The 120,069-nt window shown below is 36.5% G+C and overlaps 12 protein-coding genes and 3 pseudogenes across 19 annotated transcripts; 9 read left to right on the top strand and 6 right to left on the bottom strand.

Annotated features, from left to right (window-relative positions):
- Positions 1–5,544: 5,544 nt before the first annotated feature.
- LOC121258496 (late embryogenesis abundant protein At1g64065-like) lies at positions 5,545–6,284 on the bottom strand. Its single transcript, XM_041160024.1, has one exon. It carries the CDS (start codon positions 6,155–6,157, stop codon positions 5,585–5,587), a length of 573 nt encoding a protein of 190 aa, XP_041015958.1. The 5' UTR covers positions 6,158–6,284; the 3' UTR covers positions 5,545–5,584.
- A 6,829-nt stretch (positions 6,285–13,113) lies between these two features.
- LOC121257255 lies at positions 13,114–14,712 on the top strand (annotated as a pseudogene).
- A 1,323-nt stretch (positions 14,713–16,035) lies between these two features.
- On the top strand, positions 16,036–45,961 carry LOC121257253 (UDP-glycosyltransferase 88B1-like). Of its 3 annotated transcripts, none has more exons than XR_005939181.1 (2): positions 16,036–17,572; positions 45,897–45,961. XR_005939181.1 is itself a non-coding variant. In XM_041158198.1 (2 exons), the coding sequence occupies exon 1, from the start codon at positions 16,086–16,088 to the stop codon at positions 17,517–17,519; it is 1,434 nt and encodes a 477-aa protein (XP_041014132.1). In that variant the 5' UTR covers positions 16,036–16,085; the 3' UTR covers positions 17,520–17,565; positions 18,495–18,566. The 3 variants fall into 3 exon arrangements, 1 of the variants encoding a protein (XP_041014132.1); XR_005939180.1 differs by lacking the exon at positions 45,897–45,961 and adding an exon at positions 18,630–18,813 and having other exon boundaries at positions 16,036–17,578; XM_041158198.1 differs by lacking the exon at positions 45,897–45,961 and adding an exon at positions 18,495–18,566 and having other exon boundaries at positions 16,036–17,565.
- Positions 37,880–40,807, top strand: LOC121257254 (anthocyanidin 5,3-O-glucosyltransferase-like). Its single transcript, XM_041158199.1, has 2 exons — positions 37,880–38,179; positions 40,351–40,807. The coding sequence occupies exons 1-2, from the start codon at positions 38,020–38,022 to the stop codon at positions 40,695–40,697; spliced, it is 507 nt and encodes a 168-aa protein (XP_041014133.1). The 5' UTR covers positions 37,880–38,019; the 3' UTR covers positions 40,698–40,807.
- On the top strand, positions 44,321–45,889 carry LOC121257252 (annotated as a pseudogene).
- Positions 45,962–47,364: 1,403 nt separating the features above from the next.
- LOC121258452 (anthocyanidin 5,3-O-glucosyltransferase-like) lies at positions 47,365–48,797 on the bottom strand. The gene is given in 2 exon segments (XM_041159958.1): positions 47,365–47,500; positions 47,503–48,797. Coding segments are annotated over 2 exon segments (846 nt in total). The 5' UTR covers positions 48,214–48,797; the 3' UTR covers position 47,365.
- Positions 48,798–50,520: 1,723 nt separating this feature from the next.
- LOC121258192 (trafficking protein particle complex subunit 1) lies at positions 50,521–60,129 on the bottom strand. 4 transcript variants are annotated; one of them, XM_041159585.1, is made up of 6 exons: positions 60,030–60,129; positions 53,336–53,568; positions 52,730–52,844; positions 51,885–52,003; positions 50,888–50,947; positions 50,521–50,793 (listed from the first exon to the last, which is right to left on the bottom strand). In XM_041159585.1, exons 2-5 carry the CDS (start codon positions 53,557–53,559, stop codon positions 50,896–50,898), a joined length of 510 nt encoding a protein of 169 aa, XP_041015519.1. In that variant the 5' UTR covers positions 53,560–53,568; positions 60,030–60,129; the 3' UTR covers positions 50,521–50,793; positions 50,888–50,895. The 4 variants fall into 4 exon arrangements, with proteins under 4 accessions (XP_041015519.1, XP_041015516.1, XP_041015517.1 ...); XM_041159582.1 differs by lacking the exon at positions 60,030–60,129 and adding an exon at positions 55,119–55,267; XM_041159583.1 differs by lacking the exon at positions 60,030–60,129 and adding an exon at positions 55,119–55,260 and having other exon boundaries at positions 53,336–53,579.
- Positions 60,130–61,404: 1,275 nt separating this feature from the next.
- LOC121257819 (receptor-like protein EIX1) lies at positions 61,405–62,678 on the top strand. The gene is made up of 2 exons (XM_041159069.1): positions 61,405–61,423; positions 61,681–62,678. Exons 1-2 carry the CDS (start codon positions 61,405–61,407, stop codon positions 62,676–62,678), a joined length of 1,017 nt encoding a protein of 338 aa, XP_041015003.1.
- On the top strand, positions 61,462–68,422 carry LOC121257688 (receptor-like protein EIX2). Of its 2 annotated transcripts, XM_041158844.1 has the most exons (4): positions 61,462–62,185; positions 62,311–62,327; positions 62,446–63,660; positions 67,519–68,422. In XM_041158844.1, the coding sequence occupies exons 3-4, from the start codon at positions 62,922–62,924 to the stop codon at positions 68,313–68,315; spliced, it is 1,536 nt and encodes a 511-aa protein (XP_041014778.1). In that variant the 5' UTR covers positions 61,462–62,185; positions 62,311–62,327; positions 62,446–62,921; the 3' UTR covers positions 68,316–68,422. The 2 variants fall into 2 exon arrangements, with proteins under 2 accessions (XP_041014778.1, XP_041014777.1); XM_041158843.1 differs by having other exon boundaries at positions 61,462–62,327.
- A 290-nt stretch (positions 68,423–68,712) lies between these two features.
- Positions 68,713–74,142, bottom strand: LOC121257687 (protein SGT1 homolog). The gene is made up of 10 exons (XM_041158842.1): positions 73,860–74,142; positions 73,256–73,325; positions 71,724–71,848; positions 71,267–71,396; positions 70,922–71,018; positions 70,765–70,830; positions 70,510–70,645; positions 69,750–69,832; positions 69,251–69,355; positions 68,713–69,083 (listed from the first exon to the last, which is right to left on the bottom strand). The coding sequence occupies exons 1-10, from the start codon at positions 74,017–74,019 to the stop codon at positions 68,976–68,978; spliced, it is 1,080 nt and encodes a 359-aa protein (XP_041014776.1). The 5' UTR covers positions 74,020–74,142; the 3' UTR covers positions 68,713–68,975.
- A 2,658-nt stretch (positions 74,143–76,800) lies between these two features.
- LOC121258041 (probable NADH dehydrogenase [ubiquinone] 1 alpha subcomplex subunit 5, mitochondrial) lies at positions 76,801–80,429 on the top strand. Its single transcript, XM_041159372.1, has 2 exons — positions 76,801–77,209; positions 79,843–80,429. The coding sequence occupies exons 1-2, from the start codon at positions 76,897–76,899 to the stop codon at positions 80,037–80,039; spliced, it is 510 nt and encodes a 169-aa protein (XP_041015306.1). The 5' UTR covers positions 76,801–76,896; the 3' UTR covers positions 80,040–80,429.
- Positions 80,430–81,794: 1,365 nt separating this feature from the next.
- Positions 81,795–88,520, bottom strand: LOC121257816. Of its 2 annotated transcripts, XM_041159064.1 has the most exons (9): positions 88,462–88,520; positions 87,927–88,362; positions 87,682–87,776; positions 87,506–87,585; positions 86,285–86,326; positions 86,086–86,213; positions 85,463–85,643; positions 84,406–84,584; positions 81,795–82,725 (listed from the first exon to the last, which is right to left on the bottom strand). In XM_041159064.1, exons 2-9 carry the CDS (start codon positions 88,295–88,297, stop codon positions 82,200–82,202), a joined length of 1,602 nt encoding a protein of 533 aa, XP_041014998.1. In that variant the 5' UTR covers positions 88,298–88,362; positions 88,462–88,520; the 3' UTR covers positions 81,795–82,199. The 2 variants fall into 2 exon arrangements, with proteins under 2 accessions (XP_041014998.1, XP_041014999.1); XM_041159065.1 differs by lacking the exons at positions 87,682–87,776; positions 88,462–88,520 and having other exon boundaries at positions 87,927–88,181.
- Positions 88,521–95,532: 7,012 nt separating this feature from the next.
- LOC121258201 (pentatricopeptide repeat-containing protein At4g21190) lies at positions 95,533–99,118 on the bottom strand. The gene is made up of 6 exons (XM_041159603.1): positions 98,730–99,118; positions 98,071–98,155; positions 97,693–97,791; positions 97,327–97,470; positions 97,026–97,238; positions 95,533–96,194 (listed from the first exon to the last, which is right to left on the bottom strand). The coding sequence occupies exons 2-6, from the start codon at positions 98,152–98,154 to the stop codon at positions 95,775–95,777; spliced, it is 960 nt and encodes a 319-aa protein (XP_041015537.1). The 5' UTR covers position 98,155; positions 98,730–99,118; the 3' UTR covers positions 95,533–95,774.
- Positions 99,119–100,016: 898 nt separating this feature from the next.
- Positions 100,017–104,825, top strand: LOC121257075 (annotated as a pseudogene).
- An 8,281-nt stretch (positions 104,826–113,106) lies between these two features.
- Positions 113,107–113,982, top strand: LOC121258417 (uncharacterized protein PAM68-like). The gene has a single exon (XM_041159924.1). It carries the CDS (start codon positions 113,206–113,208, stop codon positions 113,749–113,751), a length of 546 nt encoding a protein of 181 aa, XP_041015858.1. The 5' UTR covers positions 113,107–113,205; the 3' UTR covers positions 113,752–113,982.
- Positions 113,983–120,069: the final 6,087 nt, after the last annotated feature.

Here is a 120,069-nt window from a genome sequence, read left to right as displayed (position 1 = left end):
TGCAGACTCTTAAATTCCATATAAAGAACTACTTAAAGACTCTATGACATTAAATAAATAACTCTAAAATCTGTTGCATTTGAACCTGTTTAGGTCGAAGATGGGGGGTGTTGGTTCTCACGGTATAAGTCAATCATTGAATATAACTTATGTTTGGCATCTTCAAACTGCTCATTGGAACCAGCCGCAAATGTTATCATCTGATAACATATATTCAACAAACTTAAATATCTATTACGATCTGGCCTCTGATCCCTGCGTTATAGCTATTGTGGATTAACGTATATCGCCTCCTGTATCATTTCTCCATCGATCTAAAATGTACTGGTCTAGCAATGATTTTATACCGTTAGCTTTGAAAATGGCTAAAATATGCCTACACAGTATCCCCTCATCTCAAATGTGTTAAGTAACTCGTCCCAATATTTCTCAAACTCTTCAATAGTTTGAGTGTCATACACACATTCCTTTCAAGTGATTTTTTAGTCCACTTTTGTATGTAGCATGTAACCCAAACTTCTCGGAAACTTTCTTCATAATATGCCACGAGCAGAATTTATGTCGAATTTCTGGAAAAACAATAGCAATTGCATTTTTCATTACTCTAGTTTGATCAATAATAATAGCTTTTTGAGCTATACCATTCATACACTGCAACCATGTCTGGAATAATCATGTAAAAGTCTTTATATCCTCACTTGAAATCAACCCTGCTCCCAAAAGAATGGACAGCTCATGGTGGTTTATACTAACAAATGGTGCAAACGGCATCCTATATCTATTCGTAAGGTATGTGGTGTCGAATGTGACCACATCACCAAAATACTGGTAGGCTGCCCTACTACGTGAATCTGCCCAAAAAACATTATTTAGCCTCTCATCATCATCTAAGTCCATCAATGGAAAGAAACCATTATTCTTGTACTGCATCCTCAAAAAATAATTTTGAAATGCTCCAGCACCACCAGCACCAACGACAAGAGATTCGAAACTCTTATTCATCCGGATGTCAGCCAAATCGTTTGTATCTAGGACTCTTTTTACTGTCTCACTCCCTTCTTTGTTACATTGAAAGAAGCTGGATTTCTTTGGACTAAGGTCGTGATCATGCATATTATGGATTATTTTCAACTGCATCTTTCCCTCGACCTTTAAGGTATTAATCATTGCCTTATAGTCAGTCTTTCCTGTCGGACGTAAGTTGGCGACATTGAAACTCTTATTATGGGCATTCCCTCCACGAGCACAACCAATGGTGACATATCTAATACTTTGATCCCCTCTCACTCCTTTATGTCATCATCCCAAATCCGCATTTCTTAGCATAATCCTTATAATAGCACTGTAAATCTTCAAAAGAATTGAACTCTATCTCCAACTTTGGCTCCTCAAATATATCATCACAATCCGTTTGCATTAAGTGTGGTGACCTGGTAGTGCCATTGTCGGTTTCCCGTGAATCTAGTCTATCATATTTACTTTCTTCATCAACTCTAGAGGAAGTACATGAGGCTTCAGTTTCCCTACAATCGGGTTTATCCTCTGTACTAACTCTTGCGCTCGTTACAGAGCATGTAGCGATGTGAAGAGTCGAAGATCTCATCCCATATTGAAATGAGCAACCAACATTCTGCTTAAAAAAAAAATGAGAGTAATCAAACTCCAAAAAATTCCAAACTTAGACATAAAAGACAAGAACAAAGTTGAAAACTACCTGAATATTGCTGGGATATTGGTTGCCATCTGGATATGGCAGAAAAGCTGATGACCATGCAGGCACTGATCCATAGTAACTATGCATATAATTTGGAAAGTTTACTAGACTAATTTGAAGGATGTCCTAACATAAAAAATAATAATGATAATTAGGATGAGAAACATTGAGCGTACCCATTCCAATTAATTTTTGTAATATGAAATAACATATTGAGTTTGGGCGATTTGAGCTAGATGTTGTTAGCAGAAATGGGTGTTCTTTTCCTTTTCCAATTCCCTGTACACGTTGTTCAATATCCAAAGTCAGTCTTTGGGAAGAATATAATATTAGAAACAATGAAAATTGCATTCATTCTTTCTTCAAAGTTTTTAAATGGTTTGAGGCTTCATGAAAGTAAAATTTAAAGTTATGGATATTATAGATTCGAGTTTTTTTGGATGTCAAGTGAAGAATATGAAATTCGTGTCAACAAAATACGAATGCGAAAGTGCATTTGTATACTGAATACAAATGCAAAAGTGCATCAACCAGAAACATAATTATTTCACTCTAAAACATTTATTGATATCCGAATGAGCTTTTCGAGCAACATTAAATACTCTATCAACCAAAAAGGCAGGAAGAAGTCGCACAACTTCTGAACTAAATTATAAAACACAAATAATTATGGTCTATAATGAGAGTTTCTCCTCCACAAACTGTGTCAGGTTTTGACACAGAAGCATGAATTTCATTCACACATGAATCTGCATTTCTATGGCATAAATACCTTGCCTTGGAGCTATTTCCAAATACACACAAAACATATGCATTTTTGAGCAATAAACTTAACCAATGTGCAATATTGTTCATACCAACAGATTTTGTCAACATTGTTCCTCAAACAACAACTCCCAAAAAATCATGAAACAAGAGCAAATAAAAAACAGAACTTTGCCATTGTACACAAGCTTCAATTTTTTACTGAGTATTTGAAGAAAATACCCGCACAGCTCCACTTGAAGATTTGAAGACCACAAAATGAATTGAAGACTACGGTAAACACAGGTAACAAATAACCGCACTTATTCAAAACCTTTCATGGAACTTTGCACTGATACGAAGTCGAAGACCCACACGAGGAAGATGACCCACGCAGATAGGTGAGCACAGATCCACTTGAAGACCACAATAATGTGTAAATCCAGGAGCTTTACAGAGAGAGTTGACGCACTGTTTTTCTCGGTGTCTTGATGTGGTGATGCCGAAGACCCATACGGAAGATGACCCCGGCAACACTCGAAGACCACAACAAAACGCAACTAATCTGAGAAAACAACACCACGATAGCTTTTGACTAGAGCACCATGCAAGCTCGATGGAAGCTATCTCAAAAATTAGAGCACCAAACCAAAGCGGGATGTTATGTTTTTTATTTTTGTGTTGTTTTGAATAATAAATAAAAACTGATGTGGCATAATTATATCAGTCGTTTACGCCCCGTTTGCATGGGGCGACTGTACATAGAAGTTCTGAGTTCTTTAGATTATTCTTTTCTTTTCTTTTTTTCTCAGCAAGTAAAATATTCATAGATAAACTAGCATATTACAGTAATCAAGTTCTAATAGGGTGAGAGTCCCTTATAGTCTTCCCAAAGCCAACAGATACATCACGAAAATAAGAAAAAATAGATCTAAAACTAAAATTTTGGCTCCCACCCATTTCCCATCAGAGGAAGCCGCTTGAAGTGATTTTAATATAGTCTGATAAATAGACTATAATACTGCGGCTAGAAACTACAGTGAAGGGTTGTGTGCTGTATCGTGTTGGCCTGGACTGGCTGGAAGAGACTTTCACGTCTACTTTTACTTGATCCTTGGTTAGAGAAAGAAGGAACATAGGATAGCAACCATAAACTGTGTCGAATCGTCAGCGAAGGGCCATCACAGGTTGTGGCAGCACGTGCAGGTCACGTGCCACACTTGGAGTGGAAAGGTATGTTGGATCTGGAAGATCCGATGCCACTTGTCCCGAGGGTGCCACACGTGGCGATAGGAGGCTCTCCTAGGCACTGGAGTGTGTGAGACGTACAAACCGCACTTTTGAACGAATTTCTTCCGACTTATGGTAGATCGGCATCTGGAGAGGTTGGTGGTGGGGCACATGTCGGTCCAAGATCGACATATTTCAGTGTTATTGGATGAAAACTAAAAGGAAAAGCTAGAAAATACAAAGCTAATCGAAGCTGTGACTAGCAATGGGGAAGGCGGGTGGAGCCGAAGCTCCTACGCCCTCTACCTAGTGAACAGAGATGAATCCTAGCTGAGGTGATAGGAAGGCTTTTCCTATGGAGAGAAAAAAAAAAAAAAAAAAGGAAGAGAGAGCTCGTTAAAAGAAAGTTTCTTCCAAAACTTTAGGTACTTGGAAGTGTACTTAGATTATTCTTTTCTTATGAACTCTTTCATTAGATTATTCCTTTTTTATCTTTTTCTTCTTCCTTCTGTTCTTTAGATTATTCGAAAATCCAAAGCAACATTATATGCTTCAGTCTACTTTCATGCATGCATGTCAAAAGAATTATATATATATATATATATATATATATATATATATATATATGCTGATTAGTACTTTATGGTAGAGCCTTTTTTTTTTTTTTTTTCTCTCTCTCTTTAATTTTGTGTGCTCCTCAAAGCTTTTCCTGCTTTTCCATGCAAGCTTGATGACCATGTGATTACTTGTCCATGGTTACTGGATCCATATACTTCAACTTCAAAAGCAAACCATTCCTATATATATAAATATATATATTTGCACCATTAATATTGGCAGCAGCAAGCTGTGGCCGGCCGGTTGGTGACTGGAGATGATCAGTTCCCTAGCCTCCTAGCTAGCTAACTTCGGCTTCGTTTCCATGCAGTAGTGCACTTTTCCAAGAATTTCAGATCATAAATTTGGCCTCATGGAGCCCAAAAACAGTTCACAACTATATTCCAACTACAGCTTTCGTTCATTTTTGTTTGTGGTTGCCTGGTTGATAAGTACCCGACTGGAAATAGTAATATAATATTATATATTTTAATAATTTTTGAAGAAAAATTTAATATTTTGTAAATATATTTAATATTTTGTATTAATATTAACATTTAATATTAAAAGAGTGAGGTAGTTGAATGGAAAAATTATAAAATATTAATTATTTAGTCCTTTTACTTTTTAAATATGACTAGGGGTCCTAAATTAGTGTAGTTTGAAGTTTTACAAATATCATTTTAACTAGTCCAAGTTTTAAGTAAAAAAAAAAGTGAAATTTTAGACTTGAACTTGACAATGCTAGGCCAAATGCTCTTAGACCGTAGAGGGAGACTTTGACTATATACGTGTGCCAGTTTTTGTTTTAGAATAACAGTTTCCCTTATTTTGGAAGGGAGGTGACCGACGAAAGGAGAAATTACAAATAAACCGCTATCTATTTAGAAGGAATAGAGCATATATTATCAATAGAGCTGAAAGCCCAAAAACTGAACAATAAAAAAGTTGCGAACAAAATAAATCACCAGCGTGTCAGAATTTAAAAAGGAATCACCTGTAGCAAAGAACATCAAAAAAGAAGAAGATCTGGAAATTACCAGCAAAGTATTTATAAATTGATCAACCCAATATACAGTCAAATCCAACAAGATAATCACATACACAAAAGCTAGAATTAAAGAATCATGTGTAACGAGGGACAGTGACTTTAACAGATACTCTCCCTCCATATACAAAAGAAAGAAAAAAAAAAACGCATTTTAAGCAATCAAACCCATTAAAAGAACAAGCAAACAACAAGAAGAAAATTAAAAAAAAAAAAAAAAAAAAAAAAAAAAGACGCTAGCTAGAATACACTTATTTGCACGCCAAATTCTGGATAGCTTTTGTTTTGGTATTCAACTCCATGGTACAATTCATTTCAGCGGACTTTTTCTTCTTGACAACCTTGAACAAATGAATCTTCCCACTCAATTTGGCATAGCTGCTAAGCTTCAGAACCCCGGAGTTGATGTCACTATGCAACAGAGACTTCCTCGATACCTTACTCGAATCCACCGACACCGTGACATTAAGCTTCTTGGTTGATCGAGCCCTAGCGCGCGCCTGAAGTATGGTGCCCTCTCCAACCTCAGTACCCCTGTACAAAAACGTAGCTGTGCTGTTACTGAACTTGAAGTGACCGAAGTTGGTGTTTTTGACGGTAACTAGAGCAGTGAGTTTTATGTGAAAGGAGGGCGAGGAAGAGGAGAAGTTGACACCGAGATTTTCCACCGCGACTGAACTTAACCGGACCTTAGGATTTCGGATGCGCATAACTAGTAGCACAAACAGCACTATGATTAGGGTTTGTGCTATGATCCCGACAGCGATGTATGCCAAGCACTTCATGTTTCCTTTACGACGTGCATCTTTGTTATCGCCAGGCATCTTAAGAGATTTTCAGAGGCGCGCGGTACGTAGGATCAGTAAGTAGTAAGTACTGTGCGTGCGGGGTTGGATGAATGGAGAAAGATATATACGAAATTGGTAAGTAGCTAGCAAGGAATGAATTGAGAGCTATAAATGGCTGTAAGAATATGTATTTATATATAGATCAGCTATATATGCATGGTTTTAGATAATTAATTTATGACAAGGCAGGCTAGCCATGGCCTACATATATATAATTAATTATAAACCATGTTTTAATATATTATATATATTTAACCCTTGTGATTTGCCGACACAAATCATTAAATTAAGATCTATGATCAAGGCTAATTAAGTCGGCGATGATAATGAGTACTGTATACATATATGGGCCATGCCATGCCCTTTTCTTCACTTGCAAGTCATGCTCCATGCAAGTTCTGATTGAAAGATTATAAAAGATCACTTATATGATTAAGATCACATGCATGCATATATAATATAATTGTATGCGATAGATAGTATGATTAATATATACATGTTATATATACTCCTTGAACTAATGGTTAATTAAGCAAGCTAGTTAACATTAATATGCACACTGGTTTAAGTGATGATGACCGCATGTTAGCTGCATGCATTTGCCTGTTCTGCGATTAGCGATGGAGTCAGTAGTACTGCTGCTATATATAATATATTGGCCTGTTTACCATACTAAAAAGAAAAAAGAAGAGCATAACCAAAAAACAAAAAAAAAAAAAGATATGCATGGCGCCATAATTACCTAAACTTAATTAATCACATGATAATTTGAAAGGCCCATCATGACTTAAAAATTAAGTTAGCAGCAGGTTGAAGTGATTCAGTTTCGGTGATCCAAAATCATGTCTTGATCAACATCATCGCTTTAATATTGCATCCAAGACTAGTTCTTGACCAGAAATTTGAATTGAATTAATGCTCAGCGACAGCTAGCGTTTGAGAATGTCTCGCCAGAAGGCATGCATGAGGTCGATAGGGAAGTTTAAAAAAAAAAAAAAAAAAAAAATATTGCTTTGAGCTTTTGATGAAAAGTGAGTTTAGTCGCACAAGTTTCAAATATTCTTGGCTGTCAAGAGGTGACAAGCTAGCTAGCTGAACCCGACCGTATATTTGGGTTTTAATTGGCTCCATCTTCCCTAATGAAATTTCTACATACGTATATAATACTATCGACCAAGCAAAATTAACAGTACTACTGCCGATCATTTACATTATAACTTTTGAACAGTGCCATGATTTTCGTAATTGAACTTTGCATGTTATTAACAGTATGATCTACACAATGCATGCATGTATGGGGTCGATCGATCGGCAATTAATCTCCTAGCTAGCTAGTTAGCGCATCACTGATTAATAATAAGAAAAAAAGTAGTACATTTCATATATATTCGGGGGATAATTAGTATCTGATTAATAATATTTTTTTCTAATTGAAAATATCCGAATTAATGACCTGTCTCAATTTGATACTTTAAAAATAACAAGCTACCTAGTAATTGACATGCATATGTACTCGAATAATAAAATTTTGTCCATTTGAGTTGCAATTGATTTGGTTTTAGCCTAGTACTTTAAAATTACAATTAATTCAACCTCTCGCGAAATTATAAGCTTCGTGATCAGGTAAGAGTACTACTCCCAGCATGCCAACCACAGCAATTCCTTGCATTATATATCCTATATATTAGGCCTGCAACCCGATGACAATTAACCGGGCCTGGATCGGTTTCCCCCTTTTTTTTTTTTTTGGGTGCTACATCCCACAGTAGTTATTGTGTATCACCAACGGTTGAAACGTCATATTTTTGTAGGCTAAGTTTATGCCAACCTCAAAGTTTATGCCATCCTCACTTCAACAATACTTACTAAAAAAAACTTTCATCAAGAATAAGGAGGCCCTTGGATGGACTTTATCCATACTGCCCATGATACCACTAATCACCTCCTTCCTTAGAACTGTTTGATTTAATGGCTAACATAGGTTAAATTTGTACAAAATCTAATAAAAAAAATGTACAAAAGTCATCTATTACAAAAACTATCTAAACTAGAAAATATGAATATCAACTATTACAAAAGACTCAGGAGCATCCAATGATCAAATTACAGCAGCTTCCCATCTCTTCCTCTATATCTGCCATTATGAAAAAGTCTAACACCAAATCAATAATATTCAACTCAACCAAATGAAAAAGTCTAACACCAAAGTACGGATACTTTTACTCAAAAAGAAATAAGGAAATGTGAAAATATTCAACTCAACCAAATGAAAACAGAGCAGTAATGCCTAATATCACTGCTCTGTTTGTGTCAGATCAGGTGAATATGTCTGTGGATTGGCTAGGTGAGGCACAGATGGGAGACCCACAATTGCATGGTGTTTGTTTGTCGAGTTTCCTTCGTTTTATGTTCTTATGCATGCAGAACAGAATGAGCAAAATATGATTATGATCCTAAGTGGGATCCTTGCTTCAACCTATGGGAATGAGATTGTATACATGTATTGATTTTGGATCTTATCTTTATAAAAGGAAATGGGTGCTTAGTTAGGAAATATGTGTATCTGTGATGATTCAAATATAGTGCAGATGAGACATGCGTTTTTCCTGTCCTTGGCAGAGTCATAATCATGTGACATTTAGACTTAGTTGATATGAAATGTTGTGGCGTTTTGTTCAGAGATCTCTTTAATATTAAGTTTTTAAGACACATAATTCTCTTTACTATCTTTCTTCAAGGAGTGTATGCCAACCAAGAAAATAGGAAAATGTCCATGCAAACATTTAGATTGCAGAAATTGTTTCCATACATAAGTGCTGATGAACTTGGCAGAGTTTTGTTTTCTAAGAACGATGTCCTAAGGCAACAAATTAAAAAAAGGGCCCATTAGTTACTGATATTTGTTTTGTCATCATAGTCATACAGTTTTCTACTGAATTACTTATCAAAAAAAAAAGTTTTCTACCGAATTGAATGGTCTAGTTTGAAGAGAGATATACAATATCAAATGCCCACCTAAGGTCATTAACTCGTTTTTCACACGTTGATACTAAAGATTCCTCAAAAATGGAAAGAAACAGAAGAGTAAACACGTTGATACAATATCAAAATGATTATGTAATTATCTGTACCTCCTAGGTTTTGGTTTTAAATAGTGAAAGGGCTATATTTCAAGAAATTAAGAAGTTTTCTTTTAATTCTGATATGTTTCAGTACTTACCGACATCTGGCCCAAAGAACTTCCGAAATAAACATCTACAAATTGTCAATATGAGTGTATCCATTAAAAAAAACCTTTGTATTAAACAGCATAATTATGGCATGAATTCCATACTTAAAGAGATTGTTAAGTTTGCGTTGTCTTGTGAATAACTGAAGCTGTATAAAATTGAGAGAGTATGGTAAGACTAGAAACTGCATAGGTCCTTGGGCACCAAGAAATGTAGATATCTTTGTTGAGGGCTAATCATACAGATTCTCCACCCATTTACTTATCAAAGAAATAAAAATAAAAAGATTCTCCTAAGGTCATTTATCTTGTTTTTCACACGTTGATACTAAAGATTCCTAAAAAATGGAAAGAAACAGAAGAGTAAACTACCACCAGCCAAACAAAAATAATACTAAAAGTTTGGATAAGAAAACCAGACACAGAAAATTAACAACGATTGCATAAAACCCAAAAAAATTGCAAAAACATTTTAACCATTAAATAAAAAAATCTTTAACCCTTAAATAGCAAACTCCTCAAAGTAACAATAAATAAAAAAAAAATTAATGTAACAATAGCATTAAATAAACAATCCCAAAAAACTAACGTTGTGATTCACAACCCACACACAGAGTAGAAAGCAGAACAAACACCATACCCAGTATGCATCGTGCCAAATATCTTCAACCAGAAAAATCCGAAAGCATCAACTGGAAAACAAGAAACAACTGGGAAAAAATGAATTTAGTCTGGCAAAGAAATATTCAAAAAGATACAAACCTACAACTAGGTAAAAATAAGAATAAAAGAAAAAATTAGAAGAAAAGAGAACAAAATCAACAACAAAGAAAATGAATCTAGAAGTGACGCTCAGATTCACAGCCCACACATTGAAAAAAAAAAAAGCGAGAACCGAAACAGAGAGAGCCAAGAGATAGAGAGATAACCTTGGAATGAGGCAGTGGAACGGAGGCCTGGAAGCTCGAAGTCGGAGAACGGCTATGGCGACGGCGACAGAGACTAGGGTTTGCGCAATGGGGAGAAGACTTTCGTCCTTCATCTTTCGGTTTCGATGGGATTCAGAGAAGAGAGATGAATTAGTGATGAAGAGAGGGCTTTCGGTTTCGACGGGTTGATAGTTTAAAACCCATTATTAAACTTTGACCCGATGAACCCGTTTTTATTCGGGTGGACCAAGTCTGTTTGGACGGACGGATCGGGCCCAAGGCCTTTTCTACACAGCCCTACTATATATAATGATTTTCAAACAATATATGCGCTTTACTTATATTAGTTGCAACCAAAATTCCGAACCTTGTACTACTTGAACGTCTCTATGGTCGCCTAGCGGCCTTTCCTCACCTACAGCACACACTTATGCCTATGAGCAATAATTTATATGTATGATATAGTTTATTATATATAAGCTAACAAAATACTTATTGTATAACAAATTTAGATATCATGTAAATAATTAATATTATAGTTATATTCCCTAACTTGTCATCATACTTATAGTATATGAATATTTATATTTCATACAATATAAATGTACAATACTATAATACTATTAGTATAATGCTTGCCCATAACTTATGTTCGTATGTTGGTACTTCACGTATAATACATTACAAGTACTATCATATATAATATAGGATCGTTGTCTCAATGTCAGTTTATCCCAATGATTCGCTCCCCAACCTCGTCAAGATCGTTGTCTCAATGGCCATTGTTTTTTGTTCTCGTTTGTTAGATTTTTCTTATGAGTAATGGAATACTTCTAATTGAGTACTAAAAAAGAAGCCGTTTGAGAGAGTCGAGGTTGCAGGAACACTCTACAAAAAAGAACAACTAGTGAATGATGAAGCACAGACTTGGAGTCCATCTTGTAAGAGAGAAGCGCTAAATGCAAGTTCCTAAGTTTAAATTATTTGATGGAAAAATGAAGGGAGAAAAAGAGGGAGGAAGAAAGGGAAAAAGTAGAACTCAACTATATCAGCCAGTCACATCCCACACTCCAATTGTACGTAGCATTATTGTTTCATTTATATATGCTCACCCCAGCAAATTAAAATTTTCACTTAATTGGAGAAACCATGATTGATGGTGCTGTATTGAATGCTAGGTCAAAGAGGTTGAATGTTAGCTCAACTAATATATCGATCTGTTTGTTTTTTTTTTTTTTAAATGGTTATTGGAAATGACATAATTAAATTCAGTAGTATTTGATAAAGAGTAATATTATATATTATACTCTCATCTTATTTTAATTATATTAAATAATATATGGTACATTTATCACTATTAGATGATAAAGAAATATGTAATAAATGATTATTTAATAGTAATCATTTAATGGTGATAAATGTGTTACATCATATTTAATGGAATGACGGTATGATGTATAGAATTTTCTTTTGATAAATAAAAGATAGCTTTAGTACGTTTTAAAATTATTCTGGACCCTACGTATGTATGAATAACCTAGCTGCTAGCAGCTAGCTAGCTACGTTTAGATATTAAACTAAATTTAGTTGAGATGATAAAATATTGTTAGAATATTATTTTTTAATATTATTATTATTTTGAAATTTGAAAAAGTTGAATTGTTTATTATATTTTATATTGAAATTTTAAAAAGTTTTAATGATGAGTTGAAATGAATTGAGATGGATTTAAAAACCAAACGAAGTCTAAGAGCAATGGTATATAAAATTTTAAAGTGTACATAAAAAAAATAAAATTTATTATTAAAAAATTAATTTTTTCATTTAAATTTCGTATTTATTAATTTTTTTTAAATAATTATATAACACTTGAACACTTATGATTGTAACTATCATTTTTTTAATAGTCCTGTTATAGCCATCGAAAAGGTGACCCGAATGAGTCTATCGAATAGTATATTTCATTTTTTATTTTTTTTCTTTTTTACGTTTATTTTTTTAATCATTATAATACTTTTAAAAAAAATAAAAAATTTACAATGTTATTAAAAAAATATTTATTTAATCACTAAATAAAAAAATATTAAATTCAAGACCTAAAACATTTCTATTTCTCTAATTTTAATTATTGAGATTGTAAGTACGTACCCTGCAAAATCCGTCCACTTCTTAATTAATACATGAGTGAGTCATGTGGAGATCGTTCGAACAAATCAAAGAAAACTGCCAATTTCACAGGCGCCGTTATCCAAATTAAATTATGAGTCGGCTAATCTTCCGTTCAAATTGCCTCTCATTTCGTCCGACAGTGCTTTTTCAACTTTTTTTTTATTTTTTCTTCATATTTTTTTAATATATTAAATATTTTTAAAAAATAAAAAAATATACGAATATACTTAAAATTACTTTTTTAATTATTAAATAAAAAAAATTATCAAGTAATCAACTTGAACGGCCAAATTAGAAGGCAAAGTAATTTTTCCTTAAATTATATATGTTTAAAAAATATTACTTTGTCCATTTAATTTATCCCCTCATTTTAATATTTCATATATTTTAATTTTTTTTATTTAATAGTTAAAGAAGTGATTATTAATATATTAATATTTTTTTGTATTTTTTAAAAATATTTTAAAATGATAAATAAATATAAATAAAAAAAAATCAAATTAGCCTAGCGATCAGGTGCTACTTAGGCGGCGCTCATATGTTTATTGATATTTGTTTTTATTTTTCGGATGGATGATCGTGTCCTTAAATATTATAATTGCATGTCAACTTCCCATGATTTGTTTATATAAACGTAAACTATCGCAAATGGTTCACTTCACGCAGATCAGAAACCCATACTCCCACAATCCCATTCATTCATTTCTTTGTTTTTAATTAAGTTTTTGCTTCCATCGATAACATGCCGGATCAGGATGCCATAGTTCTCTACCCCTATCCAGGCTGGGGTCACCTAATCGCTATGGTAGAGCTTGGGAAGCTCATACTCCAACACCACCCTTCGTTTTCCATCACTGTCATCGTCTTCCACACTCGAAACATGGCTACCCCTGCTTCCACCGTCCAATACTTGACTGCCATCAACGCCACCTCCCCCTCCATCACCTTCCACCCGTCTCCAACATCCCCCCACCTTCCACTACTTCTTCTTCTTCCCCCTAGAGATCATGGCGTTCTTACTTCCACTCCTCAACAACACTAATCTTCACCAAGCCCTCCGAACCATCTCCCAGATCACCTCCAACCTCAAAGCCTTTATCATTGATTTCTTCTGCGATGCTGCTTTCCAAGTGGCAGCAAACCTTTGCATCCCCACATACTATTTCATTACCACTAGCGCACTCGCTTTAGTCTTGGCTCTATGCAACCCTACCCACCATAAAAGTATGGATAAAAGCAAAAAAGGTCTCGACCTCATGCTCGTTGATATTACAGGTTTACCTTTAATCCCAACTTCAGACTTGCCTTGAATTGCTACAGATCGTGGTTCTCAAGCGTATCAGTTTTTCTTAAACAGCGGAATCAACATGGCCAGAGCAAATGGACTCATCGTAAACTCATTCGAACAACTCGAAAGAAAAGCTATCAAGGCCATATCTGATGGACTCTGTGTGGCAGATGGATCGACTCCGCCAGTATTCGGCATTGGTCCTTTGATATCATCAAGCAAATATCAAGGACCTGAGAATGAACGGTATGATCAGTGTATGAATTGGCTAAACTCACAACCGAGTCAGAGCGTTGTGTTTCTGTGCTTTGGAAGCATGGGATTGTTTTCGGCAGAACAGTTGAAAGAAATAGCAGTAGGATTAGAAAACAGTGGCCAAAGGTTCTTGTGGGTGGTGAGAAATCCACCACTAGATAACGACAAAGAACCAAAGTTGGATGAATTATTACCGAAAGGTTTCTTGGAAAGCACCAAGGATAGGGGTTTCGTGATGAAACAATGGGCTCCGCAGGTGGAGGTTCTGAGTCACGATTCAAGGGCGGGTTCGTGACACACTGCGGGTGGAACTGATCAGTGCTTGAAGCGGTGTGCGGCGGGGTGCCGATGATTGGGTGGCCTCTATATGCGGAGCAAATGATGAACAGGATGATAATGGTGAAGGAATTGAAGGTGGCGTTGGCGGTGAACGAGTCGGAAAACGGGTGGGTGAGTGGGGAGGAGTTGAAGAAGCGGGTAAGGGAATTAATAGAGTCGGAGGAAGGGAAGGAGGTGACAAAGAGGTCGTCGGCCATGAGAGATGCTGCTGCCAAAGCCATGAGAAAGGGTGGGTCCTCTCATAATGACTTTGAGAAGTTGGTTGCACTGTGACTTTCGTAAGACTAGTCGTCGTAATAAAAGTCCATGTGTGATGTATGTCTACGTACGGATCAATAATCCATTCATATTTGAAAAAGGGGACATTTTGTTGTTTGTTTAGAATTAATAATCCCCATGATTCGAGATTAATGGAATAGAACCAAGTTAATTATTACTTGATCCACCTTCTTTCTTCTTCATTTATGCATGAGGAAGCTTATAATTATACGTACATATAATATACATATGAACTGTTTGGTTTTCCAAAATTAGTTATTTGATTTTCATTACTATATATGAAATGAAGATTTAGCCGTGCAAGTATTTATTGGAAAATGATACAGTGCTCTTGAGTTTCAATTTGACCGTTGATATATTTTATTTTATTTTTAATATTTTTTTATTTAATAATTAAACAATTTTTTTATATATTAGCTTTTTTATTTTTAAAAAATGTTTAAATATATTTAAAAAATATTTGATATTAAAAATTAAAAAAAAAAGATACAATTTGCGCTAACCCATACCAAGTAGGCAAACTTGAGTGATATATAATAGCACTACTCTTTTATTTGTAAGCATCATCGAATTATGAATATCCTAAAATAAAAGCCAATTAATTAAAATTTATTTAAAATTGTTAAAACAACAAAGAATAATAATATTTTATATAAAACTCACGCCAACATATAAAAATATAAAAAGTTATTTCTTCTTATTTATTATTTTATAAAATACTTGCACGAAACTCGTAATTAAAAACATTACTCGTTTAGCATTGGGTCAATAAGGTTACACGTTTAGCATTGGGTTAGGTGAGATGTAACAGTCGTAGGTGGGTCCTCTCCATCTCCTTCCTGCCCTTTCAATAACTCCAAGAAAAATAACTTTTAAGAGGAGCTAGTACCATACTGGCCCGTTTGAGAACAAAATTAAAAACATAAGCGCTGGTACAAAATCAGCATAATAAAAATAAAAAGAAAATAATTTATATATAATATTTTATATAATTATATTTTAAATAAAAAATATTAAAAATATTTTATAAAAATAACACTATTTTATAAAAATATTTTTATTTTACGATATTATATAATATATCGTGAATATATCGAATCGTTTCAAAATAAAAAGAGCTAAAAGTCTCAGAAGAAAGACCACGTGTCGTGGTAAGTTGGGGTTGGCGAGTGCGTGCGTGGGATTGGGTGTTGTTGGAGTGTCAGAAAAGTCACGCTCATAAGTCATATGTGCATCAGTACATAATCGCAGTACATGAGGCAGGTTGCGGTAAAAAAAAAAAAAATTATTGTGAGATATGCCGCGATTGTAGGTTGATTCGTAAAAATGCTCATTGTATATACCTGTTTACCAAAAAAAATCATTGTATATACCTGTTCGTGCGTCTCTCTCTCTCTCATCCTCCTTCACACATCAATGGAGGCCATAGTGCTGTATCCACCGCCCAACATGGGTCACCTAATCTCCATGGTGGAGCTTGCTCAGCTAATCCTCCTCCACCACCACCACCCTTCTAATTCTCAATTATCCGTCCACATCCTCATCACCTCTCCACCCATCAACCTTGGCTCCGCCTCCACCTACATCGCCTCCGTCTCCGCCACCACCCCTTCCATCATCTTCCATCACCTCCCCGACCCCTCTCCCCCTCTCCATCCCGCCTCCTTCCCCTCCATGGAAGCCCTCGTTTTTGAGCACATCAACCTCACCACCCCTCACGTCCAAACCGCCCTCCTTTCTATCTCTCTCTTGTCCCCCATCCGTGCTTTCGTTATCGACGGCTTCTGTACTCCCGCTCTCGAAGTCGGCACTTCCCTCCATATCCCAACTTACTATTTCTTTTCCTCCGGCGCAAGTTGCCTCGCCTTGTTTCTCTACCTCCCCACTCTTCACAAAAACACCACGAAAAGCTTCAAAGACCTCAACACCCATCTCCACGTCCCAGGCTTACCACCCATCCCCTCGTCCCATATGCCGGAGCCAACGCTTGACAGAACCAAAGAACAACATTCTTGGTTCCTTAATTTTGCTACCCGCCTTCCGAAATCTGCTGGAATCATCGTTAACACGTTTAACTCTCTTGAGCCAAATGCATTGAAAGCTATATCCGATGGAATTTGCGTCCAGGACGGCCACACTCCACCCATCTTTTGTGTTGGACCAGTGATCAAGTCCAACGATCAAAGTGCTGAAGGTCAACCTGAGTGTTTAAAATGGCTCGACTCGCAACCCAGGGGAAAGGTTGTATTTTTGAGCTTCGGGAGCTTAGGTACGTTTTCAAAGGAGCAGTTGAAGGAAATAGCTGTAGGACTAGAGAAAAGTGGCCAAAGGTTCTTGTGGGTGGTGCGCAGTCCACCTATGAAAGAGCAAAGCCAGCAGATGTCGTCACAATCTGATGAAGACCCAGACTTGGATTCTTTGCTTCCGGAAAGTTTCTTGGATCGCACTAGGGAGAAGGGGCTCGTCGTGAAGCAATGGGCACCACAGGTAGCGGTGCTGAGTCATGACGCGGTGGGCAGTTTCGTTACTCATTGTGGGTGGAACTCAGTGCTGGAAGCGGTTTGCGCTGGCATTCCGATGGTGGCGTGGCCGCTGTACGCGGAGCAGAGGTTTAACAAGACATTGTTGGTGGAACAGTTGAAGCTGGCTTTGCCAATGAATGAGTCGGCGGGCGGGTTAGTGAGCGCGGCCGAGGTGGAGAGGCGAGTTAGAGAGATTATGGACTCGGAGGATGGAAACTCGGTGAGAGAGCAGGTATTGGCCAAGAGACAGGAGGCAATGGCGGCAACGAGTGAACACGGCTCGTCCCGAGTTGCGCTCGCAAAGTTTGTCAAGTTGGCGAAGAGGTGATGGATGGATATAAACGCGGTTCACTTCCTTTTTTCGAATGTTTAAGGTATAAAATATGAGAAAACCTTATAAACGGTCGGGCTGTTGAATACTCAATAACAGCCCTCCAATTATTTATTGATGCCTTCTTCTTTTTCTCCCTTTCTTTTTGTTTGTTTGATTGGTGAGTGTCGCCAAGAATGATTCATAAAATGGAATGACTTTGTTGTGTGAATTGCTTGTAAAGAGGAATATAGTGAGTGTAATGGCTACTGAAATGATGGAACAATAAGAAGGCACACAAGATGTTTGATGAAAGGCTAAGTAGAGCCACTGATACTAGCTATTGAGCCTGTTGGCAGAAGATTTTGCTACTGTCCAAATAAAATAAACTAGCTACTCTGAATCTGTTGTTGGAATCCTTTATTAGCAACTAACTGAGTTTCTTGTTGGAGTCCTTTATTTGAAACCACCTGGAATCAAAATAAAGATCTCAATAGCTTGTTGCCACTTGGTGGATCTTATGGCTTGTGAAAATGATGTTGGTTCAGTAAGGACAAGAATGTTGATTCAGTAGTGAAAATGCTTTTGGTTCTGATGTTGGTTTTTTTAATGGCGACGACCTCTGTGGACGACGACGGCTACTGTGGTGAGCGACGACTCGACTATGGTGCAAGGTTGTGATGGGCGACAGAAGAAGCTAAGGGAGAAAAGCTTTGACGGACAGGGGGCGCGACAGAGGAAAACCACAGTGGGGGTGACGGAGCTTGGTGGTGCGACAATGTCTGGCTGTAGCGGCGACGGAGTTGGTGCGGTGCGGCTATGATCTGCGTACTGTGCGGCGGCAAGGCAAGTTCAAAGATTTGTAAGCTTGAAGTTGATTTTGAAGATCAGCAGCTGAAAACGTCACTTTCTGATTTGTGTAAGCTTTCCTACGTGTCATTTTGTGATTGGGGGCTGTTATTCTCAGAAGTTCAGCCTGACCGTTCCGAATAGGAACTGATAAAATATGAGAAATTTGTGTTCTTGGAAAGCAAATTTAAAAGCTGTCGTGGCGGATTGACGTGTTATTTTAGGTTATAACGTTTACAGAGTAAATTCGACATATCCTATCCTGCCATGTAAATTTATAAATCTACTCTGGTAAAATTTTATATACCTCTTTCTCTACTGAATTCCTCTCACCCTCTCTGTATACTCGCACTTCACTACAAAAAGTGTCGACCTGAGTGGGAGGAGGAGCACTGGCTCTGCCTTCCTCTCCCCATCTTATAGCATTTTTATCCGGTGCCTTATAACTCTTTTTTTCCTATAATTTGAGTATCAATTTATGATTTTGACTAAGGTCACCCTTACATCCGAATTCCTATTTTATGGAAAAGGTTTATGGGTTGAACAGTAGTTTCTCAAATATAGAGAATCACTATTCATCTTCTAAATCACTTTTATCAATATTTTATTCATTTCAATTAAATTAATTCTTCTTTCAATCTTCTAAAATTTCTCTCATACTCATATTTGTTATTGTTTTAAATAATAATTTTAAAAATAATTTAAATATCTACGAAAATATAAAAAAAACGTTTGGTCACCACAAGGAATTTGGCTTCTTGCGGGGAGCGAGCTCACCGCAATTCCTCTGGTTTCTCGCAGCAACCAAGTAGCAGTTGCGATATTAATCCATTGCTAATCGGTCGCAAGTAAAACGTTTGGTTAGACCAATTTCGATGATAACTGCAAAGGGGTCGCAATTGCTATAGATGTTGTTGTCGATCTGTCCTGCAGCAAAATTCAATGAATAGGTAGGGTTTGAAGGGCAATTACGGCTGGGACATCGTTAGGAATTCATGAAATTTACAATGAAATATACGTCACCGCAAATGCAATCTTCGGCGAGGTTGGGTTACAGCAATTGCAAAAATATTTTGCCACCAACATATTCCGCTGCAATATGTTGATGCCCAATTTGGCACTGAAGAGCTATTATGGTGAATGTTGGGGTGCTGCCATCATCAACCTACGACGATACTTGGGGCACCACAAAAGCCATCCCTTGCTGCGTGTTTGGGGCATGCTGGAATTAAAATTCATACCAACACGACCATATATTTCTTACGTCGGAATTCGTAAGGATTAGTTGCGGGGAGGGGTGAATCGTGCAGGGAATAATTTGTTTACAGCCTTTCAAATTCTGGCCATTAAAATTCCTGGGTATTTGCTCTACAAGAATTCCCAGAATCGGCGAGGAATGAACTCAGCAAATCAATGGTTTACCAAGTGGCAGAAATATATCCAAGGATTTATTTCTAGTTTTTTCAAAAGCATAGCTAATTCTTATTATGGCTGGAACTCATGATGATGAATCCAGTTAATTGATCCTTAATCTCAACCCATTTCCGCCAATCATAGAATTATTATTAGAAATATTGAAGTACTGCAAATTTCATTATATCTCTGTATATCTCAAATATAAGTATCAATTGAATATATTCCTTTGTATATCTCATTTCCGCCGGTCTGTATATCTCAAATTTCATTATAGGTATCAATTGAACAAAAACTCTAACAAATTTCATTATATCTCAAATTGCAATTTAATTATTCATTGATCAGATTCCTCTTCATCTAATTGGTATTCTGCCAAGCCTGTATTTTAGGCCTTTTAATTTATTGTAGATTTTAATATAGCAAATATACATCCATGTATAAATAAAAGATTGAATGTCAAGCTTGAATACAACCTTAAATAAAACACCATATATTTGACTTGCATTTTCATATACATTGTCATCCAGTTTTCATACAAGCTTGAATGAACATCACATTTACTTTCACATCCATGAATTATAGCAGGTAGAAAGACTTAATTTCATGCAAAATCAAGCTTAAATTCCTAAATACATACTGCCACTAAACACATGAATATGGAGATGAAGCTTAATTTTCCTAAACACATAAAGCTAAATTTTCATCTAGATGAAAATTGGATTTGTTGTTAATATGGCTATACATTTTAACATGGGAGTGAAGTATAATTTTTGCATCCTGCATGTAGTGCATGCAGGCTCATTGGTACATCAAAAATTGTCATGTCTCTTTAATCAACCTCAAACAGCTTATGTATACTTGCAAGTAAGATAAATTCAAACAATTAGCAATGGTTAACATTTCAGTACCCTGCATCACATCTTTCAACAAAAAACCAACAATCTGTTAAATCTCTCATATCATAGAAAACTACCAAGCATGACAAGTACAATTATTCTCAATACATAAAGAAAGAATGTATAAATAGTATACACACACATATACGCATGTTTTCCTCCTTAATATTAGGAACAATATCTCTCATTGTTTTTTTTATAAGGAACAATAGTTGTCATTGTTCTGGAATCACAAGTACGCATGGAGGCCCCAGATCTATGGAAAACTATATATACCATGCTTTTCAAATTATAATATGTGAATGAATTAGAAACTGCCATTAATTAGCTACATTTGGACTAGATAGATTTAACCTTCAAATTCATTATTTATTACTTCCTAGCTAGCTCCTAATTCAAATGTTTGTTCTCATGATGATCACTTTACATGCATATTCTGTGGAACAATCAAATACCTATACTGAATCAATTAAAACAAATCTAGATAATACTCCATTACAAAAAAAACTTACCAAAAACTTTCTTAGTACCTAGTATACATCCCCCAAGTTCTAGGTTTTAATATCACCAACCTAATACACCCAAGCTCTCTTAACAATTCCTAACAAGAAATGCAATTGGAAGGGGCTTTAAAGCATACTTACAAAGTTAAAAAATAACCTTTAACAAAATGGAAAACCAAGTTGTAGACCAACAAATATATGCCCATGACTCTATTTTTTCTGTCATTCCAGCTAGTATAACCAACTTCAAAAACCTGCATCATTTTCTAAGACAACTACTAAACAAAATATGTGCATGCAAGCAAAAGTTAGCCTATGGTTCTTAACAAAATATCAAAAAACTACCAAATTACAAACCCATCCAGCTAAAGATTTCCTTAAGTGTCTCTATTAGACACTCTTTCAATTTCATAGTCATTCATCCTCTGGTCATAGGATTGTTGTCAAACCAGTAATTGTCTTACATCTCTTTTCAGTTCATCCAATTCTGTCTTGTACATCATTGCCTCATTTTTATGTTTCTCATTTTCTTGGGCTAGGTGCTCAAGTTGTGCCGACATATATGATGGTCTAGGCTTGAGTATAACTAAACCACCAAGTCCTCTTTCATAACCAGACCTATGTCCTAGCACATCTCTAAATATTTTATTAGCAGCCTCATCTGTGCGCTCCTCAGGCTCGATCTCATCTAACTTCTCAATTTTCGTATTCTGAGAGCACGCACATATCTTATATGAATTATAATTAGGGGAAATAACTAACTCCTTATCTTATCTATGAATGGAACAATATAGTACAGATGGTAAGTTAGAGAGCACGCACATAGAGTGTTTCTGTCACGGGAGTAACAAATGCCCTTTTCTTCTTTGACCATCTAGTTTCTTTATAGAAGCTTACCAAGTTTTTTGAGCTTGGACCCTTCAATCATATACATGAAAAAACAGATTACATTCTTTTGTAAACACACTAGTTATAGACCAATCAGCTTAGATCCTGATAATCAATAGAATATTACCATCTCTTGTATTAATCTCACAAATAACTTTCTGCCTGTTGTGTGGTTCACACACTGCTTTTTCCTATTGGCCTTATTTTGATTGGATATTTTATGCAATATTAATAATGATAATGTTAACAATACTCAAAACAGAAACTCATTACAACGACCTTTCATCAAATCAGATGCTATCTTATATGTTCAAACTTCTACCCGTCACTTGTTACCTTGAATTCGTCGCTCCCCTATCTTTCACATAACTTTTTCCATACATTTGGTTCCACCAATGATGTTGTCTTCAGTAATGCCTCCTGGTGTGTTGTACAGCCCATTTATATTTTATGAAGCTGGTAGTGGAAGTCATTGAACTTCTTCTCGAGGTTCTTCTTGACCATCTCCTGATGATTCATTTTGCTCCAATCTAGGATGAAATCAGCCTGCAACATTACACCAAAAATGCCTCAGTCCATATATATAACAGCTTTTAAAATATACCAAAACTGGAATACTTTCTACATTTCCAACTTTTCAGTACTGCAGCTCAATAACCTGACACGATTGATCAGCTCCTCTTTCTCTTGTGCATCTACAACATCCCAACTATTTTGAACCATGGTTGCTCGATGGTTGATAATCCATGTTACTCTTGTTGTAAAGAACACCACATTCGAACATGTGTTGCCCTTTCACCATCATTAATCTGCAAAGGAATGAGATAATGCTTACGAAGCTTCATAAACTCAATGCACCCAGCAGGTCCACGACACCTTCACATTGGTTGGTTCACTGCCATTGACATGTTCACACAGATTACTAATAAATTAGAAGTCACTATCTCAGTGTACAATGCATTTAATAAACTGTGAATAGGAAATGTTATAGAAAAATGCTAATTAATCCACAACAAACCTCATAACAGAAAAAATATTGCAGTTAAATCTAATAGAAAATTAGTCATTGCTTTGTAACGGATACATATACAATAGTTATTACCACATTCTCAATCCTTGTATCTGGAGTACCATTGCTAATAACATTAAATTCAGTACCCAAAACCAAATCTGGTGGCTATGTTGAGTCATCAGATGATGAGCTTTGCTCAACCTTTCGTGTCCAACTACTATGTTGCTCCTTAGGAGTTGGACCACTTCATGTGCAGCCATTACTTGGGCGTATGCGAGTCTATGTCATTCAGCCATGTCCACCAACTCATTTTCTTATTCCTCTTATGGTAAATGGTTACTTTATGATTAGAGTTGAAAATCGATTCTATATTCAACAAATGATAAATATCTTATCAAAAAAAATTATAAATAAAATTGTCATGAGAAAATAAAACATTGAAAATAGGGTGATCATCATGGCTCTTTATCTGAGAAATTAGGCATACATGATGTTGCAAGAGTAACTCAAAGTTTTTACTGAACGTACTCAAAATACTCAAAATACTGTTCTTACTTACTTCTGTAGGCTAAAAATAGTACTCTTGCTAAGAACAATATGTTGAAGTTTTTAGCCTTTAATGTTTTGCAAGCTAAAAACTTTGATCAATGAGCAAATGATTCACTAACTACTCTTATATATATATATATATATATATATATATATATATATATATATATATATATTGATTCACTAACTACTCTCAAGTCAAATAAAGGATAAATCTCAAGTTCTGTAATATTACTATACAAGGTCTAATATTACAGGGTCAACCACTATCTGTGATAAAGTTGGATGATATGAATATATGCACTATAATTATTAATTCTGTTTCGGACATGCTTGTACAACCAATTGGATAAAACCTTGAGCTTGATCTCATAATGGATAGTGGTAAACCCTATTTTTATTATGGTTGTATACAACAAATTCTGACTCAGTGCTATTGGTTCCATTCAAAATGATTAAAATGGTTTCACCGAAAGCCATCAACTAAGTTGGAGTCATCCCAGTTTAGCTCTATTATTAAGTTGAAATTAACTAAGAAACTCAGCCATCGATCATAGTCCTTCAATAAGTTGTTCTCAGTCTGCAAGAAAAACTACTTAAACTCCGCACACATCACCAAATCCTAAGTCCTATTTTGCATATTATTAATCCCCCATTTATATATTGTTAAGGAAAATCTAATAAATAGAAATGATTAACAAAATCCATCACTAATGTTTGGCTTCACCCCAATAATATTATGAAATCAACTCAGCAATTTTATTTTCATTAAGCATATATTTGTGGTCATGAAATTCATAAAACATACAACATGCATTAAATAGGGAAATACTTACTAGGATCTCTTAAAAGTTTGAAAATATATCTTACTACCTCTCAACTTTGAGAAATGGCATCCACATGTGCTGTTCAATAGCTACCAATAGTTTTGGAAATTTCTTGGCCTAAGATAAGACAAGTCTCAACTTTTTTTGGACTGTGAGTTCTAAGATAAAACGAGTCTCAACTTGCTATGGACTGTGAGTTCTAAGATAAAACAAGTCTCAACTTTTTGTAGACTGTGAGTTATAAGATAAAACAAGAAGACAACACCCTAACTACACCAAGTGACGTTATCTCCTGTTTAGACTTTTAAAAAGTTACTGCCATTATTTTCCTCCAATTTACCCGTTACCATCTTTCACACTCCTGCGTCATAGCACATTATTTTGCTTTTTGGGTTTGACGGTGGGTTCTAGCTGGATTTAATCTAGATATTTTTTTTGAAGCACAACTGGAAGCTACTAACAATTCAAGACATGTTATCTATTTACTCCGAATAAACTTTGAGGCTGAAATTCTACTTTAGCGATATATCTGCAGCAATGTATACCCTGGTGTTTAATTCTTATTAAGCTCAAAATATTTATAAATCATCTTGTTGACTCAATTACTGCCATTGATGCATGCATCTTATATATATATATATACATATATATATATATATATCCTACATGGTGTCGACTTTTAGTGGCCACTAATGGTCTCTTGATGTGTTTTCTGTGCAGAGGTGTTGAGGCAAAATAATGTGATATGCAGATTTTGGAATTACAATAATACATAGTTGCAGATCAAAGAGGATATATTAATGGCTTTCAGATTGATTATTTGTTAAAAGACAATGCCATACGTATGAGTATTTGCAAAAAGATAAAATGGCTGCAAGACTAATTCTTTCTGGGCATGTACTTGAAAAATCATGTTAATGGGATTTTCAATATTATTAATTATTTTGTTTCCTTTTATCCTCCCTCTTGCGATAATCTTTGTTTCTTAATATTAAATTTATTAAATACCTTACAAAGAGTAATAATACATGCAAATTCTGTCGGATGCAGTAAACAATCAATATAATTGATCACTACTACATTGTGTCATTCGAGTATTTCATACATGTATGATTAAATTAGATAACTGAGAGTTTATCAAGACTAATAAAGTGACCAAGATTTACAAATAATTATCCATTACAACCACACCATTGACAATGCCTTAGCTGAATCAATAGCAGCCATCAGTTTAAGCTTATGTACAATAAACTTGGCAGCACTATGGACTTTAGTTAGCCAACCCCACCAATTTCAACTATATAGATCAATATAATCTAATCACTGTGGAAAAAGACAGATAATCAAGTATGAGAAAATAAATAAAATGGAGTAGAAAGGAACATGAACTTCAGCATATGACTGTATATTTATAGAAAATATGTATAGCACATTCCAGAGTGCCTAAGTTAAAGCAGATGCCACACAAGAAAAACTTAAAAAAAATATGTATATTTATAGAAAATATGTATAGCACATTCCAAAGTGCCTAAGTCAAAGCAGATGCCACACAAGAAAAACTTAAAAAAAATATCCAACCCACACATCACAAGATGTTGCATAAAGTTATCAACAATAAAAGGGTTAAAATGGAATGGATAGGTGGGTGTAAAAAAAACATATTAAACCTTTTAGTCTCTTTAGACTCAAAAAAAAAAAAAACTGAAATAATTTTAGTCTCTTTAGACTAAAATAAACTGAAATAATTTTGTACTACTATCCTATATGCAACTACCATTTCCTTTAAATCAAATTTCTCTAATAATTTATCAATATGATGTGTTATGGCTCCAGAGATGGTACCTTGAAGCACAAGTCAGGAATTTGTTGTCAAATTCGAGGCACCACAAGGTTGAGAATTCCACAAACACCATCACTGCACTACCAAATAATTTCTATTACAACCTGCCAAATTAAAATTAAGAAATATAGGGTTTTACCATCAAGTCCAACCAATAATCACATCAGAAAATGCTACCTTTCAATTCATGCAAGCTAGAATAGATAAAAACAGTATGCTAAACAAAATACTTAACAACATGACTAGTAGTTTGACCCACATGCATGATGTGATGGACAATATAAATGTATAATATAATTAATTAAATTATCTTATTATCCTGATTGAAGAGCACTGCTTGCACCTTATGTGGACTTGTGTCTTGCCATGTTGGTGGCCATTTATCTCCAATAACAGTCAGTTAAATTTAAAGTTTAGGTACAATTTATGATAGTTTAATAATCTGAGAGTTTAAGTAAATGTAGTTCACTTTTAGCTCATTGTCTTGATCCAAGAGTACTCTTGCCTGCATGCCAAGCTAAAAAATAAAAATAAAAAGAAATCAACATTTGAAATATGTTCAATCATAATAAATATGTTATAAAATTTTTATTGTTATCTCAAAACATTTTTAAAAAACCGTTTAATGCTCAATAAATCTTGTGGGCATATTCTATATATCTATTTCTTATGCTTCTTGAAAATTTAGTTAATAACTCTGGAAGTTTAAACTAAAAGTATTATCACCAGTATTGCACCAATCCTGCTCCAAGTGGGATGTATAGGTAACCAACTCCAAGTAATAATATAATATAATCGCACCAAGTGGGAAAATTTTGTTCTTATTTCATGTTGTCATGTTGATATATAATATAATATAATTGCACCAAATAATCAAGTATGTTAAACAAAATACTTAACAACATGACTAGCAGCCATTGACATGGGAGTAAGTATAGACTAAAATTTCAGGGAACCATGCCTCAAGGCAACAAATACATGCAACAGTTTTGTGGGGCACACACAAACACATATATCTTAGCAAATACAAATGTTATCTATGGCAAGAACTAAACATATTTTTACTTGGAGAATTAGCTAAATATATTTTCAAACAAGGCATTAATTACTTAAACATATCCATTACAACATAGATGATATTGAAATGCTTACTTAATCATTAGAGTCAGTTTCATGATCACTAGCAATTCCATCATTTCCACTTGACTCTAATGTGTTGTCACTATTCCAATCACTCTCAGGCAAGTTGACTCGTTACTAAGAAATTCATCCTCCTCAACTCTTCGATTAGGGTCGTCTAACATAACTGTAGTATCAACCAAAAGAGAGTCAATATCCAATCGATGCAAAGGCCTATCTACGCATGTATCATCTTGATGTACAAAATGGGCTGCTGGAGAATATTCTTCATCCTAGTATGCTTCATCCTCAACCAAGTCATCATCATCATCCTCATCGCCAACAGTTGTGCTAGGAATGTCATAAACATTCATAGTGGTTACCTTCTGTACTACTAGCCAATTTCTCCCTAAACTTGTGTCTTTCAGATAAAAAACTTGTGACGCTTGGCATGCAAGTACAAAAGGCTCTTTCTTGTAAGATTTTCGAGTTGAGTCAACACTTGTAAAGTGACTGATGGCATGAACTCCTCTTCTCATATCAAATACATCAAACCAATCACAATTGAACAAATATACATGGTGCTATCCTAGGTAGTTGAGTTCAATAATGTCCATTACAACCCCGTAGAACTCAATAGGCCTACCTTGATGCTCCCCAAGAACAAGCACACCACAATTTTGTCTAAGATGATGCATTTCACATTGCTCTGTGTGGAACCTGGGTCCTTTCATAATGCAACAAGTATGTGATGCAACCCATGGGTCAGGTCCATATGCTAGCGCGTAACGATCATCAGAGACCTCTTCGGAGCTTAAGTTACGCAATTGCCTAATCTGTTTAAAATAAAATGTGTATTAGACCAATTAAAGCGCCCAAATTGTACGATAAAGTAAATGAGACCTAAATCTTGCCCACCATAATTACCAACAAGACACTTGCACGCTCCTTAAACCATTCTGGAAATTACTTTTCATGCACATCATCGATGTTATTGAGATATTCGTTTGTCAATTTGTTGTAACGCTCCCTACATAATTCAATTGAATAGTGTCAACTAATGGCTTAGATATGGCTTACAAATGGAAAGTACCCAGATATTGTATGGGCAATGTTGCGAATTCAATTGTTGAGTACATACCAATATTGTTTAGCAAATACTTTATTATTTGGTCGAGTTGGACTTGAAGCACCCAATGGCCGCACCTTTTGTGTGAATATTGATAATTCTGATTACTGACGTCCATCAGAAACATCTACGTTTCGTTATTTTTTATGGAATCTAGTTTCGACATCATGGAGATATATCGAGCAAAAAGTCAAGCATTCAATGTGAATGTATGCCTCAGTAATTGATCCTTCAGCACGGGCCTTGTAGCACGGGCCTTGTTTCGTACATAACGCTTAAATTTTTCCAAATACCTTTTAAATCCACCTATATTGTACAGGCCTTGCCTTCAATGCCTCACGTGGTAGATGAATAGCTAGGTGCATGTAACATCAAAGAATGCAGGTGGGAGTATCATCTCAAGTTTGCAAAGGATTAGTGAAATATCAATCTCAAGACGTTTCAAGACATCTACAGATAATGTGCGTGTGCACAACTGTCTGAAAAATGTGCTTAGCTAAGTCAAAGCCAACTGGATGTCAAGTCTCATGTACCTGGCAATAGTAATAAGAAGTAGTCTTTGTAAGAAAATATAATAGTCATGACTCTTAATTCCTAATATTTTACAACCATTTAACCTAACACATCGAGCAATATTAGTAGCAAAACCATCTGGGAATTTCACAGCTTGTAACCACTCGCAGAAACATCTCCTCTCATCTCCTTTTAATGTGTAACATGCAGGTAACATAAAAAGTTTTTGTCCATGTTCTTGTAAATGCAATTCTTTCTTTATACCAAGAATGAACAAGTCCCTACGTGCATTAACTGAATCTTTTCTTTTGCCAGGAATAGTCATCAATGTTCCTAAGACGTTGTCACAAATATTCTTCTCAATATGCATGACGTCTAGATTATGTTGAATTTTCAATGTGGACCAGTAAGGTAATTGAAAAAATATACTTGTTTTTGTCTAATTAAGTTCATCAGGTCGTCGCTTTCTCTTCCTACCACCTTTTCTAAATAAGACATCTCCAACATTATTTAGTTGATTTAGTGCATCGTGGCCAAATAATTCACAAGGTGGCTTGCGGTGATCAGTACTGCCATTAAAATTAGTCTTCTTCTTTCTCTAAGTATGTTCTGGAGATAGGAAACGACAATTGCCCATGTAACAATACTTTCGACCAAATTTCAACCACAACAAGTTTGTGTCACCATTACAAATTGGACATGCCAATTTACCCTTCGTGCTTCACCTAGAAATATTTCCATATGCGCAAAAGTCATTAATCGTCCATAACAATGCTGCATGTAATTAAAACATTTGTTTTGTCGATGCATCATACGTATCAACACCATTTTCCCACAAATCAATCAATTCATCAATAAGATGTCGCAAATGCATATCGATCTCATTACTTGGCGCCTTTGGCCCATGAATTAAAAGTGACATCATAAAGAAATGGTCTTTCATGCACAACCATGGTAGCAGGTTGTAAAGGACAAGTATTCCTGGCCATACATTATAAGGTTTATTCATATTATTTAAAGGGTTAAATTCATCACTTGCTAGACCAAGATGCACGTTACAAGCATCAAGAGAAAATGATATATGCTCTTGATCAAATTCCTTCCATCCAATTGAGTCATGTGGATGCCTCATCACATCCCCATCGTCAACGCGATGTTCTTTGTGCCACCGCCTAGCTACAACTGTATCTTTCGATATAAATAATCTCTTCAACCTTGGTTTTAAAGGAAAATATCGAAGTACTTTGTGGAGAATTCTTTTCTATTTAGAAGTGGAGGTTACCCATCTTGACATACTACATTTGGGACAATCATGCTTCTTAGAGTTTTCTTTCCAGTATATTATACAATCATTTGGACATACATCAATCTTGATATAACCAAAACCAAGGGCCCATTCCATTCGTCGTGACTTGGGGTATGAGTCGGGCAAAAGTGCATCCAGGAATGAAGCTTTCAAAAACTTTAATAGCATGTCAAATGATTTAACACTCCACCCTCAATCTTCCTTATATGCAACAACTTCACAATGAAGGATAACTTTGAGAACTTAGTACATCCTGGATAGAGTGGACGTTTGGCATCTTCCAATAATTGATCAAAATGTTTTGCTCTAGGGTCCACATAGGTCTATCCTTCAGTAGTACCAGGCTCTACTGGCACCATCTGTGTAAATGATCCATGCCTAATGTCATTTAACATTTCATCAATGTCATCAACGTACTGGTCATTTTGCACTTCATTGCCATCATCATCAAACTCATTAGCATCCCAAGTCTCTTCCTTGCCATGAAATATCCATTCAGTGTAATTTTCATCAATTCCTATGGTGAATAAGTGTCTTTGCACCAAGTCTATAGGGTGGAAAAAGTTATTATGGCAGTCCCAACAAAGACACCTGATATTGTTTGTCGTTGCATGAGCTTGGGCCATTGTAATGAATTGATGGACCTCTTCCCGATATTCTGTGGACCTAAATTGATCGGTAATACGCATCCAGCTTTTGTCCATGTCAAAATGATTGTAAAATGAAAATATAGGAGTTGGATGGTTGTCTACTTAAACTAAAGAAATATCATGTATTAGTTGGTAATGAGCAACTATGACATATATATATATATATATATATATATATATATATATATATGGTTTTCTTGAGCAACTATGAAACACTTTGCGTAAAAGCAAGAATGAGGAAATGTTGGGGAGTATATCAAGGAGAATTATTTTCCTGCATGTTGGCCAAAAAATTTATCCTAATAAAAACAAACAACCTTTACAATCTATGGAAAGGGGTAGTGGGGTGTTTGCATAAGGTATATACAAGACCACCCAAGTGGTTTGAATCAAGTTAATAACATAATGTTAATCAACTATTCATCCATTAACAACCTTTAAAAGATAGGTTCCTGGGCCGGCCTTGACCTATCTTTTTAAACTGTGTTTGATAAGTGAACACTACTTTATTAATAATTATTACGATATTTATTATTTAATCACCACAGCATTTAAACATAGCATTAGCACTCCTCTACCCCTTTATACAGCTAGGCTTGTTGAAATATATGCCAGTCTTTTGCTTTGGGGTGTAATAATTTCCAAGCATCTATAGATTTTATTTGTAATTTGTTGTAAGCATTTAATTAAATATGTGGATAATTAATACTCCATCTAAGATTTAGCAAGGATAAATTTTGTTTGGAAAGCTTTTAGTAAGATAATTTTAGAACCCCATAAAGCTAGCAGGAGGCAGCATTTCTGTGACTGGTATTGTTTATCTGTTAAATGTATTTTTAATCTTGAATTCCTTTGATCATTATAGTCTGTTGACACCTTTCACCATACTAGCTAGTAAATGATAACTTGGGGATTATTGGTGAGAACGAGGGCATATTTTACTTTTAAAATGAAAACAAAAAGTATTATTTTTATTTTGTTATGTAAAAAGAATTGAAAAAAATTGGTATCATATCTAGCACCTGCAACATATATACCATGCATGCAAGCATGTTAGGAATTTATCGAGCATACCTTAACATATTAAAATGCAAGGCGTTTATGGATTTTTTTCATAACAACAATAGGAGAAAAGACAAGCTTTTTTACTGAAAAGGAAAGAAAAATGTATAAAAGAAATGAACTGTTTAACTACAGGAACAAAAAATCTTAGAGCTTACATAATTGCACAGAAATTCCTCACCAGATTAATAGCACAGGTTTTTCAATAAAACTAAAGGTCATGTACACAATACTTATCAAGACAGAAAGTCATTTACACAACCCAATTTCTTTGAGCCTAGTTAATATTAAAAGTATCCAACATAATAATGCCAAACCATATTGCATGGGTTGCTCAAACCTATATTAACTAAAATCAGACAAAATTTCATATATGAAATCTAAGATGTATATCACCCAAAACAACATTTGCAAACCTTCGAAAACCCAAAATTAATTCCCAGAATCAGCATCTAAAAACTTATCAAAACCAATCCTTCACCATTAAAGAGTTCGTAATGTAGATAAAGCATGCATTGTTCTTTTAGATTATTTACTGCAATTGAACAAAAAATCCTAGCTAAATACAAATACCCAAAACAGAGAGAGATAGACACGAATCGAATGAGAGAAGTACGTACTGGCCAGATTGAAAGGAGTTGGAGATTGCTTGCTGAAACAGGGATCGCGTGGAGGAGGTGGCGCGCGACGATGGGGCAGCCTAACTCTCGGAGGAAGAGATTAGAGGGACTGAGTGAAAGTTGTCGAGAGAGAGGGAGAGATGAGAAATAGATGAACGGTGAAAGATAAAGAGCGAGATAGCGGAGACTTACTGGCCAGACTAGGAGGCGTGGAGTGACGACGTGCAGGAGGTGGACATTGTTCACTTATGGTTTTCAGCGAGACAAAGAGCTCTATTTGCGGGAAAAAACTCAAGAATTTTGTTTGCAGAGAAACCCATTCCGATTTTTGTCAAAATATTATGTTATCGACTATTGCGGCGATAATAATGTCGTTGCAACAAGACAAACACATATGATTGTTGTACTGTTCACGCTAATATCTATTGCGACAACCATATGTCGCCATAATAGGTTATTTGCTATGACGAATTTTGAAGTCGCCATGTTAAAAACGCGGCTATAGTGATTGGGCTCTGTTACGTCCAAAAACCGCTTGGAACAATTTTCTTTGGCAGCAAAAAAATGAATTTCTTGTAGTGTTTTCTCATCACCTACAACACATACTGATGCCTATGATAAATAATTTATATGTATGATATAGTTTATATATAAGCTAACAAAATACTTATTGTATAACAAATTTAGATATCATGTAAATAATTAATATTATAGTTATATTCCCTAACTTGTCATCATACTTATAGTACATGAATATGTATATTTCATACAATATAAATGTACAGTACAATATAATTAATACTATTAGTAATGCTTGCCCATAACTTATGTATGTTGGTACTTCAAGTATAATACATTTCAATTAGTACTATCATACATATATATATATATATATATATATATATATGACAGAAACTATATATTTATCATAAAAAAAAATTAAAACTTTTAACATATAGTTAAACATATGTAGTTTCAAGCAAGGTCCTACATGCTTACGTGCATATTGAAGTTAGACTAGTACGATTTTAGGCTGCGTTTGGATGTTGAGTTGATCTGTAAATAATAATATTTTGTGGATTCCATATAGATGTGTTTGAATGTAAATAAGTTGAGATGGGCTAATTAACTTTTTTGATTGAAAATTAAAAAAGTAATAAATCTCATCAATAGTTATAATTAATTGATTTGAAATGAATTAAGGTATGTTTAGCACTCAATTCCTACAACGGTGCAACTATATAGTTGAGAAAATTAATTGGAAAATAATACTATGTCCCATGATTTTGCCCCTTCATATTGACTGCTCATATATTTAATTTTTGTTGTAAATTTTTTTACTTTGGAAGTGATGTATTTTTTATTTTTTAAAAAATATTTAGAGATATTTAAAAAAATGAAAAATAAAAAAGTGTTTTTTTTTTTCTTAGCAAGTAATAGATTCATTCCAAAGACTAAAATTGTTCCTTACAACTCAAAAGTAAACCAGATTAAACAAAGCCAAACACTAGCCAAACATAAAACATAGAAGACTAATAATTTACAAACGGTGGATCTTTTCCACTTGAAAATTTCAACAAACAAGTGGAGATTTTGATGAGTGGGATATTTCCAAACTCTAGGTTGGAATGAGCCCATTTCGCAATGGAATGCACGCATCTATTCTGGAATCGATGTATTTTTTCAGCTTGCTATGCTTGAAGGTCTTGGAGTAGAAATCGAGTGTCTCGAGCTATCCCTTCAGTTTCCCAGTTAATGGCTTTATGAGGATTATTGATGGAGTTGATTGTATTTAGAAGGTCTCTTTCAAGAACAACTTTGTTAATCTTCCTTGTATGTGCTTCTCGGACCCCTATGAAGGCAGCCATTGCTTCCCAATGTTTGGATCAGCACTCCAATTGTAATGTGCTACAACAAATTGTATTGTACCAAGACTATTTTTGCATACTACTAATGAAGTGCTTCTATCATTTCTAACTGCCACATCAAAGGTAATAGAAAAAAGTATCCTCGGATTCAAGAGGACTCCAACTATGGTTTGATTCTAAGGGCTTCAACTCCCAGGCTCCGTCATGTTCTCTATATAAATCCTGCGTTTTTTTTTATGAAGTAGTCAACTATATGGTTTGCAATGTTGTGTGTGATCTGATTTCTTATAAACCATAAGTTATCCATAGCTAATGTAGAGAAAAGCTAAAAGTTATGAGCTTCAGAAGCAGGGATCTTTAATTTGTCTTATGGGTTTAGGATAATATTGATCCAATTCCTGATTCCAGCTTGTTTGAAGCAAGTTATATCAAGTGGCCATGGGGCATTTCTCCACAAAATTCTAGAAAAAACATAATTAAGAAATAGATGATCCAGATTTTCATTCTCTAAATGACAAAGAGGACAAAGAACCTGGTCTTCTGTTAGTGCAATACGGTGACTAAGAGATAGACTAGTAAGAAGGATTTCATTGAACACTTTCCATAGGAAAAGTTTGAAATGATCTTGCAATTTGAAAGCCCACAATTTTTTTCCAGAAGACATTAGGTATGCTTGTATTTGTGTTCAGAACTAAAGTTGCATAAGCAGACTTTACACTGTAATTACCTGAAGAGTGATGTTGTCATTAGGGCAAATCCATGATATTATGGAATTGGTATTGAGAAAGTTGAATTTTTTGTATTGTTGTAATTGTTGCAGATGAGAAAAGAGTATTCAAAAGAAGCGTGTTCCATCTCCTAGGATTTTCAAGTGTTAGCTCAGTAACTCTAAGATCTGGGTTTTGATGTGTACTTTGACTATGTGGTGTAGGGTGTGGAGGGTGTAAGCAAGGTAGCCAAGGGTTAGACCACACACGAGTAGCAATCTATTATTAATCTGAATGATAACACTTGACAAGATGAGATCCTTTTGCTTTATCAGGCTTTTCCAGAATCTTGAATCTGAGTCTTTGGCCTTAACATTTGCTCAGTCATTGTTTGTCATATATTTGTTCAAAATAGTTGTTTTCTAGGCACTTGTTTCATTGTTGATAAGGTGCCAGAGTAATTTTCCAAGAAGAGCTTTGTTGAAATGGGCAGTAAGCCTGATTCCTAAGCCTCTCATGGATTTGGGTATGCAGATGGAAGACCAAGCCTTGGGGGTATATTATGTTTCTGGTGATTTTCAAAGCCCCACCAAAACCTCATCAATACTCGATTAATTTCTTTTTGCCATGTTAACAGGTATCAAAGTTGTTGCCATGGTATAAGAATGTATTGTGCTTGCTACAGATCTGATAAGTGTGGTCCTCCCTGCTTGAGAAAGAAGTTTTGATTTCCATTCAGTAAGTTTCTCTTGAATTTTAGCCAAGATATCACTAAGATGTGATTTCAGTGGACTGCTAGAGTTTAGAGTCACTCGGCCTAGATATTTGACCTTAGAGGGAGAGATCTTGAAGTGAAGTATATTCCTTATATCTCTTTGCCATCTAGCAGTCATTTTTTCTGGACGGCAAAGTAGCAGTCCCCTTTTATTTTCCCTCGAGTTAATAATATATATATATATATATATATATATATATATATATATTAGCATTTGTATATATAGAGGTTGTTGTTGTTATAATTAAGTAGTTTGCTTTGGTTAGACAGTTTTGACCTTTTCAGTTATATGCTCCCCCAACAAATTAATTAAAATTTAGACTTAGTTTGGAGAAACCACGATTAAGATAAATATATTTTTATAAAATGATGTTATTTTTATAATATGTTTTACAAAAATACTCTTCATTTAAAATATAATTATGTAAAGTGTTATGAAAAATATTATTGGTAAATCATTTTCTTAAAATTAAATCAATTTCTTAATTTTAATGACGTTAGCTTGTAAGTACGTACCCTGCATGCATAATCCGTACACTTCTTAATTAATACATGAGTGAGTCATGTGGAGATCGATCAATCGATAACATGCCAGATCAGGATGCCATAGTTCTCTACCCCTATCCAGGTTGGGGTCACCTAATCGCCATGGTAGAGCTTGGAAAGCTCATACTTCAACACCACCCTTATTTTTCCATCACTATCATCGTCTTCCACACTCCAAACATGGCTACCCCTGCTTCCACCGCCCAATACGTGACTGCCATCAACGCCACCTCCCCTCCATCACCTTCCACCACCTCCCACCCGTCTCCAACATCCCCCCACCTTCCACTACTTCTTCTTCTTCCCCCGTAGAGATCATGGCCTTCTTACTGCCACTCCTCAACAACACTAATCTTCACCAAAAGATTAGGCCCTCTGAACCATCTCCCACACCTCCAACCTCAAAGCCTTTATCATTGATTTCTTCTGCGATGCTGCTTCTCAAGTGGCAGCGAACCTTTGCATCCCTACATACTATTTCATTACCTCTAGCGCACTTGCTTTAGTCTTGGCTCTATGCAACCCCACCCACCATAAAAGTATGGATAAAAGCTCGAAAGGTCTCGACCTCATGCTCGTTGATATTACAGGTTTACCTTTAATCCCAGCTTCAGACTTGCCGAGAATTGCTACAGATCGTGGTTCTCAAGCGTATCAGTTTTTCTTAAACAGCGGAATCAACATGGCCAGAGCAAATGGACTCATCGTAAACTCATTCGAACAGCTCAAAAGAAAAGCTATCAAGGCCATATCTGATGGACTCTGTGTTGCAGATGGATCGACTCCGCCAGTATTCGGCATATTGAGTATATGGAATCTGGTTCACGCCGCTCGAGCGAATACAAGTCAAAGAGTTTCGCTCAAATACAGCTCGACAGACCACTCGAGCAAAGGCAAGTCAGAAAGAGTTCGCTCGACACTGCTTGACACACAGCTCGAGCGGAGGGAAGTCAGAGAGCTTCACTTTAGGAGTATCGACACATGGCTCAAGCGATTGTGAGAAACAGGTTTGCTCGATGCAGGCTCGACACGCCGCTCGAGCGAACATCACTAATTCTACTTTGTTTAGGGTTTCTGCCGCATAACATATATATATTTTGTTCTTGGCTTGTGACTGTATCAGAGTGAACAGTAGCCGTCCCATACTATTGTATTGTGATTCCTCAAGAAATAAAAATCATCTGCAGCTCCCGTGGACGTAGGCAATTTGCCAAATCACGTAAATATTGTGTCGTGTGTGATTGCTTGTTTTTCCCGTGTTTGCTTTACTTTATTGTCATCGTTTTATCACAACACAGCATTGGTCCTTTGATATCATCAAACAAATATCAAGGACCTGAGAATGAACAACATGATCAGTGTATGAATTGGCTAAACTCGCAACCGAGTCAGAGCATTGTGTTTCTGCGCTTTGGAAGCATGGGATTGTTTTCGGCAGGATAGATGAAAGAAATAGCGGTAGGATTAGAAAACAGTGGCCAAAGGTTCTTGTGGGTGGTGAGAAATCCACCACCAGATAAAGACAAAGAACCAAAGTTGGATGAATTATTACCGAAAGGTTTCTTGGAAAGGACCAAGGATAGGGGTTTCGTGATGAAACAATGTATTACAGCACATCAGAATCTCCATGATTCTAGCACTTTCCGCCATGTTTTGCCACCCAATATTTGATTTCCTTGTATAGCAATTGTTTGATCTTATTTCCATGTAAAGCATCACTCGTACATAGATTTATATTTCTAAACATTTTCAATGAATGATAGTGTGATTTATTCAACAAAACTATTGCTTAACATGGTATAAGTCCAAAACAAGTCCTGACTTACCCCTTCCCCTACTGATGGCTTATCCAACAGACCATTCTCCATATCCTCCTCCACCTTCTTCTCCATATCTCCTCCAGCCCTCTGATTCTCCTAGCCTTGTTCTTGTTTCCGGTCTCTTTACCGGTGACAATTTTTCCAAATGGCAGGATGTTATTCGCCGTGCACTCAACGCTAAACACAAGCTCTCTTTTGTGGATGGCACTCTCAACGCCCCAGCTAAAACATCCCCTGATTATGAGCATTGGAGTCGGACCAAAGATATGGTCCTAACTTGGATTCTCAACACTATCACCCTTTCCCTAGCCAATTCCTTGGACTATCACGATGATCCTCGACATGTTTGGCTTGATCTCGAATCTCGTTTTAGCCATGGAAATAATGCTCGTCTATTCCATCTTAAAAGAGAAATCTCCAACCTTCATCAAAACCAACTTTCCATAACCGACTAATACAACAGTATCAAACAACTCTGGGATGAGTTGGGAAATCTCCAACCCCTCACCGATGCCAGTACCTTGGAAAAAAGGGACAAAGATGAACTAGTCTTTCAGTTTCTTCTCAGCCTCAATAATTCATACACTGCTCTTCGATCCCAAATCCTTGCCACCGACCCTCTTCCATCTCTAAACAAAATTTTCTCCATCCTCTTTCAAGAGGAACACCAACGGCTCCTTCAAGTGTCCCGCATCCACCCGAAAAATCTTGCTCTTGCTACTCGAAGTTCTTCCCATGAACGACCACCTCTCAAATGCACCGAATGCGGTAAGGATGGCCACCTGTGAAACTGCTATCGGCGTGTTATCAGCCATCCCCCTGGCCATGAACCTCACAACCACCACATGCCATCTCTGCTCGGGAAACCCCTCCTGCCACCGTCCATCTTGCTGCTTCTTCCTCCAGCCCGGTTCCAGGACTCTCCTCCAAGACCTATCAACAGCTCATGAATCTCTTACAAAATCCCTCACCCACGGCAAATTTTGTTGGTAACTCTTTCTCAAACCCTTCATTTTTCGATCCCCATACTGATTGGATAATCGACAGTGGCGCTAGTGATCATATGAGCCACTGCCGATCATCTTTTTTTAGTCTTCAACAGCTTCCTTTGAGCCATGAGATTCAGCTACCCACAGGTGACATGATTCCCGTTGAAGGCATTGATACCATTCAGCTCTCCGAAAATCTCATCCTCTCCAATGTCCTTTATATCCCTCTCTTTCATTATAATCTTATCTTTATCCCTCAACTCACTAGTAATTTATCGCGTGTTGCCATTTTTTCATCTTCTACGGTTTTTATTCAGGACCTGCAATGGAAGAGGCTAATTGGAGCGGGTGAAACTTGCAATAAACTTTACATATTTCGCCACAAAAAGCCGATGCCTTCTTTGTTCACACCCTTAACAATAAGACTGTGTGGCATCAACGTCTAGGTCACACTTCCAGTTTTGTTATTCCTAATTAGTCCATGTACTCTTTCTTATTACGATGTTTATGCTCGTTCTAAACATACTCGCTTACCTTTTTCAACTCATGCTACTAAAAGTACGATTCCTTTTAATCGACTTTATTGTAATATTTGGGTTGGATATTCTATTGCTTCTATTTGTGGCACACATTATTTCTTGACTATTGTTGATAATTTTTCACCCACCACCTGGATTTATTTAATGCATTATTACAACACATCAGAATCTCCTATTACAGCACATCATAATCTCCATGATTCTAGCACATCCCCCTAGTTTTGCCACCCAATATTTGATTTCCTTGTATAGCAATTGTTGGATCTTATTTTCATGTAAAGCATCACTCGTACATAGATATGTATTTGTAAACATTTTCAATGAATAACAGTGTGATTTATTCAGCTAAACTGGCGGGATGTGCTAGAATCATGGAGATTTTGATGTGCTGTAATAGGAGATTCTGTTGTGCTGTAATAACACAATGGGCTCCGCAGGTGGAGGTTCTGAGTCACGACTCAGTGGGCAGGTTCGTGACACACTACGGATGGAACTTAGTGCTTGAAGTGGTGTGCGGCGGGGTGCAGATGATTGGGTGGCCTCTGTATGCAAAGCAAAGGATGAACATGGTGATAATGGTGAAGGACTTGAAGGTGGCGTTGGCGGTGAACGAGTCAGAAAACGGGTGTGTGAGTGGGGAGGAGTTGGAGAAGTGGGTGAGGGAATTAATGGACTCGGAGGAAGGGAAGGAGGTGAGAAAGAGGTCGTCGGCCATGAGAGATGATGCTGCCAAAGCCATGGGAAAGGGTGGGTCCTCTCATAATGACTTTTAGAAGTTGGTTTCACTGTGGCTTTTGTAAGACTAGTCGTCGTAATAAAAGTCCATGTGTGATATTTGTCCACGGCTGTAATCGATCAAAAGCCGAGTTGAGCTTTTGGATTATGGAGTCGAGGAGCTGGAATCAAATAACTCGAGTTTAAGTTTAAGTTCGAGCTGAGAGCTCGCCAAGCCGAACTAAATTCAAGCTGATCAAACATGAACTCAAGTCGAGTCGAGTCGAGTCGAGTCATTTATCGATCTTTTTTTTATACTCTTTAACGAGTCTGAATCGAGTCAAGCCAAGTTGAGTTATTACTCAAGTTTTATTTCTACTCTTATATATATTTTTTGAATGAATTTAATAATTAAAAATATCGAATTACAAAACAAAATATTAAATCTAATGAAAATTTAACAATTAATATATAAACCTTATATTGAACTATAAAATTATAACATTTTTATGAATACATTTCTTATGTGATTATACATTGTAGTATATAATGAAACTACCAAGTCCTATTTACTAACTATTACACATTATAAAATATATACTATAACTAATCACTTAAGTACTCAACTAACTACCATATAATTGTGAAATATATTCAATATATAGGTATAAATGACTATACATAAGTAATTGGGATACATACTACATATTTAATTATAAAGGTAACTATGCTTATTTTATTAAATTTAATATATATAGAAGCATATATATGTCTATGTATAAGAATACTAATATATAGAAATAAATTATATATATTCAATGATGTATGGACGAGCTCTAATTGAGTCGAGCTAACGAGCCTTAACTGAGTCGAGTCGAGTTTAATCGAGTATGTGTCATTTACTAATCGAGTGGATTTCTACTTTCACGATCGAGTTTTTTTTTTCACGAGTCGAATTCGATTCGAGTTTAGCCAAGCAAGTATCGGCCGAGCAATCGTACGAATTGGTTCATTTGCATCCCCATTACGTAGATATCAATAATCCATTCATATTAGAAAAGGGGTTTTTTTTTTTTAGAATTAAAAATCCCCATAAGTCGAGATTAATGGACTAACCAAGTTAATTATTGCTAAATCCACCTTATTTCGGCTTCATGTATGCATGAGGAAGCTTATAATTATCGGTTCTACTACATACAAGCGAAGTTGCGGACCGATATGTGTACCGATACTGACGTGGACAATATTGTAAGATGTTAATTTAATTAAAAAAAAAGAAGAAGAAGAAAGAAAAAGAAAGAAGAAAATATGAATAGAAGAGAGAAGAGACCGATTCATCTTCTTCCCTAAGAAACTCTATCTACACGCAAGTTCACAAAATCTCCGTCTCCATCTTCTTCATCTACTGCAGATTTTTATCTCCATCTTCTCTATTTGTTGCAGATTGCTGGTGGGATTGCTTAGATTGGTGATTGTCTAGAAATCTCTAAATCTCATTTAAGTTCAATCATCTCCTTACAAATTAATCATAGCTTAAATTTTTATCTTGTTTAGGGTCGATCGGCAAGACTAAAGAACGTACAATGAAAAGATCTTGAGCTACTTCCTTCTCGACCACATATCTAAAACATTTTCTTGTGGGTCTCGTGGAGCCCCTTTTCTCTTCACTCCATTGCATTAAGTCTTCGTAATTCTGCAGCTGTAAAATATCATTAGTAGAAGAATATGTTTTTCTAAGATGTAACCAATTAACATTCCTGCCAAAATGGCCATGGGAACACTGTGTTGCTAACAAGACATGTTTTATGCTTTGAATTTGTATTATTTGTCTGCCTTATTCTATTATTTTTTGCCTAAGACGTTTCTTGTTTTTTTTTTTTTTTTTTTGGGTTTTTGGATTCTACCTGGTGCGGCCCTGCGGGTAACATGTTTGATATTCTGTTTCAATCAATACCCATTAATTTACCAGTTTTTTGCCTTCTGACGTACACTTTTTTGCCTTTCTTTGCTTTTTTTTCAGTTGTTATCAAGTTTACAGATTTTATTCAATAGAAAATAAACTCTACAATCATGCTTAATGTTATACATGATCACACATCACTTAAAAAAATAAATTTTATTTTATATATTAAATTAAATCATGTTAATACGTAAGGAAAAATGTTTATCACACCGACTTGATCATTATAAAGTTTTTCCTCTTTCAATTATTGGGGTTGTTGCATTATTTAGAGGGAGAGAGAGAGAGGATCACTTTGTTTTTAATTCTTCAAGTTGCCACGATCTTCTCTCAGCTCAAGATTCTCTAATTGGTTTTCATTTATTTTTTTTATTAATTACTTGAACTCTATAAATTCTGCTACTTGTTAGTTTTAACAAGTAATTTTAGTTAAAGGCTTAAGTAACTTCAACTTTTGTAGATAATTTTTATTGTTCTAAAATATTAGTAAATATTCTGTAGATAGAGAAAGAGAAAGAGCATGCATCTCCTATAACGCCTCTTATCACAAATCCATCAAGAAATCTATCAACTCAGGTATGTGGAGCATTCTCACCTCCTTCAGTTTTTTCTCACCTCTTTCGATTTTTTGGTCATTATCATGACATGGTTGTTGACATCTTCGGTGATATCAAGACTATTTTATACATATTTGTCAACTATCTCCCAGCACAAATGCATCTATCAATCCAACAACCCAGTATTTTGAATATTAATTTGACAGCATAATTTTATTAATGTCTATATTTATTAATACAACTTTAGTTAATGTTCATTATTGATTTATATATTAGGTGATATCAATATCCTTTTATCCAGATTTCTCAAGCTATATGTATGGGGACCATGCACCAATGCCACATGTTTGGTTATCACATTTCTTATCTCGTCCTGAAATAAAAAATATTTAAAAAATATTTGAAATAAAAAATTAAAAAAAAAAGTTACAATTTGAGCTAACCCACGCAAAGTAGGCAAACTTGAGTGGCATATATAATAGCACCACTCTTTTATTTTTAAGCATCATCGAATTATGAATATCCTAAAATAAAAGCCAATTAATTAATAAGCTCAAAATAATTAAAATTTAAAATTTTTAAAACAACAAAGAATAATAATATTTTATATAAAACTCAGGCCAACATAAAAAAATATAAAAAGTTATTTCTTCTTATTTATTATTTAAGCTTATCCGTAGCATTATTCTTATTATTTTATAAAACACTTGCACCAAACTCATAATTAAAAAGAAAAAATTTAATTATAAGTGATTCTGCGTATTAATACGTGCATCTATTCATTTAATATAATTGATTAAAAAGTAAATTTTATTAAAAATAATATTAATTTAAATTTAAAATATAAAAATAATAACATTAACATACATATTTATACGCAAACTTATTTTATGTAATAAAACTTAATTAAAAACATTACTGGTTTGGCATTGGGTTAGGTGGGATGTCTCCTTCCTGCCCTTTCAATAATTCCAAGAAAAATAACTTTAAATACAAGTACCATACTGGCCCGTTTGCGAAAAAAAATTAAATATATAAGCGGTCGTACAAAATCACCATAATAAATAAAAAGAGTATCGTTTCAAAATAAAAAGAGCTTGAAGCCTCGGAAGAAAGACCACGTGTCGTGGAAAGTTGGGGTTGGCGACTGCGTTCGTGGGATTGAGTGTTGTTGGAGTGTCAGAAAAGCACTGACGCTCATATGTGTATATATATACCTGTTCGTGCGTCTCGCCCTCTGCATTCTCCTTCTCACATCAATGGAGGCCATAGTGCTGTATCCACCGCCCAACATGGGTCACCTTATCTCCATGGTGGAGCTTGCTCAGCTAATCCTCATCCACCACCACCACCACCCTTCTAATTCTCTATTATCCGTCCACATCCTCATCACCTCTCCACCCATTAACCTTGGCTCCGCCTCCACCTACATCGCCTCTGTCTCCGCCACCACCCCTTCCATCATCTTCCATCACCTCCCCGACCCCTCTCCCCCTCTCAATCCCGCCTCCTTCCCCTCCATGGAAGCCCTTGTTCTTGAGCACATCAACCTCACCACCCTCAGGTCCAAACCACCCTCCTTTCTATCTCTCTCTTTTCCTCCATCCGGGCTTTCGTTATCGACGGCTTCTGTACTCCTGCTCTCGAAGTCGGCACTTCCCTCCATATCCCAACTTACTATTTCTTTTCCTCCAACGCAAGTTGCCTCGCCTTGTTTCTCTACCTCCCCACTCTTCACAAAAACACCACGAAAAGCTTCAAAGACCTCAACACCCATCTCCACGTCCCAGGCTTACCACCCATCCCCTCGTCCCATATGCCGGAGCCAACGCTTGATAGAACCAAAGAACTATATTCTTCGATCCTTAATTTTGCTACCCACCTTCCGAAATCTGCTGGAATCATCGTTAACACGTTTAACTCTCTTGAGCCAAATGCATTGAAAGCTATATCCGATGGAATTTGCGTCCAGGACGGCCACACTCCACCCATTTTCTGTGTTGGACCAGTGATCAAGTCCAACGATCAAAGTGCTGGAGGTCAAGCTGAGTGTTTAAAATGGCTCGACTTGCAACCCAGGGGAAAGGTTGTATTTTTGAGCTTCGGGAGCCTAGGTACGTTTTCAAAGGAGCAGTTGAAGGAAATAGCTGTGGGGCTAGAGAAAAGTGGCCAAAGGTTCTTGTGGGTGGTGCGCAGTCCACCTATGAAAGAGCAAAGCCAGCAGTTGTCGTCACAATCTGATGAAGACCTAGACTTGGATTCTTTGCTTCCGGAAAGTTTCTTGGATCGCACTAGGGAGAAGGGGCTCGTCGTGAAGCAATGGGCACCACAGGTAGCGGTGCTGAGTCATGACGCGGTGGGCAGTTTCGTCACTCATTGTGGGTGGAACTCAGTGCTGGAAGCGGTTTGCGCTGGCATACCGATGGTGGCGTGGCCGCTGTACGCGGAGCAGAGGTTTAACAAGACATTGTTGGTGGAACAGTTGAAGCTGGCTTCGCCGATGAATGAGTCGGCGGGCGGGTTAGTGAGCGCGGCCGAGGTGGAGAGGCGAGTTAGAGAGATTATGGACTCGGAGGATGGAAACTCGGTGAGAGAGCAGGTAGTGGCCAAGAGACAGGAAGCAATGGCGGCAACGAGTGAACACGGCTCGTCCCGAGTTGCGCTCGCAAAGTTTGTCGAGTTGGGGAAGAGGTGATGGATGGATATAAACACCGTTCACTTCCGTTTTTCGAATGTTTAAAATATGAGAAATGTCTGTTCTATGAAAGCAAATTTAAAAGCGGTCGTGGCGGATTGACGTGTTATTTTAGGTTATAATGTTTATTGAGTAAATTTGACGTATCGTATCCTCCCATGTAAATTTATAAATCTACTCTGCTAAAATTTTATGTGAAATGATAGCTATAATTATGAGTGTGTAAACGTAGTATAATTATTTTATAAAAATTAAATAAATACGTAACTCACATAAAAATATTAATTATTTTTTTAATAGTAGACCTCACTTTTTTTTTTTAAAATAACTATATAATACTTACACACTATACGACTGTATGTAATATTACTCAAATTTTATATACCTCTCCCAGTTTGGCTGAATCCCTCTCCCCCTCTCTCTATACTCGCACTTCAATCTACAAAAAGTGTTGACCTACATGCATTCCATATTGGCAGATCGAGATGAACTATATGAATGGTTCTACTCCGACCGCTGAGGCTCCCGCTAGTTATTTTAATTATTTTTTTTTACATATATTTTTTTAACATTTAATTTAAAAAAAAAAATTCACAATATTATTAAAAAAAATCAACAGTTGTCCCAAGCGGGAACTACCAACAATAAGAGTAGAGTTTTCCCACATATATATATATATAAATATATATATTCCACTTCACTGCAAGTACCACGCCATCCATATGATCAACTCACAAATAATTTCCAAACATATAAATATATATATATATATATATATATAGAAGACCAAAATTAGAAAAATGGTTTCACAATTAATTAAGGAGACGAAACTTATAAAGCTTTTTAAGACTTCAATTAGAATATGTTTATATAGGTTATAGCTACCTCTCTCCAGACACCACAATTGAAGATTTGTTTTGGATTTCATAGTAACGAAATACTTAACATTTCATTTTTTTTTTTAAATAACATTTCAGTTCAAACATATATAAAGACATATATAAGTTCCAAGTGAAAATTTTCAAAAAAATAAATATACGAAGTGACATAGTTTGATGTGGTATATCAAATTATAAAATTATATTTTACTATAAAATAGTTTTAATGTATCGATGAAATCATGTCATCAATTTATAAATTTAATTTTATAAAATTCTTTTATAAAAGAGATTGATTATATATCAACCTATATTTTCCACACACTTTACGTGACCTCACTTTTCTTTTCTTTTTTTCTCTACTTTTAACCTACAGTGTTAAGTGTGCTGCAACTGCAGCACACAGTAAATAAGCTGCTGTAAATATTTTCTCTTTATAAAAACTATTAAAACCAATACACAGGCCGGGTTTTAGTCCATCTAAGCAAACGTTTTACTCATAAAGAGAGGGTGAGATTTCCTTTAAAAAACAAAAAAAAAACCTATCAGAACTAATACGGAAATTAAGAAATTACACCTGAAAAGCATCCCACGACTTTTGGAAAATCCACCCAACTAATTAATTACTCGCACCACCTTATTCCGTCGACGAAAGCCACAGCTGAACCAACTTTGCCAAAGCAATGCGAGAGGACCCGCCCTCTCTCCAGGCTTCCACAGCAGCATCTCTCATGACAGTTACCCTCTCTCTCACCGTTTTCCCTTCTTCCCCTCCATTAACTCCCTCAGTCTCTTTCCCAACTCCTCCCCACTCACCCACCCCTCTTCCGAATCCTTCACTGCCAACGCCACCTTCAATTCCTTCACCATCACCACTCTGTTCATCCTTTGCTCCGCAAACAGAGGCCACCCAACCATCGGCACTCCAGCACTCACCGCTTCAAGCGTCGAGCTCCATCCGCAGTGTGTCACGAGTCCCCCCACTGAGGCGTGACTCAGAACCTCCACCTGCGGAGCCCATTGTTTCAGCACGAAACCCCTATCCTTGGTCCTTTCCAAGAACCCTTCCGGCAATAATTCATCCAACTTTGGCTCTTTTTCGTCATCTGGTGGTGGATTTCTTACTACCCACAAGAACCTTTGGCCACTGTTTTCTATTCCTACTGCCATTTCTTTCAATTGTTCTGCCGAAAACAATCCCATGCTTCCAAATGACAGAAACACAACGCTTTGCCTCGGTTGCGAGTTTAGCCAAGTCAAACACTCATGCTGTCCATCTCCACCTTGATTGCTTCCTGATACCAGAGGTCCAATGCAGAATATTGGCGGAGTCGGTCCATCTGGAACACATAGTCCAGCCGATATTGCCTTGATAGCTTTTGTTTCGAGCTGTTCGAAAGAGTTTGCGATCAGTCCATTTGATTTGGCCATGTTGGTTGCCGCGGTTAAGAAATACCCATACAATTTGGAACTACGATCCGACATGATTCTATTTTCCGGGAGATCTGACGCCAGGATGCTAGGTAAGCCAGGAATATCAAGAAGCGAATCCCCGTCTTCCTTTATTTTATCATAGCATTTATGCAGGGTTGGGCGGTAAAGGAATAGGGCTAGAGTGCTTGCGCTAGATGTGTATTTATAGTATGTGGGTATGCTAAGGTTTGCAGCCACTTGGAAAGCAGCATCACAGAAGAAATCGATTATCAAGGCTTTGAGTTTGGAGGTCTGAGAGATGGTTTGGAGGGCTTGGTGAAGACAGGGATTGTTGAGGGATGGAAGTAGGAAGAGAAACTCTACTTGGGGAATATTGGAAGGGATATCGGAGATTGGGGGAGCTCGTGGAAGTTGATGGATGGGGTGGTGGCTTTGACGGCAGCGATGTATTGGGCAGTAGCGCTGGTTACATAATCGGGGTTGGAGGCGGTACGTGCGTTTTGAGTGTTCAAGATAAGGACAGTGACTGAGATACGAGGGTAATGTTGGAGTATGAGCTTGCCAAGCTCTACCATGGCGGTCAGGTGGCTTCTGCCTGCACAGGGGTATAGAACTATGGCATCGTCCATGTTCGCGTTAGGAGAAACAAAGTAGCAGCGTGGCGATTATATATCCCAGAGAATGTATACATTAACAGCAAGTTTGACCTCTTGATGAGGAGGAAAAACCCTCGTACGTACAACAAGTAGTCAGAATGTTTTGTTTGTTTATTTATTTATTTTGGGGATCTACATTTCAGAATGTTAGGTGTGTTGATTTCAATAACTAATGTTAATGTTAGGTGTCAATCACATCATATAATATTAAGTGAGAAGCTTAGTTTGCATGGTCGAAGTACTTGGTTATCTCTATTCCAAGTTGCAACTTCTTTATTTGCTTATCTCGAGAATTTAATAAACATATGTTTAGCCGGTGACCTGTAATCCATGAAATTATTGAATCAACTTACAGATGTAATATATATATATATATATATATATATAATCAGTTTTAACAACATTTAAAATATTTTTAGAAACATAATAATTTTCAATAAAATCGAAAAAAAGAATATGCATTTGGAGCTTATTCATTTCTTCTTTTCATTTACGCTTAACACGCAATTTTTCAATATAAGAAAATTTTGCATGATAGGCCTTACGCTTATCACGATTTTCTTTTTAACTATATTCATTCACAAGAGCAACCAAGTCAAACGCAAAATGTTTATTTAAAACAGTCAAACTGTGATGAATAGGAACAACATGAGCTGCCATATTCGAAGCTGTGGATGATAAAGATGAATTTTCTTCTTCTTTATCAACTTCTTCATTTACAGATCTATCCTTAGAGGATTCAACATCCTTGACAAAATAAAAAGCAAAAGTAACTTGAGAGGATGTAAACAATCCTTTCAATTTTAAAATAGAATTAACAGGTTCGGCTATCTTAACTGAATTTTCCAGAAATTGTTTGAGTTAAAATATGACGATCGAGTTTAAAATTCTTGAGTCCTAAGCTCCAATGCTTTTTTAGCACACTGACAATACATGATCTCACAGCAAGCTGCACTTGAGAATTTCATGAAGAAATTTGCTTGAATAAAGACTATTTATTGTTGCTTATCTTGTCTTTCTATTTTCTGGGAAAGAGAAATGCTAGTCCAAATTGTACGTCCTACAATCAACTAGGTGCTGAAAGAATCAGCTATCACTAACAATCTGTTTGAATGTTTTCAAGTTTCTCTTTGCCAACACCTGATGATGATATGATATGATCGAGGGTCTACCCACTTTATTTATTAATTCTCAAGGTTCCATCTTGTAAGCATGTGGGCAAGCACGAAGATCAAGACCATGATTTTGTCTGTCAACGTCTCAACTATGTAGTCACCAGCATTTCCTTGTCTAGATGTCGTTCAAATGGACATGAAAAATGCAGATGAAATGAAAAAACAGCAAAATAAATAACAGTATCTGTATAATTAAGATACTGTTACTACAGTTGATCAAGAACTGAGAGTCACTAAAGTTACCATCAAAGGGGAAATTATGAAGATGTAGTGCATTGGCAATGACCTGACCGTGGCTAGCAGCACTTTTGGATTAGATGATGAGAAACTAGAAAGCTGAACACGGAACCTAATGCATGTTGATTCAGAACCTTGAAGTACCAAAACCACAGGACACGCTCACTCGCTCCCAAAACAAGTCAATCAATCTAATCGTGATGGGGGAAACATACCATATCGGACATGGTATTTGAACTTCTCAAACAATCTAAACGTAGTCTTTGAAACATATCATGTCAGATATGAAATTTGAACAATGTCCTTCAAAAGCTTTTGAATTACTCTTTGAAATAACGTGTACCACAACCAATTGCTACCAACTGCATTAAAATGATTTCTAGGCTCTAAAACTAGTCCCAGACCTCACATACAGTTTGTCCATCAACCACACCTATTAAAATGCCAGACCATCTTCCATAGTGACAATCTGGAATTTAAATTAGCACAAAATATTCACTAAATAGGTAGGTCTACCCACCACAAATTTACCGTTGTCCTTGGGGCCAGACGGAGTGCAAAGGCTGCCGCAACATACAGAACCAAACATTCAAAATGAAGGAGAAGTGCATCTATACAAGATCATTAATACTAGATAATGATGGTCCAAGCACTAACTTGAGCTCCTATGCAATGCTTCTAGCATATTGGTCAAGAGTTGTATTGAATAGCTCACACCTACAAAAGCAATTACAATAGCCACTCGTAAGAACAAAATTCTCACAGGAAATTGCAACAGCTTTCTGCAGCTTATATTGAAAAGCATTTAAATAAAACTCAACGAGGGAAATTGTTAAAGAATGAAATCCAGCTCTGATTATGTACAGCAGGTCTCTAGAAAGGCACAGATACTGCCTTGGAATCACATGTTGAGGTTCACATATCAAACGTGGTTATTATGGAAAATTTCAAACAAATAGCACTCAGACAATTGTGACATAAGACTAAAATTTTATTTGAGATCCTTTGACTTCACTACACAATTTTTTTAAAGATGGGACTTAAAACATTTCTCAACAAAAGTGTCCATCAATTAAACACCAATTTGAAGAGGGAACAAGTCCTACCGAGAGATAATGCCTCAGTCCAACTTGTCTGAGGTAATAACTCCAAGAACCCAAAGCAATGACTGATAAAAGAAAAATTAAATAAATAAAAAAGTGAGCCCAAAGCAATGATATGGGCTCAGCTAGTCCAGTCTATATATGTATCAAACCAACAAAGCTGGATCCACCCTAAAGCCACATACAGCTTCTTATCTAATTGTCTAATAACTCCTAGTTCTAAACATAAGTTCCAAAGGGCACTCAGCATTATTGCATCGCCAAGTTTCTTTCCTTTTTTTCTCATTTTCTTCCCAGTGATAAGAGGCCCCTGAAGGGGGAGACGCTGGAGAGAGAGAGAGAGAGAGAGAGAGAGAGAGAGAGAATAATGATTTTCCTACTCTTATATTTAAGAAGTGCACATTTTAAGCGTCAAACAGTGACTAACAATTAAAGAACAAGTAGGACAACGAGTTCAATTGAGAAGCAAATACTAAAGCTTATAAACAACAAACTAACTGGATAACATTTGATGTCCACCAGTTTAAGAAAATTGAAAATCATTCTGTCACCTGATTGGAGTTCCTGGAGTATATATTGGGTTCTTGACAACATACTCAACATATAAGTTGTAAATGTACTTAAGGGATTCCCGCAGATCACCAGTCCTAGGATGTGTAACCAAGATAATCTGAGCAAAAGGATCAAAAAGCGCATTCAGAAAGGACTCTCCACAGGGATTCATGATGATATTGTGACACAACAGGCCATTGAAGTTGCTACACAAGGTCAGACGGCTACTGGTTATGAATTTATTTGAACCATATCAAGAGTCCTAAGGTTACATGCATCAGAATACAAGGAATGAAACAATCAGAAAAACTTAAAAGTCTCTATGCCCAAGGAGACCTCTAAGAGTTATCTGATTTTGAGGAATTCCAGAAAATTAATTATTCAAATAAGCTCAGTAAAAGCACCATATATATATATATATATATATTTTATGTCGGGGAACCTCTCCAAGGCAGGGCCCTTCGGACACCATATATATATATAAAATCAAGTTAATTAAGATATATACACATATATATAAGCAAGTTAATCAAGATAAAATATATACTGAATTTACTTTTTCAAGATTCACTCTATTTAATTGAAGACAGGATCAAGTTATCTAGGAATCTGTACAACTGTATTTAGCGTTTCAGGTCAAACTAAGCAAAATGTTTTCCATACAAGAGACCCTACTGCATCACTTCCTTGAATATGAGAGCTCATAAAAAACCACTCACTAATACTGCTTTATATTTGGCTAGTAAGCCAGATTTAGGAATGGTTAAGAATGTCATGATTAGCACTCACATATTTTTGAGATTTCAAATGCAAATACAATAAAAAAAGGAACATTGGAGCAGACCTTTATACCAGATGGACTTTCCATGAAACTAAGCTTGTATGTATTAGTACGAAAGCTGTGAAATGAGCAACCTTGTCCAGGCAACTGAGGCACCCCAAGGTTTCCTTTCTCCGCACTGCAAAATTGTGTCAGAGTGAATGAACACAAAAATAAATCCACAAGACCACAAATAACAAAGACATGATGCCTATAAACAGCCCTACCATGAGTTACATGAGATCGATGATAAAACAGTAAGAAATAATTAAACCACCCAACCAAAAACTTAAAACATTTGTGTAAGAAAGTCACTAATGCCCAGTTGTCACATTTTTAACCAAATCCCTCTGGCATTTGACCGTTTTATCAAATTTAAGAAGTGACACCAAAGAGTTTATATGTGAATTAGATATGCATCACTAATTTACATCACACTCTGAAGTTCTTTCTTGTACCCAAAAATATTACTTGCATACAAGCTAAGATTATCACTCTTTTCCCTTTCTCAGTGGGCACAAAAGCATGGAAATTCTCTGACAACTTGTAACTGGACTCTAAACAACTCATCTAACAAATTTCAATGCATAATCATCCATGGATGATAACAATTGAAGCATATTTATATACCTAGTGGGATCCATCTTGGCAGTTAAGGACTTGAGTGAGAAAAGCAAACCAAACATGAGCTTGTGGTCTTGCTGTTGATTGAGGGTGTGGAGTGGTCGATTCCACTCCCTGTAGAGCAAGCACACTCCATTCCTATTGAAAACATATATCATGTGTGCATTATTCCCCGATGCCGTTGGTGCCGGAGGCGATGGGCTAATCTCTGACCCTCCAAAGAATTGCATTCTTCAATTCTGCACGAACGCTAGCTTTGCAATTTCAAAGATGCAGTCAATTGATAAACAAAATTGTGACAGAATTGAGCTAACTTATGCACTCTTATATCTACTATATATATAAACGCGAATGTTAGATGAACAGTATTTTCGTCTAACATTTTCTTTTCCGATTTTACCCCTGCTTTTATATTTGTTTTCCCTTTCTGTCCTTGATTTCTGTTATCTTCTGCTCGTATTTTTACAGTTTTACCCCTCTTTTGCCGACTACTTTCAAAGCAATAAAAAATTACCCTTCTGCTCGTATTTTTTTAATGAATAACAATAAAAAAATTTCAAAAAAATTAATAACTACTCAGATCTATAGCGAACGAAGATGATGTGTTCATTACTCTACACGAAAAAAAGAAAAAAACAACACTCAGATCTTAGAAAAATTAAACGACCAAAAACAACAAAAAAAGTTAAAAAAAAAATTTCTTTCAGATCTACTTAGATCTGTAAGGAATGAAAAGGGTTTCTTCATTTGCGTACACCGAAAAAAAAAATAATCTCCACATCTATGAAAAACAAAATAACCCGATAGGAAAGCACAACAAAATTAGTGAAAGAGAAAAAAAAATAAAGATCCAGCAAAAAAAAAATAATAATAACACTGAGATCTGAACAAGATCTCTTCAAATATATGAAGATCTGTTCAAATCTATAGGAAAAAAAAATAGAAATAAAACGAGTTAAAAAAATCTACATCAACTTAGATCGGTAGGAAATACCTCTTCATTTACCTATAGATCCACGATGGGAACAAAAATATAGACAGCCGTGAAGAGCAAATGTGGCCAAAAATATGAAAAGTGAGAGTGGGTTTGAGCGAGGTAGATAGAGAGAGAGAGAGAGAGAGAGAGATATCAGACGAAAAGGGAAGGGACGAGAGAAGGAGAAGAAGAAAAGAGAGAAAAAGAGAGAGAGAGAGACTAGGGTGTAACCGGTCCAGTCCGGTTTTGGACAAAATCTAGGACCGGACCGGTATGTACCGGTTTTGCATTTTTCAAAACCGATTACGCACCGGTTACCCTCCTAAACCAGTACTTCCGGTTTTACTGGTTTCCGGTCCGGTCTGGTCAGATTTTTTAGTTTTTTTAAAATATGCGTTTGACAGTTTTTCATTAAAAATCTGAAAGATCTACATGCCATAACTCTGATAAATCTGATAATGAAGTTCTATGTTAGGTTCCTATTGTGATGGTGATATGATGATTGAATGTAAATGGGAAATGATGTATTGACGGCTGGAATGTTGCAGGAAATGGAATGGAAATGAATAACAATCACAAAAACCCTAATAAAACATTTGAATGATCTACATGCCATAACAAGTTCTTAACAAGTAAATCCATAATCATTCAACTCTTTTTTTTTTCCTTCCCCCTTACTCTGTCCCCGAACCCAGGTTCGATTAGGTCTTAGACTCTTAGTTCTCTGTCACATGGCCGAAATGATTCAGGTATTTATCTAAAAGACTAAATCTAACAAGTAATGAAATTGAAAAAAAAATGGAGAAACATTACCGTGAGGTGAGGCCGAAGGTCTGTGCGGCGAGGAAGAGAGGCGAGGCAGCGACGGGCGAGGCAGAGACGAGAATGGGGCAGAGTGAGGCAGTCGGCAGAGAGGCGAGGAAGAGACGAGAGTGAGGTTCGATTTTAGAGTTTATTGGCATTATTGCCTTCTGGAAGTCTAAACGGCGCCGTTTCCTGTTGGTATAGAGGTAAAGGCGCCGTTTCCTGTTGGTTTCTTCTACGTAGATGGTTCTTCTTCTTCTTCTTTTTTTTTTTTTTAAATGATAATTATAATTTATATATATTTGTTATACATTTAATATATAGTTATAGACTATAGTGACTTAGTTATAGTGATTATTAGACTATTACTATTACTATTAGTTTTATAATATATTAGACTATATAATAGTATTAATATTATACTATTAGTATAGTTATATATTAGTATTTATAAACTTATAGTGATTTAGTATAACTATATTAGTATAAGTATAACTAATACTATATTAGATTATTAGTATTAGTTATAAACATATAGTGATTTCGTATTACTATATTACTATAAATATACCTATATAATATATTAGTATTAATATTATACTATTAGTATAGTTATATATTACTATTAGTTATAAACTTATAGTGATTTAGTATAACTATATTAGTATAGCTATATAATATATTAGACTATATATAATTTAATTTAATATATATTTTTATGTTTAAGGCATATAATCAATTAAATTTTCATCTTTAATATTAAACTTTTATTTTATAAATTATATAACATTATCTTATATATAATTATAATTTATATTAATAACATATGATCAAACAAATTACAAATATAACAATGTTCATATTTAAGATTAACATATTATGTTATAATTTATAAATTATAATATGAAATTATTTCATATATGATATATAATTATATATATTATATATACAACTTTCACATATAATTATATATTATATATTATATATAAAATATTTTGTATAAAATTTATATATAAAATATTAATTTATATATATATATATTTCCCCAACCGGTCCGGTCCGGTCCTATCCAGGAAATCTTAGGACCGGAACTAGACTTGTTCCGATCGATTTTCCTAATATAAGAACTGGTCTCGGATCGGACCAGTTCAAAACTGGCCCAACCGATTCAATCCGATTTTTCGGTCTAAATTTACAACCCTAAGAGCATTGGCATTGGCTTCATCAAAGTTACCTCTAAAATTTGATGAAAAGTACATGATTTCTATAAATCTAAAACTTCTCTAGTCATAACTTCACATTGAATTAGCCATTGAATTCATCAAAATAATGATATAATATTATTTTTTTAATAAAAATATTTTTATTTTTTTTCATATTTTACAATTACACTAATCATATGTTGATTAATAATTTAATTTAATTCTTACATTATTATTACAAGACGGTTGGATATTAAATGTGAATAAAAAAGACCTTTGGAGATTAAAAGCAAATAAAAAATAGATTTGATGAATGAATAGTAGACTTTCAAATTTGAAGAAACCTATAAATTTACTGTAGCTCAAAGTTTCACATTTATCTATTTGACTAATCCAATGCAGTCCTATTTTGATGAAATTCATCAAATTTTACATTTGGCTAGGCTTTTGATGAAACCAATGCCAATGCTCTAAGAGAGACGGGAAGAAAGATTTGGAAGAAATAGTGATGGGCGCATGTGTTTTTATCCCATTAAGATATGAAAAGTGAGAGTGGGATATGGAAGAAATAGTATTTTTTTTCATGACACGGCCTCGTCTTGGATTTGGGATGGGGTAGGCTAGATGGTTTTGTGCTCAAAACAGTGTCGTTTTGTGTTTTGGGCTGATGGGTGGGCTGGGCTTCATGGCTGAATAGGGGCCTAGATAAATTGGGCCGACTTTTCTTTTTCTCTTTGGGCTTCATATGAGAAAAAAATACATTGCTAGCCGATATTGCACACCACCAGAATAATATTTAATTAGTAAAATTAACAATAATAATTTTATTAATATAATTATAAATCTTCATAAAGTACAAAAATATATTTTATTAATATAGATCTAATGTTTTCTAATTTATTTTTATTTTTTTTACAGATTTGCTATTTTTGCTCTTACTTTATTGTTCGTCAATCCAGTTGTTATCAATTTCATCTATTTGCACTATTCTTTTGTTTGTCATTTACTTTTTGGTATATTCTCTTCTATCTCATCTGAAAAAATATTATTCAATTTTTTTATATTTATATAAATGCACCTGTAGTCAAGATAAATTGTTTACATTATATGTTTGTTGTATAAATATTTCCTTTCATCGTGATATTGATTTCTTTTAATAGATTTTTTCTATTCTAAGATCTACTATCTCATTTGGTTCACTTAATATGATTTGTGTAAAATTATTTGGAATTAATTATTTTCTTCTTTTGCTTTTACTATAAATGCTTATAATATTTGTTATGCATATATGCCGCCATATATACATATCTATTCACATATTTGATATGTTTTCAAATGTTTTTTAGATTACGCTATAAAATCGACACAAAATTTATAATCTTCCATAACTTTATTGCGACAGGTAAGACGACATTATTAAATGCAAAAATATATTTGAACATTATTAACACTAATTCTTTTCAATTTTATCTAACTTTTTCTATGAATAAACCTTGAAGGGCGTGAAAAACATCCGACAAGAAGAAATTGGAATAGTGCTCAATCAAAGGAGAAAAAAGAAGAGATCCATCAAACAAAGAGAGAGAGATATGCTAAATTGAAAAAAATTCCAAATAATAAAATGCGAAGGCAAACACACTCTCAGCATGCTCTTTCTTTTTGATCGTCTTTGAATATCAATTTTGCTGAAACTAACATCCATAACGATACATCTATTTCAATGTTGAGCGATCAGGTATATTCATAACCATTTCTTATTAAAAAACATTTCCTTCATTTTTTTCCTTATTCAATTCAATAAATATTAAAAAACATTATCCCATGAGTTAATTATCTAAATGAGGAGGAATTCAATTATGAAAGCACGTCAGATTTCGATTCGGGTAATGTACAAATTAACACATTCTTTCATTAATTCCTACATCAATATTTAATACTTTATCATCAATTATTTTATTATTATATTTTTTATATAGGAAAACGACAAGGCAAATCTCCTTATTTTAAACAAATATTACACACTATAATTCTTGAACCAGATTATTTACCATTAGTACCGTCATGGAAATATTGTGGAGCAAAAAAATTTTATCATGAACCAAACAGTTTTTGTTGTGCTAATGAAACCATATCGTTAGGTTTTAGTCAAATTTCTGATCAACTTTATCAGTTATTTACTTCTAATTCGAGTAAATCTGAAAATTTTCGTGCATATGTGCATACATACAATAATAAATTCGCTTTCACATCGTTTAGAGTTAAGTTCGATACAAATCAAACTTAAGAAAAAAATGCATGGAAAAAAACCGAGAAAATCAAACTTATGGAGTTACGTATTAAGAAAATCGATGTTAACTGAATTTTTTTTAACAAATCAAATTGATCAAAACGCACGCAATTTATTGTATAGATAATTTCTAGAAAAATTTGTTTGGAATCAACAACATAAAATTTGGACTCCAAAAAAGAAAAAAGGAAATGTTATAGGTCGAATTATCACTGTAAATCCAATTGAAAGTGAAAGATATTATTTACGAATATTACTTAATCACATTAGAGGACCAAAATCATTTAAAGATTTAAAAAAAAATTAATGGCATTGTTGTACCAACATTTCATGATGCAACTAATTTACATGGTCTATTGACCAAATATAGTAGTTTAGAAGAATGTTTAGAAGAAGTTTGTCTATACCAAATGCCAAACAGATTAAGGTGTCTTTTTGCAACAATCTCTTACTTTACTGTTCCTGAATTCGGTTGTTATCAATTTCCTCTATTTTCACTGTTCTTTGTTTGTCTTCTACTTTCTGATACGTTCTCTTCTACCTCATTTGAAAAATTGTTATTCAATTTTTTTATATTTATATAAATGCACCTGTAGTCAATATAAATTGGTATTGGATTGGGTAAAGTTATAGTCAAATTTTCCTAAAATAAGTCACTTTTACCACTTTTCCTAATCTATATAAAATACAACCTACACAGGATGAGCTATTCTTTCATCTATATTACTGAAAAATTATTTTTTTATTTAATGGTAATATAATTTTCTCCAGGTCGTGTCGAAGATCTCTGTAATGTCCGTCATTCTTGAAAGCTTGGCTAGGAACTACAAGAGCTTCCCAAAATAATCCATGTCGCATGAAGATTCATATGTAGTTGGGTGCATTGATTGGCCATAAACATTTAGTACTGCTCTTTTGGAAGGTTCAATAGGAAAGCTAGAGCCACCTCCTTCTTCGGGATTGTCCTTCTCAGGAGGATTCTTTTTAATTTTACAGCTGAAACGTTCTAGCTTCCTCAAAGCATGGCATCAAACTCCATTCTTCGTAATGGTGGGTAATTTGGTAAACACGATAGAAGAGATTTGCTGTGAAGAAAAGGTTAATCCACAACAACTCTCTTCTCTGCCATTAATTGTTCTCTCTGTCTCTCAAAACCATAATCACTAGGCCCCCAAATTTCTAACCTCAAAATCCTAATCCTGCGATGCCTCAAATTTCAAGCTCAAATTTATAAGCCCCAACGCCATAACTAACGAATCAATAAGGTTTTTTGGTAGATCCAATTTCTCTAGATGCAAACCCAAATTTCTCCATAGAGAGAGAGAGAGAGAGAGAGAGAGAGAGAGAGAGAGAGGAGACTGTGAGAGACAAATACGAGAAAAGAGAGGGAGAGAATAAGTGAAAGGGAGTTGCTGTTGGTTTACCACTTACCTAGTCTGCGGTGACGTCGACGAAGATGATGTCTTGGTGGGTGGAGCGGCAAAGGAGCTTCGTTGGCGAGAGAAAGTGAGAGAAATGGAGAGAAATGAAATATGCGGGGACAAAACCAGTCTGGGAGAGAAGAAGTAGATGATTTTAATTGAATAAAATATGCCTTTGGCTCCCAAACAGTATGACGCCAAATATGATCAAACCCTTCCATTTTTTACCTTTTAGCTTGCCCAATGCAGAATTTTTAATCTCAAACGAGGCATATTTTGAATTCACTGGGATTTGGCTAGGCAATGTCATCTACCCACTCTCTATGGCTATTCATATCCAAACCCCAAAATTCAATCCCAAAGTCTAAAATCAATCATACGAATCAATCCCACAATCAAACACCAGTGTTCATTAATCATAAAACCCAGACAAATTGAGTGGAACAAAGAGATAACACCTTGGCTCAAAGCTTTGATGAGCAACGGAGAGGAGATGCCGAGATGAAGTGGAGGGCAGTAGACGGGAGTGGCCACGGATGGCTGAGAAATTGAAATAATAGAAATGTGAGGTGTGAACAGAGAGAGAGAGAGAGAGAGAGAGAGAGAGAGAGAGAGAGAGAGAGAGTTGGTGGTTGCACCGCTGGAGACCCTGGCCAAATGGTGTGAATTTTTGTTTGAAAAAGCCTGTTAGAACTAGATGAAAAATGCTTCGTATGGAGAGGAACGTAGACTTAAAATATTTAAAATTTAAATTTAAAACTTGGAATTTTCTGAAAGTGAAAAATTTAAAATTTATCATAACTTAAGAGACTTTTCCAACAAAAAAAAGTTATAGGGCCAAATCTTAAATGGGACAAAACTCAAGAGCTATTGTCCAAATTCTACTAATTTGATACACCAAATTCTTGCCTCGTTTGATTTTATAGATAAGATGAGATGAGATTAGATGAGATAAAATTTAAAAATTAAATAAAATATTATTAGAATATATTTTTTTAATATTATTATTGTTTTAAGATTTAAAAATATTAAATTATTTATTTTATTTTATGTGAGAATTTGAAAAAATTTGTAATAATTAAACGAGATTAAATAAGATGTGTCGTAGAAACAAATAAGAGATTTGTTTTTATAATATAAAAATTAAAAATTAAAAATTAAGGGAAAGTATATGAAATCTCTTCAAACTAAATTACAATATAACTTTATTCCCTTTCAAAAGAGAGATTTGTTTTTATAGATTTAAAAAAAAATAGCAAATGTCCCCAATAAATAACCAAAGCACCAAGTTTTTTACATTTTTTTAAAAGGTCTCTCTTTTTTAATTTCTGAAATTATATAATTTTTTTTTAATCAAGGATATATATGTTAGACTTTTTATGAAAATGGTTTATTGTACATCTGGTGAGTGTAAGAGGGATATTGCAATTTGAATCATATTTCCTTCTGATCAAGCAATAAGCATTATTATGGAGAAGAAGAAGAGTGTTTTGGTGGTCCTTTGGCATTCCTACCTATCCTTAGCAACTACCATACTCATGTTTACCCAACTATCTCATGGGAAAAATCCAAATGTCTTTTGCAGAAAAGCAGAAAGGCGGCCCCCCTGACATTCAAACAAGGTCTTATAGATCCTTCCAATCAACTCTCATCTTGGACAGGTGATGAAGAGTGTTGCTTCTGGAAAGGCATTGGCAGTGAAAATCTAACTGGCCATGTTATCCACCTCAACCTTCAAAATCCATATGATCCTACCACTGATTATGAAGCCTTTGAAAGGTCGAGGTTGGGCGGAATCATTAGTAATTCTCTATTGGAATTAAAATATCTTCAGTATATTGACCTGAGTTTCAGTCATTTTGAAGGTCATCAAATACCAAGCTTCTTTGGTCACCTTGGGAATCTAAGGTATCTAAATTTATCACAGGCAGGTTTTGTGGGAGATATCCCTTTCCAGTTTGCAAATCTCACAAAGTTGCATTATCTTGACATTCGAGGACTCTTGCTGGATATTAGCAATCTTGAATGGCTGTCTCATCTTTCTCTGCTAGAATTCCTGGACATGAGTGTCAACAATCTTAACAAAGCATCTAATTGGCTACAGATGCTGAACATGCTCTCTTCTCTATCCGAGTTACACTTGTCTGCTTGTCAACTTGATGAGAAGTATGATCCAATTCCATATGTTAATTTTACATCCCTCACTTTGCTAGATCTTTCGTTGAACCATTTTGTTTCTTCAACTTTTGGCTGGCTTCATAATCTTACCTCTCTTGTCACACTTGATTTAGGTTACAACCGCATTCAGGTTCCAATTCATATTCCAATTACTTTGAAAAGTCTGTATCTCGGTGGTAACAACTTCCTAGACAAAATTCCAAACTGGTTGTTCAATATCACTACACTCGAAACACTTGATCTTTCAGGTAACCATATTCAAGGGGTACTCCCCAATGCCTTTGGATGTCTTTCCCAATTGAAGCATCTTGACCTGTCATTCAATGGCCTTGAAGGAAAACTGCCGAGCTCCTTGGGGACTCTATGTAACCTTCAACATTTAGATTTATCTCACAACAAACTTGGGAGAGGTCTATATGAGGTCTTGGGAAATTCATCTGCATCACATAAAAAGTTTGGAGTACTTGCATATGGAGGGTAATCGACTTTCGGGTGTTTTTGCCTGATCAACTTGGGAAATTTCAAAAACTCTCTGTTCTCTTCCTTGACTCTTAACTTGATTTCTGGTCCAATTCCTGTATCTATAGGAAATCTGTCGTTATTGAGGGTATTATCTATCGCTGACAATCAATTGAGTGGGGCAATTCCTGTAAGTTTTGGACTCCTTTCAAATCTTGAAACTTTACTTTTCTTTCAAAATTTTTTGGAAGGTTTGGTTTCCGAGATGCATCTTTCCAACTTAACGGGGTTGAAATATCTTTACGCTTATTCAAACCTATTGACTTTGAAGGTAAGTTCCAATTGGGCTCCACCTTTCCAACTCCAATCATTGATGATGGAATCATGGCGACTAGGCCCACGATTTCCTTCATGGCTTCAATCACAGAAAGATCTTCGATATCTAGATTTATCCAACACAAAAATCTCAGATGTCATACCTTCTTGGTTTTGGAGCCACTCTTCAAGAATAAATCTCCTGGATCTTTCTAAAAACCAGCTTCAAGGCAGTATTCCAAGATTATTTGTTGGAGAAACTGTCTATCTTGGTTCAAACAACTTCTCTGGCCCCCTTCCCCGTATCACCTCTCGTACCATTACGGAATTAGATCTTTCAAATGACTCATTCAGTGGACGTCTTTCTCCCATGATTTGTGAACATAATGATAGAATGAGAGGTCTGGCTTTTCTGGATCTGTCTAGAAATCTTTTATCCGGGGAACTTCCTGACTGTTGGATGAATTATTCTACATTAAAAGTGTTGCACTTGGGGAACAATAGCCTCACAGGAAACATACCAAGCTCATTGGGTTTTGTATCCACACTTCAGTCTCTACCATTGTATAAAAACAACATGCTTGAAGATTTACCAATGTCGCTACAAAATTGCACAAGTTTAAGGCTCTTAGATCTCACTGAGAATCATTTCTCTGGTAGCTTACCCACTTGGTTGGGGAATAGTTATTGGAAAATGATTCTTTCAAGCGAACTTGCGCACCGAAGTGCACCGACCGAAGCTGACATGGAATGATTTAATGATACGAATCGTTTTGGTTTTACTTTATGTGAATGAGTTTTGGGTGGGATCTGAACATAAATGAAAATTTCAAAACGCACAGTTTTGCATTCTCTTTTCTCTGCACCTCTTTCCCACATGCCTTCTCTCTTCTCTGGCCTTCTTCTCCGCGTGCCTTCTTCTTCTCCTTCTCTGCTTCTTTTCTCCGCGTGCCTTCACTTCAGGCCGTCGATTCTCGTTCTCTCTTCCAGCTAAAAGCTCCAATTTTTCGTTTAACCCCCATTTTTTGGTCCGAGTCCTAATCCTAAGCCGTCGTTCTCTTCTCCGTGATTTGTCGTCAAGGCGAAGACAGTTGCTGCCACCGGTATCTACAAGTCTGCGATTGTGCTTCTATTTTCATTTGTGCTCTTCTACTGCTGCCCAGATTATAGGATGGCATGCAAACCCACAAAAGAGCCCCAATCGATCTACGAATTCACTATCAAGATTGTCTCTTGCATCAAAGCGTTGGCCTCTTATGGTAAGTTGACTTATAAAGAGTTTGCTTTTATCATTTTACCTGGGTTTCTCTAGAATAAAAGTGCACTCTTTACATGGGTATTCTTTATTCCAGACTTGGGACTTCATAGGGATCATACAGCTTATGAGAGACGACCAACGCTCTGCTCTCTCACCTTCTCGCTATGTTGGTGCTCAGTCTAGGCAGGCTTAACACTAGTAATTCGGTAGTTGCATTTCTTTTGGTTACGAACTAGGTTGTACTTGCCCTATTGTGATACTCTAGGCAATGATGGCGACAAAACAAGGATTGCTTGGATTGGTTTATTCTCAGGTTTGATTGGTTTATTTTTGCTGGTAGTAGGCAGTAGCATTGCTGTTGTTATATTGTGAGAAAAAGTTTTCAGTAGCAGCATATTGGTTCGTTTATCTTTATATAAAGAGGAAGATTTGAAGTTTACTTTATATTTGGTATGAGCAGGTCCCATTTTATGTGCTTTTTTATTCTTATTATGAGCCAAAATATATTTGTATTATTCTCAGGGGCATTATTACCAACCCAATGATGGATTTCGGATCTCTAGATGATTTTTAATGTTATAAAAATCCATCAAATATTCTCTAGGTGGAGAAAGGGAAGGAGTACTACTTAATTTGATCCTATAGCTTTCAATCATTTTTTTGCTATTGGTATGAAAATTGGGATTTGCTTGTACTGGTTTGCAATTGAGAATGTATATTGATTACCTAGGATGATTGGAGAACAGGTTATTAAGTCCAGGTTATATAGTTTCCACTTGAAGACCATGATTCCATGTTCCAAGGCATATCTGTCTTTTATAATATGCAGGTTATTAAGTTCTGGTTATATTTTTTCCACTTGTGGTTTCTAAGATGCAGTTCTAAGACTTTTACCATTGAGAGACTGTAACTTCTCTTGTATAGCTAGCTTCTCTTATATTATATATACATAGTGCATGGCTGATCTACGTTGGAGTGGACATGAGACTATCTATTTTGCTTGACATTCAGACATTGTTGATGTGAAAATTGTAAATTTGTCATATAGTTTAGTATCAGTTGCAACATGAATTTGTATCCACTTCACAGGTTTCTTACTTGGGTGAAGGTTGCACATGATGCATATTGAAGGTTTTATTTCTGAGCAAGTTCAACCTCGTCAACAGTCACCCAAATCCACAATCTTGGGGTTAGAAGGAAGGAAGCTGTTTTTCTTTTTAGAGAAAAAGTCGTACTAGGCTTTTTGAGACCTGTAATATTTGTTTACTTTGTGTTTCATTTGCTGTAATATTTGCCAGTTACGAACTCAATTCAAGGACAACTGTTTCTCATTTCGATGGAATCTCTCCAAAACCATGTGCACAAGCTGTTTTCATTACACAAATTTTCATTACAAATGTTAATTTAATGAACCTACAGATACCCCTTTACATCATAACCAAAACACTTGAGAAGTACCATTACAGTTGAAACATTAAAAAATGATCTACTCCATACACTTGAGATAGACAATATTGTCGACTATGATCGGAGGTGGATGAACATTTTCGTTCTCAGAATATTCCTGTGCAACTGAATCCATCACAGACTACACCAAGTGAAGATCATCTTCACAGCAACGCAGCAAAACAGCAGGCTCTTTCAGCTTGAGCAAACTCTGACCAAAAGGAGGAACAACCAAAAACTCCTTTAACAATCTAAACTAACCAAAACTCTGTAAACCAATAGCTTATTTGTTTCACTTTAACAAAATATAATTTCATTCAAGCACCTCATTCCATTGCATATACATGTACTCCCTACTTCACCATGTGAACATTAACATGTACAACTCAAAATCCTAACCATGGAATGAAATACACCAACAAAATTAGAAACCATCAAATGAAAGTATTTCAAGAAATCTTCAGTCCTGCACGTGACCACAATGCTATCCAATCCCACCCTCGGTTCAACATAATTATTTCTGCAAAAAAAAAAAAAACATAGAAATTTATATGAGGAACTAAAATAATTTTCCATTGAAGTTCCATTAAGAAAAATAGCATCCCCAACTTTATTCTATTACAGTAACAAAATAACACCCCCCCAACCTATTATATTCTATTACAGTAATCTGACACGTAATCAAATCCACAGAACAAGATGCACCTCGGGAATTAGATTAAAAAATGTCAACCAACAGCTGCAATGCGTTGCAAAACGAAAAGGTTGGGGTTGGTTCAGAATGTAGCAAATAAACATCAACAAAATGCAGACCCACAGAACCAAACACGTGATTAGGAAAGAACACATCAAATCTTATATAACAAATTTCATTTTCGTAATGCTTACCATTTGTTCTCTTTGAATTAAATACCAGTCCCAAGGATCTAACAGTCATACCTACATGAATTTAACTCAAGCATGTTTATGCATGGCGATAAATTTAGCTACATTTAATTTTTTTCATTTATTCCCCACCCTTTGAAAAGTAAATTGAATGTGTAATGTCTTTTTAATCATAAAATTCTAAGCATGCAGGGGAAATAACTAGTATTTGGATATAAACATGGAGACATCAATAATAACAGTTACCAAGCCATCCATTAACCTAAACACATAAACAACCAATAATGAAACGATATTTCATATAGCATGAAGGGTTGTTGTTACCGTAGAGTTACGGCTGCTTTCCAAATTTATGTATAAATCACAATTAATAATTGTTTGGTTGGGTAGATCTCTTCTTTGCTTGTTACGGTTATTTTGGGCAACCCTACTCCTTTCTTCTGCAATGGCCACAGGTGAACTAGGGGGGAGAGGAAAGAAAGTGATGTGAGCAAAGCTTGAATGCTCTTCTGCATGAGCACAAAGATGAAATCATAATATTCACATACATTTTTTTTTTTTTACAGGGGATGGAGTACCTAAAACCGTCGACACAAAGGAGTACATCGTCGTCTTGCGTAGAGGAGACCGTCGTCGTCGCGTGCAAAGGAGACAGTCGTCGTCGAGCGCAGAGGAGATACCTTCGTTGATGAAGAGATTTGGGGGATATGCCTGCTTTGAGGAAGAAATTTGGGGGAGACAAATGGCGTTGAGGAAGAGCTTTGGGGGAGATGAATACGTTGAAGAAGAGATGCCTGGGAGGTGAATGCGTTGGGGATGAAGAGATTTGGGGGAGATAGGCTGCGATGTTTTCCCTCCTGATGAAAGATGTTCTTTCATTTTTTTTTTAAATATATTTGATTTTCCACGTAGGCAGTCGGTACACCATCGGTACGCAACGTCGCTTGCACCCAGAAGAATGACCTTGTTGTCCTTATGCTTCGCTCGAACAAGTTCAGTGGCAGGATTCCTCAGGAGCTCTGTCACCTAACTTCGCTTCAGATCTTGGACCTTGCACGGAACAACTTCTCCGGACACATACCGAGATGCTTTGGCAATTTTAGTGCTATGGCGAGACAAGATGACTCCAGTGGTGTCATTGATTTCCTCCTACCACTGAAAACATTAACAGAAACAGCAGTCTTGGTAACGAAGGAAAGAGAGTACAAATATTATAGCCAAACACTTGCTCTCGTCAAAAGCATGGACTTCTCAAGCAACAATTTAATTGGAGAGATCCCTAAGGGGGTCACCAGTCTCTACAGGCTGCGATTCTTGAATCTGTCAGCCAACAAACTCAATAGAGGGATTCCTGATAATGTCAATGCCATGAAATTATTGGAATCTCTTGATCTCTCCTGGAATCAATTAACAGGTGCAATACCTCAAAGCTTGGCGAGTTTGACATCCTTGTCTCATTTGAACTTATCATTCAACAACTTATCTGGCAGAATTCCCTCCAGTACCCAGATACAAACCTTTAGTGCATTGAGTTTTATTGGTAATCATGATCTTTGTGGACCTCCACTTACAGTTAGTTGCATTGGAGATGACCCGCCTCCTGAGCCAACACCAAATGCTGATAATGAAGGTGGCGAGGACGATGGCTGGATTGACATGAAGTGGTTTTATGCAAGTATTCCACTTGGGTTTGTTGTGGGGTTTTGGGGCATATTAGGTCCATTAGCATTCAGCAAGGTATGGAGATTTGCTTAATTCAGGTTTTTGGATGACATGATGTATAGACTCTTTTGGTGGTGCTTGAGAGCGTAACGAAAATGGCTAAACCATGGGTTTGCGTATTGTATTTTGTAGAGAGAGAAAAAAAATGTTGGGTTATCATCTCAATAAAAGAAACGCTTTCCATCTTTCCATGGTTTTGGTTCTCCTTTCTTTTGTCTACACGCCTTCTTATACATGGTTTTGGTATCTATTTGACCAAAACCGCAATATTTCAGCTTTCTTCAAACGCAGGGCAATGGGCATAGAGCACATAGATTCGCATTTCCCGTACGCCACAGGCATTGCCACTAACCATATGCACACCCCAGAAAAGTTACGGCACAACTGGAGCTCATGGCTCTCAGCAACAAAGGTTAGATTTAAACAAGACTAGACAGGCAAAAGGGTTCCGATACTCAAATAACAAGAAGATAAGTCTCTTTAGACATAAACACAGCACGCACACACCAAAGGGGAAAACTAAAACGAGAATGATGAGTTTCCTTCCTCGTGTTCCAGCAGTTACTTGGGATTTCATGTGACGCCGACACAACCACATCAACTAAAGCTTGAAAAAGAGAACTTAAACAAGGTTCAAGCAGCATGATCGCACACCACTGCCAAATTACAATATATCTGATTTGACAACCAGTCTTAGTACTCCCATCTCCTCATCTCCATACCATCAGGAGGGCTTCCCTCCACCTTCTTTGAACCCACTTCCTTCCAGTTCGTGGAGAGCACCGTCCCATTTGACTCAACCTGTGTAATTTCAAAGCAGTACAAAACGCAATGAGTTTGGAAACAAAGTCACCAAATAATTGGTTCTTTTAAAAATATGATCTTCAAGAAAACCACAAAAAAAATTAGGTTTATCATTTTGAAGTCAACTTTTTTAAAAAAATATGGCTAAGACTCAAAAAACTTACAAATGATTTTTTCATGGCTCTTTTGGTGTCCTCATCAGCATCTGCGTATATGTTTTGGAAAAATTTGTTTAAAGCTGCATCACCATCAAGCTTTTCATCTTTCTCCTGAAAAGGAAAAAACTGATAAGTACAAAGTACACCGAAAAACAAAAGGATGCTGGAACATGCTCTTGATTCCTGAACTTTGAACTATGTTCAGATTTCATCCTGAAATTTAAAGGTTTCAGTTTTGTCGTTATATAATCTAGAAGTAATGTTACCCTTCCATCCATCAACTGTGAATTGAATTGCATACATGCCAAGCATGGGGAAAAAAATGCACATGCCAGACAGTTAACAGTGCCACATCTGCCTCCTGTCTGCCACATAGGCAATTCTAGTGAATGAAAGGGCAATGTTGTTCCCTTTTAATCTGTTCAAACAAAAAGGATGAAATCTAAACCTGGGCCAAGACCCAAAAGTGTGTATCATCTAAGAATAAAGTGGGATAGAGGCTGACCTCCTTCTTCACGTCTGCTTCAATCTTATCCCAATCCTTTTTTGGTTTTGAGGATGGGTAAGCTGGTCTTTGAGATCCAATAACTGCAAAATTAAAAGCAGAAATCATGCTTATCGACGCGAAGTATGGGTGAATATTGAGCCTCCTTTAGCAATTATATTGCTCAAGATACCATATTTTGGTGTAGGTACACACAATTTCTTATAAACCATCCCCAGCCAAGCCTAAAAGCTAGCACACCCAAAGCTCAAACTAGGCTGGGCCAGGCTTTCTAACAACTTTCCCCCGTCTCCAAACGCGCAGGAAACTCTTTCCAAGCCCACATAAGGGCTGGACCATTTGTGGGCTGCCAGGCCCATGTCTCAAAATGAGTGTAAAAATACAAGATTTTACCATGAAGATCACACAAATTGCAGGAAGAAAACACTACCCAATACAAGTATCATCACGATACGACATGACCGGCCCCAAATTGTGGGGATTCCAAACTGGTCCTGGTTCTAGTTTTTCAGACACCCAGTTCAGAAACCAGTCGATTATTTATTATTAATTTATTTTTATAAGTAGGAGAAACCAGAGGATTTCAGAAAAAAGCAGCTGCACCAATTCTACTTTCATTTGAAGATTAAGAAAGGGAAAGACAGAAAGTACAAAGGAGAGACAAGTGAAGCAGCTCCAGATGTGGCTCAAATCCAATCCACATTTCAATACTGTTACTTTCAACACCAAAACATACCACAATAGGAAAATATTAACCCACCTGAGGCATTTACCCTTTGTGGAACTATATTTGTATTGCTGAATTCAAGAGCTGTCCACTGTATTGGTTCAGCTTTGGCGAGGCGAACTTCAACTTTGGTAGACAAAACATCACACTTGCAGTTGGAAGGTATTATCTGTTTGCAGACAGCAAAACACCACGGTAAACTTGGCATCAGTAACAATATGAGATTCTAATGAAATTCAGTGTGAATACTAACAATTATGTTTTATTTTCACAAGTTGCATGCATTACCTTTCCAAATAAGCGAGGTTGAAAATGATACACATCTTCACCAGGAACATCAATGTTAACACTAAGCTGCATATAACCAATAAAATTTAGAATTGGTTCAGTCATACAACTGAAATCAATGAGAAAGGTGAATAAACTCAGAAGGTATCAATCGTACTATTTGTTCACCAAAGTCAACAGAAACATTTTTAGCAGTTATGCCCTTCGCAAAAATAGTCACCACTACTTCCTCTGGCTTCTGGTAGAATTCATGCCTGCACTTTTTTAATAGTAAATGTATTATTCACTGTTCCAATTTTGCATAAGATTCTATAGTTCATTAAATGAACACAACATTAATATTTGTACTCATTAACTAAAATTTGAGAAAAACAATCAAAATAGAAATTCTTAAGTTTGTAGAGAACCTTTAAATGAAAGAGATGTGGAACTATAAATTTTAATGTCGCCTTCTCAGCCACACAATACATCAGATGAAACCAAGAAACACAGCTGTACAAACCTGTATTTTGGTTTGGCTGGTGTTTGTGTCACCTGATTGGAAAGGTCATCCACAGGCTGAAAACTTTCTGAAGATACATTTGTTGGGGTGGTTTTCTCCGATGAGTGCTTTGATATATCAACAGTTTCCTCTGAAAAAATATGCAACTTTCACTGATAAGACGTTCAGAAGGTTGTCGTGATGCCACATTCTAATTTGCCTTATATGATAACTTTCACATATATATATATTTTTTTGATAAGTAAGAAGTAATTTGATTGATATAAAGATAGGCATAGCCCAAGTACACCGGAGGTATACATATGAGTACACCAAAACTTTCACATATATGTATTTCATTAACAAAAGAAAATCACATTTCAACCCAAAAGATATTTAAATATCCAGCTGTGACTAAAAGCACAGAAAGCTTCATTGACATTTAAGAGATTTACAGTTTTAAGCAGCAATTACGCACTTGCAATCAACTGATCACATTCTTTGAGTAAATTGGTGAATCTTGAATCTCTAGGGGCCAAAGATGCACCGGTTTCCAATGCTGCTTTTGCAGTCTGATATTCTTCAAGGTTGAAGCATGCAGAGCTGTAAAAGGAGATATCAAAAGAATCCATGATCAAGAAGCCATTCGTGATCAGTCCAAACGGATGAACGACAAACATGTGGGAAATACAATTGCAAAGGAAATAGGCCTTCAAACTAAAGGTAAACAACTTCCTAATTTTCACAACGAAAATGTCCAGGCAGAAGTATCGAGCTGCAAAAGGTTTCATATGGCTCGAGAAGTGAGAACTGAGCCTAGACTAGTATCCTATCAAAAAAAAATAAAAAGAATCATTACAGTATGCCAAAGATGCTCTAGCCAATCAATTTTCTCTTCAATATTTGTTTTTAGCATGGTTTACTTTGAAATTGGAAAAGGTAGTGGAAAAGGTAGCCTAGTACTCAAAAGCATTGAAATCATGAGAAGCAGGGCTCGGTGGTAGTCAGTGAGGTACTACTGAGGGAAACCAGAGATCCTAAAACTTCATTCATAGAGCCAAGAACCAGTTATAAAATGCACTCTCTTTATATCCAAAACTAACAGAACTCATACTAGTAGGAATCAATATTGTCCCCAATTAAGCAAACACAGCTTTTTATTGAGAATGTTTTCTCAAGCGTAATGCATTTGATGATAAAAAAACAAGAAATCAAGGAAGCTCATTGGATGAATTCAGACATTTCTTCTATGATACGCTAATGTCATGGGCAATTGCAATAGTCTATAGATCTATACGGACTCAGTTTTCATGATTTTCATGTATCTATTTGTAGTTCTTGACTAGGTGTTTTCACTTGTATACGTCTTGTTACTTGGACTATACCTATTTTCATTTCTATTAATAAAATTTCTTTTACCTATAAACAAAATAATGAAAAAAAAAAGTACACCTGAGGAAATTGGACTAGAAATGAAGTCTAAGAAAAGAGTTGGCTGGAATCAAGATGTGCATCCATAAACTGGAGAATATATTGAAAAATACAGGAATTCTGCAGCATCTAGATGGAGTTGTGAAAAGAAAAAATCTGCAATGATGAGCCAATACTCCTCACACTCCGCTTAAAGTAAAATGTTTTTTCATTTCACAACACAATCCAACTACAAAGAGGATAATGGCTACATTTCCAGCCAGGAGAATTAGTAGAAACTATTATAGTTTCCATAGTAACTAGAAAGAGTCTGCAAAGAGCAAATCTTTGAGTAATGCAAATACATCACTAAGTCTACATGATTGGTATGATCTATTTTTCTAACGTCTCGGCAAAAGAAAAACTAGCAAGGTCCATAACATAGATATGTAACACAATTACTATTACTAACTTTAAGAGGAAAAAAATGACATGCTTATTCACCATGTATTTCTCCAGAAGCTTCAATTTCAAATGAAGCTGAACGTACACTCAGATACAACAATGCATATGTCTACATGCCTACTGTATTGTACTCACCCTTTACGCAAGTACGCTCTTGCCAACGAAGGGTTCATTTCAATTGCTTTGTTTGCATCAGCAACAGCCTCTGCGCAAGAAATTACAAATTATTAATTAGCAACTTTTATAAACCACTATCATGACAAATATTCAGCAACAAAAAAAAGGAGATATACATAGGTGTATTACGTATTGCTCGGTTCATGCTGCTACCCCATGACGTATTTTTTGTTTCAACATATGCAACACAAGATCATTATAAAGCACAATCTTCTTCTCTATTGCTTTCTTTTATAATTTAAATATTGTTTTTTTCAACAGCAGACTATATTCATGAAACAAAAGAAATGAAACTAATTGATTCTCTGTGTTCTGTTTTATCGGCAACGAGATCATCTCCGTTCAATTACTTCCGTTCTTTGGATAAAGGGTTTCCTAAAAAACTGTACAAGTGAAGTTCTAAACTTCATCCTCAACAACTGTATAGAATAAAAAAATTATCCGACACTCTCCTTTCTTTTACTCAGCTTTCTCAGCAACCCAACAAAAGTAGGGTAATTAAACCCGCCACGCTAAATTAAGAGTCAGAAAAACTATCGGAACGAAAGATCGAAGTGAGTACCAGTGAAGTTGTTGAGTTTGAGGTTGGCCTGGGCGCGGTCGGCGAAAAGCTCGGCCCGGGTAGGGTTGAGAGCGATGGCCTGGGAGTAGAGCTGCTCGGCCAGCTCGAAGTGGTCGTCAATGAAGGCTTCCTTCGCCTTGGTTTCTAGATCGGACTCCATGGACGGTGACACAGAGACAGAGAGAGAGAATTGAAGAGACGATTAGATTTGCGGGAAGGGAAAGGAAGGACAGAAGAACACAGATTGACTTGTACAGGCGAGTCTGCGTAACGTAACCCTTTAGAGCATTCTCGTTGCATTACCCAAATCCTTCTTCAAAATTTACTTAATATCACACTTTTTTATATTTATTTATTCTATTTAAATTTAATCTCCACATTAAATTAACTATTCACTCTCTATATAATAATAAAATATTATTAAATTAATAATAATTTTTTAATTTATTTATATCACATTTTATAATTATACTAATTTAATATTAATAATAATTATATTCTAATTAAATTAATATTAAAAAAAATATTATTAAATGTTAATAATAATTATACTCTAATTAAATTAATATTAAAAAAAATATTATTAAATGTTAATAATAATTATATTCTAATTAAATTAAATGTTAAATGTTAATTATATTCTAATTAATTTAATTTGTTTGCTTAGAGTGAGAAACTAATATTTTAATGTTTGATGAAGCAATTGTAGTTAGTTATATTTAACTAATCACTGTAGCAAAAATCAAAATTATTTTAGAGATGGTCAATTCAATATAGAGTCTTTTTAGTACAAATTATTTAAATTTTGACTATCCTTTCCTTTTGGTTAAGCCAATGAGAATGCTCTTATAAAGAACGTCTAATTTATGATTGGTTTTTTATTTTTCCTTTTCTTTTTCAAAAAAAAAAATGAAAAATTACTCCGAAAATGTTCATTTTAATTATAACTTATAAGAAGAATTTGTTATCCAGATCTTATTCTCATTTTTCAATTATTTTTATTTGATTTCCCACAAATACCATTCTCATTTAACTTTATTCATGAGAAATACTGTTTCGTGATCATATGGCATCCACTTATAGATAAAAATAATAATTTTAAAAACTCAACCAAGAAACTTTCTATATTTATTTCTTTATTTTTATATTTTATATTTTATAATTTTTTTAAATATTTATAAAAAAAATACATATAATAAAAATTCAGGTCTCAAGTTTCTAAATTAAATTGATAAACAAAACCAGATTCCAAAAATTACCTAAGAAGAACAACTAATTGCTAATATAATTTAATTTATAATTTACAACCAACGAATCATTAAAGAAGTTGGGTTTAAGTTAGACCTTTAATTAATTAATTTATTATTTAATTTTATAAAGTATATGATGAAATATACATATATATATATATATATGCATTAAAATAAAAATAAGACAAAAAAAAAAAAAGGGAGGGATAATAAAAAGTGAATGCTTGGGCTGTGAGGTTAGGAATATGGGATAAAGTGGTAATGAAAGTTTTATTATGAGAGACGCAAGCGTTACTATAGTCTAGAATCTTCCGCCATACATTATTTATTTATTTATATTATTATAATAATAAAATAAATCTTTGATAAATTAGTCATCGCCGAAATGGCCTTGATTTCACATTGTGGGGAATGTATCTAGAATCCTCCAAGAAAAAGTGATGACTGGAATTTTTGTCACTGTCCTTACGATGGTATTTAAGACGTACTATCTCAGATTGATTTTTATGAAGAATTTGTAATATTGTATCACCACTTGAATATTTTTTTAGTGCAACTTAGTGTTTGACTGTTTGATAAACTGTCTTGATTAAGAGTTAGACTGAGTTTTGAACGTTGAGCTTCGCTAAATACTTTATAAATAGTACTGAATTGAAAAATAGATAGAGTTATATAAAGTTATCTAAATTGAATTTAAAATGTGTTTAGATGTTAAGATGAATTTAATAATTTTTATGAAAAATTAAAAAAAAGTTGTAAATCTCACGTATAAAGATATGTTAAGTTGAAAAAAGTTATGAGTCCTATGTGTAAGGAGATTTTGAGTTGAAATGACATTAATAATTTAAGAGTTGAATATATATATATTCTTTCGACACATATAATTGACCAGTGCAACAAACAAACACAAAGCACAAAACTAATCTGATATAAATATTTAGGGATAATATTTTTAAGAAAATTGTGGTAAATTTTACATTTTTTGATAATTCATATGGTATTGTAAATATTACGTCTAACTTCAAAAGTATTACAAATTGGATGATAATTTGGGATTAACTTATTAGAATAATACTAGTCTTTATATTCAATTTTATCATTTTCACATGACCCACTTTACATAGTTTTATAGATAAATTACTTAAATAAAATATTATTTAAAATTTAATATATGGAATGAAGTTGTTGAAATTTATCAAATTTAAGAAAACAACAATAGTTTTAATATCCAATCATAAGACTTAGGTATCTGATTATACAACTGACTTGGATCCAAGTAGTCCAGATTAACCCTGACCATAACCCACCTCAGTATTCAGAAGAATCTGAATTTTTGAAATTCAAAAATCTGGATACCCGAAAATCCGAATACCCAGTTTATATTTATATTCGGCATAATTTATTTATTTATTTTAGTCATGTTTTGATTGAGAGATGAGATAAGTTGAGATAATTTATAAATAATAATAAAATTTGTGAGTTGAAATTCTTATCTCATCTTTCAATACAAACCGATTCAGGTAGACTAGGATTGCGGGTATTGAATTACCCGGCTCATGTACCCGTAACCGCTTAAATATATTCAGATGGATAATCCGGGTAACCCAAAATGCGGCCCGATAATCGCGTTCGGAACTAGACCGGACCGGAAAATATTCAGCCCGGATGAAGTTATGAATAGTGCTACATAGGAACCTCCAAACTCCACTCCGCCATTTTCCATTGGACCCATATCTGTCGACGTCTCCTAACACTAACGCACAAAAGCGATTAGCAAAATTTGAAAGATGTTCCTGCGGGCGATCGGACGGCCATTGTTGGCGAAGGTGAAACAAACGACGGGGATCGTGGGGCTGGACGTTGTACCGAACGCGCGGCAGGTACTAATTGAGCTGTACTCCAAGACGCTGAAGGAGATCCAGGCGGTGCCAGAGGACGAGGGTTACCGGAAGGCCGTGGAGAGCTTCACGAGGCACAGACTCAATGTGTGCAAGGAAGAGGACGACTGGGAGGCCATCGAGAAGAGGCTCGGATGCGGCCAGGTCGAGGAGCTCATTGAGGAGGCCCGCGACGAGCTCACTCTCATCGGAAAAATGATCGGTCCGTATACTTTTTTATCCTTTTTCTTAAGAAAACCGTTTCTTCAGTATTTTTTTATGTTTATTTGGGTTGCTGACAAATTGAGGAAATAGTATGAAAGGAAAGAAAGATTCGAGTTCCAAAAACGGAATTTTTTAGTGATTCTGGTAATCTGAGAGATAGATAATTCGGCCCAGGGGAGAGTTTAAGTTCTTTACGAAAATGATGGTTCATGTGGACGAAGAGATATGTTTAGCGATTTCACTTTTATTCCTCGTTTGGGGGCTGAGGCTAATTGAACAAATAAAAAGAAAAAAATGGTTTTTTTTGGGGGGGTAGTTTGATTTTGCAACCTGGGAAATTGGGCTTTGAGAGCTGTAGTTATGCTGGAAGTGCATTAATCTGTACAATTCTGTCCTGGGGTCGTGTTTGTCATTGATTTTGTTGCTTGATTGAATGAGGGAAAGAAGAGGAAGAAAAAAAATATATGCAAGTTTTGTGTCTTTGTTGATGTTGTTCACCTTATCAAGGAAGAGTGTACTGACTGAGCCAGATAGTTGTCTCAAGTTCATAAAGAATTTGATCGTCTTTTTACTTCGATAATTTTCGCAGCTCATGTTGGGTTAACGAGTTAATTGAGGATGAAAAAATTATTTCATTAAAGGTTTGCAAGTGCGTTGGAGATTCTTAAAATGTAAGGTCCTATACACTTTAAGCCTGTAAAAACAAAAAGTTCTTTGCCTTAAGAGTTGAAGATGTGCCTCTGAGTGAGTTCCCCCCTCATTCTAGGAATATCCAGTTGTGGTTTACCAGGAGAGCTTTAAGTTTTGGGAAAGGTAAATCTCAATCTGAAATGCAAAGCAATGGCTAAGCGACATTTGGGCCATGTTTGGTTACCATCAATTTTCAAACATCTCTCAATCTCAAAAAAAAAAAAAAAAAAAATCCTATTTAAAATTTTCATCCAATTGTTTGCCTAATTTTCAGTAAAAAGTAAAAAACATAAAAACCAAAACAACTTTTACAAAAGCCAAAACAAAAATATCCCAAAAACATTTTTTTTATAAGTAAACAATTGTATTAATATCCCAAAAACATTATACCTAAATAACTTCCTATCTACCTTTCACTTTCACAAATCCTAATACAAAACTACCTTCACAAAAGCCAATAAATAAACACTCTCAAAGATTGCAAGATCGTGTAGGAATGAGGTTGATGTACCAGAAGAATTTTGTAACCTAACTGACCTGGTCTAACTGTTTCACTAGGTCATTGGAAAGAGATGAATTACTAGTGCAGGACAAGAATATAAAGTTAGATGGGCAAGTAAAAGATGAGAGTTGATGAATTAAATTTATGGAATCCTTTGAGACTGAGTTTTATCCTAACCTCGGGTGAATGGCTTTGGTTGGATCACCTAGTTTGGCACCATCCTGTGATCATCTAAACTGATCAGATGAAAGCGTTTTGATGATTGCAAGCAAATAGGGATGGGGTTCTGACTTCACCTAGGATAGTCTTGTCAGAAATATTTTCCCGCAATTGATTGCTATCAAAATTAAAAAATGAATAAGAAGAAGAAAAGAAAGAAATCATTGCTTTCGATGAGAAATAGGGATCCATAGGGCGTTCTGGAAAAATTTCAAAGTTAAAGGGAAATTTTAATTTATAGCAGTTCTTAGAGAGAATTCAAATTTTAATATTTTATTTTAAGGTGTCATGACGTTAGTGTTCTCGGAATTGTATAAGGATTTTCCCGTAACAGGAGGCAATTGTGGCAGATTGTTGGCAGCTATCTAATGACACTATACAATGGAACATCACCTTTATGCACTCAGCGCATCATTGGGAAGTGAATATTTTTTCATCATTCTTTAACCCCTTTTATTCTTTAAGGATGGAAAGTGGTATTGAGAATAGGATCTGGTGGATTTTGTCCAAGAGAAGGAAGTTCGAAGCCAAACATTTTTATCACACTTTGCGGTCCAGGGACACTTCTTTTTTTAGGAAGGGCATTATTTGTGTGGATAACTGCGTCATGGAAGGTTCTAATTAGGGATAACTTGAGAAGAGAACTTGGTGATGGATTGGTATTACATGTGCAAGAATAGTGGTGAAACAATAAATCATCCTCTGTTGCACTGCGAAGCCTGCTAGAATAGTTTGGGCCTCGGCCTTTCATCTTTATGGAGTGGAGTGGGTGATGCCCTAATGGTAGTAGAGTTATTGGATTGTAGTAGAAATAGGAAAGTGGAACTTTGAAGCCTGCGTGAAGTTGGTGGATGAGCTTAGTTCTACAATGCTAAACCTTCATGTCTGGACATCACTTTATAATAGACTAGTAGTTCTAGTTTTTTCTTATATGGATTTTATGTGCTCTTATATACATTCCGTGTACTTGGGTTGTGCCCTTATGCATGATTAATAATATTGACTCATCATTAAGAGTATTTCAGCCTTGAAGAACAAGATATCTATTGGAGAGCCAAACTATATGTGAGATCATGTATCTGGATGCCTTGAAAAGAATTCAATAATCTTTCCTTAAAATGTCGGAGGCTATTGCCTCTAATTTCATTACTTATACTTGATAAGCAAATAAATACAGTTTGTAACGGGTTTTGTGTTTTCTGCATTGTGTTGGAATGCAGAGTGGGATCCATGGGGTGTTCCTGATGACTATGAATGCGAGGTTATTGAGAATGATGCTCCAGTTCCTAAGCATATCCCTCTGCACCGACCTGGTCCGCTTCCAGAGGAGTTTTACAAAACGCTGGAGGCTATTACTTCAAGCCCCAGAATGGATGAGGCTGCAGCAACCTCCAGTGAGTCGCAGATAAAGGAGTAAAATGCTGCATGTCTTTGGGGAACGTAGGATTCCAGAGCTGAATGTCTTCTTTTCCCCATATTCTCCTGACTTTGTTCTCGTTTAGTGGGACTGTTTGCTAGAAGGAAGGGAGTTTAATTTCTGGGACAAAGGCTTGTATCTTAATAATCTCCACTTGAAGTGTGAAGTGCAAAATCATGTTATTTCTATCACCGTTCTTTTGTCTGTGGAAATGAAACTAGTTACGTTTTAAGAAGTATTGTTAGCTGCCTCTGGAGTTTGAGACTTTGGAGCATGCGGTCGGTTCAAAAGGCTGGTCTTTTAAGGGCTCATATGAATTAAGTGCATATGTGATATAAGCTGTGGAAGATTCTGTTGTTTTGTTGAATATGGAAAGTGTAGTTTGTTTAACGTTGGGGACAAAGAGAATGGTTATTGGGATTAGAATCTCCAAATTTATTTTAACAATCTCAGCTTCTTTGAGTTGCCAACTGAGAGCATTTACAATAGTTCAGCAGTTTTGCATATAAGGTCTCCATTGGATTATGCAAAGTAAATGCATTAGAGCTAAAATGTTGCTCTATATTTGTCATCTATGTAAATATTTTTTTTATTATTATCATTTGTTTCATTTTCCTTCTCTTTCTTTATATTTAAACACGAAAAAGTCATTAATATTCTTAGAATATAGTATTATAATAAAGATAAAAATTCCAATTCATGGTAGTGATCTCCCCTGGCTAGTGCTCTCACAGATACACCAGTGGCCGCTAACCGCAATGGAACGCATGAACATTTTTCTTTTTTATACTCAAGAAAGAGTTTTATTCATCAAATGAAATAGGCACAAGCCATGCATCCAGGAAGAATACAAAATAAAACACCTAAATTACATTCTATAAAGAAGAAAACGAAAACAGAAAATCATGAGTTGAATCTCCATTAAGCACTATAGCTGAAAACCATTGAAGTAAAGAAAACACAGAATTTTTAGATTTCATCCATAGTGTGCTCCTTATTGCTAAAACATCTCTCGTTCATTTCCCACCAAATACACCACATGAGACACAAAGGAACCATCTTCCACACAGCAGCACTTGAGAAGAACTTTGAAATCCAAGCCAACATGCAAGTAAATCCACTACTTTCATTAGCATCATCCAGGCCATCCCAACTCTACCGAAAACAGCATCCTACAGTGTCTTTGCCACCTCACAATATAGAAGTAAATGATTCAAAACAGCATCCTACAGTGTCTTTGCCACCTCACAATATAGAAGTAAATGATTCATAGATTCCGCATATTTCTTACACATGAAACAACACTACATAACAAGAAGACCGCGCTTTCTCAAGTTATCGATTGTCAGAATATTTCCAAGTGATGCTGTCCATATGAAAGAAATGACTTTGGAAGGTATATGTGACCTTCAAATACTCTTCCAAGGAAATGGAAAACAATGCTGAACAGTCAACGCCTTATAGTAAGACCGTACCGAAAACTTTTTACTGCACGTATGCTTCCATATCATTCTATCCCTCTCATTACCATCAATCCCCAGTGAGTGTAAGAACATGCAATAAAGGTCATCTAAATTTTTAGCTACCCACTCAGCTCCCCCAACACTCTAATGATTCTCTCAAAAACATCTTTGAAGCTAATAATTTCAAAAACCAAAATAGCTTTGTAATTAAGGCTTTTCTGATAAGGTGAAATGATATCCCACTTAAGGCAGAGAGGTACAGACAGTTACATTCTCATGATAGTCTACGAACTTCCAGTCGTAAAAGCGTATATGAAGAAGCTTTATTACTTAAAAATTCTGCAATTGTATCCATGACCGGAGGAACTGCAAACAGGGATTTGTCTTTCCTCTATCTGTTATACAAGCATCTAACAGTTCAAAATTTAACCAGATGATCAACGATACCTGTTTGTAATTATCCTTTACAACATAGATCAGATGGCAAAACTTGGATGTAGACATAATGCAGGCACGGGTACAGAGACCCAAGAGGCTGGCATCCATGAAAGAAATATGACCAGTAAAACAATGGATCACCATTTAGCCCTTTTTTTTTCTTTTAATCTCTCTTGCCTTCCTTTTTTTGGTGGGGGAGGGAGTATGTATTCCAGGACTAAATATTCACAATTCACTCCAGAAGCAACTATCTCATCAATCAGGTCCTCTCAATATTTCTACCACGAATCCATCGTGCTGAACCAGTCTTTGCCCTGCCAGAATAGTAATCGCCCACATTTGCCACAAATAGTGGATCCCTATCTTCAATTTTGAACTCATTCCTGCTGCTGCTGCTGCCTGTGGCATTTCCCTCTCTCTGCTCCAACTCTTTTATTAGATCCTCCATTGCCTTATTTAAACTGGCTTTGCTCATTTGACCTGACTCCCCAGTTGAGATTCCAACCATTGTAATCTTTGGAAGAAGAGAATTTGGCTGTATGTTTTGTTTTATGCATTCCTTCAACGAGTCTCCTGTTCGGATTGACTTTTTTGACAACAGATGACTTAACAAATCTCTAAAAGGTAACCTGAAATCAGGTTTGTGCCCTTGATTAGCTTCAATAGCATCTTTTAATTTGGGCTCTGAAGTGTCTTGGTGATGAGAATGTTTACTATCATTTCCCATTTGAGAGTTGGCAAGACAGCTACTGGACTCAGATGCTCTCAGAACAGAAGCTGCACTCCTGCAACATAACGATGATAATGTTGTTAAGGAAGGGACTCATGATGCAGAACCCAAACTTCCTACTCAAATTAGTAGGTAAAATGGATCAACCAACTTTAGAAAGCAGCTTTGAAAAACAAAGAGCCTGGTTTAATAAGTTTACAGTTAGTTAATTCAGAATATTGAAATGGTGCTAAAATGGGTTCTTTTCTTTTTTAAAAACATCTAAATTGAATGATAAACTCATTGAGTCATGCACAAGTATACCCTGAGGTTACCATATTTATGCTCAAAACACGATAATTAAGCAAATATACTGCATTTACATTGTGATTCTACAAACTTTGAGCAATTGTTGAAGGGGAAAGTCCAATGCTCTGTTGGTTACAAGAAAGCACATGTCTGTAAATCCAAAAAACATGATAACATGTGATAAAAATAGTTCGGCCACAAGGCCTATATCCATGGCCAAAATGGCAAGCAACTACATAATTTTTTTCCTGGATATTGCAAGAACATGAGTTGGCAGATCAACACTTGAACCTGTCTTGTGTTGGACACAATGAAAGAAAACCTTGGCAAATGGGGGGAAATTCATCCGTCGGATCATAAAGGGGAATTAATTTCATTTCTTCCACTTTCAATCATTGATGCACTCATGTTGTTAAGACCTAGATAGGCATATTTCTATCTTGTACTAAACGAGGAAGTTCAAAACAAAAAAAGATAAATCTGAGGATTTGTGAAGGGGATAAAGGTTGTGATGGTGGTGCCACAAGATGAAAATTTATTTTATGGAGAAAAGATTTGCTGCCCATTCCTTATATACTTAAGCTGGTTACTCATAAAAATACAAAAAACTCCAAACTTTCATCCTGCCGCTGTGCAATTTTTTATTTTCAGAAAATTCTAGTAATACATGGAATAAAAAACCGTTGTAAAATTTACTGTGTTGGAAGAATAGATCTGCAGCCCATCCCTGCATATTTTATATTTAAGCTAGCTACTAATAAAGATACAAAAAATTGCAAATTTTCCTCATGCTGTTATGCAATTTTTGACTTTGAGACATTCTATTAATGCATGGAATTAAAACTCAAGCTTTTGAAGTTGTGAAGTAAAAATGGAGGTCAGCTGATGAGATGGATAAACAAGAAAGTCCCTGAAAGTGGGGCACCAATGCCAGAAGCTACATCATTTTCTTGATCACATCAAAGGACATAATGAATCAAATGCCCTAGATTATTTAATCAGCTGACAATTAACATTTTCAAATTATTGGCAGGATAGATCAAGTGGCTAATTTGCATGCTCTTCCTAAGATCTCCGTAAGTGAAACTATGGTCTTGAAGGAGTAAAGGCATACAGTTATATCACAGTAAAAAAAAAAATAACATACCACAATCTCATCCCATTATGATGAGGTGGCATTGCCTATCAACCTTTGATTTTAAAAATAAAAAAATAAAGGAGGATCCAATGGTGAAAAAGTGCCACATTTTACATAGTGGGGTGAAAGTGGAATATGACTGGTATGTAGCATTACTCCAGTAAAAAATCTAAATCTTAACCTATCAATGATAAGTTTTTTTTTTTTTCTGATCAAAAAACTTATCATCGATGGGTGAAGATTTTTGATAGGTTAAAATTGGAAGTTAGCAACTCGATGGGTGAATATAAAGAATGGGAATAGAGATACCTTTTCTCAAATGAGTCAACCATATATGGAAACTTTGGTTGTATGCCAGTGGCTTTCCGCAACCACCTGTTACTGAGGATCACTTTGTCAACTGCATAAAGGAGCTGCATTTCAGCAGCTTTGGAAATAACACTTAAAGGTATTCCAGGATTACCCATCTCATCCAGCACTTCTTGAACCTGTTAATATGTTTTATTTTTTGGCAAGATGAGATTTTACTTAGACAACATCAAGATACACAGGAAGTATACTTCAAATACACCTATTAAGGGGATGTTTGGAAACAATTTCCATCTCATCCCATCTCATTTCCTTCCCAAACATCATTCAAACACAAAAGCTTTCAAATTAATTATTACAACATTTTCAAACAATCATTACAACTTTCTCAAATTTTCAAACAAAAAATAAAAACAATTCAATTTTTTCAAATCCCAAAACAAAAATAATATTCTAACAATATTTCATCTTTATAATATTTTTTATTCAACTTTTTCTCTCTCCTTTCCCAAAACCCAATAAATATTTAATTCAAACTATCTCACTACTATTCACAAACCATCTTACTACTATTCACAAAATTTCATTTCATCTCATTCCCCAAGCATCCCCTAAGAGAGGGAAAAGAGCTTGGGAAACTCCTGAACACTAAAGTTGGGAATACAAAGGTGGCTGGCATCCAATGGAAGTATAGTAGAATTGCAGCTGATTCATTGTTCAACACTTTTTTTCTCTCTCCTTTTATATCTTTATTCATTCAGACGTTTAGTTCCTCTTCATGAGTAGGGGCGGGTCACTTCTGGAAAGCATGTCACAAGCATTCAAAACCCAAATACAAACTTGTATACAACACTGAATGATATTAAATACTGTGATGACTGCAAATACTCCTGTGCCAGAAAGTTCCTGAACCAAAGGAGTAATAGAATGAACCCAGAATTTCTGGATCCAACCTTCAATATGATATCACTACAAAGTTTTGACGTCTGATGCTACTACAAATTGTTTGATGAGTACAACTAGTTCAAATTTAAAATCAGGCCAATGGATTTCATACCTCGGGAGGCTCCCATAAGCTATCACCAATCTCTTCAATTACTTCTGCCCCCGTGTTGTCATCAATAACATCTCGTCGGCGTTGCATATGCCGAATTTGAATTAAAGAATGGAAGTGTTGATCAACAGATTCCTCAAGAATATTATCAAGGATGTTTTTATCAAAGAAGTACGGAGTATACCTGATGGAATAAACAGTAACAATATGTGCAGAGATTGAAAAAACAGCTTTATAGGAATAGAATGTTCCATAATTCGGATATATCTATAACTTATTGAAATAACATTCCACAACAAGCAAAGCCAACCTTCGGCAGGAAAAATAATATCTCAAAGTTCTCTCTACATAACTTAAAGACCGATAAGGGCTCAAAGACAACAAATTGAGCAAAACAGTCAGCATTGCCATTCCCAAGAAGAGAAGGCAAAGATACTTAAATAATAGGGAAAAAGGCCTAAAATTGGATTAAAAATAAAGATCCAAATCCATCACAATACTAGGCCCTTTTGCAAATTTCTATGTAATGAAGTTAACTCATTAAAACCAAATGAACACGAAATGTTTAAATTTTTTGCATACTAAACTCCCAAACTATCAATGAGCACATCTGTGGCAGAACTTACCACTTAATCCCATCTATCGAAGCTATTGCAATATCCAGGTTTTGAGCACTAAAAACTGGAACACCATCAACCTTTTTGCTTCCTCCATTCTGTGGGATTGTCTTCAGAAGCTTATTAGCAGCCTTGACCTGCAGGGATATTTTAAGTATACAAAAAAACGCTAACTTCCACTGTATAACAGCCATGATTCATATCATACCTGTTTCTCATTTGGAACAAACTGGAACAAATGGGGTTTTTCCTGCATAGCACATAGTGACCAATTCAAAAGCTAATAAAGAACACCACAAAATGAATTTCAAGACAAGGAGATCAATAAAATGAAATTAAGTAGATACTTAAGGTTCGTTATTTGCCACATCCTAGGTATGACTCATTTGCATGCATTCTATAGATTATTTCACCAAACAAAAAAACACCGCATAAAAGCGAAAGAATACATTTGAAACATCCCTTTCTACGTCTAGCTATTGGAGTTGGCAACATAAGTCTTCCACAATTCTGATAAATTTAAGGGCACATTTTCTGTCAAAAGCACAGCATGTCTTTTAAACCACCTCAACCATGATCTCTTTCTAGCCCTCTACCCATCTCCACCACTTCTCAAGCTAAAAGAATACAAACAACTAAAGAGTGAAAAGATCCTCAACTCCCAATGATGCACATCTCTAATTAAAGTAACATTATATTGGGGTTTATTATCATAGATATGTAAAAGTTATGCTAACTAACCTCTTTACGGCAGGAAATGCTAAACAATGCTGGGAAGCTGTCTTCAATGGTTGGTCCCAGCACAAATCATGCCATATCCCGATCTTAAACCCACCCCACCTCAAATCTAACAAGACGTGAGAAATCCCCCCGTCTCTCCTAACAGTTTTCCACAACCCCACCCTGAAAGATCCCTCCTGAATAAATCAGAGAGCAAATCCTAGCCCACTTAACAAGATGATACTTGACTTTATCACCAACTCCATCCCACAAGGAATCCTGTTGAAGTTTCTCAAATGAAGGGCTACACTGATAGGAATGGGGAACCGAGACAAGTAGTAAGTGGGCAAACTGGAGAGAGTACCTCTATCAGACTGATCTGCCCGCCCGTGGATAAATACAATCACTTCCACCCAGCTATTTAAGAAAGTTAAGATCAAGTAAAACCTCACAAGCTAATCAGTAGCTGAAGAATCCCCACATGTGGGACATCAAAAGTCTTCCTAATTACTACCCAATCAGCAGTTTATACGGGCATCACGGAGCTCATTAGTGCAAGCGAAAAAACAACCTGAATATGTACGTTAATATCAATATACACAAGAAAACCGAACACACATCTGCTGCTAATAGAATAGATATTCGTTTGACAATTGGGAATAAACGTCAGATAAGCATAGCTGTTTCACTCGGAGCAAGTGGGTAGTACCTTGAAATGCTCGTATGCTAAATCAAGACGACAGGCACCCACCACGCCACTTGGGATATTCAGCCTCTTAACATATGCCACTACAACAGAGAGTGGGCATCAATCAGTATTAAAGGAGAGATGGTTTTCTTCGGACTAGAAATGGTAAATATTTTAGAGCAACTATTAAAACGCACCTGCATCACCTAAATCCATAAAAAAACGAAATACAGGTCCATTTCGCTCGCTCTTGGTAATTGTTGCAAAAATCTTTTTGAGCCAATCGGGTGTTCTATAAAAAAAAAAATAGAATCAATCAGCTCGAGTTATCATCTTTAAAAACTTTTTGGTCAAATAAACAAGTCTCCAAGGAAAGGAAATTTAGGCATATCGCAGAAATGGATTTTTGACACGGTAGAGATTATAGAAAGGAGGGCCGTACCTTTTGGAGAGGAAGGGAATGTCGAAGTGGGTGGAAACGGCCATGAGACCGGTCCCGGAAAGGTCGCACATACTGAAGACCTGGCCCACGAAGGCGGGACCACCGCCCCCGCCATTGGAGTTGAGGCCGGAAATCCTGACGGTAGAAGGGAACGCGGAGGAGGAGGTGGAATCGTAGGAGGATGGGACGCCGCCCTTGACTGCGGAGTCGGGAAAAGACGAGTTGAAGGGGAGGAGGAGTGGGAGGCAGATTTTAGGTGGTGAGGTATGAGAGGGTGAAAGCGAGGTGGTTTGGTGAGAGGTGAGGAGGGAGAGTAGACTGGAAGTGGCGGATTGGAGGAGGTGGGAGAGAGGCTCGGTTGGGAACGCCATGGGTAGTGCTCGTCTGTGCAAGGACTAGATTGATATGTCTGATGGATGCGTCACGACTCCCTCACCTTTATGCAGATTTAGAAGTTAGAATCAATCGGAAATTTGTCGTATTTATCAAATGGCACGTGGCATTATAAAGAGGCACTATCGAAGTTAGTTAACACTCACTTCCCAACATGAGACGATACAGGGCATTTCTAATGGATTTTTTATTTTATTTTTTAAAATATATCATTAAATTTTTTTATATATTAATTTTTACAATATATTATAAATCTACTTATATATTTTTTCGTCATTTAAATACTATATTTTTTAATATTTTTTATTTATTTTAAATCTTTTCTCTAACTATTAATGATATCTTCAAATCTTTTAATATTTATAATTTATTTATATGCAATGTCATATAATTATGTTCTATTTTAAATTAATTCAAATTTATAAATTAAACTAAAATATAAATTAATTCAAAAAATAAAAATAAAAAGATTATATAATGAAAAAAAGAGATTAGTTCAGCTTTAGATTTTGTTCTTGGCGCTCAGCAAAAAAAAAAAAAAAAAAAGAAAAAAAGTGTGGGAATGAAAGAGATGATCTGAAATGAAAATAAATGACTTTTAAAAAAATTGAGAAAATCAAATAGTAGGAGAGATAAACTAATTTAAAATACTTATGATGATGAATAGTTCTCTCCACATCTAGTATGTTACAATAGTAAAATGTAAAATAAAAGAAGAAATACAAGATCTATTGAAAGAGACTTTTAAAAAAATTTCTTTATATTTAAAAAAAAAATATATCATAGGACATCCAGGGGAGTGCTGGCATAAAGCATAAGAACTCTATTTGTTCTATTCTTATTTTAAGTGTATAAAAAAAAGAGACAATCGAAAGTGATTTTTCTATTTGAATGTGACCTAAGTAGTATCATATTTGCTAAGAACCGAATAGGAAAAATCTAAAGCTGCACATGCTCTCTCAAATTGAGTTAAATTCATAGCTTAGATTTCAATTCCACCTTACATCAAAATAAGATTCAATTCGGTACTATATATTAATTTATAAATATAATTTTTCATTATAAATATTTTTTTTATAAGTAAGAAATTATATTAATTCACGTAAAAAGGCAATGCCCAAGTACACGGGAAGTGTACAAGAAAAAATTTGATTAAAAAACTTGATTACAAACTACGCGCTACGGAAAGTAGCGTAAAAGTCATTAAAATTCCTTCCATTCAATACAATAGAAAAAGCCCAAAGCAACAAACTGTGATAGAAAAAGTCCCTAAAACTATCCGGAGAGCGTTCCCTATTTTTAAAACATCGGTCATTTCTTTCATTTCATGTGCACCACATTAAACATAGAGGTACCATCTTCCAAACAGCTGCAATAGGACAATTGCCCTAATCCCTCTCCAACATGACAATAAATCCAAGACCCTCCTAGGCATCACCCATGCAATACCAAGCCTAGTGAAAATGTCGTCCCATAAAGCCTTGACTACATCACAGTGGAGAAGTAGATGGTCTGCTGATTCGCTGCTGTGTTTGCACATAAAGCACCAATCGATTAAGTAAAGGCCTCGCTTTTTCAGTTTATCTATAGTCAATATCTTCCCATGGGATGCCAACCAGCCAAAAAAGGCAACTTTAAGGGGTGCATTGCTCTTCCAAGGAAAAATGCATTGGTGGGATGAACCGTCAAAAACTTGTAATAAGAGCGGACTGAAGATTTCTTGTTCCCGGTGAGTGTCCATATTAGTCCGTCTTCCCTATCTACTTGTACCTTCAACGCATATAAAACATTGTAGAAATTAACAATGTCATTCACCTCCCTTTCTTGTACAGCTCTAGAAAAACTCACTGACCAATGAATAGAATTTGCGGAGATGCTCATATTATTAGCCACAGAAGCATCCTTGTCTGACGCAATCCTATAAAGCAAGGGGAAAACATTTTCCAAGGCCACATCGCCACACCAGATATCATGCCAAAATCTGATGCGTGTGCCCCTTTCCACCTCAAATCTGAAATTACCGAGTAGGTCTTCCCATCCGTTTCAAATGAATTTCCAAACACCCGCCCCATAGGCCCCTCTTACTGCATTAGAGCATCAATCTCCCCAAATACTCCCATATTTAATGTCGATGATGCTTCTCCAAAGAGCATCCCTTTCCTTATAATACCGCCATAGCCACTTTCCAAGTAGAGCCTTGTTGACGATTCTCAATTTTCTAATCCCCAATCTGTCGCAAGACAAAGGGGTGCAAACTTTATCCCATTTAATCAAATGGAATTTTCTCTCATCTTCTAGCCCTCCCCACAAGAAATCACGGAAGATCTTTTCCAGTCTATTTGCCACCCCTGTAGGTAAAGGGAACAAAGATAAAAAGTATGTTGGAAGATTAGAAAGTGTGCTCTTAATAAGCGTGATTCGGTCGCCTTTAGACAAGTAATTCTCTTCCAACCCGCCAGTTTGCATTCAATTTTCTCAACAATCTCATCCCACATTGCCTTAGATTTGTGGAAGGCCCTCAAAGGAAGTCCCAGATACTTCATAGGCAAGAGTGACACCTTGCAGCCCAAGATGGCAGCCACTTCACTTAGATTGTTAACCAAGCCAACTGGAACTAGCTCGGACTTTGATAAATTCACTTTAAGGCCTGAGACAGCTTCAAAACACAGAAGGAGGGCTCTCAAGGAGCGAATCTGATCGGGGTCTGAGTCACATAGAATCAACGTATCATCGGCGAAAAAGGAGATGTGTGACTGATAAGCTTTCATTCAAGGAGCTACCCACCGAGAAGCCCGAGATGAAACCCTTATCCACCACCCATTCCAACATTCTACTCAACACATCTATCACTATAATGAATAACAAAGGAGATAAAGGGTCCCCTTGTCGCAAACCCCTAGAGCTACGAAAGAAACCTTCGGGGGTACCATTGATCAAAGTGGAGAAACTAACGGTTGTGATGCAATGTTTTATTCACTGACACCATCTTTCCCCGAAACCGTGTCTGCCAAGAATGTACAATAAGAAATCCCAATTGACATGATCAAATGCTTTCTCCATATCCAATTTACACAAGAGGCATGGGGTGCCGCTTCTAACTCTAGACTCCAAGCATTCATTAGCAATTAGAACAGAGTCTAAAATTTGTCTTCCTTTAACGAACGCACTTTGTGACTTCAAGATGATCTTCCCCTTAACTTTACTTAGTCACTTCGCAAGAACTTTTGATATGATCTTATAGACCCCACTCACCAAACTTATGGGCTGGAAATCGTGTACCTCCACCGACCTTGCCCTTTTCGGGATAAGGGCGATGAAAGTGGCGTTTAGGCTTCTCTCAAATTTCATGAAAGAAAAACTTTCATAAGATCCTTTTTAATAATGTTCCAACAAGTTTGGAAGAAAGCCATTGTAAAGCCATTGGGGCCCAGCGCTTTATCTTTAGCCATCTCGCTAAGCACACTAAGTACCTCTTCCTCCTCAAAGGACCTCTCCCACCAAGCTGCACTTGCTTGATCCATTGAATCAAAATGTAGTCCGTTTACCTTCGGTCTCCATTGATATTGCTCTGATAAAAGCTTGTCATAAAAATGAATAATGTGATTTTTTATCTCAACGCTGTCTGTCAAAACCCTACCTTCCGAATGTAGGACCTCAATGGCATTGTTTCTACAATGAGAATTAGCGACTCTATGGAAAAACTTTGTACACTTGTCCCCTTCCTTCAACCAAAGGGTTTGAGATTTTTGTCTCCAAGAGATCTCCTCCATAAGGGTGATTTTTTTCCAGCTCAGCTACTACTACTATTTTTCTTACTTTTTCATCGTCCGAAAGGGTCCCCCTACTGCTTTCACATCAACATGCTGCAGCTCTTGAGAGAGAGTGAATCGCTGGTCATTAATGTTCCCAAAGACTTCCAAATTCCATTTCCTTAGATCATTTTTCAAAACTTTTAGTTTCCCAGCCAAAATGAAACTAGGGGTGCCCGTGAGTTGATAGGAGTTCCACCATGATCTAACTTTTACCGAGAACCCATCAACCTTTAACCACGTGTTCTCAAATTTAAAATATCTCCGTCTCCCGTGAAGACCCCCGCAATCTAATAAGAGGGGGAAGTGATTAGAGCAAAGTCTAGAAAGCCTTTTTTGGCAAAGATTGGGGAAGTGGACCTCCCAGAAGGAAGAGACAATGAACCTGTCCAACCTAGACCAAGCCCTCCCGTTAGACCAAGTGAAATCTCCTCCCGCCAAAGGAAGATCAACCAGTTCCAACTCAAAAATAAGTGCTGAAAAATCTGCCATGGCTGAGCCCATGTTGGAATCCCCAGATCTTTCACTCGGAAACCGAGTGACGTTGAAATCGCCTCCAATACACCACAGGATATCCCACCAACTACACAAACCAGCTATTTCGTCCCACAGAAGTTGTATTTTATTGTCAAGATTTGGCTCGTAAACACCTAAGAACCCCCAAACGAAACCATCATCTACATTTGAGAAAGAGCAAGCTACCGAAAATGCACCAACAAAATCCTCCACCAAATTGATTACTCTTTTATCCCATAACACTAATATGCCCCCTGAAGCAACCTTAGAGACAAGGGTGGTCCATCCCACGTACGGACAATTCCACAAGTTTCTTATTAATTGCCTATCTATATACTTCAACTTAGTCTCCTGCAAACAGATCACATCTGACTTCCATTCCCGAAATAAGTTCTTTATTCTCAGGTGCTTGCTTGGATCATTCAAGCCCCGAAGATTCCATGAGAGGATCTTGGGCTTCATGGACCATCGAGGTTCACCCTATCATTGTGTCTTCCCCTGCTCGCGCTTCCTTCTCTTGCATCATAGTTAATGGAGCAAGCAAGCCTCTTGAGCTCCCTATCTTTTTTAGCGGCGGATAGCAAGCTGTGGCTGTCCTGCTTCTATGGCGATGATGAGGGCTTTAAACTGTTCCTCATAACCTTCCTCATAACCTTCACATGAAATCCCAAGGCAGTGTTGAAGAACATCAACCTTTTGTAATACCCAATCAGGTTGTAATCCCGCCCTTGAAGGCACTGGTGGCAGTGAGCATAGAGGACTAGGAACATCTCCAAGATCCCCTAGATCCGTGTCATCTCCATACTCCTTGCAGACTAGTTGTAGATCAGAATCGTGTGAAGACTTATCATCTGAGAGAGCCTTTTCAATCGATGACTCATCATCCCCTTCTTCCACAGTACACAGAACCATTGAAGGGGTCTCCAAAACATCGGAAGAAATAGGCAATCCCTGAGCCCTAATAAGAACATCTGAGAGTTGAGAAGGACCAGAAGTGTACAAGGGGATGTCTGAACCCACATCCCAAGGCAACCCGGTGGAGGTCGAAGCCTCCATGCAAATTTTCCTCACATTTGAGGTCGGAGGCGAGCCCAAAAAATTAGCCAGAGGCTTGGAAGAGGCCATCGGCACTGTCTGTGACTTAGACGAGCACAACATCTCTTTCTGAGTCGCTGAGGAGCTCAAAGTGGTTCTCACAACTATCGGCGGTGGGTCCATCAGCGAGACCAGGGGCCTGGGTGAGGCCATCGGCGATTTCTGGACCATCGGCGAGCTCGAAAGCTCCAACTGAGTCGACGGCAAGATCCCCGAGGCCAGGATGCAATCGGCGACACCAGCCGACTCCTTCTGCCTCGGGGAGCTTTGCTTCTCTGTCATCGTGAGTCCGCCGGTGGGTTTCGTGCCACCAGTGAGGCAGCGAGGTCAACCGCCGAAGTGGGGGAGCCTTTGTGGCCTAGGCGTTGGAACTCACGGGCTCGAGGGTGCCCCTTGGCAATCCAGAGGGCTTGAGGCCTAATGGGCTTGGTGGGCTCGAGGCCCACAGATTCACTTACAGCTTGTGGGTGAAAGGGCCGCTTGAAGCCCATACCAGACACTCCAACTTCCTTTCCCACCTCCATTACCAAGTTAAGTCCTGCATCCACTTTATTCATCAACACCGAAACTTCCTCAAATACACCGGACAACTGTGCTCTGAAAGACCACAAAATACCTTCCACCTCCCCCAATTTCGTACACGACGTTCCACTACCTATGCAGTGAGAATCACCTGCAACACAGAACTCCTTGCCTCTCGACTCCATGGCAGAATTGCTTCTTGCCTGTGAGGGTGCTGGTGACCTCAAAACAGAAGTAAAAGAGACCATTTGAGGGAGAAGATTTCTCTAAAACCACACCACCCCCACGAAGGCTAACCATCCTCTTGAGGTGGTAAGAAAAACCTTTCCATCCATATCCCTTCTCACCTTCAGAAATAATCAAAAAATCCCTCCTCCTACCATTCCAAAACACCTCCAAACTTAAAAAGTAACCCCTACTATTTCTATGATGTTGGAGTATGAGAAAACCATTGCCCACCCACAACTTTATGAAAAACTCTTGGCACCCATGTGAAGCAAGAGCTTCCTCCACCATCCTTGCCAACCATGAGGCTGACGTCCCATTAATGAAGAGAAACAAAACCATTTTCCTGTTCCTCTCAGTAATACGAAAGCTGTTAGCAGCCACCTTCACAAAACTGAAGGTTTTAGACTCCACCGAAAAGCTTCCATCAACATCCATACTAAAACAGCAGCAGAGAAAGGGAGAAAAGAAACTAAAAAAAGGAAAAGAAGAAAAACAAAGGGTGGAAAAACAGAGAAAGGAAATGTGTACGGAGAGGAAAAAGAAACGTAACTACGAGATTCAGGTCCTAATCTTCACCCCACACTTGCATGATATGATGATACAAGATGTCAAGACTCAATTGGATTATATGGCTTTTAATTTTCAGAAATGCTCGGCTTAGGGATTACAAACTTATAAAAGGAGGTTTCTACAAAAAAATATTTCGCCCCATAATTAAAAATGTATAAATACTATCACATATTATTATCCCCATAGAAATTGGCACAATTTATACAAATGAGTCTAAGACCAACGAAATCATAACACATTAATTATTTTAGATCTACCAAAACTATAGAGAAAGCTTGTTTTGTACAGTGACGTCTTTTTTTTTGGCCTCTATTTTCTCATTGATGTGTTTTGAAAGCACAAATATTTACAACCAATACGTTTTAAAAAATAATGTTATTCTCCTATGCATTTCAGACTACCTCACTTTATCTAAAAAACTCCTAGATGGGTTCATCCAAAGAGACAACACTTGCACAATGCTATTGGCTTCATGAATGCAAACACACCCAGGAAGGCCAGACAGCATATATTCAACGTACGCCAGCACTTTTTTCTTTTTTCTTTTTCAATGTATGCCAACACTCTATATCTTTGGTTTACTTACACCTTTCAGAGATACAACTATCAACTTCGCAAGTAAGAAATCCCTATCAACTTTGCAAATAAGAAAAATCCCTATCAACTTGTGAGAAACGAGCATATAAATAATAATGCAACACTAAACCTCCAACTGTCAAGAAGAAACATCAGCTTCAATTTTCAACTCATCAGAACTTGTTTCAGCTTCCTCGTAAAATTCGTTTGAAGTCCACTCAGTTTCCTCATTCTTAAGTACATCTTCGCCACAATCATTAGCTTCGATGTCAAGTTCATCTGAACTTGTTTCAGCTTCCTCGTGCATAACATTCAAAGTCTGGTCAGTTTTCTCACGCCTGCTTGCATCTTCATTAGAAACATGAAATTCGTCTAAATGCTTTGCCTTTATTTTGATGCGCTTTCCTTTGATGTACCGATATTCCCATTTCGGAGGTGGATATTTCTTCTTCAATTTGTTATATTTGTCCATCATACCCAGCTCTTTGAAGACATTTCCAACCATTGAAACAATTGAAACATTTGGCCGGACACCAAGCTCTTCCATGTCAGCAAATATCTATGAGAAAATATATACATGTTAAAATTTTCCGGAATTTAGAGCATCCAATATATAAGCTACTAGATAGGAAAGAACTGGCTTTCTGAATCAGACAATCAAAAGATACCGCACCAGTTCTGATCGATACAGTGAAGATCCATATCTAAGATCAGAGCATCAATTGACTAATATGTTAAGAAGAAGCTATTTCATGTCTTACTTTGCATGGGTGTTGCCAAAGAATCTACATCTAAAAAAGATTGAGGTGTGGATTTTTTTTTTTTTTATTGGAACCGGGTGTCCGAGAACAAAGTCCCGACTAATCCCTAGGGTGAATAGGCCCCTTGGCAAGAAGTTTCCCGCACCTCAGGCAATTCAAGGGGAAGTTCCCCCAATCCGATGGCCCAAAGAAATTGTTTGTATCCAAGAGGATTCGAACCTTAAACCTGGAAGGAGCATACCACCAAGGCCAATGCCTTTATCACTTCAGCTAACCCCGGGTTGATGAGGTGTGGATTCTAAATTACAACATCTATAGGATTTCTGCTCTGTGATCAGTGGCAGCAGCTCAACTCCAATAAGATGTCCACATACAACGATGTCTTACTTGGTCTGACAGAGGGGGTGAGTTAAATGTAAATGAGAAGTCAGATTCGGCATAATTTGGAAGATAGATATTATGGGATTGAATCTGATTGTGATACAATCAGCTGGTGATGAATTCATTTCTCACAATGAAATCATCTTCTAAGGCTTCATCTCTTGAGCATTCTATAATCAAGGCTTTGTACATCAACTGAACAAGTCATTAACTTCAAGATTAGGAAGCATAGGGTGGCATAGTAGTACCTCAAACATCTTCTCATGCATGGCCCTTTTATAATAAATAGAAATCATCTTATCAAAGAAAATACGAGGTGTGCTTTCCAAATTCTCCTTAAATAGTTTTGTCCAAAGCTCCTCAGCTTCATCAAGTCTCCCATCCTCTGCTAAGGCATTTAGTAATGTGAAATAGCTCCCCATTGTTCTTCCTTGACCTTTACTTAACATCCACTTTGTCACCTACAGTCCACACTTTGCTTGCTTGATTTGGTATTTGAAAACCACCAAAGAAGAGAAGTAAGAAAAAAGTTCACCAAACTAAAGGCACCTGAATTATTCTCTTCCATTCTCCTTGATTTTCAAGAGTCTTCAATGCCTTCTTCACGGTAATTAAAGGGAACTCTAATTCCCACGCAATGAATGAATCAAGAGCTCCATAAACTTCCTCTTTGACATTTGACAATTTCATAATCTACAAAAAAATCCCCAAAATGATTATCTCAAGAGGCTAAAATACAATAAAGAAATTTTGACCATGAAATGTCCTTAAAATGTTCTTCTATTACTGTAGATTGTTCAAAAACTCCATGTCAAATTGGCAATCTCGTATTTCGAAAAGTTGGAACATACTCGTATTAGCTGTGAGAATCAATTAAAAGGAAACAAAACCCGGGGAGATAAAAGTCAAGCTTACACAATCAATGAGCTTTGATGACTTGGAAATGGTTCCAATTCTCTTTCTTGTTTTCCACACTCGAGGATATCTTGGTCTTGGGCCTTTTGAAGCACATACCTGATTTTTTTTAACATTTTTTTGGAGAGAAAAAAGATTAGATGAGTAAGCTTCAGTTTGATTGCCAATAAATAACTACGACAGAGAAGAAAGATTTATTCTCCCTTTATTCTTCATGAAACATACACGTATAAAACATAAATACAGGTAGCACCCTCCCCTAATCATCAAATTTCCAGTTCCCATGTCGCTATCTCATCTTAGCAACCAAAATGGAACCAGTCAATTTCCATTACTATCAGCAAAAGATTGAAATATTAAGAAACATGAGATGCATACCACGACCCTGCTCGTACTCTTTGGAATTTTAATTGATTCCAATCTTTTAATAACGATTGGCAGAGAATACGTCAATGTAAGCATCCTGTCAAAGCACAAAAGAACGAACTCAATAGGTCTTAAATATACGAAGCTACTAAAAATTAGGTGAGAGAAATAGGTCCCGTTTTTCATCAATAACCATTAACATCCAATGTATTTCTTGTTTTTGAAAAGCAACAAATGTATTTCAAAGTGCTATCCAGACAACGGAAATAAGGTTAGATTCAGAAGCAACACCAGAAAAATTTTCAAATCCGAGTTCAGAATAGTCCATGAGAACCAGAAAACCACATAATGGTTTGAAGTAATAAATCTCCTTTGGCTAACAGAAATCTATAGACGCCAAATTTGATCTCTTTATATATTGAAATTTCCACCCAACCAACCGGAGTGGTTGAAACGTTTCAAGTCTAGGGGTGAGCACCAACACAATCGGAGTCGGTGATTCCCAAATACCCAATTGATTAATTAAGTATGTGTAATCGGATACGGAGTTAGATTTCGGAGATTACATCACGCTATTGAACATTGAACATTTCGGGATTACAGCACCCTTGTATCACCAAAATACAGACCGCAATAAAAATCACCATAAGATTATGAAAAAAAATACCTACCGTAGACTTGTGGAGACGCCGGGGACGCCTGGAGGAGAAGGAACTGACGGCGAGGGGCAGGGGCAGTTCTAGGAGCTGCGAACGCGTAGAGGGACGGCGGCACGGCGTGAGAATAGAGAGAGAGAGAGAGAGAGAGAGAGAGAGAGAGAGAGAAGCGACGGGTCTGAGAGTGAGTCAGGTCGCGGGGGATGTTCCTCCAAGAACCGACGGCGAGTGGCAGTGGAGGGACAGCCGCACGGCGGGAGTAGAGAGAGAGAGAGAGAGAGAGAGAGGCGACGGGCTCTAAGCGAACTGTGAGGCTGAGAGTGAGCAGGGTGTGAGGTCCCCCGGGGGTGGGAGCACATACAGACCCTAAACGGCGCCGTTTCTCCATTAGAAACGACGCCGATTAGACCCTGAACCCTGTTTTGGGCTAGGCTGATGCGGGTTTCTAAACCCCATTTTTTTCTCTAAACCCTGTTTTGGATTTTTTTCCCGGACCCTAAACCAAATCTTACTTTTTTAAACTCTAGATTTAATTTTAGTTTTTATTTATTTTTGACAGTAAAAAAGCACATCCACTTTTATTAAGGTAAAATATAAATCAGACAATACTATCATTCTAATACATTCTGGGACAGACCCTAATGAAACTTTAAAAATAAGGATGCATGCTAGCTGTATGTGAAAATGCCACAAAGAGAAAACAGAGGCGCATGTGATGCCGTGAATATTACTCTTTTTCTACACTCTTTCATTACACAGTGTGTGTCCTTTTTATAGACACAATCAGATCAGTACAGAATACAATCTCTAATGAAAATGAGACACCTGTGCTAAAACGGTTACAATAAATATTCTAGACTTTTCACAGAATCATTCCTTCGGGTCATGCTTGGTACCTTCTTGTTGTGAAGAGTCTATAGCCTTAATAGACCCCATGTTCAAAATCCAGTGTACAACAAAAACACACTTTCACTCAATGCAGCTCTTGCCTCTGCAGAGGTGGAGTCAGCACCAAAAGAAGCAGGTTCCCTCAATACTGCTAAGAGTTTTCCATGTAGATCCCTAACCACCACCCTAATGCCAATCCGAGAATGAGCTGTATCAACTATAACATCCCAATTTGCTTTGACCCATGAATTATCAGGTAGCACCCAACCTTGCTGTGTAACTTGTCTAGGACTGCTCTGGGGTACCCTTTCAATCTTGGCTTTCTGGTACTCTTGTAACTGCTCCCTAACTTGACAAACAAGGTTGGCATTTTTATTTCACTAAATTTGTTGAACTTCCTCCTAATTATACTATAAATTATGTATTTTTCCCTTTCTTTTCCTCATTGATCATGATTTGCAGCAAAGATAATACCCATTGTTAAGAATGAGCATTTACTTTTGTGTACCCTACTAGTGGGAAAATCACTGGCGATGGAGGTATGTCACGTTTGACGTCGAGAACACAAATTTAAAGTTTGAGTTTAAATTTAAATTGGTTATGATGATCGAACATTTGTTTTATTTATAAAACAGGCACTGCCTATTTTCCTGGATTCAATATTCCCGTCTTGGGCTGCCATTCTTATCTCAGTTACCCTCGTACTTGCATGTTCGGAGGTAAAATCTCTATTCTCTGTTGCACCACTCCACACATCATTGTTGAAACTCAAGGACACATGGGCAGTGTTATTTATTTATTTATTTATTTTCTCTAGATCATCCCTCAAGCTGTCTGTTCCCGGTATGGACTAAGTCTCGGCCAAAACTATCTACCTTTGTCCGGCTGCTTCTGTTGGTCTTCTTTCCCATATCATATCCAATCAGTAAGGTATTTTTCATTGAAAAAGCATTACACACAAAGCTTCGGTTTCTTTTGCCTCGACCTTATATTTCTGCGTACTTCACTCTTCTCTTGATTAGTATGTACTGATCTTCTATTGATTTGCTATAATATATATACCGGCCAATGACCAGTAGGATTTGATCTCAAACGCACTGACAAGACTTGTGAAGCATCATCATCATTCACCAGTAGTACTGGAGGACTAAAGGAAATTTAGAACAATGGATTTCGCATATAAACTTAAAAAATTGCTCACCCATTTCTAAGTATTCTAGTAAACGGAGGCACCTAATCCATGAGGCCGAAACTCCATCCCCTTAATTCTTCAATCACAATGGTTTCTCTTTATCTGTCATGCATCATGCATGCTTTCTCGAATAGAAAAAGGCTAAAGACATAGATGTGTCCCAAGAAAATTTATCAAAACAAGGATTCTCTTCTTCAAGAACTCTGATTGTTTCCGAGTTTGTAAGTTGAATAGAAAGTAGAGAAGAATGCCTTATCACTTGTGTTAGGAGAATTGTTATTTCTATGATTCTTTTAGTATTCTTCTTCAGCTTTGGTTAAATTATTCATCCCGTTGTATTAGTGTGTTAAGAGAGAGTAATTCTTGTCTTTGTGGGATCAAATAGAGTGCTCTCATGCATTGAGTTTTTTATAAGGCATAAAAAATTATCAACATTCAAAACCTGAGAAGAAACCATTAGAGTTCTGAAATGGGAGGCCATATAAAAGAATTGCCCAGAGGTCATAGAGCTGTAGTAGGAGAATAGTGGGCTGCTTATTTGGTAACATGAGATTTCTTTACAAGATTGATTTTTTTTTTTTTTTAAGTTTATTTATCAATTTTCTTTGTCTTCATGCTTTCTTGTTTTACACATTGGATGATTGATTGTGTGGTTGAATCATTTTTTTTATTTAGTATAATTTCACATATATATATTGTTCAAAATATCTATTTACCATCCCTAAGGCGAAACTTAGAAATCTGCTATAATAATTTCACCTTCATGGCAGCTCTTGGATTGGCTCCTTAGGAAGGAGCATTCTGCAATCTATAGACGAGCGGAACTGAAGACATTAGTCGAGTTGCATGCGAATAAGGTTAATTTGAACCAGTGTCAAATATGATTGCATAGTGGCAGAAAGTGTGAGGATTTTGAGGTGCTGATATTCAATTTCAGGCAGGGAAAGGTGGAGACTTGTCGCATCATGAAACTACGATTATTCATGGTGCTTTAGATTTAACACAGAAGACAGCTATGGACGCTATGACACCCATCTCTGAAACCTTTTCTCTAGACATAAACTCAAAAGTTGATATGTATGTGCCTACCTTCCTACCTATAATTTATCTCTAAAGTAATGTTAACATCTCATAATAATTTTGGCTTATTTCTATCCTTAGTCATACAATGGGTTTAATAATGAGTAAAGGTCACAGCCGTATACCTATCTACTCTGGAAGCCCGAAAAATATTATTGGCCTCATTCTGGTAAGCAACTCATGAGGAACTAAAAGGGTGCTGTAGATCAAGTTATAAAACAAGGGATTGTAACATATGAACTTTGCACATTCAGTTTTTGTTCATAATTACCTTTTCTTGAAGCAAATTTGTTTGTATCATAGATCCAGATTGCAATTTTCTTTTGGTTTAAGGTTAAGAATTTGATCTTCTGCCGCCCTGAAGATGAAACTCCAATCAAATATATGACCCTAAGGAGAAAACCTAGGTAAGTGAATTTCTTTTTTTCAAATTAATTGGAAAATTGTCATTTTAAAGTAGGTTTCAATGGCACACTAGCTATTGCTTACATGTTTTTGACAGGGTGTGTGATAATTGGGCATTCTTGCATATTATAATTAAGTTTTATAGTCTCATGCCTATATATCATGCAGATTTACTTTATTTATATTTAAGTACTATATATCTTCTTCTATGGCAGGGTAGGTGACAACTGGCCACTATATGATATACTACATGAGTTCCTAAAGGGTCACAGCCACATGGCTATTGTCATCAAGTGTAAGAAGGATGTCACAGACTCGGAGAATAGTACAGTAGTCAAGCATATCATGCTGGATATTAACTCAAACAAAATGCGTACAGAGAGGAAAGGTATACAACTAACTACATGATGATACAGAATTAGAGAGTTTTCTTTAGGATAATATGTTCCATCCATTTCGTTTTTGATTCGTCAAATATTCAAATTCATCATCATCAAAGAATACTGCCGTGAAATCTAAGTTTATGGCTGTGGATTGCACAGGACTATATTCTCCACTTGATCACCGGAAAGAGTGTTCGAATATATCTGCAAATTCCTCCCCTTTATACTCAAGCGATACAGATCATGATCCCACTTTGACACCAAAGATCAATATCATGGAACATGAAAGACATTCAAATTCACAGCATAAAAGAGGGGAACAAGGTGGAAGTGAAAATATTTTATATGAGAATTTAGAATATGTTCCAAGCAATTTGGATGAGGAGATAATTGGAATCATAACAATGGAAGATGTCATGGAGGAACTACTACAGGTTTACTGCCTGAGTTATCATTGATAGTCCTCTATGTTATGCTCAAGTTTGATATCTGTTGCATACTTCCATAATTCATCATGATACTTAAACCCATTCAGTGGCTATGGTAGAGGGAGTTATGTAGTTGGCATGATTCTGATTTCAAATATATATTCCATGTTTTCATTAAGGGGAAATCGATCCAGCCAATGATCTCGGGTTACATTTAGCATATAAACATCAATGATTAAATCTACTTCTTCTCGGACAATTGATGATTTAACAATAAGAAAGCTAATTTTGTTTTTGTTCTGCATTGAAGGAAGATATACTGGATGAAACTGATGAATATGTTGACGTCCACAATAAGTGAGAAATGACCATTATTTCTTTTCTGAGTGCTTTTTACTGCACATAATTTCAACTTTCAGGCCGGGTTTAGAAGTGTCTTTGATATTAGTTTGTTTTGTTTCTTATTTCCAGAATTAGAATCAACCTGAGATCTTCAAGAAGATCATCATCATCTAGATCTCCCGGACAAAGATCTTCTGCTTCCCATCTTATTTGGAGAACTCCGGAGCCATCTCCACTTTATTCCTACACCAACTTACTTCGTTCACCCATTTCCCCATATATACAGCCTCCGCTTGTAAGACCAACACTATATGCTTCTCCTGGAAGAATTTCTACACCAAACTCTCCAGCTGGATCTGCTGGTTGTTTTCACAGCCCACCTTCCCCACATCGAGTATGTCATGAATTAATTTATTCATATTGCTCATATAAACTAAGATCAACTTATATATATAAGTACTGTCACTTCAAACTTTTGGGGTGGTTCGGAATGGTTCAAAAACTTGCAGCTCATGCATGATGCATTTCTTTTCAATTTACTATGCTTTCTGAACTAGAATAACTTTAATATAACAAGAGAAAGCATGCACCTTACATATTATTCCCTCTTAGGCTTGTCATAAGCTTATCTTAGTTGAGAGTTATTGAAATTTGATTCTTTGCAATTAGGTACTAAATCTCTTTTTTTTACAATTAGGTACTAAATCAGTCATGAATAGTTACAAATATATATTATTATATTTGACGGATGAACTATAATTAATTGTTGTTTCTGTAAACTTACTGATCAGCCTTGTCTGTGCTGTGAATCTTAATCTTATAATCTATAATTTATTATGAAAATACACTTTGAGTCAGTAATACTGTATTTTAACTTCATAACTTGTGGCAATAAACGGCTTAGACATTAAGATCAAACAATATTGCACTTTTTGAAAGCTACAATATATAGGAACATGTAAAATGCATGAAAAGCCGTCACATTCCTATTAAAATTAGGGAGGAGCTAGAGAGAAAGATAGTATGGTTATGCATGTTCTGTCATAAATGTACCTCATTGATCACCATTATCAGCTTCCTATCAGGTCTCAAGAAAGTTATATGAGAAGCTATTACGAAGTGGTGATTCATAAAGTCTCTCTCTCTCTCTCTCTCTCTCTCTCTCTCGCTATATATATATATATATATATATACACAAGATGTCAACCAGAATCAATTGGAGAAGTTTTCACTTGCAGCGCCATCGACCAAACTCCAATGAATCTCTCTCTCTCTCGATCTCTCTCTGGTCTCTCTTCGTTTTACCGGTTTGTGGGGTGCAGTAAAACTCATTTGCCATTTATTGAAGTATGAAATAGTTCATATATATATATATATATTGTTGCACGGTTGTATAGGATGTTGAAATCCCTGCCCAAGCAAGCAGTCCACAATGGCTGCTTGCTGCTCAACCTCCAACGCCCAACTCTCAACTGTCCATTGAATGCAACAATAAATGCATTCATACGTAAAGCAATGCATCTATAAATTGAGGCTTCTGGCGAGAGTCTCAAATACACCCAAGAAGAGAAAAGAGAGAGAGCCTGGAGAGCTCTGAGAGAAAAGAAGAGAGTTGAGTTGAGTGGAGTGTGATCCTCCTCCTCTGTAATATTTTCTTGTGTACCACTATTTAATAGTGAAGCTCTTTTCTGTGGATGTAGGCAGTTGCTGAACCACGTTAAATTCTTGGTGTCACTGAGTGCGTAGATTGTACTCTTTTATTACCGTTTTTATCCCTTCCGCTGTGTTGATTTCCCCAAAAAGTGGTATCAGAGCTATTGTTGGGAAGAGTTTTTTTTTCAGAAAACTCGTTTTTAGTGTGTAGCTCAGTTTTTAAATTTGAGCATACTACTGTGTTCGTCTCATCGAGACAAGAAAAACGGTGAAAACCAGAAGCCAGACGGACGCCGCACGCTCCCCCACGCGCCGTCTGAAGATCGGAGAGTGAGTCCACTCTCGACACGCGTTACACGCGCCCAGTTGAGGCACGAGCGCGTGATAACCACTCGCGGCACGCGCAGCACGCGCTACAGTGAGGCCCTTGCGCGTGAATTTCACGCGCCTGACGTTCTTATTGACCCAGAGTAGCGCGTGAATTACACGCGCCTACGCGTTCCACGCGCTCCAGTGAGGTTATGGAGCGTGAATAACACGCGCCTACGCGCCGTTAGCCGCGCCACGTGTTGCACGCGCGACAGTGTTCCTGTTTTGGTTCTTTTGCTCATTCCTTGTGCTATCTGAGTCCGATTTTGACGAAACAAGACTCGTTTCCAACAAAATCAAGCGTTCCGGACACAACGGTGCTGTCCGTTTTGCGATATTCCACTTCAAAGATCCTGTACTTGCATTTTGTATTTAGAATCAGTCTAAATCCATGGAGGATTCAGCATCAGGCGCCATGATAAAACTGACTGCCTCAAACTACAGTCTTTGGAGGCCTCGGATGGAGGATCTATTGAACTGTAAAGATCTGTCTGACCCTTTGGAAGATGAAGGGAAGAAGCCAGATGAAGTTACGGATCAAGTGTGGAGAAAGATGCACAAGAAGACTATCGGTCAGATCAGACAATGGATTGACCATAGTGTTTTTCACCACGTGGCCCAGGAGACAGATGCATATAGCCTCTGGAAAAAGTTGGAGGATATGTATCAAGCTAAGACTGCTCGAAACAAGGCCCTCTTGATGAGACGGCTTGTTAACTTGAAGTTGAAGAGCGACACCTCTGTTGCCGAGCACACTAGTGAGTTTCAAAACCTAGTTAACCAGCTCGGATCCGTCAACCTGAATCTTGGCGATGAAGAACAAGCCCTGCTACTTCTTAGTTCGTTACCAGATAGTTGGGAGACGCTGGTGGTCTCCCTCAGTAACTCTACTCCAGATGGCAAACTTACCATGACGATGGTTAAGGATGCCCTGTTTAATGAGGAGGCCAGACGAAAAGAGACAAGCATGAATCAAACTCATGTTCTTGTCACCGAGAGTAGAGAAAGGCCTCGAGGTGATGATAGAGGGAGAAGTGGAGGCAGAAACAGAGGGAAGTCTCAACCACGTGGAAGGTCCAGCAATAGCAGGAACCAGCAGACGGGTAACATGAAATGTTACCATTGTGGCAAAGAAGGCCACATAAGGAAAAACTGCCGCAAGTTTTTAAGGGAGCAAGGTCAAAGCAGTAAGCTGAAGAAAGAAGATGGTGAAACCCTTGTCACTCTTTCGGGAGATGTGGCAATACTCTCCACCAGTGACGAGACGTGTCTGCACGTTGCAAGCCATGATGTTGAGTGGGTGGTAGACACAGCAGCATCATACCATGCCACTTCCCATAGTGAATTTTTCACTACGTACAAAGCAGGAGACTTTGGTACGGTAAGGATGGGAAACGCCAGTTCCTCGAAGATCGTGGGAGTTGGCGAAGTGCAGATAAAAACCAACGTTGGTTGTACCATGGTGTTGAAAGATGTTCGACACATTCCTGACCTTCGGCTCAACCTGATTTCGGGAACAGCCCTTGATCGACAGGGCTATGACAGCTACTTCAGCAATGGCACTTGGAAGCTGTCACAAGGTGCCATGGTTGTCGCCCGAGGACATATTTGCGGTACGTTATACAAGACCCATGTGAAGATTGATACTGATAGCCTCAATGCAGCTGAAGACGAGGCATCACCGAATCTGTGGCACAAGAGACTCGGACACATGGGTGAGAAAGGGTTGGATACGCTTGTGAAGAAGGCACTCATCAAGGTTGCCAAAGGAATAGCGTTAAACCCTTGTGAGTACTGTTTGTTTGGCAAACAACGCAGAGTCTCGTTCAATTCCTCTACGAAGAGAAGATCAGAGTTGTTGAGTCTGGTACACTCTGATGTATGTGGTCCCATGGAAGAAGAGTCATTGGGAGGTAACAGATATTTCGTGACATTCATTGATGATGCTTCACGAAAGGTCTGGGTATATGTTTTGAAGTCAAAGGATCAGGTCTTCGAGCACTTCAAGAATTTCCACACCCTAGTGGAAAGAGAGACGGGAAAGAAGTTGAAGTGCCTGCGAACGGACAATGGAGGAGAATATGTTTCCAAAAGGTTCGCTGCATACTGCGCTGATCGCGGTATTCGACATGAGAAGACGGTCCCATATACCCCTCAGCACAATGGTGTAGCCGAAAGAATGAATCGGACCATCATTGAAAGAACAAGATGCATGCTCAGTATGGCTAAGTTACCAAAGCCATTCTGGGGTGAAGCTGTTCGTGCTGCCTGTTACTTGATCAACAGATCACCTTCCGCACCACTGGAATTTGAAGTTCCTGAGAAGATTTGGTCTGGAAAAGATGTCTCTTACTCTCACTTGAGAGTGTTTGGGTGCAAAGCCTTTGCACACGTATCCAAGGAGCTAAGACAGAAGCTCGATGTCAAGTCAACTCCATGTATCTTTGTTGGATATGGAGATGAAGAATTCGGATACAAATTATGGGATCCAGTGACAAAGAGAATTGTCAGAAGTAGGGACGTTGTGTTCCATGAAAACCAGCATATAGGAACTGAAGCTTCCTCGATGTCAGTAGAGCTTAGTTCCTATACACATCCTGCACCATTACAGTTCGCCACAGATAATGAGGATATGCAGGATCGAGATCCAGAAGCAGAAGAAGAAGCTCAGGGTGTTGAGCAGGGGGAGCAAGAACCCCCTCCACCAGCAGCTAGTGTACCACCGCAAGGGTTAGATGGTGATGAACCTCCTTTGGTTGATGAAACTCAACCAAGAAGATCGGCAAGAGGCCGCCTACTGATTCCGTCGATGAGATATCCGGAATCAGACTATATTCTGCTTACTGATGAGGGGGAGCCGGAGAGCTTCCAGGAAGTTCAAACTCATGCTGATAGAAGCCTATGGGTGCAGGCAATGCAAGAAGAGATGAGTTCTTTGCAGAAAAATCAGACCTATGAGTTGGTGAAACTTCCTGAAGGAAAGAAAGCCCTAAAGAGCAAATGGGTGTTCAAGCTGAAGAAAAATGGCCAAGGAAAGCTAATAAAGCACAAGGCCAGATTGGTTGTCAAAGGATTCCAACAGAAGAAGGGAATCGACTTTGACGAGATATTTTCCCCGGTGGTGAAAATGATGTCAATCCGAGTCATACTCGGATTGGTAGCCAGCTTGAATTTGGAACTCGAACAGATGGATGTGAAGACAGCCTTTCTCCATGGAGATTTGGAGGAGGAAATCTATATGGAGCAACCAGAAGGGTTTGAAGCTCCAGGGAAAGATCACTTAGTCTGCAAGCTAAAGAAGAGTCTCTATGGCCTCAAGCAAGCGCCGAGGCAATGGTACAAGAAGTTCGACTCATTCATGATGAGTCATGGTTACAAGAGACTTGTTGCAGATCAGTGTGTCTATGTTCGAAGGTTCCAGGATGCCAAGTTTGTCATACTCCTTCTTTATGTTGATGATATGTTAATCGTTGGTGAGGATAGGTCCAAGATTAACAAACTAAAGAAGGAACTATCCAAGTCCTTTGACATGAAGGACTTAGGCCCAGCACAGCAACTTTTGGGCATGAAGATTGTTCGTGATAGGAATGTCAAAAGGGTGTGGCTATCACAACAAAAATATGTTGAACGGGTCATCAGACGTTTCAACATGGGAGATGCTAAGCCAGTCAATACTCCACTTGCTAACCACTTCAAGTTGAGCAAGAACTCGTGTCCTTCTTCAAAGAAAGAGATTGAAGAAATGGAAGTAATCCCCTACTCTTCAGCAGTAGGAAGCCTGATGTATGCAATGGTTTGTACCAGACCAGATATTGCTCATGCTGTAGGCATGGTGAGCAGATTCCTTTCAAATCCAGGAAAGGATCATTGGGAAGCAGTCAAGTGGATTCTCAGGTACCTAAAAGGTACATCTAAGATGTGCTTGTGTTTTGGGGGAGCTAAACCAGTTTTGGAAGGCTATACAGATTCAGATATGGCAGGAGATCTGGATAGCAGGAAATCTACTTCGGGATTTCTCTTCACTTTTGCAGGAGGAGCTGTCTCTTGGCAGTCCAAATTGCAAAAGTGTGTTGCTTTATCTACAACTGAGGCAGAGTACATTGCTGCAGCAGAAGCTGGAAAAGAAATGTTGTGGATGAAGCGTTTTCTCCAAGAACTAGGGGTTAGTCAAGAAGACTACACGGTACATTGTGATAGTCAAAGTGCTCTAGATTTGAGCAAGAATTCAATGTACCACTCCCGCACCAAGCATATTGATATCCGCTATCATTGGATACGCGAAGCGATGGAACAACAGCTATTGAAGCTTGTGAAGATCCATACGAAAGAGAATCCAGCGGACATGCTGACGAAGGTGGTTACAAGTGAGAAGCTTGAGCTATGCAGAGACATAGCTGGGATGGATAGCATATAGGTAAATGGGCATGGAGGGGGAGAATTGTTGAAATCCCTGCCCAAGCAAGCAGTCCACAATGGCTGCTTGCTGCTCAACCTCCAACGCCCAACTCTCAACTGTCCATTGAATGCAACAATAAATGCATTCATACGTAAAGCAATGCATCTATAAATTGAGGCTTCTGGCGAGAGTCTCAAATACACCCAAGAAGAGAAAAGAGAGAGAGCCTGGAGAGCTCTGAGAGAAAAGAAGAGAGTTGAGTTGAGTGGAGTGTGATCCTCCTCCTCTGTAATATTTTCTTGTGTACCACTATTTAATAGTGAAGCTCTTTTCTGTGGATGTAGGCAGTTGCTGAACCACGTTAAATTCTTGGTGTCACTGAGTGCGTAGATTGTACTCTTTTATTACCGTTTTTATCCCTTCCGCTGTGTTGATTTCCCCAACATAGGAAACATGGTGCTTGTAAACTACGTGTAGTTGTGATGTCATTAAAGAAACGCATGCAGGTTCGGGGAAGATGCTGGGATTTTGATTGTACATATTCTGGATGCTGCAATATCAAATCGTTTCATTCTCATCTGGTTATTTTAGCTAATATTTCAAGTGGATGTTAATAAAACATGATGATACTTTTGAGTGCATAGATATTGATCGAAGCTACTCCACGTCGAACAACATCAAATGACCTTTTTTCTTCTTATATATGGTAACCAGCTTTTTGATCATCTACAGTCTACGTAAGAAACTTCAGTGTTATATAAATCAAAATGAAGTTATATATATATATATATATATATATATATATATATATATATATATATATATAATGCATTCATTATGCTTGAAAAAAAAATTCCCAAAATTGAAAGATTGTTCAGTTCATTGTGGCATAACATATCTCATATATTCATTCGGTTTTCTATTAATGAAGTTTTTTTTTTTATAAGTAGTTTTCTATTAATGAAGTTATTAAGGCCTCATTTGTTTTCACAAACATCTCATCTCATCTTATTTTATATAATTATTACAATTTTCTCAAACTCTTATACAAAATACAATAAATAATTCAACTTTTTCAAATCTTAAAATAAAAATAAGATTAAAAATTTATATTCTAATAATATTTCGTTCGACTTTTATAACACCTGGCTCCAGTACCAAACCCAGGCCAATGTGCATTCTATAAATTTTTTTAGACAAGTTGGTTTATTTTTTTAAAAGGTTGAGTCGGGGCTCAAAACTCAGGATAGAGCCCATTTATTATTTTTGTTCATTACGGAAGGCCAAATTTTTGAAATGGACCAAAATGTCCAAGCCTATGAGATCTTGTATCAGACTCCACGTTCTACACAATTCACGTCCGTTGTTTTTCACTACATGCACGACTTCATTGCATCCACTTCCCCCACATGCACGTTTGTTACCTCTAGGGTTATCGGCAACACCATATATTCATTAGTTTCTTCTCACAGATCACGTCTAGCCTTCTTACTCAACACACATCTCTTTCCCTAGGGTTTATGTTTGGACGTTCTCTATCACCTATATATATACAGTTAGATCTCCTGCATGAAGAAACCTCAAGCTGCAAACCTTCAGTAAAGCACCCCTCCATCGTAAGGAAAACCACTCCACTGCTGCTAATGAGGCTAGCCCGAGACGAAACTGGTGACATGTGATCCAGGTGTTACTGCAATAGAAACCAACTCCATACGGTCAAGCCACCCCAAACTACCGACGCTACCCAGCCCCACGTGAAGCAGAAATCTTGGCTCCCTTCCATAACCGTAGCCAGCCATGAGAACCACCCACAGCTCAACTGCCATAGCAACGAAGCCACAAATGAGCCCTCCACGTAAAACCCCCCACCGCGTTACTACTGCTACTACCTTCTTCAACCACCATCATCGAGACCCTCACTCAGCAAGGCGAGGTACAACTGATGCATGCACGTCCAGGAAGCAACCAGTAGCCTCCTCCCCTTAGCCCCTGTCACATGGAACAACTGCAAGCTGCAGCTTCCTCTCGTGCCAAAACTCTTTCACTCACAAAACCACTAGCCACTGCCCAACTCCAAGCCACTGCCACCTAAAAGCACCTATGTTTTGGCTCTAAAAAACATATCATTACCAAGAGAAAGCAAGACGTGTTCCCTCCTTGGACAACCACCGTTCTCAGCGGAAACCACCTAGACGGGCCACAGAAACCTCCATCTGTGCCACCCCAGGTCTGTCATCCTCCTCACGGTAAGCCACCAACACCATCTCCTTCTCCCTCTCTCTCATCATTTCTCATCTCTTTCTCTGTCATCAGTGCTCAACTGCCAACTCCACTCGTGTCTCCGCCACCTCGCAACTGCTCTCATGGTGAGTTTTCCTTTGCATGCGTATCTAAGTCCAGTGTATATGCTTCCATGCAAACTAAGGTGGTTTTACTTTTTACGTAAAATTAGGGAAGATTTACATTTTGTTTCTGCTCAATTGACCGTCGGGATTTGCACAATCCTACTATGGGGTTAAATATGGTCTCTGTTATGATATGATACGATAAGATGAATATGTTATATTATGCTAAACAAATTTTGAATAAGAATATATTTGAACTTTCGCTCTGATATTTTGATAACATGTTCTGACCCTGCATTTTGAAAATAAAAGTGTTTTGTTCTACATTCTGAACTCTGTAAATGCTCATGTTTGCATACTAGTATATGTTCTCTACTTACCGAGTCGTTGATAACTCACCTCTTATATTTACAATATTTTTCAGATATTTTTTATGGTTCAGCTGGAGAACAAGAGTAGGAAGTTTTAGAAAGGTGTGATGATCGTATAGAAATAAGTGTCATTTAGTACAAGTATTTATTGGGTCATGTTTAGTAGAGCTATTGTTTTCAGTTATTTTGGTATGTTAAGTTATGAATATTTTTGAGTTTTTGGTGAGTTTTTAATTTATTTTATTAAAGATTTTCTTTGGTGTCCCTATAAAAGATCATTGATATTTGCGTTCAATATTTTATGGAGTTTCTAGATTATATATAATTATGCTATTAGAGAGGATATTCAGTATTAGGAGTTAACTCTCCAAACCTACGAACCAGCATGTTACAACTTTTAATTTTAATCTCACCTAAATCATTATCAACTATTACTTTTGCGGCATCATTTATCAAATTACTACAGTACCCTTGCTTACATATTGCGCTACTCCCAAGGACAACTTAAATATCTCAATTAGACAACGCCAACAACATCCACTTATTTCTGGATAAGAAAATCCAATCTAGCAACGCCTGCATTCAAACATAAAACATCCATAACCACCAGTAAGCACAGTACTCACAGCATTAGAAGCCATGGAAACCATCATTTGTTCATCCCAAACTCCTCGCCACCTTTCCAGTCCTCCTCCATGGAAGCCCAGAAGCCCATTCCTCCATCCCACAACCCTGCTAAACCTAAAACATCCCATCAAAAGTACACTCAAACCGCGGGCCAATGCCGCCAAAGGCTTTACAGGTAAACCTCCTACCCCCCTAAAAGAAACTGCCACTCGTACTGAAAAATCCAACAAAACCAATAGCGATGACGACGAAGAAGTTCCACAAGTCGTGTACAACAGAATAATAGCAAGAATATTGACGTTTGTTGGGGTGCCTATGGCCGTTGGTTTAGCGTTGTTGCACATATTTGGTGTGATTAAGGAGCAACATATGTGGGATTTGCCACTATGGCTCCCTTTCACGACAACGTTTTTAACCTTCGGGGCATCGACTATGGGGATTGCCTATGGGGCTCTGTCGACAAGTTGGGATCCAGAGAGGAAAGGTTCAGTTTTTGGGTTTGAAGAAGCTCAAAAGAATTGGGTTGAGATTTGGAAGGAGGAGGATATGAGAGCCTGAGGAGACGATCGGCCTATGGATCGATGATGAAGGCGGGTCCTACGCCTAATGAAAATCACGTCGACTGATTTGATCTCTTTTCATTCACCGTGTCTTCGCAAATCATCTCAACCACACGCACAAGAGGGGGGAGAAAGTGATAATTAAGTTGGTTATCTTGAAAAGGAAAGTTATTGTTAGTATTGTTGTAAGAAAAATGTTAATGGGCTACAATATTTTATCTTTTCTAAATCAGTTATCGATTTTTTTCTTTTTTCAATCACGAGTACTTATTCGGAGAATGTACAAATTTTCAGCTGATATTGTTCCTCCTCAAAGTGAACCGAGGAAGGAAATTGAGTTTGGGCCGTACGTACGTAGTTGCTCAAAGGGGGAAGACTTGGGGATTTTGTGAGGAAATTGCATATATAGAAGCTGAAACATGACGAGTTGTTAGGAGGCAGAGAGCCACTGATCTTCCACATGTACAGTAAAAATGTGCTTGTTGTGTGCATGAAACACCGGATGAATGGTCATCTATAGTGTGCTTGGATCGTCGACTCAAAGGCAAGGAGTAAAGATGACAGCCATGTTAACTTTACTATTGCACGGGTCATGGGCAATGGTCGGGTTTTGTTATATATCTATTTATTTTCACATTTGATATATTTTTTTAATTTTTTTTATGATGTGTTGGGTGTGAAGTGCTGAATAGTAATTGATAAAAAAATTATTCTTTATATATACAAGGAATATTTCATATTCTTTTTGACTTTTCATAAATATTTTTTAGTATTGCTACTAGGAAGCCCGAATGGAACACATGAATCCAGGTGGATAATTACAGAAAAAATAAAATAAAAGTAAAACAAAACAATAAAAAGTCAGAATGAAAGCTTCTTTATAACATTTTGCTTTGAGTGCTGCTCGGTAATGACCATTGGGAGAGCTCTCTAGGAAAAATTTACTTTTTTAATATTTTTTAATTTTTCTTATTCATATTTTTTAATTTTTTTAAACATTTTTAAAAAATATAAAAAAAATATCAATACACTAATAATAGTCACTTCTTTCATCATTAAGTAAAAAAATAAAATAAAATAAAATAAAATAAAATGCATGAACAGTTAAAATTAATGAGGAGGCAAAATGGAGGGGCATAGTAGCATTATTCTTTTACTTTTCTCCATCCTCTGTATCGCTCTTTCATCCTCCCGCCCATGTTCACGGAAACAAATAAAAAAAAACTTCTCCTACACTAACGATTCATCCATCCTCCTGCAACATTTCACACATCCAAGAGAAGGTAATCACCTCTCTCTCTCTCCCCAGTCTGTGTAATACGTATGTAAGGGAAGGAATTTGTGAACATATTTTTCTAGGTAAAATACGTGTGTAAGTGATCTGTAAACATTTTTTTTTTTACAATCCGAGATTACCCTTTTTGCATTTTATCTTCATTTGTATGTGTATACTTTAAGCCTTCTACAGTTTAAAAAATTTGAAAAACAAAATGCAGAGTAGCAGTCATGGCCAAGATTTGCAATATTTTTTTTCTTAGAGAAATCATTTTTATGTACATCCTCGAATTTTAAAGTTGACTTGATGATTTCTAATTATGTGGATTTGATGTGAAATTGGAAGGAAGGGTAAAAAGTAGATCTTAGACCAATTAATTAGATAAAGACATATATGATTTTAGTTTCTTTTGGACAGAGAAAATGTATTTTATGGATTGGCCTCTGACTTGTAGCGTTGTTGGTTATCTAATTGTAAGAAATAAATTACTAGAGTAGTGAGGAGGAGTATTTTTGGTTGGATAGGTTGATGGGCGAAGAGGATGACCCATCAAATATCTTTGACAGATTGTTCAAGCTCTATGAAGATGATGGCTTAGTTTAGATTTCTTTAGTGAACCTTATTTTTGTCATTTTTGGAAAACTGGAGCTAATGTTTTTTCTTATGCTTTTTACTTTTAAAAAGAACCAATTTAAATGAAGTTAAAAAGAAAATTTTCATATTTTTTAATGATTTCAAGAAGCTTTTAGGTTTTTAGGGATTAATATTTTTTTCAATAAGTTTTATTTAAGGTTAAATAATAATTATTAATTTTTTTAGGTAGGGGGCCATGTCCCCTCTAACATCAACGTAGATCCACTAATGGGTTCGAGGAAGGAAAATGATACTATGCCTCCTAAGTCTGTCTGCTTAATTTGACAACTCATGTATTTTATTTTATTTTTTAATATTTATTTTTACTTAATGGTTAATGAAGTGACTATTAGATTATTGATTCCTTTTTATTTTCCAAAAATGTTTAAACATGTTTGAAATAAAAAATAAAAAATAAAAGTGCAATTGCACTAGGGGGCACGCCCAGTGGTCAAACCTGGGTGGTAGGGCTAAAAACCGATGGGTTCGGTGCCAAACTGACGCCGAACCGACGTTTTCCATGAGAGGAAATAATCGGCCAAAACTAGTCGATTGGGGGAGAGAAAACCGATATTATCGGTCTCGATGTGGTACGGTTCGGTTCCTCGGTCTGCCGTCAATGTCTCTGTGACGGAGGAGGGATGCGTCGACGTTTACCATAAGAGAGCGTTGCAAACTTGCAGGTGAAATGGAGGAAGGAAGAAGACGTAAGGAAGAAGAAGAAGAAGAAGGGTCAGGGGTTTATTAAATCCATTTTGAAATGGAGCGCCGTTCCATATGTTTTTTTTTTTTAAAGTTCCATGGTAAGAATGACGTTGTTTCACTTATTTAAGTGAAACGACGCCGTTTTATATACATATATTTAAATATATATATATATATATATACAAAGGGTTGGCTGGTTCAGCGGTATTCCAGGGATTCGAACCGACGCCGAACTGGCCGATATCTATTTTCATCAATTCCTGCCGTCTGCCGACCGGTTCCTTGCTGGTTTCGGCCGGTTCCTTACTCAAACGGCCTATCTGATATGTTCTTGGCTAGTTTAGGAGGTTTTTGTACACCCCTACTGGGTGGCACGATAGCACTACTTTTTGAGGAATACCAAAAGTTATATCAGATAAAGTTGCAACTCTTGAAGACGAGAAAAGAATATTACAGAATGGGAAATACTTATTCCACTAAGAAAGGTCATGGTGTTCTTTTTTTTTTTTAACTTAATGGTTAAGGAATTGTTTCAATGAGTTTGTGAGTTTTTTAAAATTTTTAAAGATGAAAGTTTCAAAAGAAGGAGAATTGGGTAGGAGGTGACTCGCAACTCGCTCGGCTCATGGCAATAGCCCCGTAGGAGAGATTCGCACCATACGTTGGGGCTTCTCTACCTCGTCTAGTAAGAAGGCGCATGTACAGAAAGCTCGATATGATGAGGTATTTTCAGCAGAAAACCCCTGACTAAGCAGAGGAGGCGTTCAGAGACCGCAATCATCTCGCTTGATGAATAGGGCGGTAGAGGTGTACTTTACCCCCATGAAGATGCATTAGTGTTGACCATGTTAGTTGCCAACTTCACTACTTCAAAGATCTTGATAAATAATGGCAGTTGAGCGGACATCCTATTTTAGGATTCATTCACCAAGATGGGAATAGATCCTAACTGCCTACGCCCTGCCCCCATGTTGCTGAAAGGGTTTTGAGGGGATGTAGTCTGCCTTGTGGGGGCCATCATTTTATGAGTCTTGGCAAGTAAAGCTCCTAGAACCGTCGTAACGATGGCTGACTTCCTGGCTGTAAAGGCCCCATCATCTTATAATGTCATCTTAAGGTGGCCTACCCTGAACTATGGGACATACTATTATTTCTTAAAAATAAAATTTGGTTAGGGAACCTGATTAAGTTTTGTCATCAGAGAAAAAAGAAGAAGAAGAAGAAGAAGATAATAGAGGGTCTTTTAAGGGTTGAGACGAGGAGAGCAAAAGAAAGACAGAGGTCGAGAGAAAGGGAGATTCTGACCTTCACTGCTGAAAGGTTCCATTCTGCAGCGGCATAATCCGAAATCAGAAATTCTGGCCTAATATATATACTTTATTGTTTATAATTATAAGAAAATATATATAGACGTAATTTAATTTCACATTCCTTTTAATTTATAACAAATATTTTTTGTGAACTCAATAATTGGTCATGTTAAAATTTTTAATTCAAACAAAATAATAAATCACACTATATTTTTTTCATTTATTTTTTATTTATTAAAAGATTGATTGTGGGAACTTAAAGAGAATATGCAAACGTTTAAAGGTTTATAAAAGAAATTTTAATTTTTTTGAAAATGAAAGATTTTTGAAGTTCATAAAAGAAATACATATGAACACCTATATATAGAATATATATATATATATATTTATATATATATATATTCATATATAAGCGACCAAATTTTGGATATTTTTTAACTCATATCTTCATGTTTTTAAATTTTTGGAGGTATATTTTTAGATTTTTTTATGTATGTATGCTTATTTTTATATTTTGTATGCAAAGCATTTTGGACTTTAAGAAAATATAGAAACTTTCTGTTTTTTCATACTTTTAAGGAGACTCGTGAATTTTTGACGAGGTTAGAAGAGAATTTTCTATTTTTGAAAGATTCAAGAAGTTTTCAAATTTTTTGGAATCAATATTTTATTTAAATTTAAATAATAATTATCAAATTTTTTTTTTTATAAAGCAAGCGCAGGGATGGCCTCCTCTAGCATCTACGTAGTTCTGTCGATGAAGGTTCGAGGGATACCAGAAGTTTATTAGATGAGAAAACCTTCAAGTTGGATGGGTATAAAAACAATTTTCACACCAGCTAATCAAATTGTAACACGTAGCCATCTCCATCTCCAGCCTCCTCTTGTGTTTTCCTTTTCCCTTTTTCCTTTTACTTTTTTCTGCATTTTCACAAAGAAATCTAAAAAAGCATGATAGCCCTTAATTTCCAGTCAGGAAGCAACCGATCTATTACCGTGTTTCGTGTGGGATAAGAGAATTATAAAGAACTTTCTAAGAATGCGTTAGGATAATGAAATAATTTTATAGATTCTATTAAGATGTGTTTGAATGTAAATAAGTTAGATATGTATTTAAAATGTATGAAGTAAGTTGAAATGGATTTAACTTTTTTATAAAAAATTAAAAAAGTAATATATTTCATCGATGATTGGTTTGAGATGAGTTGAAGTGAGTATGTGTTCCAAACATAACCTAAGCATTCTCGCCAAATGAGGTCATGTTTTTCGAACAAACATATTTAGTCTCGTTTGTCTTCACAAAACTTTTCAACTTATCTCATCTCATATAATTATTACAACTTTATCAGATTCCCACACAAAATAAAATAAATAATTTAACTTTTTCAAATTTCAAAATAAAAAGAATACTAAAAAAATTATACTATAACAATATTTTATTCAATTTTTAATCTTTATTTTAACTTATCTCATCTTATTTGCGAAAGCAAACGAGGTATTATAGGATCTTGGTTGCTCTTAGGCTCCACTTGGTAACAAAACTATTATCAGATACTTAAATTATTTCACTACTATTTACAAGTTATTTTACTATCATTTAAAGCATTAACATTGACTTAACCAAATGCTTTTTCATCTTTAAATTTAGTTAATATCATCCACATTTACAATTAATCAAATTAATTTTATCTAAAATGTGAGTTACAATAATTCTATTATTATTTTTAAATATGAAATGTTCTGTAACAAGTCTAAATGTATTTTTTTTTTAATTATATTTCGGCATCCTTTCCCGCGGCTCTTTTTCCCTTTCTCTCCTTCTCCACCACGTTGTCTTTCGCCTAGCCCTTCTCTCCCGTGACTCATTCCCTCTTTCTCTCTGTCGGCACACTTTCAGACTTGATCATATCGCACCCTCTTGGTTTTCACACCCACTTTTAATTATTATTATTAATTTTGGGCTCTAGCTTAGGGTTTCAATCAATTTGTCGCCAAGCTCGCTCACTTTGACCTCATATATTTTCAATTGGAAGTCCTTTTGGTGCTCTGTTTAGTGGATTTTCACAACTCGAAAACATTAGGGTCAGGGGATTCGTCCACACAATTGGTTTTTTTAAGGGAAAAGACTTCTAGGGTTTGATTAATGGATTTTGTGCTTGATGATTCTGAACTGACGTAAAACTTGGTTGAATTTGTTATATAGCAAATAAATCATTTAGAGGACTGTGTAAATTAAGTTGATTTGCTTGGAAGGTATTTCTCGAAAATCAGTTATTATTCGCGGGTCGAATGTTCGGGTTGAACATGGACTTTGTGCTGAATGCCTCCATGGTTCAAGTCGCGGTGCTGGTCCCATTGCGCTTTTTATGGAAACATAGGGGGAACATCGTGT

Source organism: Juglans microcarpa x Juglans regia, chromosome 3S (genome assembly GCF_004785595.1).
Source record: "Juglans microcarpa x Juglans regia isolate MS1-56 chromosome 3S, Jm3101_v1.0, whole genome shotgun sequence".
NCBI classification, from domain to species: domain Eukaryota; kingdom Viridiplantae; phylum Streptophyta; class Magnoliopsida; order Fagales; family Juglandaceae; genus Juglans; species Juglans microcarpa x Juglans regia.
Note: the sequence above shows the minus strand (reverse complement) of the source record. Positions and strands in the feature narration are given on the sequence as shown.

Bases quoted from the DNA above. Each gene is read 5' to 3' on its own strand.
- LOC121258496 (XM_041160024.1), bottom strand. From the start codon at position 6,157: ATGCCTGGCGATAACAAAGATGCACGTCGTAAAGGAAACATGAAGTGC.
- LOC121257253 (XM_041158198.1), top strand. From the start codon at position 16,086: ATGGAGGCCATAGTGCTGTATCCACCGCCCAACATGGGTCACCTAATC.
- LOC121257254 (XM_041158199.1), top strand. From the start codon at position 38,020: ATGAAAGAAATAGCGGTAGGATTAGAAAACAGTGGCCAAAGGTTCTTG. The intron at 38,180-40,350 runs GTATTACAGCAC...TAATAACACAAT, and splicing joins GGGTTTCGTGATGAAACAAT to GGGCTCCGCAGGTGGAGGTT.
- LOC121258192 (XM_041159585.1), bottom strand. From the start codon at position 53,559: ATGCAATTCTTTGGAGGGTCAGAGATTAGCCCATCGCCTCCGGCACCA. The intron at 52,845-53,335 runs GTATATAAATAT...ACAATTTTGCAG, and splicing joins GCCAAGATGGATCCCACTAG to TGCGGAGAAAGGAAACCTTG. The intron at 50,948-51,884 runs GTGACAGAATGA...TTGCTTTTGTAG, and splicing joins ACTCCAGGAACTCCAATCAG to GTGTGAGCTATTCAATACAA.
- LOC121257688 (XM_041158844.1), top strand. From the start codon at position 62,922: ATGCATCTTTCCAACTTAACGGGGTTGAAATATCTTTACGCTTATTCA. The intron at 63,661-67,518 runs GGAAAATGATTC...GCACCCAGAAGA, and splicing joins TTGGTTGGGGAATAGTTATT to ATGACCTTGTTGTCCTTATG.
- LOC121257687 (XM_041158842.1), bottom strand. From the start codon at position 74,019: ATGGAGTCCGATCTAGAAACCAAGGCGAAGGAAGCCTTCATTGACGAC. The intron at 73,326-73,859 runs GTACTCACTTCG...TTTCTTGCGCAG, and splicing joins CAAACTCAACAACTTCACTG to AGGCTGTTGCTGATGCAAAC. The intron at 70,831-70,921 runs GTACGATTGATA...GGTTATATGCAG, and splicing joins TTGACTTTGGTGAACAAATA to CTTAGTGTTAACATTGATGT.
- LOC121258041 (XM_041159372.1), top strand. From the start codon at position 76,897: ATGTTCCTGCGGGCGATCGGACGGCCATTGTTGGCGAAGGTGAAACAA. The intron at 77,210-79,842 runs GTCCGTATACTT...GTTGGAATGCAG, and splicing joins TCTCATCGGAAAAATGATCG to AGTGGGATCCATGGGGTGTT.
- LOC121257816 (XM_041159064.1), bottom strand. From the start codon at position 88,297: ATGGCGTTCCCAACCGAGCCTCTCTCCCACCTCCTCCAATCCGCCACT. The intron at 87,586-87,681 runs GTGCGTTTTAAT...TCTCTGTTGTAG, and splicing joins TATGGATTTAGGTGATGCAG to TGGCATATGTTAAGAGGCTG. The intron at 86,214-86,284 runs GTATGATATGAA...ATATCCCTGCAG, and splicing joins TTGTTCCAAATGAGAAACAG to GTCAAGGCTGCTAATAAGCT.
- LOC121258201 (XM_041159603.1), bottom strand. From the start codon at position 98,154: ATGCTTACATTGACGTATTCTCTGCCAATCGTTATTAAAAGATTGGAA. The intron at 97,792-98,070 runs GTATGCATCTCA...AAAAAAAATCAG, and splicing joins AGAGTACGAGCAGGGTCGTG to GTATGTGCTTCAAAAGGCCC. The intron at 96,195-97,025 runs GTACTACTATGC...ATTTTCTCATAG, and splicing joins TGCATGAGAAGATGTTTGAG to ATATTTGCTGACATGGAAGA.
- LOC121258417 (XM_041159924.1), top strand. From the start codon at position 113,206: ATGGAAACCATCATTTGTTCATCCCAAACTCCTCGCCACCTTTCCAGT.